Raw genomic sequence first — 144,179 nt, forward strand, 5'->3', positions numbered from 1 at the left:
CGACTGAGAAGCAACACGATCTGAGACTCAAACCAGAGCAGTCACAGGAAGGTGTTTGAACGGGGTATCTATAGCATGAAATATACGCTGTGAGATCAAATTAACTGTGGGCAACACCCCAGGGAGGCTCAAACCATCAAACTAAACACTCAGCACTTCATCATCAGGTGCCCTTAGACCCTAAATTACACACATGTAATTTAATTTGAATTACCTCTCCCACTAGTAAGTGTAGAACTTGTGTTGATTTTTGTACTGTAATATTATAAATGCTTGACAGATTAGAGCTCTACTCAGTATCTGTTGAATTGTCGACAGCTTTGAGCTCAACATACATCTGCTTTAGTACTGCATGTATTCAGCAAAAACATGTAATGTCAAAGCAATAGTTGCAGTCATTTTAGTCAAGATTTTGTTTTTGATGAATTAAGAGTCCGATCTTTACTCAAAGAATCTTTAAAGAAGTCGTTAAGGGACTTCCACTATTCACAAAACTCTTCCGGCATGTAATGTTGCTGTGAATAAAGCTTTGAAGCTGAAACAGCCAAATATAGTAAAATATAATATAACTTAATATAATATATTATACAAGACATGTTGCAAGGTAGAACAGTAGACCTGATTCTTAAATTAGTTACCTGCATGTTCTGTGAATTTAAACAAAAGACCTTAAATTCGGAAGAATCTAATATTTGATCTAAATCGGACATTTGATACGTTTCTATATGATGATTTCAGGCGCCTAAAGTCTGAGTGAGCGACTGATTTAATCTCTCCCAAAAGATGGCCTCAAATTGTTCTTTCTTTCTTATTTGTTCAGTAACACATTTTGCTCATAAACATCTTCCATGTTTGACTGAGCAGCTCCAAGTGTGATAAAACCTCCACCATGTTTTCCTTAGAGCATTAATCTTATTCTTTATTATGGAAAATCTCTTATTGTGATAAGTATTTTGACATACCATGATGATGATAAATTCCAATTAATGATGTCTGAAAGGCACAAAAACTGACCGTATTGTTTTAATATTTACTCTTAATGTTTTGTTAACAGTTGGTTCCATGAGAGTATTAATAAATATATGATAGACTGTTATTGTGTGCTGCTTAGTGATATAAATCCCACTTTTTTATGTAACCAGTGTCCTGAAGAAGCTTATTATAAACCACGCGTTTTTAGAGAGCGATATTTATGTTTGTTGGGTCGTACAGTTGGATAAAAAAGACTGCAATGTTAACACTTTTTAAATAATCACTTTTGTCATAATATTTACCACAAAATATTGTCATAAAATCTTAAGTACATATTGTCCATCCCTAATATACACAGACGTTTCTCTTTGAGGTTTTGTTTTAATAGTACTGCTGTCTGTGAGCATTAGCATTAAACTTCGTCTAAAATAAAGTACATTTTTAAAAAATAGTTTAAAAATTATGAGCATTGCCATTCAGAGTTCCTACAAGCTGGTGATTTCATGAAAGTGTTTTGACCAGGTGAAGACAAAGAGTTGTCATTTGTATGTCAAATTTATTTATGTTTTACACTAGTATTAAAGCATTTGAATAATTCTTACCGCTGTTTAAAACACTTGGCAACAAAAAGCCTGTTTTAAATGCTGAGTACATGTTCAGTAGATGAGGACACAGCCTGTGCTGTAATAGAGGATAAACAGACTGTCGTTTTCAGCTCATTACAAATATGGATATGGGTAGTTTAGCATACACAGATCTTGCAGTCTGTCATAATTCACTATCTGTAAAGACATAGTGCTTAAGATGGAGCATCAATATACTGGGTTTTGATTTGGCCCGGGAGGGATGTAAAACATGTTCATGTTGGTTTTCTCCTTCTCTAAGAGGAAAGGCTCATTTGTCATCCAGAGAAAAACTGGTCCTGAATAGGTGAAATGGCAGGAAACAATCTGCGGGACCTTTCTTTCCAGATCTGCACGATTTTTTGTACACACAAACCAGAGTGACTGCAGATAAGCTCTCAGGAAACTTGAATGAAGGCACCACGCTTTTTCATTTTTCTATCGTTCAGAGTAATTGCTAACATTAAAGGTAAGTGTAAACCCTACTTTATGCTCTCTAGTTCCCTACAACACATTTAGTTTCAACATACGAGTGTGCAGGTTATCTATGTGCTCATAATCCAGTAAAGCAACTCATAGATATTGTACATAGAGGGTGCCTCTATTTTTGGAGTCAGTCTTCTCATGGGTTTCCAGGAGAGAGGCCCGCTGAGGGCTCCCCCTCCTCTGATGGCAGAGCAGCACAGAAACCTACAAGCTGCAGAAGATGTCAGTCATGCAGACGAGTAAACAGGAGGCTTTGCTTTTTTTTGGTTGGGGGGGGGGGGGTTGTCAAAGTAGAACACTCATTATTAATTCAAGAAGTCAAATAGCAGAGCTGTACTGTGAGCAAATCAAATGTGTGAATATGCTAGGTTTCATTTTCATACGAACCATGCTCTAAACAAATATATACCATGTTAAGGGGCGAGGTTAAGAAGTGGGCCCAATTTTCCAAAATCCAGCTTTTTTCTGTTGCTGTGACAACAGCTAGGACAACCTTGGACACCAGACAGCTTTGTGTCAATACAACACTGGCTTCCTCACAAAATGCTCTGAGCTTCTCAGTGCCCCAATACTGACTCACGCTTCTCTGAAACTGTCTGTCTTTAAAAGACAGTTGGAGGCACATGGTTTAAACCCAGATCCCTAATTTCATTACTCTAATGCAGGCCAGGGGTGTAGCCTGCAATATCACCGTAGATAATAAAATGGAAAGAGATTAGAGTTTAGGTTTCTGAATGAGGACATGTCTGGAGACTGTAAATCAGTCTAAGAGGTCCCAGAACCTGATGGACTTATTTATAGAGAGTTTAACCCATCTCTAAGACAAATCAGGGTACAGTAAGGAAATCACAGTCAGGGCTGTAATTAGTTATATGAAGAGTTACAACAATAACTCCTGTCCTCCTGTCTCTCCCATTCACATCATAAAAGTGTCGCTAAGATGTCTATTTTCATAAGGCTCTGTAGGCGTGATAATTTTTTGATTGTTGGATTTAAATAAGTGATCAAATATTTCTAATTTTCATGTTTGTCTTGTTTTTCAGTGTTTTTTTAACCTTGATATGTGTAAATAGTTTTAATTAAAGCAAATATTCAAAATGACACTAAATAAACTGATAAAAAAATGCTAAAGTTGTAAAAAATAATAATTATATATAGTCATGAACAATTAAACAGTATCTGAAAAGAAGGGGGGAAAAAACGTACCATGTAAAGACTGCATATGACATTCACTGAGTTGCAATAAAACTATAAAAGGTTGATGGTCCGTGGATTTTTCAGCATCCACCTCCACATGAGAGACCCTGAAAAGCTTTCTTCCAAAAATAGACTGCCAGGTGGATCCCAGGGTACTTGATCATTTACTGTCCACACTGCTCAGTTCATGATCAGTCTGTTAACAAAGACCAGGGGCAGAGATTCTGTGTTTAGTGCGACATCTTGTGGATGAGGGATGTATTTAGGCAACAAAAATACCAGTTACAGATAATAAAGGCAGCTCATCTGAATACTACTACTACTACTACTACTACTACTACTACTAATAATAATAATATATAAGCCTTGTACAGAGTTTTTGTTTAAATACTGTTTTAACATGTATATCATTACACTATTGATACAACAATCTTCCTGTTTTTTTCCCATATAGGGCAATCAAATGACAACACTTTTCCGCCTCAGTGTCTGAAGTAAAACGAAACTAAATTGTTCCTTTTTGGTCAATTCTTTTTTGCTACATGTCATAATAAGATTGGGAATTTTCTAGATTGGCCTACTTTTTCTATTCTTTCTTTCTCGTTCAAAAGTTTAAATACACTAAGACCAGTAGACAATTAAAAAAAAAAAAAATTAATTGGAGATGCCAAGATGATGATCTCATGGCTTTGTGATCTTCTAAAATAGCACACACGTGGATGTATTTTAAGACAACACATCAAACACAATTCCCTTCCTGAAGGTGCACAGCACCCCAAATCTACTAAGCCTGAAAAATAGCACCTAACTGTGACGCAGAGGTGTAGCATCATCATGTCGTTGGGGTGTTTTGCTGTAGGAAGGACTGGTGCACTTCACTAAATAAATGGGACCATAAGGAAAGAAAGTTGTTTTGAAATATTGAAGCAAATTCTCAGGACTTCTGCTTGGGTGCAAACAGGTCAACCCAGTGAGCCCAAGCATACTGCCAAATTAATTTTAAATTGGCTTAAAAAACAGAAAAAAGCCAATGTTTTGGAGCGGCAGTCATAAAGCCTTGATTTCTGTTCTTTAGAAAGCGTTAACAAAGTAGGTTACAAACCTGACTCAATTATACCAGTTCTGTCAGGAGGAATGGATTAAAATTCCAGAAAACTGCGATGAGAAGCTGGAAGGAGACCCAAAATGTTTGATCCAAGTTGTTTGAAGGTCATTTCACCAAGTAAAAAGTTAATATGTGTAAACCTTTTACTAGAATAACACAATAGAAAAATGTCTAAAATCAATTTTTATGGTATTTAACAAATAGATTTTTATTTTATTTTAAATGACCAAAAACAGATTTTTGTCTGATTTATTGACAAAGAGAAAAAAAGCTACTTTGATTACTTTGAAGCAGATAATTTTACCACAAACAACGATCATGGTAAAAGAAATATAGGCAAATGGCTCACGTCAACCGAGGAAGCCAGAAAAGGAAAGAGCTAGAGTCAGATGAAGAAAGGAAAGAGAAAAGTAAAGGAAATGGATTTAAAGTGATACTTCAAAACCTATCTCCATGCACTTTGAATCATTTGAAAACTCGCCAGGTAAGACATAAGATAGTAGGTGAGGTATATACAGTGAGAACTGTATATACCTCAATTTGGCAATTTGTTAGTTGTATGCAGAGATAGAGATCAGGTGTAAGGGTTAATGAGATGCAAGACATTATTGGGAAAAGGAATCACGCTGCAAATATGGCAGGAAAGAGGAAATATCTGGAGTATCAACTGAAGTAACTGAAGAAGAAATCCGTGTTAATGTGAAGGAGGTTCGAGTGGTAAAAGTTAAGCATTTGACCTTAGGGGCCGAGTACAAGAGAACAAGAGAAGAAAAAGAGGTAAATATCCTGCCTAAGCAGCATTCAAAACAAAAAATGTGTTAGTCAACAAGATATTTTAGACAAAGCTCATTGCCTTATATATATAGTATAAGTCAACAAAAAAATATATATACAATTCACATGGGTTCTGGCACACAAGGGGGTTGAGGGTAATGACAAGGTGGAATGGTTGGCCAAAGAAGCAATCAAGGAAAGTGAAATTGAATTGAGGGTCCCATTCGGTAAAACAGAAGTTAAACTAATTATTAAAAATAACACTTATTTAAACTACAAAACGAGGTAATTGCAAGACGACGCAGTATGATGAAAAGACAAGTGTGGATGACCAGACTGAGGACTGGCTGACCAAATCTAAATAGTGGATTTGAAATTATAGGGAAACATCCATCCAGGGGCCTGGGCATATTGTGGGGAAATAGAAAGTGTTGAGCATGTTATTGTAAAAAGTAGAAAATACGCAAGAGAAAGAGAGGAAAAGAGAAGGGCAATAAGAACACCAATAACTATGATTAATATATTAAGCCTGAATCACATAATGTTGTTAAAGTAATAGTAAAATATATAAAAGATACACAGTTAGCTGAAATAATTAAAATGTATAACAACAACGATAATAATAATAATAATAATAATAATAATAATAATAATAATAATAATAATAATAATAATTAAATATATATATATATATATATATATATATATATATATATATATATATATATATATATATATATATACAAAAAATAGAACCAATAATCTGTATTTAGTGGAGCGCATCTCTGTCCGGCAGATGACGGTATTACACACCGGTTGTAAACCGCCAATTAAAACCTACAAAATAAGAAGAAGAGCTCCTGAAATATATACAAATATATACAGATGCACCAAAAAATACAGCTAATAGGGTAGGGATAGCATTTATTGCACCACAGTTTCAAATTAAGGTAGGGAAAAGAATTAGTAATGGAGTTTCGGTGTACTATATACAGGAGAAATTCTAGCTTTGCTTTTAGCAGTTCAGTGGGTGGAAGCGGTACGACCATAAAATCTATCATTTGCTCAGATTCTAGTTCATCATTAGTCAGTTTGCAAAAAAAATCAGTCAGACAGTATACCAGATATATTAATTGAAATACAACAAACACTTTACAGAATAAATATGATGGGGCTAGTAGTAAATTTTGTATGGGTTCCGGTACATAACGAGATTGAGGGGAATGAAATGGCAGATAGAATGGCTAAGGAGAGTACCAATAAGGTAAGAATAGATATTAATGTTAGTTTTAGTATAACAGAAATAAAGGGTATAATTAAACAAAAAAAAAGAGAGAGAGGTGGCAAAAGTTATGGAAAGAAGAACAAAAGGAAGGTGTTTTTTATAAAATTCAAAGGAGAATTGGACAAATGAGAAAAACAGAAAGGAACAGAAGAGAAGAGATAATTATTTCACGACTTAGAATAGGACACACAGGATTGAATAGATCGTTATTTTTGATAGGGAAACATCAGACAGGGAGATGTGACTGTGGGGAAGACGAGACATGTTATTTTGAGTTGTAGGAATTATTTGATTCAGAGAAACAAGTTAATTAGGAAACTTAGTAATATGAAAATGAAATTGGATATTGTTGATTTACTGCAAAAGGAATCGGGAAGCAGAGGATATCAGGCTATATTTGAGTTTTTGAAACAGAGTAAGTTGTATAATAGGATATAGTTTTTTTATTGTCATGTGGTCCACACTCCTTACAAGTTGGTGGCGGTAATGCTCACCTAACGTATTTTACCAACTGCCAATAAATTCCAAGAAGAAGACGAAGAAGCAGAAGAAGAGCTTCTGGCGTCGCCTCTTGGTAGTTGTAGTTCCATTAAACGAGATCGCTTCCGTGTAGCCTACGTTTAGGTGGAGGAATCCGCTCAGCAAAGACAAATCACATGTGAACTAATTGAACAGGTAGGACAAGCACCTTCTTCTGTGGGCTCCTCTCTGCCCCACGGCCCCGTGGGCCCGCTGGAGGCTGTCACCGCGTTTGTTTCGCCTGCCTCTCGCTGTCCTGTTGTTGTAGTCGCTGCCGCAGTGGTGCAAAATCAGCGCGTACATGGCGATGCGCTTCCTTTTGTTCGGCTAGCTTATGTGCAGAAATGTGGAGACCGCTTTCTCTGAAATGTTTCTTGATTTCACAGGAAGGAGCGACGGCGGTGCTCGCTGGGCTGTATTCGCCTGGCTCCTTAAATGCTGTGCACGCTGCGGCTTTATATTGTGAACTCAGCCCGGCTGTGTGTCTTTAGCAGCGCTGAGCTAAGTTATTTATTAGCCATATGGTTAGCAGCATAAATATGTAACCAGTGGTTCGCTTCTAGTTTGCCACGGCAGGCTTGTTTACATCCGGTTATGCGGGTTCCCCTTTCATATTCTGCATATCTGTGATTTATCCGGGAACTGCCGACCTAAATAAAGTTTGATCACTTTTTACTACTTTGAATGCGTTTTTTTCCCTCTCCTGTGGGACTTTGGGAGCTCCTCCTTTTCCCTGTTTGAACTAACGGAGGTGTTTTGTGTTTTTCAGGGTTGGGTGAATTTATGGAAACATGTCAAAGAAACGGGGCAGGTAAGCTCAACACCCATCATCCACCCTTTGTCTGCACCCCAGGGTACAACCTGGATGGGTCACCAGTCCATCATGGGGCAACTAAAGAGCCACACAGTACAAGCAAGCATGCACAAAAAAAAACAAATGGCAATTTGGAGACATGTGTTGTTACAGTCTTACAGTCATGATTTTGGGCTGTGAGAGGAAGCCGGAGTACCCAGAGAGAACCCACGCATGCACAGGGAGAACAGGCAAACCCCAGGCTAGGTTTTGAACCCAGGAGCTTTTTGCTTCAATGCAACAATGCTGCCAACTGCACCAATGTGCAGCCCTGAAATGCATCATATAATGTAAAAAAAAAAACATTTTTCAAATGACTATTTTTGACACTTTGATTGGAATGTTATCCAGATTTTTTTTTTAGATATGCATGTCAAAACAAACAATTTCATCTGTAAGGGCAATGTCCGATCATTTGAATGATACAAGATGACGTGTGTAGGGTTAACCAGGGAAAACAGTTCCTGCCCTTTGAAAGATTACAATCTGGGGTTGTTGATGAAACGAACCATTAAACGGGGACAAAAGCTGAAATGGCAAACATTTGTTGTAATTTCAGCATTCTTCTATCATAAAAACGGGCTTTGATTCATATTTTCCTCACTAACATCTCAGTTATTAGATGAAATGTGAATTAATCTAATCTTTGTATTTAAACAGCTACAGAGAATATATCTTACCATTTTAAAAAAATAAAATGCTGCCTGCTTTTTTTTTTTTAAAAATGCGAACATATGATGGATCTGGTGAATGGAGCTAAAATGGCAGCTACAGACTCAAACTTATGTCAGAAATTACAATGTGGGGTGCGCCGGTGGCTCAGGGGTAGAGCTCACAACCCGAGTTTGAAGGCGGCCGTCCCGGGTTGGAGTTCCTGTCAGTTTTCTGGCCACTGGTGCCTAAAAAGAAAATACATTGGATTTTTCTTTTTGTTTCTTGATTAAACGATTGCCCTCTTCGGAGATTTCTACTCACAGAATTCCCTATCTACAGTAAATCTGGGCATCAATAATGAAAACTGACATTTCCTCCATAATGGTGGTACAGATGTGAAGTCAGGCATAATAATGGGCCCAGGTAAATTTGGAGACAAGGTCACAGCAGTTAAAGACTGAAATTTGGAAAAAAATAAATATTCAGTGTCCTGTGTAGAGATTCAGGTCAAATAAAAACCTTGACGTGTCTGCGGTGGTGAAGAAGGTTCGGCATATTGACCAAAAATTGGCTGGTAATTCAAAGACATGGCCAGAAACTGAAGTGTAATGGGATGTAGAATTAATTCGTAACACCATCATTTCATGCAAAAAACAAAACAACTTATGCAGATATCTTTTTTTTTTTCTATCAAAGATGTTTTAGAAATCGTTGTGAGGATAAATTTGCATGTTTTCCTAATGTCAGGCAGCCCCACCCTGCACTTTATTAAAATTAGGGATCAGACAAAGGAGGAACCCATCAGCAGAGCTGCTTTCCTGCCCCTTCTCTGCTCGCGTCTCTTTGCCATTGTAGGAGAAATCCAGACACACTTGATATTAACTTGAGCTAAACAAGTAGCCTGATTTTCTGTTTGTCTGCTGTGAAGAAAGTCGTCGTTTCTGCACAATAGCCTGCCTCCTGTATGATGGAGGAATGAGCTGGTTTGCATCCCCTTCGCTCAGCTGTGAGAGTGAAACCCAGCTGCGACGTGCCTTCAGACAATCCAACCAGATTGTCTCGATGTTTTCATGAACATTCGTCGCATTCATCTGTGAAGCTGACTTTGGATGGTTTTTAGGCCTGCGTGTTATTATTTCTCTCTTAAATGGGAAAAAAATCAGATTTATTTCATGAAATTTCTAACATTTTCAGGGCAAAAATAAAGTAAAAGAACAAATTGATATTTTTATTGTGAAGAAAAAAAATACAAACTCACCATAATCAAGAAAAAAAATACATTAAATAAAAAGGACATACCTTGAGACCACTGGTTTAATGGTCTAAATCTGTCTTTTACTGTGATTTCATGTATTATTTTTTTTGTAAACAGTATCTGTAGATTGTCTCTTAATAAATGTCAATTAAAGCTCCCTTTTACCTGCGTTGACTTCCTAACATGTAACCTTTTTTATTCTGCTGCTGTTGTTAAAGGAAGCGCAGCAGTGGAGAGCTGAGTGAAAGCTCAGCATCGACCCTGAGCCCGGACCCGGATAACCTCCTGGGCCGCAGGATTCAGCACACTTGGAGGGAAAAGGGCAATGTGACCAAGTGGAAAGGCACCGTCCTGGAGCGCCTCACTGTCAACAGCTCCCTCTACATGGTGAAATACGACGGCTTTGACTGCGTTTACGGCATCGAGCTCTTCAAAGACAACCGGGTGTCCAACCTGCAGGTTTTGGCAGAGAAAGTTGGTAAGCATGTTATGGACGTTGACCGTTCTGGCTTACTTTACTTCTGCTTGTAAAAAAGCAAAGGTAAAATGTGATACTTAACTTAGAGGAAGTTAATAATGTTGCCATCTTTTCTAAAGTGTGAAAACATTTCAACTCAATTTTCTTTTCCAATTGTAAAACGTCATTTTTGACTCTGATATAAGGCTGACATTCTCTAAAATGTAGCAATTTTCTATATATTGAACAGATGTTGGTATGTTTATGCAGCCATTGTTTCTTTCTGAGCTTTCTGAGCTTTCAGGCTCATTAAAGTGACTTTTCTCTCTGTCACAGTAAACAATAAGATCAAGGTGCCTCCGGGGGCCGAGGAGCTCGTGGGTCGAGCTGTGGAGCATCTGTTCGAGAAGGAGGATGGGGAGAAAAACGAGTGGCGGGGCATGGTGCTGTCCCGAGCCCCCATCATGACCCACTGGTATTACATCACCTACGAGAAGGACCCGGTGTTGTACATGTACCAGCTGTGGGACGACTACAAGGACGGAGACCTCCGGGTGCTGCCGGAGTCAGGTACAGTGATGAGAGCTTTAGAGTTGCTCTGTATTAAACAGCCAAGATTTTATAGTTCAGACGTTCCCAGAGAAGTTTGATGAAGAAAAAAGGACAAACTAGTATAGATTTAAAAAAAAAAAAAACATTACTATACTGTTTTTTTTGTTTTTTTTTTATCTGGATCATGTGCAGATTTGTGTTATTTTATTAGTTGTAGATTGCAGTCCATTAAATAATTAGTCACCATTACCTCTTTTTTTTTTTCCAGATTTTGTAATTTTACAACCACAAACCTCAATGAATTTTGATGGACCAACATAAAGTAACTTTGCCGTTAAGGAAATTTACACATTGCTTTCAATTGCTTTTACAAATCCAAGCAAAGGATGTAATAATCACCGGTTTCTCTTTAAGGAGCTGTAAATATCAACGGCTCAGGGGAGTGAACAGGATGTTAGTTGTCCACTAACAAAGTGACAAAAATAAACTATAGGAATAAAAACATTTGTAAGGATGCCATTTTTTTCATGTTTAAGAAGGTGCTCTGCGCAGATGAGGCCAAAACTTCAACCTTTAGGTCTAAATGCTAAATATTATGTGTAGACTAAAACCAACGCTACACATCACCCTGAACACGACATCCTCGCGGTGATGGCAACATCCTGCTGCTGAGAGTTGATGGGAAGATTGACAAAATAAAATACTAGGCAATTCTGGAAAAAAAATAAATACTTGCAGGCAGCAAAAGATGAAAAATGAACCTAAACATCCAGGCTCACAATTAAATGAATTACATTGCAGTGTGTTTGTTAGGCTTTACCCAAATTTCCCCAGTCAAAGTCCAGGACCTAAATCTGAAAGGGAGCCAGGGATAAGAAATTTGTTTACACAGATGCTCTCCAACCGGTTTAAGCTGTTTGGCAAAGAACTTAGTAGAAATCTCAGCCTCTGATGTGGAAAACTGGTAGAGACATACACCAACAGACTAGGAGGTGTATTTGCAGCAACAGCTGGTTTTTCATCTGGATTCAGGGGGCAGATTACTAATAGATGGTAGACATTTTTTGTGCCACTAGGGGGCGTCTATTTGACAGGCATGCAGCAAGGGTCCACTAGCCAGGTCTAGGGCTGAGGCCTCCGAACCACAGGTCTGGTCGCATACTCTAACCCTGCATAAAAAAAAAAAAAAATTTTTTTTAATAAAAAAAAAAAAAAAAAAAAAAGAAAGAAACTTTTAAAACCAAGGATAATTTTCTTTCTTTTGTTGGTGAATAAAATCCCATTTAAATACACGGATGTTTGTGGTTGTAAGATAACAAAACATGGAAAAAGTCCTTTTTGCCAGGCATTTTATTATGTAATGTGATATTAATGTCCTATCATCAAGACTGTTCAGTCCAAGGAAGTGTCTGTGTGCAACAAATAAATGCAGAATGTGGATTAATGCCACTTCTAGACTGAAAATGACATGGAGAAACTGTATTTGAGTTGTACCGATCTCATTTTGTCCTCTGCTTCTGTTTGGTCTTCGCAGAGAACAAACACCTGCTGCCGGCAGACAGGAAGCCGGGCGAGGAGCCAGAGAGCCTTGTGGGTAAACAGGTGGAGTACGTCACAGATAATGGGCTGAAGAGGACGGGCCTGGTCATCTACCAGGTGCCGGCGAAGCCCACCGTCTATTACATCAAATATGACGACGACGTCCACATTCACGTCTACGACCTGGTGAAGACCACCTAGGATCAGACTGTCTCCGTTTCATCTTCTGCTCATCTGCTTCTGTTCGCTGCGGCCGGTCGTTACCTGTTCAAGTGTTAAAAGACGGAAGTTTTTCAGTAGCAAGAGGAGAAATGTCCAACATCAAGAGACCCAAGATTATTTCTTCTTCTTCTTCTTCTGTCTACCTGCTTTACTCTGGCATTACAACACTTCTCACTTTTTTAAAATGTTCATTATCAAGTTTAAAGTAATATATAACAACTACAACATTTTCAGTGTATAAAAAATAAAAAGTCACGTCTGAGACCAACAAAAGAAACGGAGTTTAAATCATACAACTAAACTCTGGTCTCAACCTTAATAGTAAAATCAAACAAAGAGAAGCTCATTTTCCTGCTTTTCTCCATCTGTGATTTACGCTGATTTCGTTTCACATATTTATTTTCCTGTGGTGCATCTTGCCGTGCTGTTGGTACCAAAACAAGAACTTGGCTGTGCTTTATGTCACTGAGTCAGCCTCAGTTTGTTCAATATTGGAGTAATTATTCTTTCAACTATTGTGCCCATTTTCTACATCCCAGTGAGCTCCGCTTTCCGTTGAAGTTTGGCGGCATTTATGAGACCGTGTCTCACATTGTGAATAGAAAACGGTGATCTTAAAAAAAACAAAAAAAAACTGTATCATATCTCTGTTTAGTTTCATCATGTAAACTGAATGTTTTCTACACTATGATCTTGTATCGGAAATACTGGTGTTCATGTGGGGCTGTTTCAAACTGTCTGTGCTGCACACTATCTAGTTGGATTTGGCTACTTACATTGCTTAGTATTTTTAACTCCCGTCTTTATCATTTGCCAAACACAAGAAAGAAATACTACTCAATGTGACCCTGACTCCGTCTTTGTTCTGTAAATATAATTAAACATTTTGTATGAACATAAACATTTGATTGAAAATCTGTTGCCGTCAGTGTTTGAATGCTCCTGCCGCGTGAGTTTCATCGTACGCGTAAGGTAACCCCCATGGTGAGCGGATCGCTGTAAAGATTCACTTGAAAGGTGTGGTTAAAGCTTGCAGGTTCTAGAAAAAAGATGGTAAATCAGACGACATGTTTTAGGTCAGGATTAGTTGAATTGCTTTTATTTGCAGCTCACCATGCTTCAAAGGTGAGATTCTGTTCTCAGGCTTGCTATCTCCTCCCATTTCCCCCCAAATATAATAATTTTCATAATGGCCAAACACTTCAGTTTTAATTTGATCTCCAAAAAGTAGGGTCTTAACGGTCCCTGAAGGCAATTGCACACTAATCTTTTCATGTTGCTTTTTGAGGAATGGCTTCTTCCTTGCTGAGTGGCCTTTCAGTCATGGGTTTAATTCACTGTGGAAAAGGACTCCTACTAGCCTCTACCAGAGTTTCAGGTCTTTTGCTTTTGTGCTGGAGGCACTTTACCCACAAAAACACCTTCATCCCTGAGCCACAGAACTGTGCCTAACATGATTCCTTAACATGATTTCTCAATATATTCAATATTCTGTTTATATTTGAACATAATTGTTTGAACAGATATATTTTAGTACCTTAGGACGTTTGGATATTTTACCTAATGACCAGGAGGTCTACGTTTCCCTGAGGTCACACGAGGAAGCACTGTGTTTGAGGTCTTGCCTTAAAGCACATCCAGAGGTGCGCCTTCACTTAACTCAAATGCCTTGAATCAGAAGCTTGCAAACTTACTTTGTAAATAGTTTAGGGATACAGCAATCTTGGAAAGAAAGAGGAGAACATGCTCTTTCTCTCATTCTGAAATGTAAATAGAAATAACGTCGGTAATCGTAGCAAGTAGGAAAGCAAAGGTTCAGCCCGATTTAATAAAGTGAGAAAAACAAGGTCCAGGAGAAAGGGAAAGATTGATGATCAACTCCATGTTCAACTTACAAGTCAGGAGAAACCAGGACATCTTGACCCACTTCACCTTCTCTGCCATGAGCAGCGATCACTGGTGGGATGATCCAGCACACCATGCATTACCACATCATGTAGCATATTATCATACTGAGCACGTGCCCCTCTGGTTGCAGCTGTACATTACTGTGTGTAAAGCATCTATATGAGATGAGGTTTGCTTTTTGATTAGCATTAGAGAAACAAATTAACTTTTTGAGCACCTCCCTAAGTTGCTGAGACGTGCCGGTGAAGTTTAAAACTCTGATCTGAGAAGCTTTGTCCTGTTTGAAATCCCCAGGTCCTCAGGTGAGTTAGTACTGTAAACAGTGTATTTAATTGATTGGCCTCTTCGGTATTTGAGACATCCGCTGTGGAAACAATGAGAAAAGAGCTGCTAAAGATTAAAAAAAGCGTAGTAGAGTTACTTTCCATATATGAAAAACGACGTTAATATGTAGTCTACTTTAAAGTGTTTCCTTGCTGTTCCGCTTTTCTCTACGTCACATTATTTTTCGTGTCATGTCGTATTGAACCTAAATCATGTGCTAAGTTATGTTGCGGAGTTTGGGGAGGTTAGAATAAAGATGTGCAAGGATCCCCTTAAAATAAATCCTGCTTTTATCACAGCAGCATAATCTCACACTGAAAGCAGCATAACTGGGAATAATATCAATTAATCAACTAGGATTCAAAAAGACATCATTGGGATATTCTTTTTTTTTTTTTTTTTTTTTTTTTTTACATAAAGAGTACCTGTAGTTAAATGTCCATCGTTTGTCTTGCTGTTAAAAAATAAAACAAATGATAATAGATAAAGAACCCATAGTTTCCACATGAACCTTAAAGCTGTACACCTTTCTTTCCTTAAAAAAATCAAAATCAAAAAATTATCCACTTCACTAAGGGCACTTTCATTAGTTTTGAAGGTATTTCTCCTAAATCACAGTGTGTGACTAAGTGACATTTAATCATGGCACTTGATGAAAAATTACAGGTCATTTTGATATCCTGGGGTAATATGTTAAATTAAAACCAACTCCTTGATTGTCTGTAGCAGCGATTTCAGCTTATGGCCCACAAAATAAGAGCGGAGGAGACCTGAGACCCCAACTATCGCTGATAAAGGTACACAAGTGTCCTTTTCAACACCGTAAACTTATGCTTCCTGACATACATGAATGTTAGTTTTGTGCACTTAACACCAAGCTTTTCATCTTCTGCAATGATTTTACTTAATAGAATCTTATTGATCCCATTTTTTAACCCTTTTCCAAGAGGAAAGAAGCTGTTTTAGTGGCCGAAGGGCACCAAAATGACAACTAAACGGATGCTCCCAGCAGTTTGTGATCCGCTTGCTTTATGGAAGAACAAATCCAAACCAGCGTCTCTTCATGCCCACCTGAACAAAAGAGGGAAGACAAATAACTCAGTTTGAGCTGAGACGAAATTAATGTTCACAATTGATCTTATAAGTGTTGTGCTTTTACTATATTTTATGCGCAGAGATAATGAGCAGCTTAACCGGAGCTGCCAAACAATAAATGAAAAGCTACTCAGAAGAAGAGCGAATCCAGTTTGCGTTGCGTTTAAAAGTCAAGTACATACGAGTCAGAGTTCTCTTGACGTCTGCAACAAAACGTTTTTGATGCACAATTTAATCAGATTCCTGATTAGCTTTTGCTTTTAAAGGCCAATGAAATTAACAGAGAGAAACAACCCTAAATCACACCACCGCAAAACTGAACCAGCTCTTTTAGCGGGGCTTAATTACTCTATTTCGACGTCTGACACAGGGAACTCTGCTTTTTTGTAACGCTTTCAGACCATTTGGTGCTGTGGATCATTACATCCTGGTGCATAATTGGTAAACCAGGTTGAGGAAGCGTGTTCCAGTTGTTGGACGCTGGAATACCTGGTTGGTGTCAGAGGTACGGCACGGTCTGGTACATCACAGTACGGAGTCTATCTGCTACCTCAGGAGACTCTGCCTATTCAGTTTTGGGGTTTTTTCAGGGATCCCTTTGGGTCTTTTTTTCTTTTTTTGTTATTCTGTATTACTGATTCGCATTTTGCGAATTGATTTTGCTGATGCGGTGAAACATTGAAACCCTTACTTAACTCTCTACATGATACTAAGATCTGCATGAAGCTAATCTTTCCAGACCTTAAGGAAGATTGATTTGGATTGAAAAATTTCATTTCGTGATTCTCTTAGTCTTTTTGTCACCAGTCGGTGTTCTGGTAGGAATCTGGGTGTCATGCATGGCAGCTTGTAACTTGGATAAACAGATAAGAGAAAGCTTGTAGCAGCTTTCATAGGCCTTTGAAAACAGTCATTCCTGCTTTTATCTGCTAAGGTTTTACTGCTATTACACTTCATTTACCACTATATTTCTGTCCTGTTAGCAGCATTTTTTTTTTTAAAACTCATCAAAATGTAGCAGGTCATCTATACATTTTCCAATTCTTTTTATGGTTTTAAATGATTCTGTCACCTTTTTTCCTTTACGCGATCTTCCCAACATCCAAACACCTGTAGGAGCTCTTTCTTTGGTTGATCTTTGGTTTCTGTTCTTCTAAGACCCAGATTAAGATGCAGGACTGATCGAGCTTTTTCAGCGACTGCTTCAACTCTATGAATTAATTTTCCTCCCCCATATGCACTGCTTTGAGTGTAGACACATTTACATCTCTGTGAAAGGCTCATCTCTTTATTTAGCCTTCAGCATGAATACAATATGGGACCTTGACTAGATATTATGTACTGTACGTACTTGTGCTAAATTCTCATCATTGTAATTTCACTCCTGTGTTTTTACTTTTGGGCAGTGTTTTGGTTGTCTTGTCTGGCTAGATTCTAAACCAGTTTGTTCGTTTTTTTCTTTTTTTACCTGCGCTGTGAGCAGCAATGTTAAGGTAATTCAGAAACCAGCATGATGATCTACTCAAAATCAATGTGAAAAATTAATGTACTACCTTTCCATTAAGTGTCTCCATCACTCATACATCATAAAGAAAAATACAGGCATTTGCTGTATATATTACAGGTTTTACATTTAATTTTGAATCCTAAAAAGACAACTTTTTAATAAAACTGAAGCAATTAATGAAAGCTGATCAATAAATTCAAGAAGCAAAGTGTAATATTACCCAGCTAAACAAAAGAATCATACAAAAAACAAACATGAAATAAATAACAATGGTTAATTTATTAATCTACAGACTACCTGTTAAGGAAAGGTTAAATGATCATGAAAAAAGCTGTCAGACCACGACAACTAAAACTGAATAAATAATAAACATCTATGAAGAGTTTTATTGAATTATTAAATTTTAAGGCTTTGCTTTGAGTTCTAACACCTAATTTAATGCAAAAGGGGTAAAAAAACTGATGTGAATTACAAAAAGATTCAGAACAAGCCATGCTCTGTCCTCTTTCAGCACCAGAACTGCCACAATAGAGCGGAAAACGTGCCACATTGGGTCAAATGTGAGCTGTCTTACTCTCAGAGACCAGCTTGCATATTTACTGTTTCCACCTGAATCTCTGCTGGACTGAGACATAGTGAATTTTATAGTCCAACAGCAGTTCGGTTTACCAAAGGCTGTTGGGTCAACTATGTTGGGAAAGGATGTCTGAAGGTTCTCTACTTTTGATCACATCCAAACGAGGTCACTGGTAGCAGGGACAATGTGCTTAAAGAAAATACTATGCGATGCTAAGCACATGTTCAAGCTGTGGAGAGGAAAAACTGCAATCTTACACATTGTTATACAAAAATAGACAAATGTAGCACTGTTGTACAATGCTAACAGAGAAAAAAAGTTAATGCGACTGGATCTGGAAAATGTTACCTGTCCTGTTACCCTATTAGGAAAATCTTCACTACAAAAAATAACAAAAATAAGTAACATTGTCTTGACATTAGTGTATTTGTCCTTGATTTGAGCAGGTAGATAAGATTATCTGCTAATGGAATGAGTATTTTGACCCCTAAAATAAGATAATTAGATATACTGCAGTTGAAATATGATGATGGAGATGAGCGGTTTTTATTTTAATTGCAAAAATCTTATTCCATTGGCAGATCATTTAAACTGGCCTGCACAGCTCAAGGACAAATACATTTATTTTAAGAACACTTTACTCACTTTTAGTTCCCTTTTTGCAGTGTTCTCCATAGAAAGTTTGATGCTATGACATGTTATACAGCTAATAATGAACAGATTCTACATTTTCCCTCTAAAACACCTCCTTTAGACATTGGATAGACCAATTTTCAATAATTACATGAAGGTCCTCTGGACTTTGAGTTACATTTTATCTGAGTTTTGTGTTTTAAACGATTCTTTCATTCAGCTTGTTTTTCTTAGGGTTAATTTGTGTTTAGTGGTCATTTTCCTTCAGCTCAGCCGTTATATATAAAATTTTGCTATTCCATTTTCTTGGCACGCTTCAGGTGCCTTAGTACAAACTGAGCAATGTTTAAACACCAAGGCCTGCCTGAGTATGGTTGATGAACATGCTCATCTCTTTATGTCCACACTGTACGGGATAATGTAGCATGTCACAAAGTTCAGTGGGACATTTTCAATATAAATGTGCAGCCAAGACAATGTGGACCAAAATCTCGGACAAAAGTTGACCACATATTGGTGATTTTATACCGCTCAAGATTAACGCAGTTCAAACAGTAAAAGGAGTCCCACCCTATACTAGCATGGTGTACCTTATGGTTTGATCTCTGGATCAGAGCATCTGTTTTACCGCTGCAGACACTACACAAGTTTAAGTTTTGATTATTTTTATTTGTGCAATACAAAGGAGAGAGGCTTATCAGCAACATTTATCTATTTTCTTGTTTGTTCCCAGTGGATCCCATGAACTGAGACAATACTGCATGACAGCTCCACAGTTATTACTAAAACTCTGCGATTTACAGAGTGCTGTTAGAAATGACCTGCTTCAGATATTTGTTCACATTTAACACGAGACCCAATCTGCCATTTCTGTGTACTTCCCCCGATTTTATAACAGTGTCATTCTGCTGATCAAATCTCCGCTCGCCTCTAATGTCGGCATGTTCTCGCCTGATTCCTGATCTCCCTGATCACACATGTAGCCACATGCTGACTGCCTCTTCCCTCCCCCGGAGCCTCTCCAAGGTGCCAGGGGCTGTGGCGACGGGTGCCATTGCAGACATTGGGGAACAGTTGGCATACCATCACACCAGGCTGCATGCCCAGATAGTATTAACAACAAGCAAGGAGCGCACGCATTGCCTAAGGTCTGCGCTCTGGAAAATGTGTATGATGTAATTTTGTCACCTGTTGTGCACTTCCCTTTACACATCCATCACTAGTTACTACTATTGTCTTTTCTCATGAAACCATCTGCCACAGCTCTTAGCAACAGCTTTTATTGTTTAGACATAATTACACACAGATCCTTAACTGTGGCTCTGTCTTTTGTCTTTGAGTCTGACAACACTGAGCTGTGTTTGAGACAAAACAAGACAAAAAAAAAATAGACTCATTTTTTTCCAGTTCTGTGAAAATGTTTTAGATTTCTTCTCTCCTTCTTTTTGGTTGCTGATAAACTGTGGAAACACAGAATACAGCTTTCAGCTGATTTCATTTATTACAGGAAAAATGGTGTCCAACCCAAACTGCCCCAGTTTCCGCATATAATTTTCTCCCTTGTTAAATATTGAAATAACTGTGTTTAACCAATAAAAAAAAGGGGGGGGGGGGGAATGGTTCAGTTTCACCAGACCCAGAGAATCCAGAAGTCAATTAGGTACAACGTGTATGACAATATATAATCAGAAAACGCATGATCTAAAGAAAGCATGTGAGAAACAAATACAATGACATCTATCAGTTAGGGAAGGGAACTCAAGACTTTGGGACTGAAGTGAACATCGCTGAACTCATAATCTAAAAAAAATAACAAAGAAAAAAAGAGGAAAACAGACAGCAAACAGACAGCATTGGTGAAACTCTCAGTTGGTAGCCGGCACACCAAAACTACCATTTCAAGATTACATTGACAATCAAACCAAGAAGTCACAAAAGAACCCAGAAGAACAGCTAAAGCCCTGCATTCCTCATAAAAGAAATAGGGAAAATGGCATTCATGTGAGAGTTTCAAGGTGCTGATCAAAGAAAACACAATTGACGGTCTTTTTGTAGTCTTAAGAGACTAAAGCAGAACCTTTTACAAGGTATTAGGTTACGTTATGTGAAATGAACATAGCGTTTCAGATAAAGGCCATAATACCGACAGTGCAGCATGGGGGTGTTAGAGTGATGGTTTGGGGCTGCTTGGTCCCTTCAGCTCCTGGATGACTTGCTGTAACTGACGTAATCAAGAGCTCTGCTTTATACAAGAAAACCCTTAAGGGAAACAACTCAGATGCCCAAAATTAAGGTTTTGGGGTAGCCAAGTCAAATGTGGACTTGTCCTCCTGAGACGTAGTGGCATGGATTTAAACCGTCTGATCATGCTGCATAACATTTCTGCATAAAAGAGTAAACCATTTTGAACCTCAACAGCAAAAGAGTGTGTCATCCGTTCATTCTTTTTTAATCATTTGATAATGTAACAAATCTTGTCCTTTGTCAGAGAGATACATATATATCAGAGCTAAACCTGAGAATAGAATTGCTGCAGATTTGGTACATTGGAAAGGGCCATATCTACAATAAAAAGGCTATTCCTTTTAAAGGGCAGAATGATAATGCATTATTCATAGCAATATATATTTATATATACATATGTACATCCACAGACAGCGTATGAAAGCTGTCTTTGAAAGAGTCCTCCGCCTCTTTTTATGTTGTTATTACAGGGCCTTCCTTAAAAAACCTTGAAACTTTGCCTTCGTTCTTATTGGCCAATAAACAAATGCACTTGACTCTTTTGTGTTGCTTAGCAACGGGAGCCAGTCCCTGTTTTTTTTTTTCTCTTCTATATATGAAAAACCAGGATGCTGCCAATCTGAAGACTTGCAGGAGACGCTGCTGTGATGCATTTTTAATTCCATCCTTGCAAGCTTTTATTAGTGAAAAGAGCTGAAGGCACTGACAGGGGTCGACCTCAGAGAGACACTGGTTTTAGCCTTCAGTGTCACTGGAGATGATGACCTTTTATTGTTTAAATGTTACTATTATTTGGTTCCTGTTAGCTTTAGAATAAAAAAACTCCCCCATTTTTATTGATTTATTAGGCTCTAATGAAAGTACATGACTAAAAAGCGTTTTTTCTTAGGAATAACAAATAACAAAGACTGGGATACTGTCAGCTCAGTCGTGCAGGTTTCCTGGTAACGAGCAAAGTAAGTATATGTGGTATGTTTTCAAATTAATCTGTGCAGCCCCAAGCCATAGCTCGTACAGGAATGATGATTTGTTATGTTGTTAGGCTGTCCTCCTGTTAATTTTCCGTCCCCAATAGCTTTGTGATAGACCAGCACATGATGTATTTTTGCAAAGTGGAAGGAGTAGACATCATTGAACTCCATCGGCCGCCTACTATATATATTTTTTTTTTATTGTGTACATTTCTTTATATTTTTTAACACTAAACAAGGTTATAAGCTGATGGTATCTATTTGAGCAGAGCATGCTTGTGTGCTCTGCTTCGTCCTGCTTAATCTTCAGCAGGTATGTTGTGTTTGCTCAAGGCTGTTTACTGATATCAATGCAAGCTCACTATAGGCCTCATATGCTGATTGGACACTGGCTTTGTGGAAAAATAATGGTCAGAAAATAAAGTGGAAGCCTCATTCTATATTTTGCATGTCTTTCTACTTTCTCTGTGTGTAAATCTGTGTATTCTGATGTTACTTTTTTTTTTTTTTTGATCGTTTCTAACTTTGAAAAGGCACAGGTCAGGGGCTGAAGCTGTTTCCTGAATTCACAATGAACCCCCCCCCCCCCATTGATTGTGATATGTGGAAATAATATCAGTGATGCGTAAAGTGAATACATGTCTACTGGTTCAGTTGCCATAAGATAATATGGCTGAATGCACTTTTAGGTGCTCCTCCCTGCTGGGTCTCCTCTGATCATCCTGTTATGATAGTGTTGGTGCTGAAATGAAATACATCTGAAACACACATGAGACTTTAAAGGCTTTATTTTGCATTATAATGAACAGCAAATGTAGGTTTCAAGGCAGTTAAATTGATGATCAATGAACATTTTCAGGAACAATGTATTATAAAGGTATGCACTCTGGAAATAGGGGGAATACAATTACACAAAGCTGTTTCCCTGCTTTTTTTTTTTTTTTACAAGGCACTTTATGACATAATTACAGTTTTTCCCTGAGCAGCTTTCACCGCACGATTCAGTACCATGCCTAAATTATGCTTTTTGATTGCAATTTTGCCGGTAATTAACATCACTGAATGCTGGTTCGCGCAGGGACTGAATCAGAACGTTTTAGGGGGATTTTAAAGGGCAGGTTGCTGGTGAACAAACTGGAAATCTTGTCATTAACGTCAGCAGCATCTGTGCATGCAGGGGTGCAAAGGTGGTGCATACTGAAGGGCACTTGCTTGTGCTGAGAGGTAGACTGGGACTTGTTGTTCTTTGATGAGCGTCACAACAAAATCACTAGTCTTCCACTCAGCATCACCAATGCTTCATCCAAGCCTCGACTGCATCCACATCCTTGTGTTTTGAGTCTGTGCTGAAAGAAGAAGGAAAGAAGATTGGAAACTTAGGTCTGTGTTTTCTTATGAGGAAGCCGGTGCTTTATGTGTGCCACAGAGTGAATTTAAGAATTAGAGGCCTTTGTTGCACACAGCATGTGTCACTGGTGCTGCGGAGCATGAGCTCCCAGCGTGTCAGGTTGTGAACTTTAGTCGCAGATGGAAACAGTACGTGCAATCTCCATCTCTGCGCTTGCCTCAACCTATTTCTCTCTGAAGCCTGTTGACATTCCATCCTTCCTTTGTTGTTTTAATGCCAACCTTTCAGCTCCTCTCAGAAGAGCGAGACAGGAGGGGTGCTGGGGTTGCGAGGAGGGGTGGGGAGGTGACACAGAAAGATAGAAAGAGGATCACAGCACAGAAATCTTACACTGTGCACAACTGAAAGCTTATGGAGGGTGGAGGGGGGGGGGGGGGGGGGGTTGTGTGCTCCTCTGTCTTACAGGACACATTTGGACTGAAAGAGAGAGAACAGACGTGGAGAATGTCCTGCATCCCCAGTATGTGTTTGAGCTGGTAGCTATGCAACAAGACTGGGAGTGAGTGGGAGTGGGGGGATGGGAAGACAGGGGCCAGTTTAGTGAGAGGAAGGAAGTGAGGCAAGAGGGTAAAAGGGGAGGGAGGGGGGGGGGGGGGGTCCTTGAGTGCAAACTAGAAAAACGAGACTATCTGTAAAAGGAAAACCTGTTAGAGCTAATCCATAAGACTAAGTAACTTATTTATTTTGTGTCGATTTAAAGCAAATCAGGAAGCATCCTTTGACGAAGGGAAACATCTGCTCAGAGCCGTCAATTTTAAGGCAAGTCATAAAATCAATCGATGTGCTACTGTGACCAGCCGTAAGCCTAAACACTGAGAAAAATAACTCCCAGATGAAGCCGTAATTCCCCGTGGATCGGCAGCTTGCAGGGAGGGGAAGGATTGGCCACAGACGTGGGAGCTGTCCAGCAGTGTCTCGGTGCTGAATGACGCCCTACTATTCCTCCATCTCCTCCTCGGCTCCTCGCCTCGGCCCGGGAAGAAAAGAGAAAACATGCCACCTGTTGCTGCACCCAACTTTTCTCTCAAGAGGCTTTAAAAAAAAGCCAAAACACCTCCCATGTCGGGGATACAAAATGTGCCGCGGTTTGGAAGTGTTTAAATGTTAGTTTTCCTTTTTTTTTCCCCCTCCTGTTTTCTTCTCCTCCGTCTCAAATCACAGCTACAAATGACGACACGATAAACACTTTTTCTCCAGGCGAGGCAGGAAGGAGAGGGAACAGGCTGTCATTTCACATCCCTGTAAGAAGCTCTCTGCATTTTATTTTAGATTTTTTTTTTTCTTTGATCACAAACAGATTTAAGTCACGTTTGGTCGAAAATATGAAGAAGGGGGAAAAAACATTAAAAAAATGCGTCTGTTGTAGCGTCATAATCCTGCAAAAGAAGCGAACCAGACTTTGTCCATTTAATAAATCGTTATAAAGAGTAGCATATACTCACCTTTCAGATATTCCGACGAGCATCCGAGGCCTGAGCTGTTTTACTGTTTGCGCTTTTTTTCCCTCCCCTACAGCCTCGCTTTCTCGCAGAAATCGGCCACGATCTGAGCCCTCCCATCTGAGCTCCACGTAATGGTTATCGTGATGTTACTGGGTAAGCTGGAGGAAGATGGATCAGCCGTGTTTATATACGTCTGCTGCCCGAAGGAGACAAGGGGGAGGCGGGACGATGCGGAGTGACGACTGCGCGAAGAGACCAATTGATACGATTTATTATTATTTATTTATTTCTTTTTTCAGACCGCGTTAAGGGTGTGGTCCGAACCGGTAGCCAAATTACATTTTATGAAGGTTAAAACTATGAATAAAACATATGGAGACTGAGGCTGGATCTCTGTAGGATGTTGATATTGCCAATATACTGTTTCTATTTCAAGAGAAGTTTATTTTCATCTTTCTGTCGGGCTGAGGTAATGTATTATTATGATTATTATTATTATTACTACTACTACTAGAATCTTAGCTGGTGATTGAATCTGGCGAATAAATAAACGAACTAATTAGCTAATTAAAAACAACATAAAGTGAACCATGGCCGACTCTGAGTGCAGTATAAATATAGGTGTTGTGAGAAGGTCTTAGAGGTTTGTCGGAGATCGTTATTGAGTAAAACAACATCACGAAGACCAATTAATAGAGCAGGCGGGTCAGGGAGGACGTTCTGGAGAAGGTTTAAGCAGGTTTGGGTTCTAAATCAAAAGAGGTATCAAAGGTTTTCACATTTCTTACTTAAGTAGAAGTACAGATAATACGGCTTAAAACACTTCTGTAAACGTTGAAGCATCAACTTGTAACATAGCCTCTGGGTTTGTTTCTTTTAAATAAATGTAATATGTAAATGTGTCGGGCTGTTTAGAGACAGGTGCCGTTGCTTGATTTATGGGTTATTTCATGTTTTCCTGTCGTTTTAAAGCTGATTTCGGTCAGGGAGGGGTCAGGTGTGGCTGCCGTGAGCAAGTGAAAGTGGTGTGTGTGTGTGTGTGTGTGTGTGGGGGGGGGGGGGGGGGGGGGGGCAAGAGGAGAGTCTCACTTGAGCTGATCCGTGCAGCGGGAGGATTCCCTTAATGAAGAGTTAAAGAAACATAAACCAAGACGAAAGGGACGACAAAGCCTGCTAAAATTCGCGGATTGTGAAGCAGAAACTGGGAGTCGTGCGAAAACGACGCCCCGTGCGAGCGATCGCCACCGAGGGAGCCGAACAGAGCTTTATGAGTTTCTGAATTATATTTTGTTTCTCTTTCTTTTGTGTTACCACTATATGCTTCTTTTTGGAGCTTTCATTTCGGATTGGATTGTAACGGCGGCCGCTGGGAGTTATTTTCGAGGATTTTTAAAATTATTTTTTATTTGAGGATATGGGTCTCTATCATGGACATTGTTTTGGAGAAATTAAACAGACTTTGGTAAGATAAAGCTGAGGTAAGTATAACCTGGTATTATTCTGTGACAGTTTTGCTTCTGCTCACCTGGGCAGCATAATAGTTTAAATCTTTTGATGGAACTTTGGATAAGTTAATTATTAACAGTATTTGAATGCTTATTTTTTTCAATAAATGAAGATGAATCATCAGCTTCTGTCTGATATTTGGGATAGAACCTCTTATTCATGTTTTAAGTAAAAGTGTAATAGTACTGGTTTCAAAAATGAAAGTAGAATTCATGTACGAAAATAAATGCCAACTCGGGCCGCACAGAACCCTACAGTTTTAATTTAGATTTGGTGACTGGCTGCCTATAATTGGTGCAAAAAGTCAAACTTCAGAGGCATGGAAATGTACATCCGAGATCAGCTGCAAGAATCTGTAAGGGCAACAGATGTAAGATAACAGAACCGAACATAAACATTTGTGCATCCACAGCAGGCTTAGTTACAGTTGCCCTCATATGGTTGTCAATCTACAATAGACAGTGCTGTCAAAATGAAAGATTATTACAAGTGAGTGATCAAAAAGCAAAAAAATAAATAAAATAATTGATGCTTAATGATGCCTTCCTGATATGTGCTTTGCTCAATTTTATAGCTAATGGTAAAAATGCCAAAACGTAACTTTTTAACCTCGAAAAATTCTTCCAGATCCAACCAGGGATGTACAAAAGTCTGCTCCTCTTGGCAAACAGCCCCCTCACTGGAGCTTGGTTGGCACATTTTGCTCAAGTTTTGTATGATCTCTGGTACAACAATCATACAAACGATCAATGATGTACAACGATCAATGATGTACAATGTACAATGATCTCTGGTACAACAATACATCTGCTATGTTCTTCTTCTTCATGTTTTGTCCTCCTTCTTTTTTGGCAGTTGGCGAACCTCCATCCATCCACCCATTTTCTGACCCGCTTAATCCCTCATGGGGTCGCAGGGGTTGCTGGTGCCTATCTCCAGCATTCACTGGGCGAGAGGCGGGGTACACCCTGGACAGGTCGCCAGTCTGTCGCGGGGCAACACAGAGACAGACACGACAAACAACCATTGACACACACACCTAAGGACAATTTAGAGAAGCCAATTAACCTACCAGTCATGTTTTTTTTTTTTGACTGTGGGAGGAAGCCGGAATACCCGGAGAGAACCCACGCATGCACAGGGAGAACATGCAAACTCCAAGCAGAAAGACCCAGGGTTGGATTTGAACCCAGAACCTTCTTGCGTCAAGGCACCAGTGCTACCCACTGCTCCATTGTGTAGTTGGCAAACAATTCAATAAAATTTTATTTATATAGCGCCAATTCATAAAACATGTCATTTCAAGGCACTTTCCAAAGCCAAATTCAATCATATTATACAGATTGGTCAAAAAATGTCTTATCTAAGGAAACCCAGTAGATTGCATCAAGTCTTGACAAGCAGCATGCACTCCTCCTGAAAGAGCGTAGAGCCAAAGTGAGAGTCGTCTGCTTTGTCCATGGCTTTGCAGCAATCTCTCATACGAGCAAGCATGAAACGACAGTGGAGAGGAAAACTCCCCATTAACAGAAAGGAAAAACCACCAGCAGAACCGGGCTCAGTATGAACGCTCATCTGCCTCGACCCACTGGGGGTTACAGAAGACAGAGCAGAGATACAATGAGAGAGACAAACAAGCACAGAAGCACACATTGATCCAGTCAACTATTGGTTGTAAGCGGCACCATTTGGCCTCTCAGGAAGGTTAATTCATGCAGTTTTAGAAAAAGCATTTGAGGACCTATTTAGACCCAGATTGCCACTGGGTATTCAGAGGACACAGCAAACATGAGCAGGTGCTCAGGCCACGTGAGACCTAAACACTTTTACTCAGATCCTAAATGCTTTGTGTTGTTGGAAAACTTCCACTGCAAATAAACAAGAGGACATCACCCACACGGTAAAATATGGTGGTGGTAACGTAATGCTGAGAGCATGGTTCTCTCTTGCATAGACAAGGAGAATGGTAGGTTTTGAGGGGGAAAAGGACATAAATAAAGGCCAATGCTGGAAAAAAGCCTGTCTGTGTCGCAAAGGATGTGAGCATGAAGTGTATGTATAGGAAAACAACATAAAACATATAGCCAGAGCTCCTATTGAAAGATCAAAACATATTAATGTGTTAAAATTGTCCAGTGCAGGCAAAACTTGAAAGGCCTAGTGAGATTGAGAAATTTTGCAAAGAAAAATGAGAAAAAAAACGTAACTCTTTAAATCTGAAAATGGATAAAGACATTTCAAAAAGACTTGCAGCTGTAATTGTTGAAAGATGGTCAAGCAAGGTTTTGACACCAATACTTAGATTATATTTAGCAATATTTTCCTTTCCCTGCATAATAATGCACTACTTTGGGTCGAGCTTTTACATAAAGCTAGAGGTGGAAATGTGACAAAATGGGAAAAAGTTCAAGATATTTGAATACCTTTACAGGGTATAGCGGGCCTAAATAAATGAAAGTTCCACTGTGAGATCAAGATAACAGAAAAAATGTGTAATCTTCTTAGGAGAACAACAAGGCTTGGCATAATTTCAATTTATAACACAGCAGATAAAGACGTTGCCCTTGGCTCACTCTGTGCTAAAAAAAAAAGGCAAAAGCAAGTTTATTTATGTTGCACTTTTCAGTAACAAGACAATTGAAAGTGCTGTACATGAACAGAAAAACATTACAGAAGGAAATATTACATATTAAAAGAAAATACTAACAAAGGAATAAGCTAAGTAAGACATTGACTAGACTAGTTTCACTGGACCAAGCTTTATCACTAACATTCAAAGCTTAACTGTTTCTATTCATAATAAGAAATAAACTTTGTAAATCCTTGGGGGTTTCATCAACTTTTCTGTGAGCTACAACTAGAATAACTTCTTTTGTTTCATTTTTATAAGAATAAACTAAGCAAACCCCTGACTTCTTTAGTTTCTCTGGAACAAGCTTCAACACTAATAGTTTCTATTCATAAAAATAAATAAACTGGTAAATCCTTGAGGGTTTCGGATCTAAAGTAGTTTTGTTCAACTTTTCTAAGAGCTACAACTAGAACAACTTATTTTTGTTTCATTGTAATAAAAATAAGCAAATAAATCCTTAAAGCTACAACTTAAGGTCTCTGATCTGACCTTTCTGAGACTACAGCTGAAATAGAAGGAAGCAGAGTAAAGGAAAAGCCCAGCGAAGGCGGTGTGTGCGTGTGTGTGTGTGTGTGTGTGTGTGTCTGTGTGTGTGTGTGTGTGTGTGTGTGTGTGTGTGTGTGTGTGTGTGTGTGTGTCTGTGTGTGTGTGTGTGTGTGTGTGTGTGTGTGCGTGCGTGCGTGCACATGTGTGTGTTAGTGTAATCTTGTGTATGTGTTAGTGTAGGTCGGTGAACTTTCCCAGATAGCACCCGCAGCTATAGTCATTGATAGTGATGGAACATTAAAAAGATACAACAAACGGAGTGAGCAGTAGAACCAACATGCAATAAGCAGCATTGCTCAATCAAAGGATTAATACAAAGATTTTTTAATAATGTCAATCATTTATGATGCAACAAATAGGTTGCTTGAAAGAATGTATTAAGCTATTTATAACAACATCTTTTGATTTGAAGTTGTCTTTCGTCTGTTGTACCGTGCTGTGAAAAACTACAATCACTTCCTTGGACTGCACAAGCAATACTACTAAAGGTACAGTTTTTGACTTCTGAGAGAAATCCAGGATGATAACCACATTGACTGAGCGGTTGTCTAAACTACCAAATGTGTAATTGTCTTAAATCACCGACTCATCTGACTCCCCTTAACTGGGACCAATAAAAAAAACTACAAAGATTCAATCTAAAATAAAACAGTAAAATATCTCCAGAACAATATCTCAAAGATCTTTCATGCTTCTTAAAGCTGCTGTATGTTATTTTTTAGAAAATACAACATTCCTTGTAAAACGGCAAAATAAACAAACTTTTCTAAAAATGAATGAATCTTAAGAACTATTGATGAAAACCACTCTGTAAGTAAGGGCTTCATGAAATTGTATGTCTTTGCAAGCAATGTATAAAGAAATGTAACATACAAACAAGCTTCCGCAGTAGAACATATCTCACACAACCACATGTGATGGGCAAATAATAAAAATGTTTCGCAATGATCCTGAATCAGTTTAGTTTTTATGTTGCTGTTGAAATAAAAACTTTTATCACGAAATGCTGAATTTAAAACACACACCATGAAACAGAGGGATAATAGAAAGCCACAAAAAAATGAAAACACAATACAGTTGAAACATTTAGGATGAACAAGGACAAATGCATTTAATTAACACCAGTTTATTATTTGAACAGCTTTTGCTGGAAAGCCATGTAGCAGTTTGATTGGTTGAAATTATATTTTTAAAGTTGGTGGTGAAGGTGGGATCAGTCTCTGACAATGATCCGTTTGACAGAGGACATGGACAATCCAATGAGTCTTGTAGCTCCTTTTTATCCTCCACAGGGTCCTCCTGTCTGCCAAAATATAGCTGAGATACAAACAATGGATAGCAATGGGCCGAGGCCCCAACCCTGAGGGGACCTCCTGCTCAGGGTGATGGAGTGGTAGAGGTTTGTTCTCCAATTTTCTCCAAACTCTATCCTGTACTAGTAATCCTGTACTATCAAAGTACAGGATTCTGGCAAAGGTGTCTGTAATGTCCAGACGAGTGAAAGGTTGTGTGGGAGGGTGGATATTGCATCTTTCATAGAGGCAAGCTTGTATGGATCCAGCAATACACAGAGACTGTGATGATGATGATGATGATGATGATGATGATGATGATGATGATGATGATGATGATGATGATGATGATGATGATGATGATGATGGTGATGATGATTAAAACTGTAATCCAGTAAAATGGAAAAATCCTGTATTAGCATTTTTTTCATATCACGCCAAATCAGACTGATAGCATTAAAAACAGGAAGGTTTTGATTTCTGCTGCTACAATGCCAGGAAATACTAATCTCATTATTTTTACACCTCTACCAGGGCTGTTCGTTTTTTATCACTCAAGATGCATTCTTCCAGGCCTCGTCACACCTCTATTGGCATAAGCATGGGATTTTAGAACTAGTTTTCCATCTAATGGCCAGACAGAGCAGGGCTAAGACAAACACTTGGCTTCTGAGGTCTTTAAATCCTCGGAGGGGTTCATTTGGACACTACAACAAATCTTTTTGACCAAACTGTTGACCGGACCACACTCCAGTCACACTGACAGTCATAATATTGAAATATTTTCAATGTCTTGCTAAACCACACATCATAGCCACCATTTTGTCCTCCATTGGTACCCCAATTTCTCCCCAGATGATGCTATATGCCCATCACAGCGCACCACTCGTCTGGACATAAAAGGTACACCTATGGTAGAATTTGACACGATGATTTTAGCTCAGCATTTAAAGCCGTCATTCCCCAGAAGACTGGGGGGAACTTTTGCTGCTTGGCCTGGACACTGCCTCTTATCTCTGCAAAAATATCTTCTACTCCATCTTATTGAGCACTGGGTCCACTCAAGGTTGTGTTTCCTGTCCATTGCTGCTAATAACATGACTGCGCATCTAAGCATCAATGAGATCAGATCAAGATGTTTAGATGCTTTTATACAATTTTGGGAAGCCCAGGTGATGTTGTCATGGCTTTGTAAATGGTGAAAGTAAAGTGTGTGGCCATAATGATCGTAATATTTGAAGGAAAAAGAGGAGCGTGCAAGCCTGGGCACACCATCCTATCTGTGAAGTGCAAGAGTGGCAGCATCACGTTGTATCTTGGATGATTTTTCTGCCATTAAATGACATGATGAGAAAATATTATGTGGAAATATTGAAGCGACATCTCCAGACATCAGCCAAAGAGTTAAAACCAGCAAGCAAATGGGTTTTCCAGATGGACACTGACAGTAAGGATGGCATTAAATTACTTACAATGTGCCTTAAGAACAACAAAGTTTTGGAGTGGCTTTCACGGATCCCTTATTTCGGTCCCACAGATGATTTGTAGGCCAAAGCGGTCTGCGCAGAGACAGTGATGATGATGTACAAGCTTTCTGCACAAGTGGATCCAGTCAGAGATTTAAACCCCTAGCCGTTTTTCTCCAATTCAGCAGTGCTAACGACTGCACCACAATGCAAACGCTCACTTTTCAAACACAAACTTAAAAAAGAAAAAGAAAAAAGGAAATGACAACACAGAGAGCGTACAATTAATTAGTGTGAAAAACATCGCACAAACATTGTGAACTCTAAAAAATAATACAGTAAAGAAGAAAAGTAATCACACCATGCGCTGAGTTTAGGTTTAAAATTATTTTTATTGAACAAAGAAAGTAAAAATGCATTTTGTTAAAAAAAATGCAATGTGAAGTATAATTGATACTCTTTAAAGGAAATTTAAACAGCTTGTCACCGCATGTGACAAGTCTCACCTCATTCCCCCCTGCAACAGGTCGAGCAGAGCGGTAATCGCTTGTTTGAAGTACTTCTTTCACTTTGTCTGAGGTGTCTGTTCAAATGAGCACACATTCTCCCGTGTTTCTGAGGCACATCCTACATGAACACGGCTCTGCTCATTTTTCTCCCACCTAATGAACATGTTGAGGCATCATTAGAATATTGAGCTATTTAAATCAGAACAGCTATTTGACAGCTCATCGCTGTGGAAAAAGACCAAGTCCCCATTTTATTTGAGTAAAAAATAAATAAATAAATAAACACATTTTAAAAAAGCAGAGCTGAGGCCAGTGACTTTTCTCTTCTTTGGACAAAATGGCCTGAAAAGGAGCCTGGTAGCTGCTGCTAATAGTGATCACAAAAGCTTTGTTCCTTTGATATCATCCTCACCTATAGTAATCAGGAAAACACAAGAGTCAGGCTTAGGGAGGAACCTGGGGAAAGATCCTGTTCTCTGTGTTGAGGGGCTTTGGTGGAATAATGCACGTGGCACTCTGTGTCTCTTGATGGGAACATCAGGAGGTAGGATTATGCATATTAGAGTTCTCTCTTTTTTCCCCCACTGCTTTCAGGGCTTAATGTTCACATCTGCCCACCGTGATGAGCCGTAGATGAGCAGGAAGACTGTGCTGAAAGTCCTCCATTCAGATGATTTATCTGATCACTATAATGGAGCAAGCATGTTATTCCGATGATATTATAATGGAGTCCGAAAGGAAGAAAGGCTCGGGCTCTTTGGTGTGGATAGAAGCTGAGTCACCTGGGACCACAGATCCTGATAAAAAAATAAATAAATAAAATAAACACCTTTATTTCTTATTTGAAAGTAACTCAATTAGCTGTGACTGCCCCCCCCCCCTTCTTGTTATATTTGGCTTTTTCAGCTGCAATAATGAGATCTGTTTGCGATTTGTAAATTAAAACAAAAACAAAACAAAACGAGTGTAATTATTCGCCCATCATTTTGCATGTATTTGGGCCCTTCAGCTGTTGTTGATAACATCCATTTGCTGTTTTAATGGGTGACAGTGGATTTGGATAAGCTCCAGGGCACCTGCAGAGGTGTGGGAGCATTTTAAGGCTGTGAACATTTATTTTGTTTCATCCTCAGGGTCAAAACTAAGCTCCTGCATGTGGGCTGGTTCAGGAATATGATGGAAAACAAGGTGATACCACAGAAAAGCTTCATGGCTGCTATAGGCTCCCATCCAGACAAAGAAGGTGGTTTTAATCTGAACTTTGGTTAACATGGCCGTAGATGTTCTGTGGGATCTGTGGCTCCATGGGCAGATGTTCACTCTTCCTTATGCATTTCTTAATAAGGAGAGTCTGAATGACATGGAGCAGATTTCTCCCAGGAGAGCAAAATCTGAACTTCACCTTCAAGGTAATCTGTTTAAGGTTGAATGTAAGGGTGTGGAAGCAGATGTGGACCTGAGTGGCTCCCTCTGGTGTTTGACTTTCGACTTGGCACACTAAGGGAGAAACTCCCTAGAGCGTGTTCAGATTATTTATTATTGTTGAAGGAAAGACGTACCATTTTCTAAATTTCTGGTCCAATTTTTTTTTCCAGAATTGTAACTTTTTGATTCATTGGTGTGGACTTCATTTTTAGAACCAGCACATTATGAGGCAAACGGTGCCGTCATGTTTCCTAGAGGCAACAGTTTAGGGTAAAAAAAAAAAAAAAAAAACACAATTTCAAAGTGCAAACATAGAGACAATCAAATTCTGGACTTACTGTATATAAATTGCAAAGAGGCATACAATTCACCACCCCTTCCTCTCCTTGGCTGCTCTGATTACAATTTAGTGTACCTCCAGCCTGTGTATAAACTCCTTGTGCACAGAGAACCAGTTTTAACACGCACATTGAAGAAATGGTCTGAGGAGATAGAGGAAACCCTCGGAGACTATTTTAGCTCCACTGTCTGGGATAAACTGTGTGATCCTCATGGGGAAGAATTGGATAAAATAACACAATGCATCACAGATCAACTTCTGTTCTCTACTGTGTCCATTGTGAAGGTTAGGTCCAACAGCAAGCCCTGGATAAACCCAGAGATAAACTCTTTGCTGAGGGAGAGGAAGAGGGCTTTCAGGTCAGGAAATAAATGAGAACTGAGAAATATACAGAAAACCTGAGAAGAAAAATAAAATAAAACAGAGGTGAAGCTGCAGGACAATAACAGCAGTGATGTTTAGAAAAGCCTAAAAATCATCTCAGGTTGCAAAAAGAACACCCAGACTGTAGGTGACTTGAGATGGATGAATGAGCTGAATCAGCGCTATCTGAGGTTTGACCAGCCAACTCAGCCTAACAGGCTGCAGACACCCTCATCTTGGACAACAGCCTGTTCTTCCACCAATAGCTGCACATCTCTCAGCTATCATCCACCCCCTCTGCTTCAGATGACTCCACTAATGAGCCCCCCTCCACCACCGTGTCCTTCTCAATGCTCTAAGTAAGGAACATTCAGCAGAAGACCAAAGTGAGAAAGAGGCTACAGCTCCAGATGGCATCAGCTCCAGGCTCCTGAGGTGCTGTGTGGATGAGCTGTGTGCCATCATGGGGCACATCTTCAACATCAGTCACCTGAATATCAATTCTGTGCACTTGAGGGGCACTACGTTTGTCCTGGAGGAGTCATTAAAACAGCGCCCCCTAGAGTCACAAAGTCTGATAGGTCATGGCAAAAGGCGTAACACCAGACTTAATTGACAACACCTCTACTATGGAGGACTGGTCCTCCATACTCTACTCTAATCCTCTCAAGATGCAATAGTCTATTAAAGACAGAAAGGTCTTCAATAGACTATTGTATTCAAAAACACAATCGTACAGTAACAAAACTCACATGGATAATTATAAAGCCTGCCATCATTATGTTAAAATATGAATAGTACTTAATAGTGAATGCGTTTATGTATGAGTGGTATTTTAATGCAGAGCTGATAATACATACCAAAATAATCAGAATGACTAAATTTATTGGTTTCTGATCAGTGTGGCCACTAGATGTGTTACTGCTTTTGTGAAACCGAGTCAAAGCTTAATTCAGCCAGGATATCTGGAAAATCCCGGTTTAATCCGCTGTCATGGTTTTGTGAAACAGGCCTCTGATCAGATTTACACTGTCTCACAGTTGCTAAGGTACACTTGCACGGGCCTTAGCTACTTTAAATGCTGCTGTTCTATGCATATTATCTCATATCGTTTTGTAAATAGGAAAGTGTTTTTTTTTTTTTCCACTGGTCTTCCACTGTTTAATCTGTATATTGTCTTTTTTACATGGATATGTCATGTTATCAATAATTGTGCAATATTTACTGCAATTTATTTATTTTATTTCTGATGATGAAACTCATTCTCTGCTGCTTTAGAACTTTAGCTTGATTTGTTTCCCATTACCGTAACTCTGTCTTTGCCACTGTCACGCTCAAAATAATTTATCGTATGCAATAAACAATGTGAGCAGAAAAAGCAGAATACATGAAAATCAAAAGCCATGATTAGTTGTGTAGCCCAGTCAGACCGGACCTGTCCCATGCCATGCAGCACAGTTTGTTCACTGTACAAGTTTTCGTACCTTACAACCAAACATCTCCACTTTGGTTTCATCAGGTTTCCTGCTGATTGTTCTGTTACAAGCTAACACGACATATGTTAGTTTCTTCTAACATTTTTTGCTCTTGTGTCTGGGGGAATTTTCTGGGACATCTCTTGTTGAGGGGATTGGCCAATGTCTCAAGTATTACCAGCCTTTTTTCAGAGTAGAACAGCTGTTACGTCTCAGCCCCAATTGTCTGCATATGGCCTTACAACCCTCCTGCTACTGAGCACAACTGATTTGCAACTTCCTTTCGACCCATTTTCTACGCGCTAAATGCTTGCTGGTGCCCGGCGAGCACTGGATGAGACGCAGGGTACAGCTTAAGTATTTAGCCAATCCACACAAGACAAGGCAACCATGAAGGGGCACATGCACTCTTTACTTTCTCAACGTAACCTAACAGGCCCGTTCTAGGCAGAGAGGAACTCAACTGGAGAATATCCACGGATCCACGGAGAGAACGAAGTGGAGCGACTGGAGGTCAGTGGGTAAAAGTTATCTAGTGATCAAAAAGTTGTAGGTTCCATTACATTATCCTATCACATGCCACTGGGCAAGGTACTTCACAAGTCACCTACCAATCTGTGGATCAGTGCATGTTTGAATGAAGCTGGGTGAATATAACTCTAGGGCTTTGTTCAGTCCATTTATCAGAGTGGGATTTGAACCCCAGACCAAGACCTGTTAATTTGTGCAGCCCTGATTTGAAGCATATTCAACCATTTAGTTATTTTTATTCAGTAAATGTCCAACTGGAAATGCTTTTTTTTTTAGTACGTGTCGAATTAGTCATCCTGAGGATTAGACATAAAGTTAAGAAAGCATTGACAATGAAGGCAGCGTTAAAGTTTTGGGAATTCTCAGCGCGTCGTGGTATTCCTCGCTGCAGCTGCTTGGGGTTTGAACTCAGACCTCGGGAGCTTTGCTACATCTTCACTTCCAGACCATTTCCTCTTTAGGACAATGAATAAAGAACCCCATAGTGTCAGAAAATAAATAAATAAAAATAATTTTTTATATATATATATATATATATATATATATATATATATATATAAAGAAGAAGTCAGAGGTTTATAGAAGAGTAAAGACGACCAAAATATCTCCAACAGACTTGACAAGATATGGGCATTTATTTGCTGATCAGATTGAGTTACAGAAAATCTTCCCTCTCAAACAATCTTTCTATAATTTACATCGGCAGGATAAGTTTTAAGTGGCCTGAAATGAAATTGAGATGTTTGCAGCAAATCTGCTCATCTTTTCTCAACAACCACGCTTCTCTGTATAGAAAAATAAAAGTCTTTCATGTGAGCCTGACAGCCCACTTTAAGAACCGCTCCGGGAGAAAACCAATGGAGTAGGTGATATGATGCGGTAAAATATGTCCAGAAAAAAAAAAAAAGCACGACTGAAGCGCTCTATAGGTCTAAGATCTCAGCAGACATAGCAGAAGTTCTGCAAACATAATTTCTCTGGTTTGATAATTATTGTTTTTACTCACAGGTTCAGTTGTGGTTACAAGGTACACCGATGAAAAAAACTACTTAATGCTGCTTGTCCAATAATCCACGGAAAAAAATCCCAAGGATAATAAGGAAAATGATCCCATACATGTCACACTAAAAACGATATAGCTTCATAGCAATGATTCCTGTAATATTGTTCTTATGTACAGTGTTCCAAGTCCTTTCTTTTTTTAATTTAGGATATTAAGTAACAATGTCTGAATGTTTTTTTTTTCTTCCTAGAACGAACTGAGGTTAAAAAATAAGGCTTTTTCAATTTTTTTTATGAAATCCTTGACTGTCTAGAGCTTTCAAAGCACAACTGGTTTATGTTATTTGCAATCGATGTCCGTGTCCGAGTCAGCACCTCTCCAAAAAACTGAACAAATAACAAAAAAAACAAAAATCTTTTTAGCAAAGCTGAACAAATCCAGACTTAGTCCGGAGGTAAGACTGAAAACTTCGGCTACAGACATGAAAGTAAATCCACCAGCCTTTCAAACAGACACAATTATCTGAATATATCTTTAAAAAAAGAAGAAAAAAAAAAAAAGAGAAATTAAAAAATAAAATAAATAGACAATCAAAAGGACACAATATATTTTGGCAGGTGTGCACAGAGTCAGTTTGTAAACAAAACGATCACACAGACGGCTCCGACATCCTCCCCGCGGCCGGGGATCACAGGTCTGTTTGAAGAGGCAGTGGTTTTACTCTGTGTGCGCTGAACTCGTCTCCTCAGCCCGCCACAATCTGACTGTGCATCTCTGCAGCGCCTCCCGGCCTCCGCTACAAACATGGCTAAATTATTTAAGGGAAGTCGAGGGGAGGGAGCCCCCTGTGACGGTGGCCGATTTACAACTTGATGCATGCAGAGATGACTTCCCTTCCCGCTGCTGTCGCCTTGCAGAGCAGACTACCGGATCCTGGTGAAGAGGTTCAACACCGAGACGGATTCCTGTAGGGGGGGGGGGGGGGACAAATATTGTTGTCCAAACAGGTGAGAAACACACACTGCATTGTGAATTTAAGAGGATGTAACCTTTTAAAGGGGAGTTGGGTCGTTACCTTAGTGGATCTCATTTTACTGAAGACGTTCCAGAACCGAAGCGTTTCGTCTCCCGCCCCGGTCACAATGGCCTCTCCGTCAGGTGACATGGCCTGCAGACACAGCTCCTTGTTACACATCACGTATGCAGCATCGCGCCACTCATCCGAATGATCAGCGTTATGCTCACAATCATCCCGGCCACCTCCCAGCTCGGCTGCCCGTCTAATCATTATTTTCCACCAAACCAGGGCCGCAGCCAGAACCAGATGTGAACAGGTTCCACGAAGGAAGCGGCGCGGTTTCCCACAGCAAGACAACCAGTACCATCACTGCAAATGTCTCTACCGATAAATGCTGGATCCCCTCTCTGGACGTTTGCGGAGGATCACAGCGGAGGCAGACGTTTATTTTAGTAAGCCCCACTACCACCAGCTTAATTTACTTTAGCTGTGTTGGCTGGGAACCAAACACAATCTGCTGATCTTTGATTGGAACCAGCAGCACAGCAAATGGCCTACAATCATGAGGAAAAACTAGGACACCCTACAGCACCTTGTAGGTTTTACATAGTTGGACTTATAGATATTCACCATACATGTTAACAACACCCAAGGATTGGAAGAGACAATAAAAACCTTTCGTAAGAGTCAACACCATGAAAAGAATGAGCAGCTTATGAGAACGTTACAGTCTAATAAGGATTTAAAATGTAGCTATTGGACAGTAAAGAAAATTATCTACAAGCAGAGCAGGAAAGCAATTGCTTAAGTGTCAAAGTAAGTTCACCCTAAAATGTCATTACAGGACCAACAGCGGCCTGTTGCTGTGACGTGGCTCTCCACTCAGACAGGGACGGCAGCAGGTTCGCGTTAATGGGAAACTTTTGATCTCTGAGCAAAACAGAGACCAGAGGGAAGTTTGCCAGAAAGGATTTAGACAAAGACCGGGAATTTTGGAATATGTTCTCTGGGCAGCTGAATTATGTGGACACCAGAACCAGGGACGTGTTTGCCGTACTCGTATAACACGCTCCTGGAACAGAACCGCATCCCAGCTGTGAAGCAAAGCTGGACGGGTCATAATTCAAGCAAACGTTTGCTACAGCAGGACCTGGCCAGAATCAGTGCATAGGAGTTGTTTGGAGGAAAAAAGGTTACACCACCTGGAAAGACAGTAAAGCTGAAGCAGAACTGGACCCTGGTTCAAAACAATGGCCTAAAACGCACCAGTAGGGCCACAGAGGACCAAAAGAATCACACAGGGAGTCCTGGGCAGGGTCACCACCCAGATCTTGATCTCAATGGCTGCGTTCACACTGAAGGTCTTGATGCTCAATTCCTATTTTTTTGAGGAGGCCGTTCAGACTACTATTAAATACGGCCACCATTATACTGCTGTCTGAACAGAAGGAGACGTCAGAGCAGTGCAACGTTTCAGTGATGGCGAGTATAATTGTTTCTAGACGTGTTCAATAAAATTTGTTTAAAGAAAACGTTCAAAAGGGGAAAAAAAATGTAACACTGGCCAGAATTTCTCCTTGTTATTAGAAAGCTGCTGTTCAACAGGAGCCGATAATATTAAAACCACATCACAGCGAGATGAAGGAAGCTAAGAAGGAAGCAGCACAGCTACTAATGACGGTCTTTATGGAGCGCTAACTGCTGCTAATGTGTGTGGATGTGTAGCGAGAGACAGGAGGGTGAAGTGAAAGACGGATAAAATGCGAAGTGATCGTTCAGACTGCAGACGCGTTGAAAAAAATCTGATACGTCTCTGAATCAGTACCGCATATTAAAGTGGCACAAATCGGATTTTTGTAGGAGGCAAAAACATGGGAACTGGGCCGTTCTCACTGCTGTGAAAAAGACAGCTATAAGTCGCATATGGGCAAAAAGATGAGATTTGTGCCGCATTTCCCTGCAGTGTGAACGCAGCCAATGAGATGCTGGCTCTCACACATCCCACAGCTGAAAAGGGAGAGGGGAGCAAACTTTCCTCAGGCCGACGTCCTGTTTTAATGTCTGTTCAAAGATAAAATAAATGGTATTTGAGGGCATTGTATTGACTGTTTTAACATATTGTCTTCTATATTTGTTTAAAAACAGGTCTGCCTCGAAAATGAAACTCAGCAAGATTACACTGAATGAAAGTTAAGAAATAAACGAATAAAATAGCACCAGCTCATTAGTTCCAGAGTTGGTGTCTGTGGAAATAAACAAAACTGCTCTAAAACTCCAAAAATAAAATCTTTGTACAGCTTTGGTTAAAATAACGCTTGCAGACAATAAAAGGAGCAACAAATGTGACACCAGTGGGTTTGTCTGGAGAAAACAGAGCTTTGTGTAAATGAGGAGCAGAAATCAACCAGGAACAGAAGATATTTCTAGGACAAAACTTTGAAAACCAGAGCAGTATTTAGTGGGAGATCAGTGCAAAGTCTTTGAGGAGAAAATAAGGAGTCATGCAGTCAAATACCCAAAAAAAAAAAAAAAAGTACACTCTTTTTCAGGTGAAAATTTCCCAAACCTATGATCATTCACTAAAAACATTCAGAGTAGAACAGCTGTTACGTCTCAGCCCCAATAATGTATTTTATTACATTATTAGTAAATTACATTATTAGTCAATTCCTGCTATGGTTCTGCTCAAACATCGTTTTCTTTTAGTTAAATTTCGATGCAAAGTGCCTGCTTACCAGGTAGAGTACTCTGTAGGAATGTCCTGTGAGTTTGGCCACTTGGGTTAAAGAGGGATACTTCCACACCAGGATCTGGTTTTGGGAATAACCGTGTGTGCTAACCTGGGGGGAAAAAACAAACAAAAAAAGAACAGATGAGTTTGTAATAGCTGCTTAACAAATCTTGAACCAGTGCTTTTTGTTAAGATCGGGTTAATTATTTTCCCTAAGGGCCACAGGAGCAGCCATTAATGCTGCTGCGGCTTGGATCACTGGCTGAACTCCTTTAGCCTGAAAACACTTTAGGAAAAAGAGTCAGAGAGCATTTTTAAAATCAGCCGCTAGTACGCGGACCATAAAATGCAACGTGCCCTTCTGACAACAGTATCTTTAGATGAGCTTATTTCTAATAACCATCTTTAAAAGAATAACTAAAGATGTGTTAGTTTTCTGTATTTCAATCCATATTTAGTCTGATTTTTGTCATTATAAGCCACAGTCCTGGGTTTGATTCCCGGACCATGTACTGGTGCAATCTACTGTGATTTTTCAAGCTGTATGCAAACGAAATTTCGTTCTGTACGCACTTTGTGCATACAAAATGACAAATAAAGCCATCTATCTATCTGATGTTCTTCCTGTTCAGCTATTAATGAATAAAGGCCATGGGTGCCACTAAGTAGGGCTGGGCGATATGGATTAAAAATTAAATCTCCGATTTTATCATACCAAATCCGATTAATTTTTCCTCCTTTTTGTTTCATAAAAAGAAATTAAAGAAATCATTTTAAAACCTTGCTTTTATGTAAAGCATTTCTTTAGGGAGTTGACATGAATTCAAAGTGCAACTAAAAACAAGCTGTGAAACATGCTTGTAAAACAAGATGGTAGCCGTGCCATTATAAACAATGAAAATATAACAAAACATTTGCTACTAGTGGTATTACACATTGAGCTAAGAACAGGCTTCACTGCACTTGTGAACTTCAAACTAAGTAAAAAAAAAAAAAGTAAATAAGTAAATGAAGTACCTCGTATTATGGGGGAAAAAAAGTTTCCATTTAACAATATTTTGACAATACATTTGCCTAAACATATATTCAGCATCACATGCTGTTCTCTTCATGGAAACCCAAAATAAAATCCAGATTTTCCAAAAATGAAATCTTAAAGAATTGTAAATTCGAATTAATCGATTAAATCGATTTATCACCCAGCCCTACCACTAAGCCTAAAAAACATTGGTCTTTTAAGCATGAGCACACATTGGTGCCTTCAACATAAAAGCAGCACTGATTTGTGATTCTCACCCGAGACCTACTGGAGTATGAACCATTTTAAGGCGCACCGGCAGCATAAAGGTGGGCGTTTGCGCCAACTCACCAGTTCGTTTGTGTGCTTGGACCAGGCCAGGTTGCAGACCTGGGAGCCCGTGTCGGTGCACTGCAGCGGCTGGCCGGTCAGCGTGTTCCAGAAGCGGATGCAGCGGTCGGCCGTGCCGCCCCCCGAGGCCAGCAGGCCGTGCTGGTGAGGCGACCAGGCGATGGCCTTCACCGCAGCCAGGTGCTCCGTGTACTGCTGCACCGGCAGCACGCTCGAGTGATTCCACACAAGTAACTGTGGACACAGCGGGGACGCGGCAAATCAGTTCGTTGTCCAAGGTGCGGGGCTGCCGGAAGGACATCTCCTTCCTGCGTACCTTGTTATCGTTTCCGCCCGAGGCGAGCAGCTGGTGGTCCGTGCTCCACTTGAGCCCGCAGACTTCCTGCCTGTGCCCTTGGAGACGGCGCTCTGACTGCAGAGGTGGCGCTCTGATGTCCCGCTGCAGGATCACACGATCGCGGCTCCCAGACGACAGCTGGTCCGCGTTCCACGCCAAAGCACCTGGCAGCCAAAAAAAGAAAAAAAAAAAAAAAAAAAGGAAAGGCAGGTCGAAGGGGAAATGATTCGCTGGGCGACAACGGAAAGACACTGATAACAACTGCTAGAAAATCTTCTCGGCTTCTAATAAATTCATCTTCGCGCCGTCTCCTTCTCCATCTGTCCGACTGTCGACTCACCCACTCTGGCTGTGTGTCCCTCCAACACAGAGAGCTTCTTCCCTGCTGCCGCGTCCCAGATCTGGACGTAGCCCTTATGAGTGCCCACCGCCACCAAGTTCCCCTGATGAGAGCAAGGCCTCCAATTAAAACAGCTCAACCAAAATTATTAAACATTTTACTTTTGAGCCAGTGCACGCGTTCAAACCATGAACAAGTTTTGTTTCACGCTGCGATCAAAGAGAGAAGAGCGATTTAAATTCGACGTAAAATGAACACTGAGCTCAGGGATGGATCTCCCGTAGTTAAATAGATCTACACTGCAAAAAGAGAACTAAAAATAAGTAACATTTTCTCGATATGAATGTATTTGCCTTTGATTTGAGCAGGTAAATAAGATTATTTGCCAACGGAATGAGTATTCTTACCCCTGAAATAAGATAATTAGATATACTGCACTTGAAATAAGATGGAGATGAATTGTTCTTATTTTAGGTGCAAAAATCTTATTCCATTGGCAAATAGTCTTATTTACCTACTCAAATCAAAGGCAAATATATTCATTTTAAGAAAATGTTACTTATTTTTAGTTCTATTTTTGCAGTGTAAGGGCTTGTTTTTCCACTGCAGAAACCCTTTTTCCAGTAAATCCAGGGGAGTTTCTCCAGGATACAAACAGATGACCTCGGTAGAAATTTACTCAGAACGCTCCAATTTTGACTTTACTCTGAACCTTTACCCTGATACCAGCATCTCGGGTAGAATGACTATTCCCACAATTACGTTTCAGTCGTCCTGCTTTAAACTCCATTACAGTTCATATTTTCTGCTAACTTTTACTGCCCAAGACTCTATCAGATTTAGGCCTACTGACTCCCATACAGCTACAGAGCTTTTAGTGACACGTTTCAAAACTAACAACTAAGGCAAACTGAGCTTTATCGGTCTGGATTCTCACTTTCTTGTCCTATTCTGGAGCTGGCCTTTCTATTTATTCTTTATAATGCACTTTTCATGAAGGGGCAACATCCCTGCACACAGCAGGAGGGAGCCTCTTGGCATCAGGACAAACTTACAGATGTTCTGGCGGTAGGAAAACGCACATAAAGAACGACCTGAGACATTTCACCTGTTAGGGTCTGCCACCGTTTCCACTGCACATGGTTTTAAATAGAAATATTTGGAGCCACAATAGACACATTATCTCTCTTTGTGCATCTGGCCAAATCAATTTCAATTTGTCCTAGTTAAATCATATTTAGCTGTGTATTAATGACCATATCCTGAGTGACACTCATAAATGTTACACTTCATTTGTATGCAACATGGAGATGTTACGGTCTCTATTATTATATTTTAAGGAAAGGGTCCAATTTTAAAACATTTGTTTGGAGATGCATTTATGATTAGAGTCTAATTTTGTTAATTTTCAATTCAGTCTGATATTATTTCACATATAGGCAAGATACATGTAGCTGCATCAATAAAACGCTGGTGGTGGCATTTTAAACATTTCATATAGATAGCTAATCTTCATTTACATATTAATTTTCTGGTATGCAGTAATTACCAATATCTGCCGTTAAAACTGAAATAAAGTTAATTTATTTCTGATTAGGGCTGGGCGATAAATCGACGAATTTGTAATTTGCAATTTATGAAGATTTAATTTCTGGAAAGTAGGGATTTATTTTTTTGCTTATTTAGTTGCATTGAGGTCAATTTGTTTATATAAAATGAAGGGAAAAAAAGAAAAGAAAAATTAAGTACGTAATCCGATTTGGTATAATAAAATTGCCGATTTTATTTTTAAGCCCCATCACCCAAAATTACCCCATTTCGGATAGAAAATTTGTCGTTCAGGGGTTCCCAAAGTGGGGGTTGTGAGATGATTTGATGCCAATGTGCATCAAATCAATTCTTTATTTGTGAAACCGATACCAAAGTATATTTTTACAAGATGCTAGACATTCCTCATTTAAAACACAGAAGGTGGGCTGCACTTTTTTTAGCAGAGTTTTTATAATAATTCCACTTTATTCATAATTTTACAAGTATGTTTTTAAAATATTATGACTTAATTCTTAGAATTTGCCCCTAAAAAAGATTTTTTTTTTTTAAATATCCCACCCTCCCAAAGGGGGTCACCAGTCTGTTATTTTGGGAGTTGCAAGCTGAAAAGCTTGGGAACCACTGATATAGATGAACAAAAAAGCATTGTTTAATAAAAATGTTAAAAAGTAACGAGTGCCAAGATTTAGTGTTTTGGAGGGTTTATCTCATCGTTTTATGAAAAGGATGGAAACCTACCCTCTCTGACCAGCCCACCGACGTAACTGAATCTCCTTCCACAGAGAGGTCACAAAGACGTGTCACCTGTAGGGGGAGGGGAGATAAGTTCTTAAAAATGTGCTACACCAAAATCAGAATCCAAATATACTGAGGTAAAGAGAGGCTGAACACACCTGGCTGGTACAGGCGCTCCACAGGTAAACACAGGTACCCAGCCCCACACTGAGCACGTTCAGAGAGGACCAGTCCACCAGGTTGAGGTAGAAGTCGTCCTGAAGCTCTGGAGCGTCCAGAACTTTAAAGGGAATTTTGGAAATCTTGCGTGTAGGCTTTCTTGGTGACCGTAGCAATTTTTGGCTGCAAAGCAAGTTTACAACAATAGATGAAAAGACCGCAACGGTTTTAAAATAAATAGCTGGGTTTTGGAGCAGAATGGAGAAGAAATTATTACCTGTTGCTACTGACGGGTGATAAAGAATAGGGGGAAACTGTGTTTCCATCTTCTTCTGGTAGAGCCCTCTTCGTACTTACAGAATACTATCAAACACAAAACAAATGATAACCGTCAACCCGGAGGAAAAAAAAAAACCACAGTTTGAAACGAATGAGCACACATTGTGTCCTGTCTTACACTAAAAAGGCTCCTCTTGGCAGGAGTGGATGGCTGCAATCGGCGGTCCTCAGACTGAGGGTCTTGGACTTTCTCAATACCCGCTCCTAGCAGCTCGTTCTTCAGCAGAGCAGAGTAAGCTAGACCATCCGCTGAGCACAGAGAAACAGGACAGAGGTGAAAAACCAAAGCGGGCTGTCGGGACTAAAGTCTGCTCCCTCTCACACTACAAAGATCAGCGAGGACATTTCACTGAGCCGGGTTCAGCACTGCTGCCCTTTTTTCTTTGGGCCTTCTCACACTTCACAAACCAAAGAGGGTGCAGGTTATCAAAACTGGCTCAAAAACAAAGCAACGCTTGAGAAAATCAGCGCTAAATGCACAATGTGTAAATCATCTCTGATAAGTTATAAAATTAATAATTGATCTTTGACCAAATCTGAGTAGGTAATGATATTTTAATTTTAAATACCTGGTGGTTACAAAATATAATAATAACTTATAAAGGGAATACATTCTAATATGTTCCTGTGGAGAAAGAATCACAAAAACACAGTAAGAAAAAAAAAAAAAAGCTTTTTGTAATAAAATTATTTGAGGGCCACTAAGTGACTAAGCGCTTTGTAGCGAAAGCTTTGTGGCCGAGCACAGCTTAGAGGCTTCGTTTAATTGGTCGTGATGTTTGCAAACATCTCAGCAAGGATTTGGGCTCAGTCCTCTGCACAGAAATTCTCTAAATCCTTGAAGTTTATTGGCTGCAGCTTGGCAACACAAAGCTTCAGCTCTGAGGCCTGGAGACCAGCGAGGCCTCTCCATGACATTAATGTGCTGCTTCCTCAGCCCTCTCCCCCTGTTGCCTTGGCTGAGTCAGCATCATTATGGATGACCCATCCGTGCTCTCGCTCTGGGATGAGTTCGTGATACAAGGGCCTGTCTACCAGTCCCTGAATCTGGTGAGTTCATCTTGTAGTCTAATGAGGAAAAACTTCCCCATTTTCAATCATTTTTTCTCCTACATTTCCAAAGTAATAAAAAAAAAAAAAAACTGTCACCTTCTCATGAACCTTCTTGCTGGTGGACTTGTAGCCCATTTAAGCTTCGTGCAGATCTACTATCTTACACCTCTGACATCTCTTGTCTGTGGCGATTGCTGTTGTGCCATAAAATGGCCGACTAGACTATGGCTCCCAGCATGCAACACGGTTTAGGACCCAAAAACTCCGATACCTGTGAGACCTCGCCCCCGAGACGATAAAAGCACGATGCAAACAGGATTTGTCTCCTTCAGACGGCGTCAGCTGTATCGAAGAGACCTCATCCCAGCTGAAGATTCGTGACGCTGGAACCCGGTTTGGAAACGGAGATCGTTGCCTTGCTGGACAAAGCCGGACATCACCTCTACTCCTTTGGTCGTTGGACTGACAGAGGAGGTCCTAGGACTTTAATCAGGTTGAGGACGAAACCCAAAGAAGAACAAGGAGTTTCTTCCCCCTTTTCCGTCGACAGATGAGGCCGTCTTTTCCGTTTTTGGCCGAGGAGTTCACAAAGAGAGCCGTTTCCCGCACTGGTCAGAGCAACCTATCCCTCTGTCCACTGGACCAGGAAATAACCCCTTATTTCTAATATAGAAACCGATCTTTGCCTGGGCAGAATTTATTTACAAAAAAGGTATAATGCCGATGTTTTACTCCAGAAGGAGTTGTTGAACTGTCTTGAATGTTTAAATGTTGTTACTGAATTCAGGTGATAAGCTGCTAACTGCATTTTCTTTTATTCGATTATTGTGAAGCCACTGAGCCCACGGTTGATAACTATCGTGGATTTTATTATTATTCTGAACGGGAAAGCCATCGGCGCCAGGATTATTCTGAACGTGATTGTTAGAATCCCAATTGACTCTTGCTTCCCTTCTTCTCTCTCTCCTGCTGCTTTGGATTTTCGTGCGGACTCTGAAGCATTCATTGGGTCAGCTCGTGGCTTTTGTGTGGGGTTAGCCGCCCCTTGGTGATGCTACGTGTTTGTGATGTCTAAACTTTAGCTGTGGTTAGCTCAGGCAAAAGCCCTAGCAATTTGGAACTTAGCAGCTAAAGCTAGCTCATGGTAGCCACTCAGTTAGTGGTAGGCCTTGCTTTAAGGCACCATCATGTCACTCCAGATCCAATGTTACATCATTTGCTGCTGTTTTTAATGTTGATTATTCACTGCTTAATTAAGTGAGGCTTAATTCCAGTTAGAAAATTACTTAAAGGTTTCGCCATCCCAGTTTCATCATTTTGCTGTCTTACTTGTTTATTTTTCCCTTTTATAGTCCGTGGGCCAGAATCTGTAGGATATCTCCTTAAGAAGTTTTGTATGAACTGTCAGGGGGTTGGTGATATCACAGTAAATTGGGCAAAAGTCTGGTCTATTTCTGCCCTGCGATGGACTGGCGACATGTCCAGGGTTGCACCCCGCCTCTCGCCCAATGACAGCTGGAGATCGACACCGGCACCCCTCACGAACCCAGCAGGGATAAACGTGTTAGAAAATATATGATGGATTGACTGGGCTATTTATTTTTCCTTGCCATAAAAATATTTGCCAACTGGCGCCAGAAAATGCTATTATTGGGCTTTCTTCTTCTGGAATCAAATGCTTACAACCCTTTACGGGCGCAGCCATGATGAAGTGGTTGAACTCGCTCAGCTGACAATACAGCGATCTGATTGGCTGAGCAGCAAAAATCGAATCACGTGACCTCTTGGACCGGAGCGCCACAGTTTAGATTTTTTTTTTTGTATTTATCGGCTTTAACTTATTAATGTGCAAGTGAAAACGTGGGAACATTGGTGTTTTGAGATCACTGCTATGTGTAGCAACTTTTCCCGGTGGAAGAAAGTTGCCCCCTAAGAGTTCATACGAAAAGTCATCCTACAGATTCTGGCCCACGGACTATTATGTCGTTCTGATCTAGAAGGTAGTTTGTTCAAGTAGTATTAAACAGAATAATTGCTGTCTCTGGAAATTATTGTTTTGATAAATTTTAAATAGTTTAACATGATTGTCTGTGGGGGTTTTTATATCAGTGATCGAATTGTCTCCAAGACTACGAATCATCTCCTTTTCAATTAACAATACGAATATATAAGAATATTTTTCCTTGGCTTGTGGTTAATGGTTAATGATTCCAACTTAAAGGTTATTAACATTTACTGGTGACAAGTCTACTTTAGTCTTACAACTGACTAGACATTAATTTTTCATGGTAAATAAGTTTAATAATTGTTAAGTAATAAATGCAATTGCTAGTTATAATCATTAAAGGCTGGTAGCCCTTAACTACAACCATTTAAAACATGTTTCGTTGTTGCTTTCCATTTGATTAGAATAACATATCAATTATAATATCCACTTATAATTGCACAACATTGCTGATATGAATAGATCGATTATGTGGACAGATAAGTTACATCTGAGAACTACATGGACACATGGTTTTAAATAAATATATATATATTAAAAAAAATGTGTCTTCTGTGAAGTTTTTTTTTTTTTTACTGAACAGGGTCAGGTGCAAAAACTCTTACAGCGATGAACTGTGTCTGCTGCGTTTGCCTCTAAGAGCTGTCTCAAAGGTAGGGTAGGACCAAGGTTTGTGATCTTAAGCAAAATTTGATTTAAGGTGCCCACATCCGCTTAGGCTTATCAAGCCAGACTAAACCTCTTTTCAAATGTTTTAATGCCTGATGTCTTAATATTTAACAGACTTGGTAGGGTCATGGTGCAGAAACCGGGGTTGATGTTGTGTAAACAAGAGGCCATAGAAAAAAGGGCAATATTCACCTATCTCTTTACAAATATTTTCCATGTTTACATGCAAGCAGCAGTAAATAACAGTTTTAAAGAGATTCTAACACTGTCTAAATAACTTTTGATTCATGAAGGGTCTTTCTTCAGTATGCGTAAAGCTGGTGCATTTCTCAAATAGTTTTCTGTGAACTCTAGAGCCCCCAGTACAGTATGATTTATTTTCAGGTCAGCCCTATCCATAGGTGTCCAAACCCAGAAGAACGAGGCTTCCTGGTTAAGGAGCAAACTGTACCTGAGGTTCACCAACAGAGAATCCCTCTTTTGAATTCAAATTCAAGCATATTATCAGTTTGGCAAACTAATGATTTTTACTTTGAGGGGGAAAAAAAGCCAGAAAGGGGAAATTATCCACACTGTGGCATAAGAGAATTCTGATTAATAAAAAGGTGACATAAGCCTGATATTATGAAACTGAAAAGAGAAAGAGTTTTAGGGGTTCTTAATTGACCATCACGGCTAATGTGGGTTTCTAACATTGGAGGAACAGATCTATTATTTTACAAAAAACAAACATGAGTAGTAAAGTGTCATGTTATCATTTACCTTGACTGAATCAGCATGATTAAAAAAAAAAAAAAAAAACACCACCTTGTGCGAGATCCATCAGATATCCTTTGCTTTGAGGAACCAGGAGAACTGGATGCTATCATAGTCTTGTTTGGCACATTATGGCCAAAATGAGTCCAGACTGATAAAAACAACAACAATTAAACCATAAAGTACCTTTGTTGCTGTCGGTTGTGCCATCTTTGGTTTTTCTATTTTGATTGTGTGACTTTTCAATTTCCTGGATCAGAAAGTGAAACAAACAAGATAAAGCAAATTCGTACACAGACTGTGAAGGCGTTAACAGAAGATAAAACAAAATAAATAAATAAAAAACAAATAAATAATAAAAGACTAATATGAAATATGTTGCCTAACTGCAAAAAATAAAACACTTTGATTCTGGGAGCGTTATGCTTCTGCGAGGACAGATAGTGAAGTCCCGGGCGCAGCGCGGCAGACTCACATTAATGCGGTGGAAGTTGACACTCCAGTTGGCTCCCGCCCGGGAGGGAATGAAGCGATCGCCGTGCTTGCTGGGAGAGGACAGGGGGGAGCTGGTGGGTGTCAGAGATCGCACCGCTCCCACAGCTTTCTACACGAGGCAAAGAGAGAAGACGGCATTTTCTGACTGGAGGCCAAACAGAAACGGCTCTTGGACACAGACTTGCAATCTTAATGACAAAACAGGAGGATAATTTATGTGGCAGATGGTGCATTCATTTGAGGTGTTAACAACAGGAGGCAACATCTACAAAAGCCAAATCATTTGGCCAATGAGGTCCTGTTTTATCTCAACCCTGGTGACACTGTCAAATAACTTGTCTGTTAACTATTTTATGCTCACACAGATGGACAGTAAGAAGTCCCTCATTATTAGTCCTCTGCCAGATGTTTAAAATCTTTTTTTTGTTTTTTTGGGGGGGTAATATTGTTCAACGATGATGAATTAAACATACTAGTTAAGACAGATGGCACAACTTTCTGCGCCTGGTGCTGCCGTCTTCTCGACTCTCGCCTGCTGCCCTTTACATTCACAGGACCCACGGAATTCATATTTACAGGATTCCAGAAAAACTCATCCAATCAGTGGGCTGCAATCAGCAGGTATAAAAAACATAATAAAAATAGACGGATATTTACATTAAACTGTTCTGTTCCTTTAAATCCACTAAACAGGGAAAACCAATTAAGTTGAAGCTTTGGCTGATGTCGGAGGAGAATGCTCAAATACTCGCTCTTTACAACCAGCGTAAGTAGAGTACAGGGTCTGACCACAGACCAGTCTCTGGGTGCCACTCCTGTCTGCTAACAAGCTCACCAAAATGGAACAGACTGGAAAAACGTCGCCTGCTCCGAGGAGTCTCGATTTCATCTCCATCATTCAGATGGTAGGGACAGACTAGTGAAAACAGCATGAAAGCAGATTCATCCAGCTTTGTGCCACTACTTCAGGCTGGTGGTAACGTAATCCTGAAGAGGATTAGTTTTTGGCACACTTTAGGCCCCTTAGTACCAGCTGATCACTTAAACACCATAATTTACGGTCACTCCCATAATCATTCAGACCCCTGGCATAATTAAAATTATTTAATTTTACCAACACGTTTCTTCTGTCTGGAGTAATAGTAATGTTTTGAAGTGCCTTAGATAGATATTCTGTCTTCAACCCTGGTCCTTAGGACTCAACCGTCCAGCGGGCTTTTTTTTGCTCCCACAAACATGAATCAAATTATTGCCTGACCTCCTCAGCAGCCATCAAGGCTGCAGAGGCCTGTTAATCACCAGTTTATTTAGGTCAGGTGTGCAGAGGCAGGGAAAACTCTAAAACCTGCAGGACTGTGGCTGCTGAATAGCAGGTTGAAGGCCCCTGCAGTAAGGGTGATGGCAAAAGGGCAAAGATGAATCATCCAAATAATATTGGAAACACACAAAAAGCTGGTTAGTCGTTATAGGAAGGGTTTAATTACTGTAAAGCCAACATAGATTTCCTGTTGGTTAAAAAGTTATTTATTTTTCAAATGTAAACAAAAACAGAAATTACTTTCCTAAAATAAATAATCCTATAATCAGCCTATATTCTTTTGCAAGAGCCTTTCAAAAACAAACATTTTGCTTGAATGTAAATATAAATAACGTCATTCAGTATCCGTCAGAGTATTGCAGTGGTACAATCCCCTTCATCGCTTTATTTGCCGTTTACCTGTCTTCAGATGACCACGTCCAGGGGAATCATGCACCACGTCACACAGCTCAGTTCATCTCAAACTGGTTTCTTTAACCCGTGAGTTTCATTTACTCTAATGGCCTCCAAAGTCACCAGATCTTAATCCAAAAGTGCAAATTCGGGACGCGGTGAAACGAGAGATTCACAAAATGGATGTGCAGCCGACAAATCTGCCGCTTTGTGATGCTATTATGTCATTATGGCTCAAAATCTCTGAGCAATGTTTGACACCTTGTTGAAACTACGCTACCAAGAAACAAAGCAGCTCTGAAGTTAAACAGGGGTCAAATCTGGTACCAGCGTGGTGAAGCAAATAAAGTGCCAGCGAGTATGTATTTAACAGACCATACCAATTTTCCTGTTTAGGGTTGCTCTGTGGCTGATTCTGATCAATTCTTTTGACTTTACGTCAACTTTGAAATCATCCAACTTTTGTCTTTCTGGTGAAGCTTAATTGACCTCAGCAGCATATCTGCAAATACATGTTGGTCTCTGTTTCTCCTGTAGTTTTACCTAATAGAAACGCGAATAACTTGACACTACAGTGCTGCCTGCGCTGCGACAAGAATGTAACTCAATTTGCACTTTCTGCAGTTTAAAATGTCTGGTTACTGTCAAAATATTGGGGATATTTAGACATTATGGCTCATGAAACCTCTATTTGGCAAATACCGGATAAAAAAATATATCGTTTTAAAAGTGACAACACTATGAGCACATAAAGAAAACAAACTAAATCTACTCCAAATAAAGTGTGAAAAGTCTGTGGAGCAGCGTAAGCTGCTCAATACTTTCTTAAAATGACTTCAGTCACAATAGAATTGATATTTGCGGAGCTCAACAACATCAGTGCATCAAAATAAGCTGTAATGGTTTTTGCCACAAGACCAAAAAGGTAAAACAATAAATAAATGTTTCGTTCGGTTAAACAATATGATGAAAAATGTCTTATAGCAAAGTCACTGTGTGCCATACTAAACTCACAAAAGCCTGTTTTTGGAGGCAATAATTGTTGGCCATTATAGTGCCAGGAATTCATGCATTGCAAGTGTAATATATTCAGTCTGTGGAATAGAGTCTCGCTCCACTAGATTCCCAAAACCTGATACAGACGACAGTGCATAAGATGCCAAATGTCAGAATGAGCTGGAAGCCTCGTAACGACGTAAAGTACAGATGAGGCAGAGAGCAATTCAGAAATCCAGGAATATCACAACTGGTAGTTTTGTCACCACTTTTAACAATAATACAACAATGACAAACAAAAGTAATCCTCAATATGCATGTTTTTCTGTTTCGTATGTTTGTTTGTTTGATGTGCAATTTTAAATAATTTTGCTGTGATTTCTACCAGTTCATATTAATATATTTTGTAAGAACAGGAAAGGAACAAAAAAAGGAAAGGTACATGTGTACTTACTACAGGGCTTGCATTCTCATTTTGGATATTAATCTGTCTGAGCAGCCTGCACTCATAGTCCTGATCCATCATACCTTAAAAAACAAATGCAACAGAAAGGTTACAACACAGTTTAAGAATATTAATAAATATAAGTTATAGAAAGAGAAAGTCTTTTAACTTAATTTTACTACAGACCCTTTTTTTCCCCACAGATCTGCGGTCAATAAATATTGGTCTGATTAAATCACACTGATGAAGAAACTAAAAAGGCAGGTTTTATATATGAGCCCCATGTCCTTTTTTTAATCACCATCAAAGATCAATTACTATTCATAAACAGAGAAGACAATAAGATAAGATAAGATAAGATAGTCTTTATTGATCTCACAATGGAGAAATTCACTCGTTACATCGGCTCATACAATCCGTTGCGGAAATAAGGATAAAACAATCCTTTTAATACGAGTTAGTAAATGACACTTCAAATCAAAACAAGTTTGTTTCATCTCAGATGAAAGAACTGGTAAATTGGAATAGAAAGAAAGTGCATTACAGTTTATGCAATCTGACATTTAGTTCATTCTAAATAGATGCTAACAGAGAACTACCATCTACTTACCACCAACTAAACTGGTAAATTAGACTTAAAACGATACCCTGGCCGCAGGGATTAGCCTGGACTTGCCATTAAAATGATCAAGTAAGTCCCTTCATCAGTAATAGATGACCACAGTAGTAAAATAAAGGGAGAAACCCAAAACAATCCAAACACCTAGCGTACAGGGCTAAGCTAAGCTAACGCTAGCTGTCGGGCTAATGCTTTGTCAACATTATCTAGGAACAATCCCCAATAAGAATAACTCGTACCTTTCTCCAATCCGCTCTCCCCTTTCAGTGCTGCTGAACACTTTTTGTCCAGGAGTGTCAAACAGTGATGCGTCGTCTTCTTTAATGTCTTTAAAATACGGAATTAACAGAATACAAATGTATTCTTGACCGAGCATTCAATTTGGGTTCGCAAAGCACCACGGGAAGGACGTGACGTCACTGATTTTGAATCGCACATTTCCCGTTGCTAAGGAAACGAATTTCCCTTGTCGGCTCTGGCAATATATCAAATTAATGTTTGCCTATGTCCCCTAGACTAGACATTAACATTGATAAGGAATATTGCTAAACGATTTAAATAAACCAAGGAAGTGAGGCTCCTGTCACAAAGGGAATAGAAAAAAAGAGGAAAAGCGGTATCATAAAATAGCTCCCATTCGCTTTGTGTGAGAATTAGAGAAAAGAATGTGTGCACCTTGTTAAAATTCAGGTAAATTGCCTTTCTAATTGAAAACGAATAATTTAGGATAGGCCTACAGGGTATGACTCTTTATCTTCCCAATATGTCACACTAATTTGTGACATACTGATGTTACCTACTAAGAAATTAATTGAAAACAAGCTGTCATAGCGTTCTTCCGAAATATTTTATATATTTACTTCTGCTGAATACAAAACATGGGTCAAAATATTAAATAAATCCAGCTGCATAGATCACATTTAGTTATAAATGCAGAAATATGCACAGGTTACACACACACACACACATATATGTATATATATATATATATATATATATATATATATATATATATATATATATATATATATATATATATATCCATCCATTTTCCAAACCGCTTAATCCCTCATGGGGTCGCTGGGGTTGCTGGTGCCTATCTCCAGCGTTCACTGGGCGAGAGGCGGGGTACACCCTGGACTGGTCGCCAGTCTGTCGCAGTATATATATATATATATATATATATATATATATATATATATATATATATATATATATATATAAAAATTAAACATTTGCCCATTCCTTGTTAGGATTAAATATATAACTGCCTCTGCTCTTTTTTCAGCTGCAACAGGCTAACAGGCTTTCTTCCAGGATGGATCTGTATTTGATTTAATCTTCCAATATCTGATTCTCTTCCCTGTGTCCACTGATGAAAACCATTCCCCTAAGCACGCTGCTTACGCTACCATATTTCACTGTATAGTTTGTTCAGACTTTTAGTTATACAACAAAGACTTTTGTTTTGTCGTAAAATAAATCAAATTTTCTGAATTGTCCTTGCAGCAAGCAACTGAAAATAGACACTCAGTAGTTTGTGCGGTCTCCACCTGCTTGTATGCATGCCTGACAACGTCTGGGCATGCTCCTTATGAGATGAACGATGGTATCCGGGGGATATCCTGACCAGGGCAACACTGAGTCCTGGTCAGAATTACACTGAGTGTCCTGTACAGGGTTGTGCGCCCCTCCATGGATATGCCTCCCCAGACCAACACTGACCCACCACCGACCAAACCAAATTATGCTGAACAATGTTGCTGGTAGCCCAACGTTCACCACAGCTTCTGGCAAACGGCAGTTGAGGTCTACAGTGCCAGGGAGTGAGCACAGGACCAGGTGAGGATGTTGGGCCCTCAGGCCACCCTCATGAAGTCTGATTCTAATGGTTTGGTCAGAGAAATTCACGCTAATGGCCCGCTGGAAGTCACTTTGTAGTACTCTGACAGTACTCATACCATTCCTCCTTGCACAAAGGGGTAGTATCTGGACCATCCTGCTGATGGCACTCTAATGGCATTGTACAACTCTGTTAGAGTAACTGCCTATCTCCTGGGATCTCCTCCATGCTCTTGAGACTAACCTATGTAAGGCCCAGGTATTGCCTAAATCTACCAGTGGTGACACCGAACTTGGTCAATTGCAAAACAACTAAAAAGCAGTAAAAATAAGGAGGGGAAAAAAGTGTCTGGTGTCCAAAAAACATTTCCCATTTCTGGGGTTGGCTCACAGTTGTCCCTTTAGTGAAGTTAATGTCATTAACGCCAAAACAGCCGACACTGATGTACAACCCCCTCTATTACTGAACTGACCTGAAGTTTAACTGACCTAATATAGTACTCTGATTTAAAGAATCAAGAGTCTTTATTGCCATTATGTAACCATAATGAAATTTTGGTAAGACACTGACCCAGAATTACCACATAACACACAGACACAAATCAAGACAATGGTCAAGTTCAATGCGCCAACAACATCTCCTGAGAAGCTTAAAGTCCTTTGCCTCTGATAAGATTTAAATGTTAAAATAAAAAAAGACAAACAGTGGTCACTTTACAGACCATTGTAAATTACTGTGCAATTACATGAATGTTTTAAATATTAAAAGTTAAAAAGTCTGCAAATAGTCATTAGCATAATTGAAATGTTCAGGTTAATTGATGTTCGGGTCAAAAAAGGCAGGTAACAGTCAGTTTACAGGATGGCGTAAAACACTGTGATTGCCTGGATGTACCAGACAAACTCTCCAGGAGAAGCTACGGTGTGCAAATAGTCATTAGCAAAAAAGTTAAAGGAAATGTTAAAGGAACAATGCAAATTGCATGGATGTCCAAACAATCAGTCCCCGAGAACCTACAAGTGTGCAAATAGACATTAGCATGTGAGAGACTGTAAATAATTATCAGTTTGATCAAGAACCTGTGGAACCAGTGGCATATTTGTACACGTGTAACAGACTATGAACTGGTTAATGTGACTCTCAGCAGGGGACGATGGCCCTAACAGTGTTGGGAAAGAAGCTGTTTTTAGTCTATTAGTTTTTGATTTAATGTTACTGTATCATTTACCTGATGAAAGTGGGTCAAACAGTGCACCGCGCGAGTGGGTGGGATCTAAGGCAATACGTCTGGCCCTTTTCTTGACTCATGCCGCATAAACCATCGTTCCTCTCCTGTACAGCTTCCATACCACACTCACATGTCACGCTGAGACTAAGGGTGCCTTTATTCATGGCTCTATAAATTTTTATGACCAGCTAAGTAGAAAGTCCAGTCCGTTTCTGTTTCCTGAAAAAGAAGAGCCGTTGTTGGGCCTTCTTCATCAGGTGGAAGTTGTTCACAGTCCAGGAGAGGTCAGAGGAGATATGAATGCCCAGGAACTTAATGCTGTCCACACTCTCCACCACTTCCCCCTATATGCAGAGTGGAACGTGTTCAGTCTTCCGTGACCTATACTCCACTAGGACCCCCTTGGTCTTGCTGGTGTTTAGGATGAGGATGTTCTTGGAGCACCACTCTGTAGGATTGTGGACTTCCTCTCTGTAGCGAGTCTCATCATTGTTGTATGTGAGACCTACCTACCACAGTTGGGTGACCAACAAACTTCCCAACCATTATTGTGGGGTGGATAGCAGAGCAGTTGCGTGTTAAGTGGGTGAAGAGAGCAAGGCTGATGACACAACCCTGTGGCATGCCAGTGTTGAGGATAAGTGGGGCAGATGTGAGTTCCCCTATCCACACTGTCTGGGGCCTGTTGAGGGCCTGACCTCAGGCTGTGGACCTTCAGGGCCAACCTGTCTGGGAGCACGGTGTTAATCGCTGAGCTGAAGTCCACAAATGGCATTCTAACATAGGTATTAGGATGCCGCAGATGAGTCAGGGCCGTGTGAAGTGCTGACGAGACAGCATCCTCAGTAAAATGACGCCTCCTGTAGGTGAACTGCAGGCTGTCCAGGCCATAAAAAGGTATCCTTGGTGTACTTCAGGAGGATCCTCGCAAAGCATTTCATGATGACAGGGGTCTGTACAACAGGATAGTAATCATTGATGCAGGTGATGGTTGTTTTTGTTGGGCACAGGCACAATGACGGAGGACTTCAGTAAGGCAGGGATCATGAAGAACTACCTAGGGTGGGTGGTTCAAAGCTTAGGATGTTGCCTTATAAACCTGCTTTAATTTTCACAAACAACTTTATGCCTGACCTGTCTGGTGTGTTTCTTGGTCTTCTTGATGTTTGTGGACTAACATGTTCTTAGCTGGACCCCCACAGAACAGCTGAATGTATACTGAGATTAAATTACACACAGATGGACTCCATCTCCATACCTTTTTCCTATTTTTATTTGTGTTTTGAAAACCTTGCAACATTTTCTTTCCATTTCATAACCAAGCACTACTTTGTGCTATTTATCCATCTCCACACCTAAAGACATTGAGGTTTGTGGTTGTAACACAGACAGAATGTTGAAAAAGAGGCAATCATTCTACAATGGTTTGCAGTTTGTTGTATGTCCATCATTATCTTAATTCTCAATTAGATTGGGCATTTGTGAATGGATTTCATTGGTGGGCTGAAGGCTGTGTTGCCCCCAAAAATGAATAAATGACAGACTGAAATAAAACTGTGTATAGGCTATATATGAGAGCTTATTTGTCATGCAGGGCAAGTTTCCCATTTTTCACGAATATAACTTTCTGGCCAACATCTATTCCAATCATTTTCTTGCTATTTCCAAGTCAATAACTACAACCACCCCTTAACATTTACACTCTGCACCATGATGAGCATTTGCATCTCACTTTGAGGCTCTTTAGGTATAGACAATTTGGAGCTGTTAACACACAACAGAACAAAAATGATTATATTGACACAAAACAACCCAATTTTAGAATATTTTCTTTTCAAAAATGAACCTCTTTCAAATGGCTTTATTGGTATAAAAAGGAAATGCCAGCGCAACATGAGTACTGAAAATAAGTACTAAAAGAAATATGTGCAAAAGTTCAAAAAGAACATTCATTCAGTGACAAGTGCTGTGACCCCTGAGAAACAGCATAGATATTTTACTCATTTGTACGATACTGCAAAATGGAAAATCCTAACGAATCACACACATTCATGCCAAGAATCTTGTTTTCTAAATGGTCTAATAGCTTAGCTAAAAGAATCTGATTCACAGTGAATGAAAAACTTAATTAGGTTCAAGTAAATCACTGTCATTCTAGTAAAAAAAGAAACTAAATTTCCAGTGCCATGTGCAAAAGGATAGTTTTTAAACCAAGAATTTTAAATGTGATATACATTGAACATACACTCAAGAACAGCTAAAAAACAACTATTGCAAAAATATAAAATAAGATGAAGGAAGTTTACCATAATTGGTTAAAGCCTATTGCATGTACAATCAGTACAGTTACAGAGTAAGGTTTTAATAATCAAGATGAGAGTTGATGGTGGGCTTCTGCCAAATGTGGTTGGGTTGACATTACATGTTCAACTTTCCTGAACTGAGCTGCATTAAAAACACAGAAATACTTACAAAAATGAATACAGGATCCCAATGTTGAAAACAATCTCTTAATATTACATTCCCTCCATCTACAGTATTCATTAAGAAATTAACATACAGACAGCTGATGAAAGAAAAGAAGGGGTCTGAAAATCCAACAGTAATTGATGCGTAAACTACCGTGAACTAACAGTAACACAGACCTACTTTACCTGGAATAAATGTCAACAACTCACCAAAATCATATAAGATGTAACTTTGGTTGTTCTAAGAAACCTTTGTAATGACACGGGTGTAATTGCTAAACAAAGCTATCTAATATAGACCAGTGCAAGTGGAAAAAATTGGAGGACAGAAATGCTTTAGGTTTTGAAGAGAAGGCTGAGTTGGCCGACTGAAAGAAAATAATCTGAGCTCAGCGTCCTGGTTTACAGGGAGGAGGTATCTCTGGCCATGAGCTGTGAGCCACTGTTGACCTGGAAGCGAGTTTCATCAGATATACCATACTGCTCCAATGGGTCCTGTGGAGAAAACAGACAGTTAGGCTAGAACAGAAAGGACAATTCCCCTTTATTACAGTAGAAATGAATAATTTAAAACAAACTATTCATCAAAACAGCAAAGACGAGAACACTTAAAATACAACGTGCTTTCACAACATACCACAGTGTAGTGTCTTTATTCTAACAGTTTGTATGTCAGTAAACTAATGGAGCACATAGTGCTGTAAAATGTCTTTTTATGAACATTTTCCTTAAGGATCAGCATCCATACTATGGAGAGAAATAAATTATGCCGCTTAGGATTTAGCACCAAAAACAAGTGGCAGAACTCACCATTTTTCAACTTGCAACTAGAATGCTCTAGGGCCAAGTCAATCCCTGCCCCAACTTCAGAGACAAATCCTCAGATAAGTGAGAAGCGTTACCCCCACATACTATTCCTAAGAGTTATAGCATAACTGCTTTGAAAGTATTAAGGAAATTTCCTGAAAAGGACTGTGATGACCCATCTAACTAGGAAACTGGTGTCTTAAAGATGCAGTTCTAAAAGAACATATCTGCAGAGCATACTTCATCATAGGCATAAATGAGATATATATATATATATATATATATATATATATATATATATATATATATATATATATATATATATATATATATATATATATATATATATATATATATATATATATATATATATATATATATATATATAAAATTCTTCTCCTGACCAAAACCAATCTTCCTTTTTTTCCCCTGTACTGACACCAATGGGTTTCATGTTTCAGTGACAAAACTGCTGCCAGTGTTGGTCCCACTATACGTGTGTTTAATATAGACAAGAGCCTCAGTCTGTGCTGCTGTGTATCTCACCTTTCCAGTCAATCTGTGGATTTCAGTTCGATAGAATATAAGATTCCTCCTCATGAACTCGTAGCTGCAAGAAATGACATCAAAATGATTACTATAACCATAATGATCTTCTGATAACATATTCATTAACATAATAGGGCTGCAGCACATTTTATCACGGAAAAGGAGGCATGGGGCGGTCACCGGTTACTAAGGTTTTAAAAAGTTGTAGCTTCAAAATTAAAAACTCATATGAAGGTAATGATGTTTTAAAGGCAAAGGAAGTTTCTCTATAAAGCACTTTTCAGAAACAAGACGATTCAAAGTGCTGTACATGAACAGAAAAACATTACAGAGGGAAATATTACATAGAAAACTGTAACAAGCCTCATCATAACATTCAAAGTTAAATGTTTCTATTCATATATTAGACATACAGAAAGCATAAAAATCACAGTACTTAATTGTTTCTAATCACAATAAGAAATAAACTAGGTAAATCCTTGGGGGCTTTTGATCAAAATTTGTTTTGTCCAACTTTTGTAAGCGCTACAATTACTTAGAGAAACTATACTTCAGATCAGCAGTTGCCAAGCTACAAGCACCACGTTAGCATGCAGTCTACCAAGCAGAGAGCTCTACTAATATACTGGCTAATATCACCTTGGTATAATTTTGTTACTCTGTAAAAAGCAGAAAAATTATAATATTCAAAGCGCTATACAAGTACAAGCCATTTACCATTTTATTCTGCACATTATGTACCTCAACACTGCTACTACACATGTAGTACTATAAATCATTATTTTTTATCACAATATTATTTCTTCAGTCTCTGTAAATGAAAATCAGCTACTATAAGTGTAATAATAATTGTCATAATATTCTTGCAGCTGTAGCAGAAATAACTGTTGCTTTTCTCTTTTTGATAAAACTACATTGTGTTTTATACATGTTTGTCGTTATTGTGTCAATAAAAAGACGGCGTGAAACAGCAGCGTAAGTCATAGTATGATACTGAAAGTTATACTTTCACAACCCTGAGCTGCCCAGTGGGTATGACAGCCTCTTTCATATGAAACGTTTGTTTCATATGAAGGCAGAGTCAGGCACCATTTCTATATAGATTCCAATGAATATTGTCCCCAGTCCAGCAGTTAATAGAAAACGAGTCATAAAACTGAACATACGGCAAAAAAACAGACCTAATCCAAAAATCACAAACATAATAAAACAAATAGAAAACCAGATTATGCTATACAATATATTGAAAGGATTACAGATATGCTTGATGGAACTTGATTCTAACAATGCTAGCGGGTAATTCTACACATTCTCAGTGTTTCCAAGTTTTATGTAGCATGAGACGTAATGACTTCAATTGTCTTTACATGAAACAGCAGCGGGTAGAAATGAACAACAACTGATGGTAAAATGAAGCAGAAACACTTTATTTTATAACTAAACAAGGCCGGTTTGACTTTGGTTACATTTTGGTCTTGTTGAACCTAGAGGCCACAAAATGCAGAAGATAAGGTGTCTGGTGTTAAGTGTAAAGACATATTTATGAGCTGTTAAAAAAAAAAAAAAAAAATCTCCTTTCATCATCAACTAAAATATGTCACTCAAACAGGATGGACACAAGCTAGGCTGATTTTTTTTTTTTTTTTTTTTTAATGGAGTTAATGGAGTATTGTGGCTTATAACTCAATAAAAGCCCAAACTATTTTTTTTACTTTAATATTATACAGATGGTCACTGAAGGTCCTTGCTTAAAAAAAAAAAAAAAAAAAAAAAAGCTGGCTATTTGCAGAATGCTCTATCCAAGTACATTATCAGAAGGTTGAGTGAAAGAAAAAAAGTATTAAAACAAAGTGCTCAAGCAACAAGGATAACAAGCATTTTGAAAGGATTTACAGGGCATGGGCTTTGGCTGCAGTCAGAGTTTAAGAGCCCCCCAGCCCCAAATCACCAAGATTCAGTTTTGTCAAAGATATTTTAAAAATCCCTGCAGATGTGACCCTTTTTAGTCATCAAAACCGCCACTGAACACAGAAAAATGCCCATTTAATGGACACACAGTACTAACCTGCTGTTAACATGTTTACATTATTTATAGAAGAAAACAGATATCTATCTTTACGTATACTTTTAGTAAAACATGCAACTATATTGAAATATGCCTCCCAACTTGTTTAGATTATGTGCGATTTTGCAGCTGGGACTCGTCTTTCCCTCTGCCTCCCTAAAACAACATCATCGTATGCAGCACAACACCAAGGAATCTTCAGAAGTGGCCTTTGCTAAATAGTATCATATGTAACTCATTTCAGTTGTGCTCGGGGCTAAATATCTAGCAAAGTTGCTGCATGGTGCTAAACAAAGCCTTCTTTGCAGATCGGGTCAATGACGCGCAGTTAGGGCCAGACAAGCTGCTCCTTTAGCAGAATCCAAATCTATGTCAACACATTTTTGTTTTCGCTTGACCAGGTTTCTGTTTTGTCATTACGGTTTCCTGTACAAAGGAAACAAATGTAACAACATAAAAGGAAGGGGAGGATAAATGAACCAGTCATGTATTCTTGCGAAAACGAAAGCGTTTAGGAAAAGTCAGACATAAACAAAAAAAATGGAACATGGGGAAAACAAGAGCTAAAGCCACATGGTATGAGATAAGAACTAAAACAAAAAGACTACAGTTCTATTATTTTCTCTCTGAGGAAATGTGGATTGTTGATGTAACTGAGCTTATGAATCATGCTAACCGTTTATCAGCATCATGTGGTCAGGGAACATGGCAATCCTACCGACAAGCTTCTGATTAGCAGACAACTACTCTGCCTACTGACCCTCCAGGTAGTTGTTGCTGTTGAAACGGGAGACACACCTCAAAAGAGATCCCATAAAATCTGCACTAATGTTGCCGTTTTAACCAGTGATTCAATTGAGGAAATTAAAAATCTGTAATTAGCGAAGCACGATTCAACTGGCCAGTGATTGAAAATAGCCAATTCTCCTTTGATCGCCTCCCATAACCTGTTTTGTTTTATGTTCATCACGTGCTCTAAAACTGAAACCTACCACTTTTTTTGGGTCTGTAACCTCAACAAACTCTCCGTTACTTCATGTGCTTTGTCTGAGTTTTGTAAAACTTCGATAAATGTCAGGGACATGGTCTCGGATGCATGAATGTGGACGATCTTGTAATTCCTTTATTCTCTGCTGTATTCAAACCCATTATCTCTACGAAAGAATATGCAGCACAGCGTTTACTTTCATTGCACTTTTATGTTGCCTTTACTTGTTAAAATAATAAAAACACACATAAAAATCACAAATGACTGTGTAAACTAAAATTAAAAACAGGAAAAAGTAGGTCGGTGTTTGTGAGTAAAAGACTGACTGAATCTCTAGTAGGACTAGAAAAAACAAACGAAGAAAGGTTTTATGATTATTGCAAAGGTTAGCAAAAAGAATAAAAGGTTTTAATAAAAGGTCATTAATGATAAATAACAAAGCAATACTCCCCATTACTAAGGAGTGGACCAGTTTTGGTTTAATTTGCATGTTATCTAAGCCATAACAAGGCCTTCTTGGGCAATAATATAAAGCTTGAAACTCCACACTACTCTGATTGAATTGAGAAAGCTTTCTGGATGGGAAGCGAAACGTCTTCAAACTTTGGAAAAAGTCAAAAAAAATTTTTTTGGAATAATCATGACCTACATGACGAAGAATCTTCACCAGCAACAAGGCGAGTGTTAATTTAGTCCTTTCTACTTGAGACAGGATCATCCAGAATCACAAAAGCTGAGTGTTAAAAGGAAGGAAAAGTGTTGGCCCTACCTTGCTTTAATAATGGAGTCGATCCACTCCTTACATTGCTCTTCAGAGTCACACTCAAACAGATATTTCCTCTCCGCGTCATCTAGAAATGCTGGGAGAGAAACATACATCCGGCTTATTAGTGGACATTGCTCCAGTATGGATGCATCTTTTAGCAGGAGTGAGTCATCAGTTTCACCAAAGTTTTAGGGTAGCTTAAACCGTGACCAACACGTGTTCTTCGTGCCTCACGTTAAACCTAAATGTCCAAACATGGAATGTTATGTAGAGACAAATTTACTCCAGAGCAAAAGCCAACCCCATGACAAAACAATAACATAATACCTACAGTGGATTATACCATGGGCAGGTCTGGCTCTGCTTGTCTTTTTCTGACACACTGGTATTTTAGACTCAATGGTACAAGGTCTGATTACAGTAAAGATACCCAACTCTATTTTAACAGTGAGATCTATCTATCTATCTATCTATCTATCTATCTATCTATACATTTTTTTCTTTGCTTTTCTGTTAGAAATAAAAGTAACCATCTCATGCTTAAACATGTTCTCCTCTTTTGCATGACTATGCAAAAGAGGAGAACTTTCTTCTCATTGGTTTGATTTAACATCCGACAAAGTTTCCTTGTTTTATCTCCAAATTACCGAAATTGTTTCGATTTTCAAACACTAAAGGAGTTGCACGTCATCTAGTTACAATCAAGAAAAAGGTAGTTTTATCGTTACATGTCGGCAGAGACGGTCTGTAAATAGGTTAGTAATACTTATATAAACATATAAGCTTTCTCTTATCTCCGGTATGATAAGCGGAGCTGGGAGAAATCTGCTTCTAAGTGCTAACATCATTAGCATGCCATCCGTAAGCTAGCATGGAGCTAATTGTGTTTTGAATGGATCATTTGACTGAGGGATAGCCCTTTATGCTATAGTAAATTATGTGTAATAAATAATCTTGGTCGAAAGGGATATAAGGAAACAATGTTTATGAATCACGTGAACTGCGTCCCTCGGTCAACTCTATCTATCTATCTATCTATCTATCTATCTATCTATCTATCAATTTTTTTCTTTGCTTTTCTGTTAGAAATAAAAGTAATCATCTCATGCTTAAACATGTTCTCCTCTTTTGCAGGACTATGCTAAAGACGAGAACTTTCTTTGATTTAATGTCGGACAAAGGTTTCCTGCTTTATCTCCAAATTAACTAAATTGTTTCTATTTTCAAACACTAAATGAGTTGCACATCATCTAGTTACAATCAAGAAAGTAAAACAATTAAATAAAATAATGTCCAATAAATAATGCCACTCATATTAGCTTGGCATTAAGCAAAAATAAATCATTTTGTTGATCCAAATCGACCTAAAAACAGAAAAAGGTTCAGTCTAATGTATTGTCAGGCGGTGACAATGAGATCTTTTGGTGCTTTGTACGTAATTATGTGTTGTGTGTGAGGGTCAGTGGCTCACCGATGGAGAAGGTCTGAGTGTCCTCCCTCTCTACGCGACACTGCTCCAACAGCAGAGCTCCGACTGGCTGCGAAATAAACATTGACGTTAGCGCTTACGTAAATATGAGCCCAGTCGCCTTCAAAGAAAAGAACGTTAACCATTAACACGTCAAGGAAAAGAGGAAGCAGAGTCTCCAACTAACCTCCTCTTCATCGGTCCGGAAGTAAAACAGAAAGTTAACCACGAGTTTCACCAGCCTCCTCTTGACAACTGTACACCAGAAACACACAGAGAGGTAACGCTCTGCTACTCTTCCCCCCTCACGGTGCAGCACAGCTAAGGGGTGACGTAAACCTTAGTTACTGTAAAGAGTGCCGTTGTCAGAGAGGAACGGGTCGTGTCTTACCGTCTCCTTTCTTGGGACCTCGCATTCCCAGTTCCGCTGCCATCTCTGAGGGTTGGCGGCTCAAACATACCAGCTCCTTCTCGTTGAAACGCATATCTCGGTCGACGAGGCGGTCGGAGGGGCTTTCTTTGGCTACGAGCGGACCGTTCCACTGATTAAAAACATTTCAGAGAAGTTCTGTTGCGATAATTTTTTTTTATTTCCTGCTGCCGAGCTCGCTGCTTCCTTATCAGATGCTCTCTCTTACTGTGACGGCGCCCGTCCAGTCATCTCTGCGGTGAGTTGGTACTGTAGAGACACACTTCTCCTTTCAAGCTACACACCGGAGGAAAAAAAAAAAAAAAAACTCCCTGTGCAGTGCCCCCTGCTGGTGAGACTTGCGCAGGTTGTCAAACAATCCAAAGGCTACGTTACCGCCATCTACTGGTCTGGAATATGTACAACATAGTGAAAATAAAATAAAAGATGATTTTTTTAATAACCAAGTACACTTTTTTTTATTCCTAGTGGGAGTGAAGGTGGAAATAAAAAAAATATATTTATCTAAAATAATGTTAATATGACAGTAATTAATTTACGGATTCATGATATGAACATGCAATCTAAAATTAAATGTATTAAATATGTCTATAACTGATTAAGTTCAAACTAAAGATAAATGCGAAACAAAATATGTATGTGTATACGAAACTGTGTGAGACGGTATTAGATTTAGACGTGTCAAAAGCGCCTAACAATGATGGAGTGAAAATCACTATGTTTACCTGTATAATCAGAATGATAAGCACACTTCCCAGTGTAATTGGGAGTAATTTGTGTAATTTGTTTCTACGAGTTTCTACAAACCTAAACGTATTTTAATGATGAGAAATTATTACAGGAAGTTTGTGATTTATTCAATGAATGTCGAGCAGTTTCAACATATTTATGTTCTGTTTTATGAAAAACTGAAACCTATGGGTGTTTTGATGTTATGCTAGACATAGTTTGTATTATTAATTTAGGTGACGTTTTTTAAATAAAATAAACTGAAATAAAAAAAAAGAAAGTGAAGAAATGACGCTAAACTAAGGTGTGTACTCCAAGTCAGTAGATGGCGCTATTTCAGTATTCAACTATTGAGGAAACAGTAGAAAGCAAGCTAACTGCATCTGCGTGTTGGTCTCGTTTGAGTCGGTAAGTGCTTTAGAAAAGGTAGTTTTATTCTTACATGTCGGCAGAGTTTGTTCTGTAAATAGGTTAGTAATACGTATATAAACATAAAAGCTTTCTCTTATCTCCGGTATGATAAGCGGAGCTGAGAGAAATCTGCTTCTATGTGCTAACATCATTAGCATGCCATCCGTAAGCTAGCATGGAGCTAATTGTGTTTTGAATGGATCATTTGACTGAGGGATAGCCCTTTATGCTATAGTAAATTATGTGTTATAAATAATCTTGGTCGAAAGGGATATAAGGAAATAATGTTTATAAATCACGTGAACTGCGCCCCTCGGTCAACTCAACACGTTAGAAAGTAGCAGACTATTAGTTAAGATGTCCCAAACTCATCTTTGTGTGTTACTTCAACAGAGTAATATTGTTAGTAATGGGATTAACAACTTTGCGCATGCTGCTCTAAGCACAGTAGCTTTTAATTATTTAGAGATGCACCGATCAGAGACTTTGGGGCCGATATCTGATCCCTAAATTTGTAAAAGCTCTGAGTTCTGGTTTAAGAAGATACTATAAATACATCTATTTTTACTTTTTGTAGGCAAGTATTCTAGCGGTATTCTAACGTCCCTAGGTAGTTATATGTCAAAACAATTTCATTTAAAAATTTAAAATAATTCTCAAATTATAAATCTTTAGTGGTTAAAATAAAAGTCAGAGTTGTTGGGGTTCTAAAAGGCCATAAGGTTGGTTAAGCCAAAAAATCTCATATTGTAGTGTAGACTGTTTTGTGCTTACGCTGACATCATTTAAAGCTCTGAAACTGGTATTAAAAATAGCAACATCCAAGTGTTTTTCCTGCATTGTCAGCACGCCTTGTTAGCAACTGTGGCTTATCACCGATAAGGGAATGGCGAGAGTTAAACTGGGCAATTCTGGTTTCCGATGGGGCTGGATGATATATAAAAATGCAAAAGGAAGGAAAATTGTTCATTTATTAAACTTTTTATTTACCCCTTTTTTCTATTAAACCACATATCTATCAATCGATATTGAACAGTTGTCCAACCCTAGTTACCAGCCAGTATTTTCCTCTGCTTTTCTATGAATTATACTAGGGAGCAACAATATATCTTCATTAATATCTGTAACATACGCGTTTAGTCAATTTTTTATTATATATCGGTCCGATAAGAATAACCAATACATTTTTTACATCTTGTCGATTGTGTATGTGTGTTGGGACCAAGAGGGATGTGGACTTAGGTTAAGAATGTGATGGGGATGTAGTGCAAGATTTTGTGACGTTTAACCCAAGCAGAGGAACAATGTCAGTGGGGGGATTATTTTTTCACAGAGTTGAAAGGTTGTGGTGAATTTGAGTTATTTTAGTTAGGAATTTTAGCAGCGATATTAATATCGGATTTTGATGTTGGCCACAATTGTCATATCGGTGCATCTCTAAATTATACTGTTAATTATCCAGTCTGTGCTGTTATCTTTTCCATAGGTAAAAAAAACCGGCTTGTGTCCAAAGTCCAGTTTTGACTGGACTGGTTCTGTCCAAGTGGTTGAGTCCCTCCACTCGCAAAGATGGATTTCCAGCACAGAGCCGGAGGGAAAACGGGGAGCGGCGGGGTGGCCTCTGCCTCCGAGAGTAACCGGGACAGGCGTGAGCGCTTACGCCAGCTGGCCCTGGAGACCATCGACATTAACAAAGACCCCTACTTTATGAAGAATCATTTAGGCTCATATGAGTGCAAGCTTTGTCTGACACTTCACAACAACGAGGTGAGGAGTCACATGATCGACTGGCTGGTGGAGCCTTTTAGATTTGAGCTTACATTTCCAGATCTTTCGTGTCTTTTTGTTTAAAAATAAAAGCAACTTAAAAGTTTATCTCGTCTGCGTTGCAGGGCAGCTACTTGGCTCACACACAAGGGAAGAAGCATCAGACTAACTTGTGAGTGCATCTCACTCGTATTTCTGCAGGTTCTTCATAATCTTGTGGCACTCAAAATATTGTTTTAAAGATTCTTTTTTTTTTTTTGCATTAAATTATATAAAATACAATTTTACGCATTAACTTTTTGAAATAGAATGTCTCTGGTCCTGTAGAGCCTGTTGTATTAATATTTGTGACTCAGACACTGGTATTTTGCTGTTTAACTGAGGTTTCTCAATTTGACCGCCCTCACCAAAAATGTCTGGTGCGTCTATTGACAGTTTAATATTTTGCATTTTAGAGCACGGAGAGCAGCCAAAGAGGCGAAAGAAGCTCCTGCTCAGCCGGCTCCAGCCAAAGTAAAAGTCGAGGTCAAGAAGTTTGTCAAAATTGGTCGACCAGGATACAAAGGTAGGCTGAGTGTGCCACAGTCAAATTGGTTTTGGTTGGATTTATATTGATTCTTTCATGTTCCATTAATGTTATGATTTCTGTGTAAATTCTCGTTCTTCTTCTTCTTCTTAGTGACCAAACAGAGGGACCCAGAGATCGGTCAGCAGTCTTTACTCTTCCAGGTTAGACATGATGAAAGTTTCTTGAAACTTGAACCAAATAATTTTTTTGGAGAGAGAAAAAGCCTTGAGATGGAGGACGGTTTTAAATGTTTGCGGTTTTTAAAACTACAGGGGGAAGAAATGTATCGTACAGTTCCCACAGTTAAAGGTTCCCTTAATGAGGTGTCGGTGGAAGTGCCAGAGTTTTCCTACTATACACTATATGGTGTATAGAGTCACAAGGAAACATTTCCAGCCCTGAAAACATCAAATAGTCATGCAAAGTTAAGAAAGAAAATTAAGCGGGTTAAGTGCTTCTTTATTTTTGCCTCTTGTATTGTGTGTGTGAAAGACCAGCCTGACCTCCTCCCCATTTTTCTTTCCAATAATTGTGACCAATCTGCTGCTAATTAAATGAAGAAAGCTGCTTTCTGCTCCATATACGTCAGAGACAAATAACTTTCATTTGCAGCCGCATGTATCTGACAGTAAACCTGCTCAAGTAACTTACAGCTAATATTTCGTATCTGTCTTGATTAGATCGACTATCCGGAGATTGCGGAAGGGATCGGACCCCGGCATCGTTTCATGTCTGCTTACGAACAGCGCATCGAGCCTCCTGATCGTCGCTGGCAGTACCTGCTGTTTGCTGCTGAACCTTATGAAACTATTGCCTTTAAGGTGAGCTGATCTTTCACTTTGTGTTTGGACGTAACTGTCTAAACATACTTTCCTTCCTGTTGTGTTCAGCCGACAAGGCCTCCTTTCCCTCATCCATTCTGAGAGGCCTTTTAAAGCCGCACTGCTGTAGAAAGGCTTCCAGTAAATTTATAGTGAATTTTTGTATTTAGGCTTTGAAAAATGGGCAAAAAGCTCAATTAAAACTGTGTAAAATGGGAGTTCTAAAGTTTGGAATGTTGTTACGAAAACGTTAGTAGGAACCGTGTCAATATGCTGATAGGACCAACATAAATGAGACGTTTGCTCCTCCAGGTCCCCAGCAGGGAAATAGATAAAGCAGAAAACCGCTTCTGGACCCACTGGAACAAAGAAACTAAACAGGTACTGATACACAGGCAGCTATTGGGATATTTTCAGAATTAAAGCAGTTTGTTTTAACACCATGTTTTTTTCTCTGTACAGTTTTTCCTGCAGTTCCACTTCAAAATGGAGAAAGCTATTTCTGGCGGTCCAGTTCCTCCTGTTGGCGTGAAGCACCCGCCTCCACTCATGAGCGGACCAGGATCTCGACCACCGAGTGATTCTCTACCTCCCCCTCCACCTGGAGGGATGTCGGTCCATCCTCTCCCACCTGGGGCCCCGGGTGCCCCACAGATGCCCCATCAGATGCCCATGCCTCCCATGCCGATGAGGCCGCCACCTCCAGATGGCCTAATGTCTAACAATTAATTTCCTGTCATTGGTTTTATAATTGCTTTCTATTATCGTTCCTGGATTTGAGTCTATTCAGTAGATTTTTTATACATTTTCAGGATAAATATGTGGGATAACATCTCCACGTTTTTTTTTTTTGATCAAAATCAGTTCATAATGAGCTGAAAACCTTGAAACTGTCTTTCTAAATAAATACCAAAAAAATAATAAAATTGTGGTTCTTTGTCTGCATCTGTAGTGACATTACACAGAAACCGTTTAGGATCAGGTTTATTTATCAGAATAAAGGCTCAGATTTACTGTGTTCAGCAGCTCTTTCACGTGCCGATTATTTACAAGCGTTCCTAAGTTATACAGCGTATACTAAGTTTTATATTTCAATGATTCAATTCAAAAACTAATTTATTACAGTGATTCTGAATATTTGTTCATGTTAATTATAGCTTACAAATTTTAGATATTACAAAAGCCCAACAAAAGAAACGTATGCCCAATAAAAAGCATGCACATGCTCATTTTGCCTTTTATTCCTGCAACAACGCAGTTTGACATAAAGGTGATCAACATGCGGCTCTGCTCAAGTGTTTAATAAGCCCAAGTGGCTTTAAAAGCATCCTTCAGCTCATCTTCATTTTAGCCTCCTGGATCTTTCACTTTCCCCTTGAACATGCTGTCATATTGCCTTGGCCATTAAAGCAGGTATTTGGTACTCTTGTGTGTCCAGAGGGACAGTATCCTGCTGGCAAATGAAATCAGCTAAAGCTTGTGGGCAAATCGAAGCATGAGGTGCTGTAAAATCCCCTGGTGGGATGCTGCACTGATGTTCAACTTGATAATAAAATATGGGGTGACATCAGCGGGCGACTTCCCCAAATCCACACTGACTGGAAACTTGACATTGAAGCTCAGGCGGCCTCTGCTTCCACTCTGCACTTTTCTGCGTCTGGTCCAGGAGTCGCTTAGCTGAAGGGATGCCACAGGTGGAGCCAGTGTGGGGGAGCTACAAACAGTCTGTCCACCTATTGAATGGGCATTTATTCACAGTCTTCTTAAGGCTGTGGTTACACATGTTGGTTGTGCACCTAATCAGCCACACTTTCCTTCCTATCAATGTCCCATTATTAGGCTTATATGCTATCAAAAAAACAAAAAAAAAACAACAACCCTGCATCTTCAGCCTTTACCTTCTTTTGGCATCTCAGTCTACCACATAGATAAATAACTAAAATATTCTTGACTCTTGAGGTATGCGGTCCATAATGCAGGCTTAACGGTTTTCGTTAGCTGTGAGTCAACAATATTAATCACTGAAAGCTGTCAATATGGAAAGAATCTATATGAGTTTCGGCTTCTGAATTAAAATACTGAGGTAAATTAATTTTTTCTTAATGAGTCTTGAGTTTGCAAATATCAGTTAAGCAACTTTCAGTGTATTTTTAACTGTGATGGCCCAAGCAGGATTTATTACATGTCTCCTCAAACAAAAAGGCAAGTAAGAGATTTAATTTTTGCCTTAACATGCTTCCAAGGCTTAACACCTTTCCAAGGAAGCTACATTGGGCTGTAAAACTTTACATTGATCATCTTCTGCTACTTGAATAAACATACATTTGAGACTATTTGATGTGCTTTGAAAGCAGGCTAAAAATCCCCTCTGCTTTTTATTTTATTTCTCATCTAACTTATTCTTCTTTGGCTCTGTCTCCTCGTCTCTTTCATCCTCTTCGTTCGCTGCCCCTTCAGGGTCCTCTTTCTTCGCTCGTCCTCTCTTGCCTTTGATTTTGTTGGCTCTGGCCTTCCTGGCTCTTCTGTCTCTTAATTTCCCGTCTCTTTGCTTTAAGAGTTTTTTCTCTGGCAGCGGCCTGTTCCTGAGACCTCTCGATGGTCGTGTTGTTACGTCCCTCTTTGATTTTCTGCCTTTGATCTCTTCGTCGTCATCCTCTTCCTCTTCGTCTTCATCGTCGAGGTCTGGCAGCCACCAAAACATGACTTCCCACAGAGACGTCTCCGGCTTTGAGGAAATGAAAGGTATCTGGCTTAGATTAGTTTATCAAAGGTATGGTGAGTCAAAATGTAATTGTAAAACCTGTAACGAAGACTAGATCACCTCGGGCAGATGCCCTCTGTGACGTAACATTCTTGATCGTCTCATTGTTAGTCCAGCTTCCTCCTCTTCTTCCATTGCTCCTTGGCTGCGTAAAGTCTCTGTAATTTTTTGAAATACACGTTTTTCTTAATGTTATCCCAGAGGAACTCAGTCACATACGCCTCGTCACTTCTATCCACTTCTGATCAACCTCTTCAGACCAGGGAAACCAGTATTCATATTATGTGATGGTTGAATATAAGCAGGTTGCAAAAAGAAGAAACAGGAACAAGAGGCAAACAGAACAGGCGAAGGACTGAATGCATTTAAGCTCAAACAGGCCGTCCATCAGCTAATCAAACATTGAAGATCAAAACATTAAAAAGTCAAAATATGAACATCAAATCTGTCTTTGTAGTTTTCTGTCCTTCTTTAACACTCCCATAACCCCCTAGAGAGCCATTTTAGACAATATCCAGTAGTAGACCCCAACAAGTGTCCGCTGCTCTGAGCCAGATGGGCTAACGGGCTGTCCGTGATGACACAGGCAGATCCTTGACCCTAATTTGGGCCCTTAATGACGCTGACTGCAGCTCCATGATTCTAAATCTGCACAGGCGTGAGAAAAGCTTAAAGATCATCAAAGCCATGTCTACTCCCGTGATAAAATCTCGCCTTTTTGGACATTGCAAGGGAGCACCAAATGTGGGATGTTAAAGTGTGGAAGAAGGTTTTATTGTCTGACCAGAAAAAATAAAAAAAAATCTAGACTGTCCTGATGCTTTCCAGTGTTACTGGCGACACCAGATGATCCCACTGGAAATGTTTCCTATGTGGAGAAGGAGCTTCTCTGTTGACTGAAGACCTTCGCCTGTGTGGTGATGACTGTGGCTTTCAACACGACAACGTTGCAGTTCTCAAAGTCCTTCTGACAAAGGACTTCCTCCAGGAGAATTACTTCTCTCCTTTGGATTGTTCTAGATGTTTACCTGATCTAAATCTCGTTGAAAATAATTGGATAGAGATTTCAAGTGAGGGTCTACAGAACTGGATGCCAGTATGAGACTCTACATGTCCTCTGTGAGGCCCCCCCTCACCACATGGAACAACCAGCTCTATGTGTTGGGCTCTAGTCAGCTAGGAGGAGTACTCGTATCAAGCATATCTAAACTAATTTAACAAGAACAGCAAGGCTACTCCATTCTGAGTCTTTTGTTTTTACACTTTGCATTCAGCCAGTTTGAGTTTAAATGTCTTTTTCAGTGAATTCTTGGTTCTGTTTCTTCTTTCTCTTGCCCCTGTGTCTGCTGTGTTAAACTTAGAAGCTCAACTTAAAACCTGGTTACCTGCCAGCAGCACAAAATGCAAATCCCTCCAATTGTATTCCCCCTGGATTCCAGATTTTGATCAGATGCATGTCTAAGATCTCACGTTTAAGTTTCAGTCTACTTGCCATGGAGTCTCTGAAAGCCTGAGGTGAGCACCAGAATGGCGATGGCAACAAAAAGACAGCGGTTGAGAGTGACGTTCTCCCAAGGGGTCTCTACCTGAGTCAGGTTCTGGATGGACAAGGTTTTGTGCAAGGTTGCTGAAGAAAAGATGTGAGGTAAAGGGGAAAGCTTGTGAACACTGAACTTAAACATTTAAAGAGCTGAAGAGAAAGGTTAGAAATTACTCACTAGGTTTGGTGAAGCTGGGTTCTCTTGTTAGGGTCTTAGGTTCTGATATTGGTTGCAGAGGAACAGGAGGCACTTCCTGTCAGAGAACAAGATGTAGCTTAACCTTAAATTATCTCAGAATGAACCAGTTTTGGGCACGTTGGTTGTTTCTACGCTCACCTCTCTGATTTTCCTTGCAGTGTACATCTCTGAAATAGACATAATACACTTATGGAGTATTATGGAGTAAAACTTAATGGAAAAAAGGAAAGATAAAATAAAGAACCCCCTGTCCAAATTAGGCATTAATTACACATTTACAGATTTTTCTCATGCAGCATGCGACTGGCAAATATATACACAATTTTGCTTTTATCTGGAGGGATCATTCTGGCACCTGTCGGTGTATTGGAAAGCTTCATCCTCTTTAGAATAGAAAAACCTTTATTGTCCCACAATTGGGAAATTAGGGCATGACGGGGGCAAAAACACAGACCGGATACACCAGAGTTACACACTAGATTAAGTAATGTGCAAAAGAGAATGAACATGTCAGAAAGGAGAAAAAAACAATGATGCAGGTATTAATTGATAATGTGGCATATTCAAATGAAAAAGCATACATTATGCAAAAAAAAACAACCAAAAAACAATATTCAAGTGAAATGGATGGAAGACAGCAGCAGATTTACACGACAGTATGAGAAAACTATGCAAAGTGCATGTTAGTACGAGCAAAGAACATTTAAAAACAAAGACGTGTGAATTTAAACTCGGTGTCGTGCTAAATGAACATTTTTTACCTCTCATTTCTTTGTCATAAACAAGTCACAGTCTATTATTCTCAACACTGCCTCTTGAAATAATTACACAAGCTCAGCAGCATGCAACCCATGATTATTAGGTCTCTTGGTTTTCTTTCACCAACTATTTGTAAAATGTTTACCATGTAGAGATATAGGCTCAAACTAAAACAGTGACTGATCTAAGCGACGTCGGACTGCCACTATTGTGAGCACAGCGGACCACATAGGCATCAGAAATTCGGTGTGTGTGTGTGTGTTTTTGTTCGTGCCTCCACTTGCTCTGCGGATCTGTCGAACAGGTCTCTGTGGAGGAGCGTCTGCCCTCGGTGGCCATAACTCCTCCTCAAATGTCTCATAGCTTTCTTCCATTCCTCCTCTGAGTAAGACAGAGAGAGAGAGAGAGAGAGAGAGAGAGAGAGAGAGAGAGAGAGAGAGAAGCAGCATATAGTAGTTCTTTGTTTTCATCAAATAATCTGAAATTTTGGGCATACACGTCACATAAGGTAGTAATCAGATATCAGTTTAGCCCATGAGGCTTTTCTGATTAGCGAGCTACTAAAAACACGATTTAAATGTTACATGATACCGTGGTTACCTTTAATCTCTTTACTTTCACCCACACAATAAAATTTCAATAAATCAACATTCAGTTTGGTGGCACAGAATGTCAAGCACAGAAAAAGTTGAACGTTTCCTCTTTACGGACAGAACCAATTGTTTTTCTCAACCTTCACATTTAGAGATGAATGCTGTAAGGCCTTCCCGTCTACATGACATTTCTACACGGACACTGAGCTAACGTCCTTGTAGCCCTATAAATAGATGGAGCAATGCCACCCGCAAAGACAGAAGGATTGACAGCATAAATATACACGAAAAGAACATGTCGGATGTATCAGTCGAACGCTGTTAAATACATGCTGTGATGACCCCCCCCACCCCCCCTCCTTGACAGAAATAAGGACCTACCTGCCTTGACATTCAGTGTCCCTTGTCTGGTGTCGCGGTGAACCTTTGTCACGGGGGTGTTGTTCCTCTGCTGAGTCTTTGGGCTGTCTGACAGCCAAGCACAGGTGCAGGAGAATGAATACAAAAAAACAAAAAGTGTTGACTGAGACCAGCTTTAGATGACCACGCCTCATACAGCTGCTAGATTTTTATGCTGCGAATTAAGAATAAAGACAAATTTAACTTGCCTTCTTCTTCTTCAACTTTGCTCACCAGAGCTGTTGCACTGATTTTTCATCTTTTATGTCAGGTATTTTGTGTAATATTCTCACAGTGTATTTAGGACAGGACTTGATAACTCTTATAATCAGAGCCTTTTTAGCCTCAATTACAATGTGTCTAGAGCTCTAGAAATTACTTGACCCCTTGGAAAAAGACAACCTTTTTAACTGTAAGAATCTGTGGTAATTTTGTTATTTCATGAACCTATTTCATGTTGAAATGTTATACTTTTCTGTGTAAAAATGTCTGCGTTTGGTACTCTTTTATCCTATAAATCTGAAAAATGAAAGCTGATTCTGATTTATTGCAGATATTTATAGTGGTTAGCTTTTACATGTGGAACCTGCAAACAACATAACTGTAAGGGAGAGGAGGGGAAAAGGGAGGAAGGTAACGTGCACAGAATGAAGAATAGAAGAAATGTTAGAAAGCAGATTGTGTTTTTCATACATTTGTTTTCTTTTTCCACACTCAACCAGAACTGCAACAACTCTTTAATCATCCTCCACACTTTTCCAGGCTTTTTGGGACTGCTTATGAACAATACTTTTACATTTTGTGGAAAATAAAAACTGTAGCACAGCTAAAGACGTAAATTGCAGAGTTTTCAGCTGAATGGCATAAAACAGCTAAACAAAATAAGGTATCCTTTGTATCATCTGTGCCTTTCTGCTGTGGAAATGTCAGATTTTTTGTAAGAACAGAAAGAGGAGAGGAACTTATTGTTTTTTTTATCTTTCTTCTCGCCTTCACGTTTAAAATATAAGAGACACAATGGGCAGGAAAATTATTCACATGAAGCTCTGGAGCTGCAGGTTATGGACCCCTGATCTGGGAAAATGTCTAGCTGTCATGTGGAGGATTTACCAGCAGAGAGCGCCACTGCTCTTGGTAGAAAGCATCAGGTAACTTTGCTGTTACATGCAAAGTTACAGATGATGTCAGCCAAAATATAAGTCAAACAACTTAACTCAAAGGCTGAGGTACAAATCTTTCAAAAAATCTTATGATAGATGATATAGTTTATCTTGAGACTGCTGCGATTCATCAAATTACATTAATTCTTCAACCTTTTTGAAACTGAGAGATACTGTATGTTGGTGAAGATTCTCAGTCATTCAGGTCATCAACTCAAAAAAAGGTTAAACAATAAAACAACTAGACTTCTATTCTGAAGCTGAAGACGTTTTGCTTCCCATCCAGGAAGGTTTTCAATTCAAAATGTCTGGAGTAGTGTGGCTTTCCAAGCTTTATAGACCTGCTGGTGAGGCCTCATTAGAGCTTAGATTTGCATGTAGATTCACCTGAAACTGATCGCCCCTCTCAGCGGAGAGTCGTTAAGCTCATCGTTTGCCTGGCTCATAGGAGAAATGTTGTGCTTGCATGCATGGAGGTGTGAATTAGGATGAAACTTGGCAGGAATCAAACCTTTCGTTGTGTTGAATGTTTTTGAAAGCTGAAAATGAGCCCTTCCCCTCTGTTTAAAGTTGTTTTTTCTTGCTTCACATAAATGGCTTCCTTCTATGCCCCTTTCAAACCATCTGTCTCCTTTGACAGATGGTTTCTCAAAAGAGTGTCCTTTATCCTTGAGGTGCAGATGGACGGCTGCGTCTTTACCTGAAGAGGTAGCTCTTCAGTGTTGAGCCAGACGTCTGTGGAGAGGTTGTTTGGATTCCCCAGTATAAAGATCAGGATATTCCTCACTGCACTGAACTGCATACACCACTCCGCTCAACTTAGGTTTGGGGGTTTTGTGCTTGGGATGGACCAGCCTCTATCTGAGGGTCCTGTTGGGTTTGAAATGTACTGGGATCTTGTGTTTAGAGATGCTCCTACTGAGTTCTTCAGAGACTCCAGCAACATAAGGGATGACAGTGTTTCTGCGCTTGTTCTTCTCCACTTTCTGCTCTGCTACGTGTCTTTTGGATTTCGTTGCTGACTTGACAAAAGCCCAGTTAGGGTATCCACAGGTTTGGAGAGCGTTTTTTATGTGTTTCTGTTCCTTGTTCATCCCTTCTGCCCTAGTTGGGAAATGTTCGGCTCGATGGTGTAAGGTTCTGATGACAGAAAGTTTGGGTTCCAGTGGGTGGTGAGAGTCAAAAAGAAGATATCGATCTGTGTGAGTAGGTTTCCTGTAGATTTCAATGTTGAGGCTTCCATCTCTTTCTATGCTCAAGAAGCAGTCCAGAAAATGTAGCTTGTTGTCTTTGGCATCCTCTCTGGTAAACTTGATGTTGTTGTCCACCGAGTTGATGTGTCTGGTGAAAGCTTCTACTTCTTCTGCCTGGATTTTGACCGACATCTCGTCCACATATCTGAACCAGTGGCTTGGTGGCGTTTCTCCCTAAGAGTCCAAGGCTCTCTTTTCCATTCCTTCCATGTAAAGATTGGCGACAATTGGTGACACTACAGATCCCAAAGCCCAATCATACTTCTGTCTGTAAATTAATCATTGAACTTGAAGTAGGTTGTGGAAGGTCCAGTAGGGTACAGATCTGGTCCGAAGTGAAATTAGTCCTGTTGTTCAAGTTATCATCTTGCTGAAGACGTTTCCTGACTGTTTCTACCATCTATGGTGTAGGTATGCAAGTGAAAAGTAAAGTGACATCAAAAGATACAAGAGTTTCTCCTGGCGCCATCTTTAGATGTTTGACTTTGTTTGCAAAATCTGTGGAGTTCTCTACGTGATGTGTTTCTCACCAGAGGGGCTACGATACCAGCGAGATGTTTAGCCATGTTGTAAGTCACCAAATTAATGCTGCCGACAATGGGTCTGAGCGGTGGATTTTGGGAAGTCCATATAAGCATGGAATGTCTTCTCCTGGATATAATCTTTAATAAGATGAAAGGTTGATTACCTTGTCTTTTTTCTGTCATGGTTGAGTTTTGGTTTGGCTTTGTTTTTCTGTTATTTTCATTTTTTTTCATCTCTTTTGGGTTAGGTTTGACTTTATTTATTGTTAGTTTTCAGTCATCAGTTATTTTCTGTCAATTTTCACCTCACCTCCTCAGCAGTCAGTCACACCTGAGATCATTTGCTGGTTAATTAGTCAGACCCTGGTGTCACCTGTCAGTTCTCTATTTAAACCTCCCTCTGTCTTTAGTTCAGCACTGGGCCGTCATCATCATTCCACACCTCTCCATGCCAGTCCCCGTTTTGCCTTGGAAGCTTTGTTTTTTCTCCTGTTTAGGTTAGTCCAGTCAGTCACTCTAAGGACTGTTTGTTCACTGTTTGTTCCTGGAGAAGTTCTGCTCTGTGCTCTGTTGTCTCTCAAGTTCTGCTAACCTGACTAGCCGCCCTGGAGAAGTTCTGCTCTGTGCCCTGTTGTCTCTCAAGTTCTGCTAACCTGACTAGCCGCCCTGGAGAAGCTCAGCTCTGAGCCCTGGTGTCTCTCAAGTTCTGCTAACCTGACTAGCCGCACTGTAGAAGCTCAGCTCTGTGCCCTGGTGTCTACAAGGAACTGCTAACCTGAGTGCTACGAGGCCTACTAGCCGAGCAACACCAAGCAAGTGTGGACTCTCTGTCTCCGGTCCGCCAGCTCCTGCCATCACCTTCTCTCCGTTCCTGTGCAACCAGCTCCTCTGGCCTCATCAAACCTCCACCCATCAACCTTGTAATAAAGACTCTCAAACTTTTAGTCCCGTGTGTGCATCCTGAGTTTATCGGTAAACAAAATCGTGACATTTTCAAGTTGTTGGAGGTAGTCTGTGATCTGTTTGTAAGTGCTGGTTGGATCTCTTTATAAGGTCTCACATGTGGTGGTGTCACCGTTGTCCTCAACACTTCTGATTACCGGGACAAATTCCTTACACTACTCAGCGCCAGCCCGTGGGCACCATGTTGGTGGACCCTGCTTTGCTGCATCTTCCTTATTCTATTATCTCTTTTTCTTCAAAGGTTTGCAGGTTGTTAGCACAAAGCTACACAACCACATGTAGCAATGACTGGGTTTTATCAGGGTTAGATGGTTTCGGGCCACCTGTATGTGGGAGGGCAGTGGAAGTGTTGGTAAACAGGCTTGTGGCGATGTATGTTGGTGACTCATGCATCTGCTGGTGCCCGGTTCCAGATGAATCACACATTGCTTTATCCATCTGTAATCCCAAGTGGACAGTAGCTTTGCAACCTTTGATGTGTGCAAACTGATCAAAACACAGCAGGGATATGCCCAAATCTGGGACATATGCCTGAACAGCTGGCCTATGGCACTTTGACTTTTCCTGAGCGGTGCGGTCTGGACTTGTGTTCAGTAGTAGGTCAGTTTGGTGGGTATGCATGACCGAATCTTTTGCAAAATGTGTCATTTGTTTCCATACTTGGCAAAACGTTTGCCCAGAAGTAGACAAAATTGATCTTCATAGAATTAATATCTTCAAGGGATGAATGTCTTATCAACAGAGGAGGGGAGTAACTAGTTACATTTACTTGAGTCATTTTTTGAAAAAAATGTATTTCTAGGAGTAGTTTTACTGTGCTGTACTTCTAACTTTTACTTGAGTAAATATTATGAAGAAGGATCGCTACTTTTACTTGAGTAGAATGTCTGCCTACTCTATCCACTGTGAGTAACTTCACTGAATAAAGAACAAAGTTGATTCAAACAAAAATGCACCAGAGACACACATCTACAGTTTATATTTAGGTGAGACCTCTTGTTTTGTTCTCTTAATGGTATTTTATATCGGCTGAGCTCAACAAGCCCGGGTAATTTATAGGCAAAGTAACCATACAGTAAACAGTAGATATTGTTGTTATAAGTACTTTGCACTGTACGAACTTGCTGTATATGCAATAAATGCTTGGTTTCATGAGTTTTATGTTGAAAAACATTTTTTAGAAAAGTGTAGCTTCTGTCTGAATTTGTTTGTAATTGTTATTGTTTGTACATTTATCATGTTAGTCAATTAAAATACCAGAATTTGTACATAATTTAATGTTTTTGGCTGACCCATTACATCATTTTTAAATATTAAATCAGTGGTTATAATTATTTACTCAGTACTTGATTAGCCTTCTTACCAAATACTTTTTCACTCTTACTTGAGTAATTTCTTGGTTATGTACTTTTTTACTTTGACTTGAGAAAAAATATGTTGAAGTAATGCTACTCTTACTTGAGTAAATGTTCTGGCTACTCCACCCACCTCTGCTTATCAATCACCCAGTTTGGCTGTGAGCATGCAGATGGTAGCCTTTAGCCCATGGATGCTCTAATATATACCCTTATTCTTTACCATAATTTTCAAATTAAATCAGTTACTCCTTAATAACAAGTACAGTTAAGTAAAGCAAAACAGCTAAAATTCAATTCTGAAAATAATTAATGCTTTCTTTCAACTTGTAAGACAGATTATAGTACTATCTGCAGAAAGTCGGGGACCTCTGTGCACCATGCACCTCAACATCCATTTTTCCTGACCTACAACTTTGTGGCTGAGTTGCTGTCATGTCCAATAGCTTCCACTTAGTTGTAATATCGCCAACAGCTGACGGTGCAATATTTAGCAGCGGGGAAATTTGCTGACTGGACTTATTGCATATGGGGTATGTTATCACCGTGCCACACTGGAATTCGTTGAGCCCCCGAGAGCGACCCCCTCATTCACAAATATTTGTAGAAGCAGCTTGCATGCTGCATCTAATTTTATACATCTGAGGCTGTGGGAGTTATTGGACAACCCAAATGCAATGATTTAGTTTGCAGAGCTCCACAGTAATTTCTGCTTTTCATGTTATTCTTTTTTTTATATAATGAGCTCTTCTGCATGCTTAGTGACCAGTGCATATTCTTGTCCCAATTAACCCTCTGTTCTTATTAGACCTAAAAGAGTAGCTCCTCTGTGAGAACAGTCGTTTCATTTATCTCTTTGGTAAGGATCAGCTGAAGAAGCCTTTTGGATGAAAGGTGAAATCTTTTGAAGAACCAAAGGAAGTCTATATGCTTTAAATTTAAAACTGGTAGAAGGAACCATGAGAAACTGGCTTAGTAAGTTAGTGACTTTCCTACTTCTCATTAAGTTATTTTAACTATGTGTTGGTATTCCTTTTTGAGATAAAAACAACAAGAAGAAGACTAAAGTGACTCTTTGGGGTCATCCTTTTAGAAAATAGTTTGAGGTGAAAAACAGCCCCCTGTGCATACATCAAGGCACATAAAGTGAGCAACTATCGCTCAAGGCAAAAATCTAAGTTCCAAATTCAGGCACCAGAGAGAACCGGTGAAGCTTTATGTCCCATTTTGTGTCCTTTTTTTTGTCCTTCCACAAATCAGGACAGGCCGACTGTCCAGCAAGCAGCCATGTGCCCTGCCTCACCGTATAGATTCAGACTATAAGAACAATACTGATCAAAATCAATTGTTTGATTCACTGTTTGCGGTTTTAAGCCCAAAATTAGGTCAGTGGAAGCTGCTTCTTTTATTTTCAGGCCTCATGGTGTGCAAACAGGTCCATTAGAGAGCCTGTTTGGGAGACAAAGCTTTGCTGCATGTTTGGAAAGTTGGATTAAATTTCTCAACCAGTCCATCTGTCTGAGGATATGAGGTGGACGTGCCCTCAGTCTGTCGACCGAAAAAGGTAGGTTGCCCCCTCTGGGTCTGGGGTCAGTCTCTGCCTGAAGTGGAGGAGCTAAAGTATCTTGATGTATGATGGAACGAAAGATGGAAAGCAATATTGGGGCTTCATCTAAAGTAATGCAGTCGCTGCTCCGGTCTGTTGTGGTGAAAGAAGAGCTGAGCCAAAAATCAACGCTCTCAATTATCAAGTCTGTCTACATTCCAACTCTCACCTATGATCATGACATCTGGCTCATGACAAAGAGAACGAGATCCTAGATACAAGCAGCCTAGTTAAGCATCCTCCGTATGGGTGGCTGGACTCAACCTCGGAGATATGGAGCTCTGTCATCCAGAGCAGAACTTGTAACTATTTTTTTTCAGATGAATCTGCTCATACCTTTCCATGCTACAGATAATGACCCCTCTGAGGGGTTCAGCTTGTACCCACATTTGGAAAAAAAAATATGTTCAAGAAGAGGGGGATTTGAATGTTAATGTTAAAGTTTGTTAAACTTTGAAAACCTACAGAACTACTGGCTCTGTTTAAAAGATTAGCGAAAGGCTGTCTCCTTAGAAGCTCACAGTACAGAAATTAATCATGACTCAAGACTGTGCGCAGTCCTGTTACACAAAACCAGCAGCTGTCATCCCGAGAGCAAGTCAACAGGACCCAGCCGGCAGCTCTCATCTGCCAGGCAGCCTCACAGGACAACCTTTCCACCCTCCAACAGCGGTACCTGCCTTAGCGTTTAACATCCTCCGTCACAGCTGTGCTGACAGTGTAAAAACCGACATCTGAGGGGAAGTGACACCAGATCCACGTGGGCTCATAGCCATTGTCGCCTCTCTCTCTTTGCATCTTCAGACCAAAGACTTCACGTTCTCTTGGAGCAGCTGTGGGACTCGTGAGTTTCCCAGACACTCTGTATGTCTTCAGGCGGTGAGCTGAAACTTTGATCTCCAAACGGCCACGACAGGTAAGCACACGAGTCCTGTGGTGAAGGAGGATGGACCCTTCTGCCACTCAAGCCGCGCCCTCAGGCAGATAAATGTTCAACTATCTAATCGATGGGATACTCTGCCTGTCATATTTCTATCACAGGAGAGGGAAGGTAAAACACCCCAAGAGGTATTAACGAAAGACACAGAGGATCGCTGGGACGTTCGGTGGATGGATGGTTTCAGAGAACAAGATGAAAGGTTTTCCCTTGTGCAAGCTACGTGCCTCATACTCATTGATCTCTTGGCTCCAAATATCTGCAAGTCTTTTTCATGATTACCATAGAAAAAGAACACAGGGCATCAATGTGTGAACTGAGAAACGAGAAAAGAACAGAAACTTTTATTTGGCATTAAGGTTCCTTGATGAAAGCAATCCAGCTGTTATTGATTGACCATGTATGTTCAGGTCTGAGATATAATTTCTTTGTCCGAGAGCTGACTGTAAATTTATATTTGACTTTCCTTCTGGAACGATAAAGTGAAAGTCTTTGTTTTAGCCATTTTTAACAATCTGCTTCATAAATATTCTCCCATAATGGACTTTTTCAAAGCTGCTTTAACACACTTCCTCCATTAACAGTGTTTGTCCATGGAAGCATGACTGAGTTATGAGCCCTTTGGCAGCCCAGTGCCCATCTCTTTCTCTCTCTCGTCGTGTCTTTGGGCCGTTTTATTGACAAGGTAATTTGCTCTGTTCTTGTACTCCAGTCTCGTGGGTGCTATGTGTATTAATTACCATCTATTCATCTGAGGCCATTCGTCCTTTCGGCAGCACTTACAGGGTAGCTGCTCACAGCTTCTATCACGCCCTAATGCTCTGACAGCATCCCGTGTGCCTGTCAGAGACGAGCAATGAGAATCCTCATGCACTAACGAATGAGAGATATATTGCTACAACATAACGAGTGGTCTGGAGCGGTAAGGTTTTTGATGCTTGATGAAATAGGCTGAAGTCAAAGTCAAATTTAACACACTTCCCCCATTTCTGGTCAGAAGAGTACATACACGCATCAACGGCATCAGTGTCACATTCATCATGGGTTTCTAACCATAAAAGTTTAGTGATTTCTAAAAAGAATATTGAGTAGGCCAACCTGTGAAAATACAGGTGAAATAACTAAACACATAAATTCTCAATGGTAGTTGTTCCAGCAAATGCCACAATCTGTTATTAAAGCTGTTAAATTTACATCTTCCAAATTATTCATTGATCTGAAATATTTAAATGTGAAAAATAGCAATCAAAAACAGAAGGGGGAAATCATTTTTATGCCACTGTACCCTTTTATAAAAACATTGCCTCATATTCGTCCAGTTTAGTTTTACCCTTAAGTACCAGACCGCATCCTTGATCCTCGTCTAACTAATCCATCAGCCATCTTTTCTTACTAATCAAAACTCAAACACTTCTTCCAGCCTCCCTTTGCCATCCATTGCTGTACTCCTCTTGTGCTATTAGTAATATAATTATCCGATTCTTTGTGGGTAAAACTTGGTGAGTTTTAAGGAAAGTATGGAAAAATATCTTGTACATGCACGAGAGCAGTTCTGAAAGTGATCAGGTTCAGGTAAAGACAGTTTGTAATTAGATTTTCGCATGACTACATCCAGCCAGCCAGGCGAGGTAAATATGAGATTTAATTTCTTTCTCTACAATGAAAACACTGTCAGAATACTCATTACTGTGCAAAAGACTTGAGTCATACCTCATGATCTTGATCAATACATCTGCTGGTTTTGTGAACGTTGATTATCCTTTACACTCTCCTTTGAATTGATTGCTTTGGCTTCCATTGTCAGTCCAGTGTCTAACCATTTTCATACCAGAGGCATGTTTTTACCCTGCTCTGAGTCTTTCAGGATAAGAGAGACGGCCGAAGACTTAGAGCACATTCACAATTTACATTTGAAATAAAAATGTACATTGTGAAAAGAAAAGTTGTTGCAAGGCTTCAGATAAAAACAAAAGACTAAAGAGAAAAAATATAAATGCAAGTAATATGTGGAATATAAAAGCATTGAACTTATCAAATAAAAAGAAAATATAAAAGTATTGTGTTATTTGCCAGGAATGATGCTGGTTTCAGGCATCTTGTCGTGATCTCCAGGTTTTGGTTCTTATTTTATATTTGCTTTCATCCTTGCCCTGTTGTTTATTGTGTTCTAGATTCTTGCTTTATTCGGCATTCTTTGTGCTCACTTTCTTAGTTTATGCACTCCATTCCCTGTATGACATAGGTTCTTTTCCTTTGATTAGTATTTTTTATTCCCCCCCCCAGATTTTGTGATTTGCAAACCACTGTTCAGCTCTTCCATGTGACCCCTCATTCACACAGACCACATCGTCTGTTTTCTCTCTCCGTCACAAATAGAAGCCATTCTAGTAATTCCCACCGGCTCTGTGGCGCTGTGCCAGTGATGGACAGCCCTCCTCGGTTCACCATCAGAAACACGGATCAAGTCTATTTTTGACAGATGACGGAGCAAAAGGCTTAAATTTCTAAAAAAAAAAAAAAAACAGATGAGCCAGACAGGAAATCAGACACAGGAAGAGTAAAGTGGATCAGGAACATTTCAAAATAAGGCGGGAGCCTGTCTGGATGCATGAACGGATCCTACACACATCCAGTGTGTCTTGAGGATGGAGCGGACGTGGAAGGTGGTCACTGTAAGCCGGCTCTAATTGTTCTCCCTTCCTGAGAAGAAAGGGAGCTTTCTTTTTTATCTCACCTGCTCCACATCCTTGATTGACACACCTGGAGTTCACCTCCCCACAGTATAGGCTCACTAGTTGGATTACTTCTTTGCTGGTTTCTGCCCTTGACTTCATGTTCCCTGTTGCTCTGCCTGGTCTTCATCGTAAGTTCTGTTTATGTTCATTAAAACCTGATCGCTTCTGTGCTCTGCATTTGGGTCTTTCTTACACCCAGCTGCAAGATGACCCTGCAGGATTATAAAGTCCGTCTCACACTGTCTTACTGAAAAATTAGGTTATCAGCAATGGTTGTCGTAAATATGTTTGATTTCTCTTGTTCTGGGTATAAAAGCATTGTGCTAGCTCCTGTGAGGCAGAGCAAACACCCTCATACTCTAGTGGAAACATTGCTCTTATTTTGCAAGACTATCTTCTCTGAACTTGACTGAGTCATCTAAATCATAAAAGTGTTTGAAGAATCAAATTTTTCCATGTCAGTCATCAAGTGTTTTAATTCTTTAGCAGTTTGGAAGATGTTATCTTATGATAAGACCCTTTTTATATGTGTGTGATAAAATGTATTCACCACTAAAAATGTTAAATCTCTGCAAAAAAGAGAGCGGGGGTCATACAGCTACTTTAAGATGTGATTCCTTTAGGATTCTGGCAGAAAACTGCTTCTTTTTTATTTAAAACATGAGGCTGTGTAGGAGGCGGAAAGCTTCAAAGATGCCAATCTCCACTCCTGTCATTTCTTCTTCTGGTTTGTATTCAGATTCTATTCTGATTCTTTTGTCTACTGCAGGAGCTTTTATTTTCTGAGTCCAGCCTCGCTGCCATTTTCCTTTTTCTTTCCCTGAGATGTTTCTCCCTTCGTGCCCCTCGACGCCTCTCGCCCTCCCCCGTGTTTGTGTGCGAGCAGCCTTTCAGCCGGCCCCTGCTTGTCGGCTGATTGCAGATAATTACAGCTATTTGACTGCAGTATTCACAGCCAGGCCTCTCTGCAGGCTCTTACAGACGGAGAACATGCCAAGCAGATGCCCTTAACCACCTCTGTGGATAACTGCAGACATAATGGTGCTGCAAATGTGACAGAATAAAAATCAGATATCAAGCTCATGCTGGTGATCTCAGGTTGTTGCACTTGATGGTGAGAACAATTTTGAAACACTAAATGTTTGCAAGGGAAGGGAAATAAACCCTTTTTGAGTTCAGTAACAACATTAGATTAACATTTACCAATGAAGGATCTAAAAATCTATATATCATTTCCTTTTAAATATCTATAAAAAGTATCAACATAAATTGTCTTACTGCATTATTGCTGCAGCCTGATCTCGCACTGAAAATATGAAAAAAGTCCCCCTAATCAGAGAACACTTATTTAGTGGGGGGGAATAGGCAAATTAGGAAATAACTATTTTAAAAAGTCACTAACGAATACTCATAAATAAATAAATAAATGTTACTGATTATTATTATTTTTTTTAGACATAATTGCTTCTTTTTTTTAAATTGATGAGGGTTTATACAAGGACGAGTGTTTATCTTGTTGGGCTGTTTAAGGTAAAAATCTCCAGACCTCACTATTGGAAAACTGCAGCAAAGAGTGTCGTTATGGGGTCACCAAGTTAACATAAAAATCATTATCTGCTGTGTGGAGAATATTGTATGTATCCCCATAAAGATTTATTCTGTTTTTGCTTTTTTCAGATTATTGAAAAAAAAATCTAAAATCAGACTAAAGTAATCTGTAAAGAATGCTAGTTTGTAAAAAGTATTTCTATTGTTAAGGGAAACTGACAGGGTCTTTGCCATTGCTGTAGGGTAATTAGGCCCACTGGTCTTTGCATTCACCCTCATTGGAGGGTTTTAGAGCATGAGCTGTTTAAGGTCATGCCGTGGCACTCAACTGGATTAAAGTCTAAACCTCGACTAGGCCTCTCCCAAACCTTTGTTTTTTTTGTTTGCATTTCTAGCAATTCAAAAGTGTACTTTGTGGTGTGCTTTGTGTCATTGTCCTGCTGTGTGACACAAGCACACTTATGCTTATAGTCATAACCTGATTACCTGAGGTTTTCCATCGGGATTTTTACTAAGTCATCTTGAAACTGTCCTGTGGATGCCAGAATCGTTCTTATTTGTGAGTCATGACCAATGATGTTATTAAGTGACATAAGCTGCGCTTTATATGTTGTCGTAGGCTTTGTTGTGAACCTCTGGATGAGCCATTGATGTGTTCTCGCGTTAATTTTGATTGGCCAGCAACTCCTGGGAAATCACTGTTCCATGTTTTCTCAGTTTGTGGAGAGTGGCCCTTACTGGTGTTCACTAAAGTCCCAAAGCCTTAGAAAGGGCTTTGTAACCCTCTCCAGACTGATAGAGGTCAAAGACTTTTTCTGGTTCCTCTGTTCTTAAATTTCTTTAGATCAGGACAAAGTGTGGCTGTTTTTCAAATCCTTTAGTCTTCTTAATGGTGTCAGACACATTGTTTCTTAAATCCACAACTCTGGCAGTAATAAGCTCTAGCCGTCTAGTGAAATTGAACTCAGCTTTTTTTTTTTTTAATTGGTTACTCAAAGTTAATTATGGATTTATCAAGGGGGACAGTTTTTTTCCCCACAGAGTGAGGTTTATTTGAATAGGTTAGTTTTCCTTAACGAGATTATAATTGTAAAACCAGCATTTTGTATTTACTCATGTTATCTACTGAGATATGTAAATGTGACAAAAAGCAAAATAGACAAAATCTGTGAGGGAGCAAATACTTTTTCACAGCCCCTTATATGCCCAGCGGACTTTTAAAAGTCTTTTTGACTCCACGTGGGTTTAGTGTGAAACAAGGTGGTTGTCCACATATTCATCCTTTGTTTCCAGTGTGCATGATGCTGTGGACCTGTTTTATTTTCAAAGGTACCGCTCATTAGATGGAATGGTTTTGCAACCTCTTTAAAATACTTACAAACCTTTATCGCCTCTTCCAATAAAATGAAAATGTTTCGTCATTAAATCTTTGAGCAGAAACAGTGGTCTGAAACAAAAGGCAAAAGCAAGGCAAAAATGGTTCACCCAATGTAAAAATCAACCTTCTTCAAAGGCCATCCACGCTCTAAGACCTAAATCTTACAGAAAACCTGTGGGATGAGCTAAAAATCTAGTTTCAGACTAGTTTTGTAAAGACCAGCTTCATCTCTCCTATACGAGACTGATCATAGCTTGAAGCAATGTAATTGTTCCTGAGCAATCGTACATTAGCGACATGCCTCACAGCTTAGAGCTATATCTAGCACCGAATGACTCAGACTCTCTATGATGACAGCTTTCCCCGTCTTTCACCCTCTATTTCTCTCATTCCTCCCTGTCTGCTTTTTCCCATCTCCTCCTTCTTTGTCTCTGTTTGTTGTCTTTCGCATCCATCCCTTCTTCCCACCTCCCCACCCTGTCTTCTGCTTACATAAATAGTAAAACTTGAGATCTGAGAGTGCATCGGCGTACTCGCTGAGCGGGAACTCCACTTCTGTCTGTCAGCTTTTTTTCACGGGGACTATCGACAGCCGCACACTTGACCACCGGCAAAAGTAGATAAGATCAGGAAAGATCAAAGAAGGACAAAAATAACCAGGACACAAATTATCTTTTGATGGGTTTCTATAGATGTCTCTTAAACAGTCCCCTCTCCTAACTATTAATTTATCTGCGTTTATGTGAAACTTTTTGTTTAAGATGAGACAGTAGAGTTCTAAGCAGATATTTTCCAGAGATGAAGAAAGATGATGAAAAAAGAAAAGAGAGATAAAGGAGAAGAATGAACCATTATGAATAATTCTCCACAATGTTTAATACAGACAGACAATAATTGATCTTATGTTTTGCAGAATGTCTCCCTATGCTTATATCTTAGGCACCTATCTTAAGGAAAAATTCTGGACAGCTTCTCCTATCAGAACAATCATTAAGCAGATGTTTTCAGAAATACCACCAGCAACATTTTAAAAGTTTCAAACCATCCAAAACTGGAATATGCATCCCTCCCACACAAACACTGAAAGGCATTTTTGTTGCCAGTTTTAGTTCTAAAGGACCAAATCTCACACCATGGAGCCCCATGTAAAATCTTGATAATCTTTTTATTTTAAACATTAATCGAGACAAACATGAGCAGTTTATGTGTTTACTGGAATCATTAAGCAGGTTTTTTGAGAAGCCATAAACAGCATATGCTGTTCATAAGACAATCCACACCTGGAAATAGATCCCTCCCACACAAAAATGATGATGCTCATTACCAGTTTTAGCTCGAAAATCTTTTTATTTTGAAATCCAAATCCTACCACACATTTTGTGTATTTTTGAGCTCTAGTTGCTGTGTCTGTCTCAGACAGACAACCATTGAAGGGAGCTTTTGTAATTTTCTGGCGTGATCAACTCAAAGTGAAGGTAGTCTGTAAGAATAGTGTGGAAGACCTAATTTCTTTAGCCTTTAAAGAGGACAACAGTGTCAGAGAACAAAATATGAAAGAATTAAAAGGTCAAATTAGCTGAAAAGATGCTCATCAGCGAACCCAGGTTTTTCCCCTCCCCTGGAGGATCTTCATTTTCCTCCTCAGAGTTCAGAGCACACAGAAAGAAGCCAAGGCAGTTTGGACAAGCTGGACACTGCATCGCTACCTGAAGGAGCCAATAAGATCGAATCTGCCAATAAATATGGGGAGGCCTATTGGGCTTTGGTTCCAAGTAAAATCTTGGTGGCCCCTACCTTGTAATGCAATGCGTCATTCCTATCAAACCACTACGACCACCAGTGGAGCTTGTTGTTTCTGGCAACCGTCATCATTCTTTTCAATTTTGTTATTTTCCAACCACATCATTCCTGTGATTCTTGGCCTTTCAAGGATGGGTTGGTAAAACATAGTCCCCATATAATCTGGTCCAAGCAAAAAAAATAACATAAAAAAATACTGTAGGATACGTTTAGTTATGTCATCTACTTAGCTTGTAACCCTGTTACTTTGTCAGAGCTCAGTGTTGTAGTCACAGTGCAGACTGTATTCTTTCTGCTAAAATGCGCTCAGTTTTTATTTGTCTTTATATCATCTTTCCTCTGTATTAGTTAGAAATGCATGACTGGGTAGTTTACAACACTGTTAACACAGAGACAGGGACCACTAACCTATTCTATACTGCAGGCATTAGGCTACTGTTGAAATGGATGGATCGATTAATATATTAATGAATTAATATCAATGAGATTTTTTTTTTTTTTTTTTTTTACCAGTGAGCTGCATTGTAATAGATTTTTGTGCAGTAAGGTTGAATAACACTACTAAGACTACTTTGTTTAGGTCATATTTCAGTCTAAAATACAACCCAACCTCCATAAAACTCACAAACTACCTGCTCGAGGTGAAAAGAGATTGAGATATTATGAAGGCATTCATCTACGGTCTTCATAAACAGAAGCTTTTGGTTCTATTTATTTATCTTTTACCAATGCGCGGCTCCAAGGTTGACAAGACGAGCTTGAGCACTGAGAGTTTTTTTTTTACACTAATAGGGCTTTTAGACAGGCTTGTAAATAAGCTAATATGTGATGTGACAATTAAAGTTTTCTTTTCACTAATATGCAGCTTTTGCATCAGATCGATACAATGAAATGAAAACGTTTGCTGTGTACTGTCAGTGTGTCAATACTGGCTGCATTAACTCCACGTTTTATGAGACAAGAACAAAAGAAAGATTTTTTATCTTCTCTGCCCCTGCTCTCAGTTTGGACTTAAAGACTGTGAAATGAGACCATGAGACAAAAAGCCGGAGTGCTGCAAAGAGAAAGATGGCATGAAATAGATGATTATTGAACTGAAATGTGCCCAAGTTCTCCTTCAGGTTTGTATTGTTCCGGAAGCCAAATATATTGAGACGAGCACAGAGGAAAGCGTGCACTTGCAAATGGGGTGAGCCTTTTGGTTTTGTTTATCTCCACACTGCAGGCACAGAGACAAACCCAAGGATTTCTCATGCATGCTTACATGCGTGATTGTTATTCCCATAAAGTCCCACTTGGCACCTGACTATAGATTTCAAATAGCCTGTTTGATAAGTAGCCTATATCTGCATATAATTTTTATAATGTAATGATGTAAGCACAGGGTTCTCACCAGGATTTTTTGACTGCGTAATGGTAAATACTGGGGATGTTTTTTTTTTTTTTTTTACTGGTTTATTGTTTTGATACTTCGGTATTTATTTATCTAACAACGTAGCGGAGCGTGGCGTGGTGCAAGTCGAAGGGGGAGCTAAGACCGACAGAACTCGTCATTGGGCTGTCCGTCAAGCCAGTAACAGCTAGTGTTAGCTTAGCTTCCCTGATGCAGATACAGGAGCTTTGCTGACCTCTTTATGTAGCGCTCAAACATCTGCGTCATACTGTTAGACAAATAAAACGAAAGGCTGAATGGTTCTTTGTGCGAAGCTGTCTTCAAACATTGCTCTTGTGTTTATCTTGTCTATCAAGAGGGTCGTATGTTTTCTTCTGACTGTTCTTCACATGTTGGTAGACTTTAAGACTTCCAGCAGCAGTTTGGGCAGATGTGAACAGGTCAGTTTATAGATAATACAATGGGATAAACTCTGGAAAGCCAACCAAAGAGCTTGCAATTTAATGATGCAGCTGAGAAGCGCAAAGAGTTTTTTCCGCCATGCAACCAGCACCATGTTTTATATTGTTGCATAAAAGTCAGCTTAACTTAATAATTACTGCGTAATTTTGTCAATTGATGCCCAAACGGCCAGTTATACTGAAATGTGCTGGTGAGAACCCTGAAGCATAATGCATGGCGTGGATGCAAGAACACACAGGCCATTGTGATGCTGCACAGCACACATTTTTTATCTGATACCCCTTTTCATGTACTGATGACCGCAAAAGTTCAGGGTGGTTTTCAGACATCTTTGATTTCATTATGCGGCTTGCATCACTGTGAGCTCTGATCATCCAGAAGGTTATTTGTTTCCTTTTTATTCAGCTTGTCTGCTTGTGGCATATACGAAGGTGATAAATGCATGCAACGTGATAACGGCCCAACACTGTTTCTAATTCAGCTGTAGGTAGGAGTTCAGCACCAACTGCCAAGTGGATTACCATTCATTTTCTCAGTACAGTTGGGGTTTAGCAATTAGTGCAAACATGAGACTCATCTGTCTGTGTTTCCGTCTCCAAAATCATGACATGTCATTAAGCATGGCCAAGTGATTTATACATGTGATACATCATGACATAATTGGTACTTATAGTGAAATTGGGGCTAAAATTATCACAGATTATGCATCAACTATCAGTCTTTTTGAAGATATTACACATTACAAACGGTCTTTTCCATCATTACCTTGCATAACACTTTTCCTGAGGCAATCTTTCACTGTTGATAAAAGGGATACTTGCATGAGCTGTGATTGGCTCTGGTCTCAGGTGTTCGGTGGCCATGCCAGGCAGAAAGCGGCCCCGTCTGCATCAGCACACATCATATATCCCTCTCAGTATCACTCTCCACAGAGATACAGCTCTCATCGCTCATCCCACCCCATCAGGCCCGGTTATAGGCTTATAATCACATGTCCTGCTCAGAGGACGAAGGACCAATGCATCATTGCACATGTCGCTTCCCCATACAGAAAACCAATGAATACAAAAACAAATTTGGAAACTCCAGAGAATAAAACCCCTTCGTATGCTTGTTGGCAATGATATTCTAGTTGGGCTACAAACACACAACACAAAAACCCCCACATAAATCTCACAAACAGTGAATGAAACAGTGATTGCATCAAATACTGGTCTACTGTCATAGCTACAGCAGCTACCCTGACAGCATATTATGTCAAAAGGATAAAACTTTGTGGATTCTGTCACTTATTCATTACGTTTTGGTTGCAGTTGGAGAGTAGCTTGATTTATTTATTGAATGACCTATCTGAATGCATTTGTCTCAGTTGGACTGCACTACATCAGATATATACCCTTTTGATTTGTGTGCTGTCTTCAAAATCTTAGAAATGGCACTCTTTAGCCAGCGGGTGGTCCCAAAATTTAAAGAAAACACAGTCACTATATTCTGCTGTCTGTTTTTCAAGTGTTCATCTTACCTTCCTATACATAGGGGACAATTCACAGCTAAGATATTGTTTTTAACTGTCGTGAAATATGGAAATGTTTGCTTGTTTACACTGTGTTACCAGATGTTGAAAACAATGCTTGCAATGTTGACTGATTAGTCTAACCTAAAATTAGTAATGATAGTGCCTAATTGTTTCCGAGTTGCATTCATTACAAATATGTTTCTAAAATGAATTAGACTTTTGAGTCTCACTATCTACTGGATCATCTACTCTTTCACCTTTTCATTTTCGTGTCCATTGAATTTGAAATAATCCCAAAGTAATGTCCAATAAAGTTTTTTTGCACCATATGAAGCAGGACACGTAAAAAAACAATACACAAATATGTTTGTAAAATAAATTTACTTTTTGAGTCTCACTGTAACAAACAGCCGTTTGTTACATCTAAGAATGAACATTTAACTTTGTATTTAAGCACTTTATTTAGCACTTTAGATGGCATACAGCACTTTATGGATGCATATTTGCACATTTAAGAAATAATTGCACACAGTTATTTGTATAAATGTTTATTGAAGGCATTTCCTTTTTCCTGGTTTTAGATCCAGTGGCACTGCAGCACTTTAAAGTAGAGTGGTTGGGCCCTGGAGAAGAGGGTGACAAATTAGAATGTCAACATGTGTGCAATATCTATTTTATCCTTAGTGTTGTATGTGGAAGTGAAATGTTTGGTTTTTGTACTCACCTTGTCCTTGTGTCCAGGTCCGTCCCCTAAAAGAGGCCGGGGCTGAAACGACTGCCTTAAGAAGGTTCCGGGCTGGACCAAAGCAGGGAAATGTGTAGGGGAGCCAAGTTTAGCTTTTTATATGGTTATGAGATTTCTATTTATCTTTGGTGTTTGGTTTAGGATTTTATGTAGATAGCTTGGGGTTTTACATGGTTTATGGTTGTTGTTATGGTTTATTGAGGGTTTTAGATAGTTTTAGGATGTCATCTTTAAATGTACACCCCTGGGAGAGTTTTATGGTTTTAACCAGTTAGTCAGACAGTATTTAAAGGCGCCTGTTTCATCATTTACTGTGCTGCTGCTGGAGAAGACACATTGCTCCCTCAACCTCCTTTGCACCCTGTAAATAGGTATTAGAAAAACAAGTAATTAAAAATTGTGGACCACGACATCTCTGCCTCTGCATCCATCCTTCCACACCCCACGTACTCCAACCTCTTAAGGCCAGCTACGTGACACTCACCATCTAATGGAGCATAGAATGTCAGCCACCAGACGTTTGCAGCATCGAGACAAACAGGCCTCCAAGAGGACAAAAAAACCCAAACTCATCAGGAAAGCACTTCAAACTTGTGGATACCCTAACCAGGTCTTTGTTAAGGGATTCAGTTGTTAAAGGTCCCATGACATCACTATAAAAAAAAACATTTAATGTAGTTGATATTGTTGCATATGTAAATTCTCCAAAAAGCTTCATAAAAAAAAACTTGTTATTTTGTCAGGCCAAATGTCCCTCCTCAGAAAAAGGGTTGGTTGTGGTATAAGATATGCAGCTCTACCAAGTTGACTTCACTCTGATTGGCTACAAACATATTTGGAAAACAAAACGCGTGGCCTCTGATTGGAGAATAGGAATTACATAGAAAGACAACCCATTTTCTGATCTGACCGTTTTTTGAGCATAGCAATAAAGCTGATTTCCCCTGAGCTAGTCGTTTGGTATTCAGTTTTGACATTAACACCTCAACAGTGCACAACAGACCATATTATACTCCCAAAACCAACAAAAAATTGAATTTGTTGTTAAGGCCCCTTTAAAAACCGTCCGGTAGATGGAAAAAAGAAGGAAAAATGGGAAGAACACCATTACTTCAGCTATGGCTGAAGTATCTGAGAAACCAAGAAGGATCTGATTTATCCCTGACTGACACCTGTCAACGATCCAAGGTCCACGCATTCCTCATCAAACTGTGCTTAAATTTTTATTGGCCAGCCTCCGGTGTCGGGATGGGGAGGAGGTCTTGCTGCTGTGTTTTCAAGTTAGTTATTATGTTATCGTGGAAGGAATGCTCATTCTTTATTTTTGCATTTTTGTTTTTGATTTGTGTGTGTTATGTCTGCATTCAGAGCCAACGTTTCACTAAAATTTCATTACGGCTGCACCATGACAAGAAAGCGCTGACAGTTCACTACTTCTGCTAAACAGAAGGCTCACTAGGCTCCGGCAAGGTACCTACTTGTTTAAAAAAACGCTGTCAACCACCCGCTTTTAAAAAAAGACAACTTAGATCCCTCTCTTATTGGCTGTTGCTCAGCCACTGCCCAGCTTCTATTTACTGAAACAGCTCTTACGAGATATATCAAACAAGATTTTGACATAGACTGACAAGGGTTACTGTTCTGTGCTGTTTATGTTGGACCTTACTCCAACTTTTCATAACACCATCACATCCTGCTCGATAAGCTTAGGTGTTGGGTTTGTTGAGTTGGTGTATCAGGATTTGACTTGGAGTGGTGCTCTTTATCTGAGGGAATGTTGTGCTGAACCAGAGAACCTGATACTCGAGCCAGACATGATGCTGTGCTTTAAAATGTTTATTAAAATAAATAAAACCAAACCCTGATGCAGGCAGGTATCCAGAGGGGAGCAGATGACAGGCAGTGTAGAAAGTGGGATGCTCCCAACAGATGACAACGGGCTGAATGGGCTGGAGGCAGAGAACTGGTTCATGAAGCAGAGAAGGCAGAATGCTGGAGACAATATGAGATGGGCAAAGGTCATACATGGAGAAGGCAGGCAGAATACAGCAGACAGGTCCGATGAGGCTGGGAGAGAAATGTGGTCAGAAACAGTCCAGGCTGTGTCTAGAAAACAGATAGCCGATGAGTTGTCCAAGCGAGGGCAAGGCGAAAAAGGGAAATCCAAAAACGAGAGGCGAGATCAGGGGAAGCAGGTGATGCAAAGAATCACCGCTGGATAACTTCTCAATCGAAGGCTTTTGATAATCTGGAAAAAACTGGCTGTGTGAGGCAGGATAGCAGGTGGGATGAATGCAGGTAATGAGGAGAGAGACAGGTGTAGCTGCTCACTCTAATTAGCTGAGTAGAATGGAGAAGAGTAGAGAGTGGCAAACAGCCAACCGGCCCAAAGAATGACAGATGACGGGGAAAATCAGAAAGGACACAACAGAATACATAACATTTTTTGTAGCTACTTCTAAGTAGAGATCTCCCCCTTCTTCAGTCCACTTTGGTATACCCCCAAACATCTCTTATGCTGTTTTTATCATATTTGCTCGCCTTTGGATCCATTCTGTCAACCTTTAAAGACATCTCCTATTACTGCTGTGCTGATGATATTCAGTTGTACAGCTGGTTTCACCCAAATGTAATGTTTAAACTACGGTTTTCTAATGTGCTTTAACTCTGTTAAAGGGTGGATAGTCGACAGTTTTCTTGAAATCAAAAACTCAAAGTTTAAGACAAATGCATTGCTAAGATAAAGAAGAAACTTGGACTTCTCGGTTCTTTGGCAAAATCTGCTGTTATGACCCTTGGCATAACCTTTGATTCTGTTTTTTTTTTTTTTTTACTGTGGATGCACACATCATCTAACAAATATTGCCAAACAAAGCTCAAATCAGATGATTTTTGCAGGGTCCTGTGATCAGGGCCTGCTGATGGTGATCCATATCAAGTTGAAAGGAAAACGAGGTGAAACCTTCTATCCACTGGCCCCCAGCTTCTTGAACTCTTTTCCTTTGGACTTGAGATTGATGAACTCTGTAGTCTCTTAAAAAAGCCCGTAAAAAAAACATGTTTTCAAATATGCTTTTTATTAATTTATCTTGTTTTGTGTGCATTATTGGCTCTTAGGCATTAGTATTATGGTATTGTGATGCACTTTATTTTCATATATTGATCATATCTTGATGTTGATCACGCTTGATAATTTTTGCATCCTGCATTGATATATAATTTATTTTGAAGGTAACTAGTGAGCCCACAATGCCATGATATATTGACTTTGACTATTCTGTTCTGTATTTATGTTTCTTCTTCTCTTAATTTTTCACATGTAGTTTCCTTTTTTATTTTGGTTTGTCTGATCTCCCGTGTTTTGTATTTTCCTTACTTCCTGTTTTCATTCTCTATTTTCTGTTATTCTGTCTGGTTTTGCCTCTGCAGTTTCCTCATATTGAGTTGTGTTTTGCTCTGAGTGATTTGTTTCTAGTTTCTATTCTGTCATTGACTCCTTTAGACTTCCTTTATTTCAGATTTTCTCTCCCAACTGCTCCCACTAATTAGCCCAGCACCTGTGTCTTGTTTCACTGATCATTTCTACTCAGCATATACTCCCCTTTGGTTCATTCTCTTGTCTTCCCTTCATGCTTCTGGTTCTGGAAAAGTTCGCTCTGTTTCCTGCCATTTGTTTCATTTTTGTATTTTTTCTCTTTAGCTTCTTTGTTTAATATCCTTATTTTCACATCAAGTCTACATCCTGTCTGCTTGCTTGTGGATCCTTCTCACAAACATCTAACAGAAAAACATAGTAAATGGAATATTGTGTTCCTCGTTGTTCATTAAATAAAGACATTTGGGATATTGCACTAATGTCCTTTTTTAAAATACCTAATTCATTTATTTTATAATTCAGTAGGGCTTGTTATAAACTTCAGAAGATAACACACGATACATTTTACAGAGAGAAGGTGATAAAAATATAGTTCTTCATCCTCCCCTTGTTTATAGGAAAATTTAAGCAACTATTATTTTCTATTGACATAGTAAATCAAGGTAAGATTTAACATTTCATAGTTAACAATTTCCATAATGAGAAGCTCAAAAGCAACTGGTCTTTGGGAAAAAATGCAGTGTTGCATTATTTATTAAAACAAGTTTTTAAGATTAAACATGACAACTACAAATGGTTACATTATTTAAATTCCCACAGCAAGACTCTGTAAATTTAAATGTTAAAGGATTCCCAGTTTTAGGGGAGATGCTCAGTAACACAGGAAGATGTCATTCTGACTTGCGGCCCAATTAGGGCTGTTTTAGATGCAGACAGCACCATATGATGTCAATTAAAATGCTTTTGTTCTTTATTCTTTATCTGTACTGTAAAGAAGGTAATAATAAAAGCATATTTAACATGCAAATAAAGTAATCCCATGAAAAACAAACTAAGAGTGGACACAGTCAACTTTTGTTTTAGGCTAATTTCTTCAAGGACTTTCAGAGATCTCAAGCTCTTAAGACCGAGGCTCCATCCAAAAACGTATTTTGGGGAAGGACTCTTTAGCTAAGGCGGAAGTGTATCAGTGGTCGCCATGATAAGTGCTGTGCAAACATTGCAGTTAGTGAGAAAGGAGGTTGGAAAATGAGCCTGTATGCTTCCTCTCATAGCTCCTTTAGCATAGGGACGTCATGATGTCCCTTACCAGCTCTAAGGAGCTATAAGGAATCCTGCAATCGTTTGACATGACATATAAGCACAGCCCACCTCACGGAAATGTCCAAAAAGAAGAGAGCATGGACTTGTAAGAAGCAACCATTTAGTCTTCCACATATTACATGACTTGCTGGTCATACATGTGGATAAGGGGCCTTTGGCCATATTAACCTTTGTAGTGTAACTTTGTAGTGAAGATCCGATAGTGTAATAGTGTAACAGCAAAATATTAAATCAAAGGAAGCAATAAAATCTTCAGCTGTGATGTATATGTAGATATACATTACATATACATATAAATATGTTAACCATGACAATTAAACTCTGATTATTTGCTAATGTTGCACACATTGTTTATTTTGCTCATAATGTGTGTATGCTGTTAAAATATAACCTATTCATACAATTAAAACAATTAAAATAAATATAATAAAAACATCTCCAGTATGTAAACTCTGTTTAAGAAGACAACAAACAATTGGGCGGGTTAATGTTAGAACTAGAAAACCTGTATGAATGTACATCCCTTCAGATGTTTGGGTTTGTGTAATGGAGAGCTTTGGCCGTTTGCTACATTAGTCTAACTTTCGTGTTTTGTAGTTCTTGTTCGGAAGGCTGTAGGCCCGGATTTGATTTGCATCATGTTTCCGTTGTGTAAGGATGCATATGAGTTAAAAGCTGTCTTTATTTTTTACTGTTGACCTAATGAGAGGGCAAGGAAGAGGAGCTAGGAGCTATAATTAGAACGTTTTTGAATGCAGCCTGGGACAGACAACTGTAATGCCTGCAGCCATGGCTGCTCTCCTCACTGAGGCTTAATTTAATTACAAGCATTTCTTCAGAAGAACCTTGATGTGAGGTCAGCAACTACAGTGCTGATCTGAGTTTGCATGCAATCATGATCAACTTCAATGAGTTTAAACAGAAACAGATACTGGACAAGTTTAAATTTAAAGCAAATTTTCTAAAATCCACACAGGTACATACCTAACATCCTCAAATATACACCTATATACTAAGATACACCTCCACTAATATTGCATTTTGAGGTGGTTGGTGAAAATGCACATCCGTGCCAAGTATGGAAAACAACATTGTTGCTGATAGGAGTTTAGGAGCATGCTGTAAAGGCCACTGCTGATTTGGGACAGGCACCCTTTTATTTTTTTTTATACATAAGCTTTCATCAGGAAACATGCAAAAATAATAATTAAATAGAATGATACATTTAATGAAGTCCCAAAACATAAAGTCACAACTGAAATTCAATTAATCTGCACAACATCAACAACTGATATATAATGCCACCTAGGCAGTAGGATGCTCAGTCAGCTCAGTCTTCCTATCCTTGTGGCTCAGACACCCCTCATGTGTCCTAATTAAATTATCAATGCTCTCCTCATCATCCTTGGTCTTTTCCAAAGAAATCCTTTCAATGATCTGTTGTTGATTCTTCTCCTGACTGTCTCTAGCCTATGATGCTAACACACTGCATCCATTATTGTTGGGATATCTTATACTGTTTAACTAGTGACAAAGTCTTATTTGAAAGCCAAAGATACACAAAACATTTTAAAGAGGTGCATAGTGATTGGTTAGAACCTTTAAACCCAGGTAATCATTTTATGTAAGGGTTGAGATCAGGGCAATTAATGTGATATTTAAAAGCCCGAAACTAATATGGCATTCATGCCAGTGATGGGTGTATGTAAACCTCTGCCTGGCCCTGTTAATGTATAAAAATGTCTGTTTGCTTAGGGACATTTTATATGTTATTAAGAATTTATGACAATCTTTTGAATTATGAGGACATTACAACATCAAACTAGTTAGGTAGCTCCCAGTAGTTATTATGGTATCAGTCTAGTTTTATGAGCTATTTGGAGCTTGTGTATGTTGTACAATGATACTGTACTGCAGGAGTTGAAACGCAAAAAAACAAGAATAATAAGATCTGATTAAAGTACAATCATTTATAGAAAGGCCTGCAGGCATCCGGCTTCCTCGCTCTTCACTTGGCCGTGTGCCCCAGCAGTGTACAGCAGGATTAGTTTTCTTCTCTAAAATCTTTAAATAAAATCATTACCAAACAGGAGGACAAGTGTTGAGGGCCTGTGAAGAGCACTGAATGAACCATTAATCATAAGTATCTGCAGCAGAGCGTGGCTCTGCTATAATAAACTGCACTGTGCTGGAATAATCTCCCTACTTTTCAGGCCTGATTTCACTTCAGCTGAAGAGGGAGGACAGGGGTTAGTCTAAGACACAGAGATAAAGGGTGGTCCCACAGCCTGTATGCTGGGGTCAAGAGCTAAAGCAAGAGTACCCTAGCTTAGAGAAATGTAAAGAAAAAGCACAAAACAAAGAGAATACCCACAGGTTGAAAACAGGGATATTCTCTTAAAATAATCTTTAAAAAATCCTTTGTTTCCTATTGTTTTTTTTTAGGCTTTTTGAACACTTCTTTAATTTTCTAGCTTTACAAACATCGTTTCTACTTTCACTCTACTCCACAACCAATTTCATACTGCTTCTCTCACAAAGCCTCCATTTTCTCATCACTCCTACCCACTCACATGTCAATCCTTTTCTGTTTCTCACTTTATATGTTCCTACTTAGCCCTCGTTCTTTCAGACCAGTTAAGCACTTCCTCTTCTGTACATTATACGTTTTTTTTCCAATTTCCTGCACTTCCAGATCACCTCCTTTTTTCCCCTCATCATTCCTCCATGCCCTTCTTCCTAACCCTTTTGAACTTGCCTCTAAGCCTTCCTCCAGTAAACCCTGAGACTTGCCACAAGTACTTGAATAGTAAAGAACTGTGGTGCTTATCAAAGCACTGGCAGAGCTCCAGGGTGTGTGAGGTTTAGTACTCCCATTTTGTTAGCATTTCAGAGACTGTCTGGCTGGGTTCTGAGCAGTATTAATTGTGGGGCTGTGGAAAGTGGGACAGCAGAGAGGACAAAGTAAGATATAGCAGAATTATTTCTGAAAATTTTAGATAAGGATGGTGAAGAGATATCACTGATAATTCTTTCCTACACATCACTTATGTATCTTTATCACAACAAAGCAAAACCAGATTTATAAAGGTCAGAAAGTCCTGTAGATCACAAGCATCACATACAACCACATTCACAAAGAACTAACCAAGATTTTTATCTTGTGAAAGCCAAATAAATATATTGCAAGTCTTCTCAAATCATAGTGACTTTGAGTTTTACACTTTAATCACTATATGCAAATGGAAATTTATAGATTTGTTTGTGGAGCATAGCACTGTGGTGGCGGCATTGTTGGTTCTTCTGCAGCGACTCTCCTACCGTTTCCACGGGAACCTCTGGGCTCCTCTGCATCATCTCCACCTTGTGACTGCATCTCTGCATAAGTGTTATCTTACTTATGAGAAAAAATAGGAGACAGGAAACATTGATTCCAAGCTAACTGGTAGCCACACTGCCCCGCTCTCGCCGAACGCAGAGAACACAGGAGGCTCCGCCTTTATTGCTTTTTATAAACACGTACGTAACCTTCCGCTCTACAAAGTAGTGCCATAACATATACAACAGTGGCAAGCATCATACTCAACACCCCCACTTGATGGTGCCACAGACTTCAGCCATAACACTTTTCTCCAAACATATAAGAACAAAATTTTCCAATCTTGGCTCTTGTGGCAGATTTTGTGAACACATCTGCAACCATGTTTTCTGTTGGACAATAAGCCAAAACAATTTTGCCCTGCAAAACGTTCGATCTTATGAAGTGGTATTTAATGTCCACATGCTTGCTCCTCTGGCGATTCACAGGGTTCTTCGCAAGGCGTATTGTCCCTTGGTTGTCTTCAAACACCTTTGCTGTTTGTTCAAAACTGTGGTCCATGTCCTTTAGTAGTTGGGATAGATAGAGCGCTTCCTGGATGGTAGCTGCTAATGCTACATACTCAGCCTCACATGTTGACAATGAAACTGTTTGCTGTTTCTTTGTTTTCCATGAAACAACAGCTCCACTTGAACTCAGACTAAAACAGTAGCCTGTAGTGCTCTTTCTGTCAAGAACATCGTTGGCCCAGTCGGCATCAGAGTACCCCATCAGCTTGAGTTCAGTGTCACTCTTATTATAACACAACTCATAGTTCTTAGTCCCTTGTAAGTATCTGTACACATGTTTTAAAGCTGTCATATGTTTCTCTCTAGGATCAGACATATGTTGCGACAGTCTGCTTACAATCCAGCTTATATCAGGCCTGGTGCAGGTCATGACGTAGATGAGGCTGCCCAGCATTTCTCTGTATTTTCTTTCGTCAGTTTGTTCACCTTCTGGAACCAGATCACATTTGATTTCACTAGGAGTGGCTCTGGGTTTACACTCAGCCATACCAAACCTTTCCAGTATCTTCTCGATATATTTGGACTGGCTCATTTTGATAGAGCCTTCTTTTTGTGTGAAATTGATCCCGATAAAATGTGTGAGATGGCCAAGATCTTTCATTTTAAACTTTCTTTTCAGTTTCTCTTTGACCTCTCTTAAACACGTCTCATTGCTTGCAGCCACAACTATGTCATCAACCCACACTAATAAAATCACTTTTCCTTTGTCAGAAAAGTTTGTGTAGATACAATGATCAGCTTGGCTCTGCACAAACTCATTCAATATCAGGAAATCATGGAGCATCATATTCCAGTTCCTCCCAGATTGTTTGAGCCCATAGATAGATTTGTTCAACTTACACACAAGTCGCACGCCATTCTGTGATTTAACCTGAAAACCTTCGGGTTGATCCATGTATATTTCATGGTCAATGGGTGCATGTAAGTATGCGGCTTTAACGTCCATCTGGTTAAGTGTAAGGTCATGTTGTGCAGCTAATTGCATCAACACACGTAGTGATGTCAAGTTTGCAGTCGGAGAGAATGTCTCTGAATAGTCAAGTCCTTCTACCTGGCTGTATCCCTTCGCTACATACCTTGCTTTATATGTCTCATTCCCTTTATCATCCTCCTTGAGAGCATATACCCACCTTCCCCCCACTGTCTGCCTACCCTCTGGTAATGGTAGAAGTGTGAAGGTGTTGTTCTCTTTAAATGAAGTCATTTCATCTTTCATTGCCTTTTTCCACATATCAGATTTAGGCGATTCTAAAGCTTCTTTATAGCTCTGTGGCAGCCCAACTGTAGCTCTGTAACAGTAGTCAATGGTTAAGTTACTGTTCTGCACTGTACATTCATAGTCCTCCAAATACTTAGGTTTCTTTCTGACTCTACCTGTAGTACGTGTAGTTTGTGTGTCAGTAGTTGAGTCTGTGTCCATTTCTGAGTCTTTCTCAATGTCTGTGTCCGTCTGTCCTGTTACTTCAATCAGTGGTTGACTGTTTTCACTAGGTGTATTTACCCACTCTATGTAGTGGTCCTCCGATTGGTCCCAGTCAGTCTGTGTCTGCCCCTCAGTCACATTCTTTTCCATAAAGTGGACCAGTCTGTGTTTCTGAACCTTGTTCGTCTCTGGAAAATAAACCAAATAAGCAGGTGAATGACGATCAAAACCAACAAAAATTCCCATTTTGCCTTTAGGATCAAGCTTCTTTCTGTTTTGTTCATACACCATACATTCGGAACCAAACTTTTTCATCTTTGACAGATCTGGCCTCTTTCCGGTGAAAAGAAAGTAAGGCGTTTCCCCGGTTCTCTTACAGTAGCACCTGTTCCTTATGACTGTAGCTGTTCTGGCTGCATAAGGCCACAGCTCTTTGGGTAAACCTGATTCAATCAGCATGCATCGGACCATTTCAAATAATGTGCGCCAATTCCTCTCTGCAGTCCCATTTTGGTGGGGAGAGTAGGGGGCTGACCTCTCATGTTTGATAGCATTGTCCCTCAACAATGACTGGTACTCCTCTGACACAAATTCTGTCCCGTTATCAGATCGGAGGCGTTTTACTTTACCGTAAGGCGCCGTGTCTGCAAAGAACTGCTTAGTTGCCTCAACTGCCTTGTTTTTGTTCCTAAGAAAGTATACATAAGTAGCCCCAGAAAAGTCATCAGTGAAAGTGATGGCATACTTGTACCCTTCAAATGACTCTGGTGAAATAGGTCCACCCAGGTCTGTATGGACTAGCTCTAATGGCTCTTTGGCCCTCACATCACTTTGCCTGTTTCTGCTTTGTGAAAATTTACCCTCTAGACAAATTTCACATTGATTGGGTCTGGAGGTTTTGTCTTTGATTTTCATACCATTTACAACTGTTTCAAGTTTTACAATATCATCATAGTTGCAATGACCCATTATTTCATGCCATGTTTTTAGACCCAAAGATACATTGCAGGAGTCCTCACCATTTACATTATCCTCTGTGATAACGTCTAAGTAGTACAATCTGTCTTTTACCTTCATTTTACACATTGTGCCATCAGGAAGGATCATTTTGTTGTTATTCTTCTCAAAGTTGAATCTGGCTCCTTTTGAAGTTGCTGCATCCACCGATAGGATGTTTTGTGGGTATCCGGGAATCAGGAGTGCATCCGTGAGTTTGACACTCACAACTTTCCCGTCGCAGTCGGTCAGCTTGATCTGTGCATCTCCTTTCCTCAGGACACTGCCGGTGATCCGGGTCCCATCCGCTAGCTGCATGATGTGGTTCTTGGGCTGGAAAGTCTCATCAAATTTGATGAAAGCACTCTCATCAGTCATGATGTGGGCAGATGCACCACTGTCCACCAGTAGACCTTGCTGCTGTGTGTTGTGGGGTTGCCATTCACTCACCCGAAGCACAAACGTCTCTTCTTCATTTGTGGTTTTATGCTTGTCCTTGACACGAACAGTCCGTTGTCCAGTGTCTGTGACGGCGGCCACCTTGTTACTGTATTGTGCGTTGGTCCCCCTGCGCTGAGTTTTCTTCTCTTTGTTTCTGCAGTCTTTTGCTTTATGCCCCATTTTCTCACAAATAAAGCATTCTCCGTTGAAATATTTCTTCTCTTTAAGCTTAGGCTTGGACGCTTTATAGTTTGCAGTCATTACTTCATCTGTTCGGGGCCTGCTACGGTAGCGCAGTGTGCATTCAAAGCTCCTCAGCCTCGCCTTGAACTCGTTGAAAGTTAGCGTTTCTTTTGTCTGAGTGACATGCACAGAAAATGGGTTGTAATCATCCGTGAGACCTTTTAACACCATCGCCGTCAGAAGTGCATCACTAAGGGTCTCTTTAACTCTGTTTAATGCGGCCACTATCTTTTCAACACGGGCTAGATAGTCCGCTAATGCTTCCCCTTCAGCCATTAGCACATTGGTGAGCTCTGTGTATAGCCCGACAATTCGCGGCTTTTCTTCTGACTCAAAATGGCGCCTCAATATTTCTAGGCTTTTCTTGCCGTCATCTGGTGCTTCATACAGGATGAGCGTTAACGTCTTATCGTCCAAACAACCACACAGTTCTGCATACGCCAGTTCATTTCTCCTACCGATCTCTGTAGCTTCTTGTGCATCGGCTCCCGCTGTTGGCTCACTTCCCAGGATAGCATCTTTGAGACCGATGGTTTTTAAGTATGCTAAAAACCTTGCTTCCCAAATGTGGTAGCGGGCTTCGTCTCCGTCAAACCGAGGCGGCAATCCCCTTCCGTGCATTGGCATATTCGGAACTTGCCTGGGCCCATAACCTGTTGGTTCTTCTGCAGCGACTCTCCTACCGTTTCCACGGGAACCTCTGGGCTCCTCTGCATCATCTCCACCTTGTGACTGCATCTCTGCATAAGTGTTATCTTACTTATGAGAAAAAATAGGAGACAGGAAACATTGATTCCAAGCTAACTGGTAGCCACACTGCCCCGCTCTCGCCGAACGCAGAGAACACAGGAGGCTCCGCCTTTATTGCTTTTTATAAACACGTACGTAACCTTCCGCTCTACAAAGTAGTGCCATAACATATACAACAGTGGCAAGCATCATACTCAACAGGCATGTCAATTGGGTTTTGTTTTACTGGCTGTGAGCTATTTCTCCACCTTCTACAGAACAACATATTTGTTAAGGCGGAGAAGTGTGAGTTTCATCAATCCATAACTTCCCTTCTGGGTTTCAGCCAAATCGCCACCCCTCTTCATTCTCTCACTGCATCCAAGGTGAAATTTGTCTGGTCTGACCAAGCCACCTCTAAGCTTGGGATGATGTTTACCACAGTTCCCGTTCTTCGTTCACCTGATCCTGAGAGACAATTCCTTGCAGAGGTAGATGCCTCCAGCACTGGGGTAGGAGCTATTTTAAGCCAAAGATCTGAACACCATAAGGTTCACCCATGTGCTCTATTCTCCAGGTCTTCAACTTCCGCCAAATACAACTATGATGTTGGAGATCTGGGACTGTTGGCCATCAAGCTGGCATTGGAAGAGTGAAGACACTTGCTGGAGGGGGCTAAGGAACCATTCATGGTATGGACAGATCACAAGAACTTCTGTATCTCCAGTCGGCGAAGCATCTGAACCCACGTAAAGCCAGGTGAACTCTATTCTACCGTTGGTTCAACTTCTCCTTGTCCAACAGACCCCGGACCAAGAACATTAAATCTTATGCATGGTCCAGAATGAATTAACCTGTTAACAATCTAGTGGTGCCAATTAATTCACTCTTCCGGAGAATGCTTGCTTGTGCGCCACCATGTTGGAGTTGGAAAAGGAGGTTAGAGATGCCCAAAAGGGTCATTTGATCCTGAAGGCCTGTCCCAAGGATCACTTGTTTGTTCCTGAGTTCCTGGTTCCCAAGGTTCTGGAGGTTTGAAACAAGTCACACTTTTTCTGCTATCCTGGTCAGAAGAGGACTTTGGAGATCATCTTGGCTCTGTTCTGGTGGAGTATGCTGTCCTACGATGTCAAAGACTATGTGGCTTCTTGTTCACTTTGCAACTTTTCAAAGCTGTCCAGATGTTCACCTGCTAGTTTACTATGGTCGTTGCCTGTTCCGTCCCTACCCTGTCTCATCTGTCAATGTACTTGTCACCAGTCTACCCTCTTCCAATGGCCACACAGTAATCCTGACCATCATCGACAGGTTCTCCAAGATGGTTCATCTGGTGCTGCTATAGAAACTTTCCACCTCCAAAGAGCTGGGGAACATCCTGGTTTGCAAAGTGTTCCATCTCAATGGATTACCTGCTGTCATCGTCTCAGACCAGGGACCCCAGTTTGTGTCCAAGTTCTGGAAGTGGTTCTGCTTGCTCCTGGGGGTTTCTGTAAGCACGTCCTCAGGGTTTTACCCTCAGCCCGAAGGCCAGTTGGAGAGGGCCAACCAGGAGGTTGAGACAAAGCTTCATCTGCTGTGCAGTTAAGAACCCACCAGGTGGTCTCTGAACTTACCTTAGGTGGAGCATGCCATCAATTTCATCCCATCCAGCACCACCTGTCTGTCTCTGTTCTATATGGTTTATGGTTTCCAGCCACCTGTGTTCACCATCCAGGAAAGGAAACCCAATGTGCCTTCCTCTCATGCTGCGGCGATGAGGTGTCAATGAGCAAGGAGAACAGCCAGGAAGACCTTCATCAAGATGGCTCAAAGCTATTCCAAGTCTGCCAATCGCTGTTGCAGTGCGCCTCTGATCTACAAGGTTGATGGGAAGGTCTGGCTCTCCAACAGGGATCTGCCTCTTCATGTGGAGAAACACCTATTAGCTCCTCAATTTGTCAGACCTTTACTTATCTCCAAGGAGGTGAAACCGGTGGCTGTCCACCTGCAACTCTCTCGGTCCAGGATTCATCATTCCATGTGACACTTCATTCAGTCTTGATCCGAGCCCACCTCCCGCAGCCCTCCTCCCTCCCAACTAATTGATGGTGGTCCTGTGTACACTGTTCGATGCATCTTGCGTTCCAGCGGGGACATGGTTTACAATATCTGGTTGACTCGGAGGAACGTTCCTGGGTTCTAGGACGATTCATCATTGACAAAGTCATGGACAAAGAGTTTCATCGCCTGCACCCTGATCAACCTAAGGGTCTGTCCAGAGCCAGACTTTGAGGAAGGGGTAATGTAATGCTTCTGTTCTGCAACCATGTGCTTTTATGTTTGGTTTCACTTGCTGTGAGCTGCTCTCCTGTGCTCTGTTCCACTGATTAGTTTAGCATGATGAGTTTCACCTGCCGTGCTGCCTATTTAAGCTTGCTTCTCACAGCCAGTTTCTGCCAGATTCTTGAAAGCCATCAGTAGACCATCCAGCATTCCTTGATTGCCCTGCCAAGTTTTGACCTGGTCTGTTCTTTGGATTTCCCTTCCTTGCCTTGCCCTTGTTGGACTCTCCTATTGGCCTCTGAAATCTGGACACTGACTCTTGATCCTGCCAAGCCCTTTTCCCAGCCCTCTGGATACCTGCATCTGTGTCATGGTTCTGACCCCTGCTTGGATTCTGGATCCCCACTTACCAAGCTCTGTTCCTGCGCTTGCTGAGCTCAATGTTTGTGCTTTCAGCTGCACCCTTTCCAGCACCATATTGGAGCCCTCATACCCGCAAATTATTCCCTCTGCAACCACCAGGACTCTGAGAAGGTCAGTGGCTTTTGACAAATAAGTGTGTATCTTTATAACCTTTTGGCTTCCATGTGACTTCATGCTGGTCTTTAATTATTTACTTAAAGATTCTTCTCCGGGAGAAGCTCTCTGTACTCATGGCTCATGGGTGCTATAAGTGTCTTTCTTCATCCAAACACATTCATTCTTCACACCTGTCAATCAAGTTCACGCCTCTGGCAGTACAGTCACAAATGTCACATAAACATACAAATGCAAATGCATGAGTCAGATACTGGAGGCAATGGCACAGCAAAATAATTCAATAATTTATTTACAAACTGTCATAATTTAGGTTGTTGTTTGTTTATTTTTGGACTTTTCTGGACTTGAATCAGAAACCATCCTATCACCTCTCAGCCACCAGCCACCATCCAATCAGCTCAGCCACCAGTCAATTAGCCCACATCAACTCCACCTGCTGCCAATAATTACTGCTAACTCTGGTTACCTGTTCACCTGCTTACATATACTTGCTTCAAACAACTCATCCCTGCCTGAACATCTCTTCTCGCTCTGTCTATTCTCATCTCATCTCATTTTGTTTAGTGTGATGTGCTTTGAGTCTACCAGTTCCTGTGTGCTCAGCCAGCTGGACTCTTCTGTTCACTTCTCTAAAAAAAACTGCCTGTGTCTGCATGCTGCAGTTCTGCCTGTTTCCCTGTGAGTCCCAGCCACTTGTTGTGCCCATTCTGGTGGTACCCAGGTCCACATCGCCTGTTCTGGTCTATCTCTACCTGCATCTTCTGGTCTCCTGCTCATCCCTGTCTGCCTGCACCATCTGCTATTAAATCCTCTCTTCTTGTCTGTTTTCACCTGCATCTGGTCAAGTCTGGTCCTGCTTACCTGCCTCACCTGCCATTACTCAGTCCCTCGCAATAAACCTTTTAGAAAAACATAACTCTGAGTCCGGCTGAATATCAGGTTCACCAGCAGTAATCATTATACTAATTTCATATGGCTTTTGCTGGAGGAAAAAAAAAGCTGATAATGGAACTCCGATGAGACTACCAATACTTAGAAATCTTGCAGCAGGCAAGTGACCTTGGATGGATTAATGTTCAAGTAGAGTCTGTTGTTCTGTAGTAATCTCTAGTACTCCCCCCCCAAAAATGTCTTATCATCCGCCGCCCCTGGTGCCCAGACATGTATTTTAAGAAAAGACGATAAAAGATGCAGACTTATTGGATGGGTGTGGTTTTACAATGTGATCAGGCCACCGAGGAAGTAATTGCATCTGTCCTGTAATAAAAGCTTGTTTTTGACTCCAGGCAACACTCTGTCTCCTTGTATCGGGAAGCAGGTGGACACACAAAGATATGGATATGGAAATTGATTAAAATTCTCTGTCCTCTTCTTTTGTCTTTTGATTTAGGTCAGTGACTATAGGGTTTTAAAACAGCCAACCAAGAGAAGAAAAGAGCATAAGAGGTTCTAAGGACAGATGCTGAGAGAATCACTGGCAGTTAAATGGTCCTAAAAATATAGATTTTATGTTGTTAGGATTGTATATACATATAAAGCTTGTGCAAATACACAGCCAGAGCATACGCAAGCTGTTGCTACATGTTAAAGAGAAAATCGGAGATCACTTTGCTTAAATATTAGACTTAGTTATTACAACAGTAACATGTCTTTGTTCTCCAGCACTTGATCTTGATTTGCAATCAGAATAAATGAATTATGAACTCATACAGCCTCTGAATCCTTTGTGGCAAATGAAATTATCCCTGCTATGCAGACAAAGTAATGTGATCAGTCAACTGCAGCAAAGCATCTCTGTCTCTGGCTGCGAGTGCACGCAGGCAGGTTAATAACCGTGGAACCTCCATCTGATCCGAACCAGCATCCAGAACACAAGGAGGGCAGAAGTCCAACACTGGGTAACGCTTGGGGGGAACATAAAAAACAAGCAGCTTTTGGTCAGGTTTAACATAGAAATGTTGTTTTTGATGAGTTATAGTCAAAAAGTGTTGCATTTTGATTTTGAAGAAGTTTGAAATACTAAAACCCACCTGATACCAGAGACCATCCTAAAACACGTAGGCCATATTCATAATTAGACAAAAAGGAAAAAGAAAGAGAAAAAAACCTGCTTTTACAGCTCACAAAACTTTGAAAGAAGCTAATTTATTGGACCTAAGTTATATTATATGCAGTCAACCAGCAACCAGCTCTTCATCAGAACATGTTACTCCAAATAGTACCAATTCAATTTAGAAATATTTACTAAGGCAAATGAAATACCAATAGACTAATATAGGTATTTAGCACATGGTCACAGATTTTGTTTTTGTATGTAAATTTGCTTTTTAAATAATATAAATATTTTATAGTGACCTGAGTGAATTTTGTGTTTTATTTGGTGTGTGCCATTTGCTAAGACACTGCCAATCTTGCATTTCATTGCTGCAGCACCGGTTGCAGTGGAAAAACCGTGGCCTGCCTACTTTGATGGTGGATCAAGTCTGAATTTAATAAGTCTTCAAGCATCCTTTTTGTAGATTCAAACTGTCCTGGCACATGTCTACAGCTACACAAACAAAGATACATGCATACTGTGATGGAGGTATATCGTTAAATATGCATCTCTTATTAGTTTAGCATTCTTTTTGGCTAAACGTACAGTAGCAAACACTTTTTGTACATGATAGGTTGAGACACAGCAATTAAGTAAAACTTGAGGAGATATTTATTTTTTCCAGAGCACATGAATATACCATGTGTGTGTGCGTGTGTGTGCGTGTGTGTGTGTGTGTGTGTGTGTGTGTGTGTGCGTGTGTGTGAGCTTTCATTGGGTTCTTAATCAGGGCGTCACGCTCTCAGTTTCGATTAGGTACAGCAGGCAAAGCTCTCCAGCCGGCTGCTTCTGAACAACACCCTCTAAAAAGCAGATAATGCTTCCACACTCACAGGCTCAAAGAAAATGAACAATTCTGCCGCTTTCATTCTCTCATTTTTTTCCCCCTCGCACATCAGTTGTCCAAATCAGATCAATGCTGAGAGAAAATGAAACTACATAGCAGAAGCAAGGTGAGAATAGCCCCAGGTATGTCTCTTGTCATGTGGTTAAAAAAGGAAAAACAAGAACATCTAATATGAGGACCAACCAATATGATGCAGTATTCTGTCCTCTGGGCCTTCACGTGTCACAAATCATTTTCAAAGACCATCCGACTCAAGGCAAAAACACACACACACACACACACACACACAGATGTACTCAAGCCACCAAATATATAACAAACTGCAAGAGATGCAGCGCCGTAATGACTGTTTTTATGTTTGCATCTGCAGTGACAATATGTGATCCTCACACGTCATTCCACATGTCAGAAGACATTGTTCTTGTTTCTTCCTATTAATTGACTCATCTTTTCCTTCAGTTCATCTTTGATGCAGTGAGCACAGATTGGTCTGCAGGCCCTGCTCCCATCTACTGGGGACACAACAAGCAACAGAGAAAGGAAAAGTAATGAGGATGAATATGTGCATATTTCACTGTTCCTCGCGCGCGTCTTTCACAAATACAAAAATAACGCTGAAAGCCGAGCTCTGTGTCTGCGAGCAGCTTTTTACCCAGGGAAGTCGGTCAAATGATATGCATGACGGGCCCTTTTTAGGAGCAGAGAGCAGGTGACTGGTTTACAGGTGCTCCGTTGTCTTTGCAGTATGATAATTATAAATAAAATTCAGCAGCAGACACAATAGGTGCTCGCTGCACCTGGCCACCCACACAGACCCTCACCGCACAATCAGACCTGCTTTGAAAAGAATAATGTAAAAGTGGGATTTATGTAAATTCACAGATGAACCACTGGTCTGCGCTTTTTTTTTTTTTTTTTGTCATCTTATTAAGACAGGTACTTCTACTTAAAGTAAGGATAATTTATGCAAGCTGCAAATAAAATAATTATAATAGATGCCTCTATGAGCTATTTTGACTCATCATTTATAGTACCCTCCACAATTACTGGTGCCAGTTAAGTAAAATGTCGTAAATAGGATTGATTTTATATTGCTGTAATTTAATCTCACATTAAACATTTAAAAAATTCCTTTTCCGTTATAAACCTTGAAATGTAATTGTTCAGTGGAAATCAAACTATTACCAGCCTGTGTTCTCTCTACGTGGATTCTGATTGTTTTCCATGTGCATGTGTGGGTTTTCTGCTGGTACTCCGGCGTTCCTCCCACAGTCCAAAAACGTGACTGTAAGATTAATGTATGTGTGCACGGTCGTTTGTCCTGTGTGTCTCTGTGTTGACTCGCAACCCAATCAGGGTTGACCCTGCCTCACGGCAAACGATCGCTGGAGGTAGACACCACCATGGACTCGCCATCTAAAATGGGTCCATTTTGTAAAAATGCAATTATGCTTTATGAAAAAAACACTAGGACACTTGTGACCCAGGATTAATTATTTTCTCATAATTTTTAGCAGTTCAGCAGCATTTTGGTATTGTAAAATGAGTGAATAAAGGGACAAATCCTGAACTTTATTGCTTCAGAAGAATTTTATATTTTAACTTTGACTTTGTGATTGGTGGCTCTGTTTACCTGATATTATATTAAAAACAGATGGAGCATATCCACTAATTAGGTGACTTCTGAAGGCAATGGGTTGTGTTGTAAGACTTAGAAATTGAGGACTCAAATGCAAGACTCAACACAGTGGCATAATAACGGTAATCTTTTAATACAGTCCAGGTCTGTACACAAAATCCAATCCAAGACGAAGTATCCAAAACAGAGGCAAGTCCAAAGTACAAGCTGGATAAAAAACAAAACAAAAAAAACAGTCACCAAAAGACAAAGTTAGAATAAAGGCTAGGACGTTTGACACAAGGGACGACGACAAATTGGCAAAAGAAAGCTGCACGGGGTAAAGAATCAATGGACAAACAAACAAGGAAGGCAATGAGACACAGGTGGAAAACATTAGGGTGTGGCAGAACCTGATTATAGGAGAGAATCTCAGGAAGTGAGTATGGCTCCATAATAGCTTCTGGCTACACTTAACCAACAGGGCTGCACTGAAACGTATTTAGAGCTTTTCCGTCAAAGGACACTGGATATTATTTCTCTTTCACTTTACAACTATGTATTATTTCATAATTTTGCCAGGTATTTTAATGTCCTATTGTAGAATTGTCAGGCAGCCGTTTCCATTTTTGGCTGGTGTGCAGATCAGAATCTAATTTTACACTGAGATTAAATTTTTAAAGAATGTTCTTCTTACACTGATGAATTATTTCCTACAGCTTTTTACAGAGTTACGAAATCCTCCCCTTCTTTATTTATGAGGGAGCTGGCCTCTCTGAGCTGCCCCCTTATGCTGCTGTTTAACCTAATTGATGGTGAGATGTAATAGGGTGCTTTGGAAATGACTGCAAAAGCACAAAGAAAGGAATAAAACATTTTACACACCCCATGTCTTTATTTTTGATTAAATATGAAGGTTAATGTATTTTGCCTTCCAATAATTTGTAATGTGAGTGTGGTTTTCTCAGGGGACTGCGTGCTGATAGTTATACTTTCATTAAAACACTAAGGTACAACACTATGGTATCAGCTCCATTACGTGCATTCAGTAAAATGTTTTGTCAGAACCCCAGATTCTCCTGTCTCCCATATGCGTTACTGCAATTATGTCATGGAATATTGCACAAGAAAATGTGACAGATGTCCCGCTGTTCACGCTGAATAGAAACTTTTGGATACTGGGATGATGGTTTATCCAAGCATCATTTATTCAGCTAATGAATAAGAATGGGATTCTACGCAGTAAGTCACAGCTTTACAACTTAGGATTTTATACCCCCCCCCCCCCCCTTTTTAAATGGCACTGAGGTTATTTCGTTCTCAGGACTTGGGAGGTGAAACATCATGCCAACACTAACTGGCTCCACCAGTTCCACTCACCAATATAACTGCACACATATCAGATAACACCCCTCTCTGCTGTGGCCTCAAGAGAGTTATCGGTTTGATAGCCAAGTTTTAATTATCCCATAAAAAACCTTCAGTGGGCGTAGAAGCTGTCTCAATTTTCAAGCTGCTGTTTCCTTATCTCAGTCAGACGGCTCTTGGTTCTCTGCAGGAGTCCTGACCGTTATGGCCAACATTAAAGCTGGGACGCTGCCAGGTCTTTCTCTTCGAGTCTGGAACTAACAGAGGCTTTAAGTCTTTGACTGTGTTAGAGGCGAATTGAAATTAAACAGTTTAAACTGATACCCACATTGCAGATCACAGTATTATGAGCCAGTCTAACATTTCAAATTCACCTTGCCGCATATTCTCAGCATCAGTAGGCAAAGCCAGACTGACTTAAGGCTCCGTATGCTCCAGCCTAAAACAGACCGGACCAATAACAGCGCGGGAGGCGAGACTTTACAATGCGTCACTCCCAGCGGCAGAATTACCCATAATGCAGCAGCCCTTTTCTGTAACCATACATAGTCAAGTTACATATGGATATTTTTGTTGCTTGCTGACTTGAAAAATTAAGAAAGTACAAGTGAGCATAACATTTATCTTACATTTATGTTTTTTTTTTCAGATAAAAGTGGCAAAAATTGTTCAATGTAGAGTTTGCTTGATGGCATGACATATTTCATGGACTACAAATAAAAAAAAACAAAGCACGTCGCTTGGAGTTTTTTGTGTTACATCCGTAGTTATTTGATTGGTGCTAACCTGATGACACTAACCATGTTAGTCCTGCCATTGAAATCAAGCTCTACCAGCTCCTTACCAGACTAACAAGCAGAGTATACAGCGCAAGTACAGCATCAGAGGAAGACAAAACTATATAATTTGTTCATGAGAATAATAATTCCTTGTATCATACTCATTAAAGCTAAATTTAAAGACTGGCAAATAAATGTTGAATACATTGTTTTATTATGTTTAAATATTAAAGAAATAGTCTTTTTTCAAGTTGTTCTGAGTTTTTATGGAAATATCTCTGATATGCATTTGCCAAAAGACCACAGGAGTCTTGTTCCACGTACTTTCTTGTCTTTACTACTCTGTGATGAAGGCAGGAGGTGAAATGAGTGGATTAAACAGCTTTGAACTCTAATAAAAATGCAAATTTAGACACAAATTACAATTATTGGGCCTCAATTATCAAAAATCATTTAAATGACAGAGGTGAGGATGAACTGACAATAGGACATATTACACATATGATTCCTGAAACCATGCATTTGTTGGCCAATCCCAGTGTATGAATGATGTAAAAGTTTAAGCAGTTTCTCACCCACAAGGGGAAATAATGGCACACATTTCTTTAAAGCTATAGTCGGCAATCCTGCTCAGAAACACTTTTTGTTATACTGGGTAAAATCATCCTTCTATCCTGAACGTAGTAAATACATTATGTATTCAGAAAAAGGAGGTTAAAAATTGTCCTCTGTTGGCGCTACAAGCCTGTAAAAACTACAACTATTCTCTGCCGTTCGGTCCAAAGGGCATGGATTGGTCAGAGTTTTGGTTCTGCTCTTACCCATAGACGTTATATACTATCTCCCCTCTGTCCCTCAAGTTCCGGACGTATCGTCATATATATTGATTGTCCCACATGGCAAGTATTTTGACGCGCTCACATAACGTCAGTGTGCATGCTCGTTCCTTTCCAGTTTCCGCTTGCTGGCTGTGCACTTCTAGTGTTTATGTATCTGTTTTGCTTGGTGTGTGAGTGATTTTGTGTGGATGTGTGAGTTTTCTCTCTGCCTCTGAGGATCTCTGCTGGAACTTTTACAGTGGCTTTCCTTACTGTAAAAGTGTGGAAAACCTGAGTTCCTTTAAATCAAGATTAAAAACACATTTGTTTAGGATTGCCTTTGATTGTTCCAGTTAAACTGTTTTACTGAAACATCATTAGTTCCGCTTTATAGTCCAACTGTTTTTAATGTTTGCTTTTAGTGTCTATTTTTCCATGTTCTATTTTGTTTCTACATTTTATTCCTACTTGCTTTTATTCTGTTTTTTTCACCCCTATATTTTAATCATGTAAAGCACTTTGTATTGTCTCTGTACTGAACTGTGCTATACAAATAAATTTGCCTTGCCTTGCCTTGGAAGGCATGGTCAACCTGCTGCAGGTGGCACACCTGTGTATCATCCTTATCACCTCCTGCAGCGTTTATAAGGATCAGTTTTACAACCATTCTTTGTTAGCATAGCATTTCCCTGGGCTCCAGAGTTCATGTTTTTTTTGTTCTGCTGTGACTAACCTTCAAACCAGCTAAACCCTTCGCTTTTTGCCCCCAGATTGGTTACTTCAAGACATTTTTTTGGTTAAGTTACCACTGGACGCTTCCACTCCTTGGCTGTCAATACGAACTCCTTCTCATGCCTGCCCGCTCTCTACTATCTCTCTGACTCACCACCAGCGAGGATTCACTTACCACCCTGACACCAGTCCCCACATCCAGGACGCCCCCTCCCACTAAGCTCTCTCTTTGCCTGCACCAACAAGATCTCATCTTTCATAAAGCCACGTCAGTCTCTGCCTATTCCAGACACCGCTGAACCTCCCGAGCCCAAACCCTGCCCTGCCTAACCTTCTGAAACACAATGTCTTTGTCAATAAACTGATTTCTCTGTGTCCGGCTGATGATTTTCTTGTGGGTTAGGAAAATTCCTCAGATCATGTCACCAACGGCCTCCACGGTGAGCAGATCTCACTTTGTTATGTGTTGGAATGGCGGATTAGTTTCATGGATGTGTCATCAGCAAAATCTCAGCAGAACCTTTCTGACGCCTTTCTGAATCTGTATCAGTTAAGGCACTTCTGAAGGCAAAGGGGCATCAAACCTAGCATTAAAATTGTATATCTGTCACACTGTAAAACACAACATTCAGTTTAATTAAAAACTTCAAGTGAGCAGAACTCAATTCTCATAAACTTGTTGTTTATACTCATTTTAAATAAGTGCTGTAAACTGTTAGATAAAAATGCTCAATAACTATTCAGGTTGAGTCCATGCATAAAAATTAAGTAATTGAAAGAGATGGAGATTTAACCTAATTGGCTGATTTCTTTTGACCACGGGTGTGGCCAGACAGAACCATGAGAGAAGTTGCCGTTACAACTAATGGGATGTATTTAATATTACAGAATGCAGCACTTCCTGAAGAATTGAAATCTGACCTGCTGGTTGTTTGATGAACTAAGCATAAATGATTCACCCAGATAAAGAGTCCCAGTGCCTGAGTAATAAGTCTTGTCAAATCTCAAATGCACAATTGTAGGATTCACATGGAAACATAATAAGGAAATATGAAAAGTAGCTGATGTGATGCTCCCTGCAAGCAGATGAGCTCTAAAGGCTGACTCCCCAAAAAAGAGTTTACTATAACTATCAAGTTAAGTCTACTCAAAATCATCAAGTTCATAGAGTTGTGCAAACTTAATGTGTACAACTTGCATATACTAAAAAAATGTTAGGTATTCAATTTTGGTGAGGCCACGAGTTATCTTACTTTTTAAAGTGAAGTCAGCTTAATTTATCTTACAGTGCAGGTGACCACTGAAATTGGCCTTAAAAAGAGGTTTTACCTTCCTGTTTCCCGTTTAGACATTTAACAAGCTCCAATTCCTTCTGCATATCAGCCTTGCATCCTCTACTATACAATAAGTGCCATCCTTCCTTCCTCTCTGCCTTCCCCGTCTGGTCCGTGGTCCGTTGGTAACTCCTTTCTGAGTCTGCTTTTAGTGCTTTAGCTGTTACAAGAAAAAACTGCGTGCTCCCACCTACCCATCGCCAGGCCGTACCGTGGTTAGGTCCATCTAGCTTCTTACACACACACACATCCATCTCACTATTAATGGGTTCAGTCTCGCTACAGACAGTACCTATGTAGTTGGCAAGTGTACGTCAAGTTCAGTGAAGTGATGATAATAAGGAGGCTGAATAATTTCTCTTTTAGCCTGTAGTTGGATAGTGAAACTAAACGAGCACCAATGTTACAGTGAACAGTGAATGGACAAAAAAAAAAAGAAGCTAGCACAGTAAATCCATCTGTGGAAGATGTATGTATGGAAAATGAAAGCCATTATACGACAAAAGACTGAACACAATGTGAATGCAAATTGAGCTCCGGCGAAACGAACCCCCTCGCCTGTCTCATTCAAATGGCTTGTCAGTCAAATCAGAGCAGGCAGTCAAGCAAGTAACACCTCCAGACATGCCTCTGCAAGGACTGAGATTCACCCACTGATCATATTACCATCCAAACCACAACCAGTAAACTGATCAGAGCCAGGGCATTGACTACATGACGTTATAGTGAGCTGTGGGGAAAGTTAGTTCTGAGTAGAAGCAGAGGTTTCTCTAATTTGAGTCCATTGTAATCAGAATTGTGTTGCAGCTGTTTTAAACTCTGGGTAACATCTTGCAGTGATTTGAGTTTCAAGCATCAGTGCACTCCACAGTTATTGGTACCCTTAATGGTAATTAAATAACTATAAAATAATATTTTTTTAATGCTACAGCAACCAGTGCTTGAAAATATTTACCATACTGTGCGTCTCTGACTAATCTCTCCAAACTTTTTTTTTATACCTCTTTTACCATAGCCCTTGCTTTGTGTGGCAACAAGACATATTAAGGTCCTCATCCAGTATTGTTTATTATACTTTCTGTTGTCTAGATCCTTTTTAATTACACATTTTTAACTATATAAGAAGTCTAGGGAAGTAGCTTAAAAAAGTAAGAAACAAATGACGCATGTTGACTGTTGTCTACATAAAAACTACTACTAATGATAAAATATTTCAAGACAGAGAAAGAAAAGAAATTAGAGCCAAATAGAAATTAAAGTGAAATGGAGGAATTTATAAAAGGCATGATCATGTTGGTAATGGCTTAAAACATTCAGTAAAGTAATTAAAATTGTGGGCAAACTCAACAGAGCAGCCTTTTACCTGTAATAGAGACTATTTTATATTACTAGGAACAACATGACATCCCTTAAAGAGGTTATTTGAAGAATAGATAACTTCCAGAGGAGTACAATGCGAAATCATCTCAATCCCGAGCAGCGGCAGATTTATTGTTCAGTATGGCGGACTTGCAACTAAAACCTTGCTAACATTGCATGTATAAACTATTTGTGGACTGATGAGACAAAAGTTAAACTTATTTGCTGCTACAAAGGGTGGCACATGCAGCTATTTAGGGGCAGTTATTTTTTTCACATCGGGCCATGCTGATTTGGGAAAAAAAGTTTCCCCTCAATAAGGGAGATAATGAATTTAGAACACATTTTAGTATTTACTCTGGTTTTCTTGTATGGTTTTAAAGTGTGTTTGATAGTCTGAAACATTTAAATGTATCAAAACAGCAAAAAGCTAAATCTGCTGAGGAGGGGAATACCTTTTCCTGCCACTGTAATCTCTCTGCATATGTGCCACTCTTGGAACTCATGTGTTATGGTCTATATTTAGGAGATACCAGCATTTAAAGCTGTGATCTCAAACACAAATCTCGAAGGGCCGCTACCCTGCGCTGTTTAGATGTGCCTCTTGCCCTACACACCAGAAACAAATGGCTAAACTACCTCACTAGAATGCAGTCAAGCTCTGCAGAGCTCTGCTAATGAGCTCATATTGGAGGTGTGTTGAAGCAGAGACGCATCTAAACGATGCAGGACACTGGCCCTCGAGGACTGGAGTTTGAGACCACTGGTTGAAAAGGCTTTGTGTTGCACTAATGTCCATCCATCAATTTTCTATGCTCAGTTATCCGTGCAGGGTCACCTGGTGGCTGTTATAGCTTTCTTCAGCAGTCATTATGGTACACAATAGTAAAGTTGCCAGTCTATCACAGGTCAATACAGAGACCCACAGGACAAACAACCATTCATGCACACGCTCACATCTAAGTAACCTAACACTCATGTTTTTGGACTTTGGGAGGAATGCCTGGAGAGAACCTATGCATGCACAGGGGAGAACATGCAGAAAAACGTCAGGTCCCAGGACCTTCTGGCTGCAAGACAACAGGGCTACCAACTGCACCGCCCAAAAATATTTTCACTTAAATATTCCCTTCCATGGAGTTTATTTTGTGTAAATGGAGTTTTAGTCTATGAAGGTGAATGCAGCAGTTGTCAGGTCTGCCTTAGTTTTCAGAGCCCTTTTTAACTGTATCTGTCTTATTAAACTTTCATTACAACCTCTTGTGAGTAGCTTTAGGACTCTACATGCTAATTATGAAAAAATCTGTTAGACAAAGAGCACATTTCTTGTCATTTGGCTGATGATCACAGAAAAGTTTGAGATGAATGCAGATATTTACACTATGCATAATCCTGTAGTTTCAGCAGAAATAATAATCTGAAAATAAAAGCAGGTGAGTAACTGGTATTTGAGCCATTTAAAGCTTGGTTTAGCCCTTTGTGGGGGTGAAACAGAACTCCAGCCAGCGAGGCTGAATTCTCTGTATCTCCCTCTTATTCCGATCCAAGCTGAAAATCCAGTCATCGGCAACGACTCGTGCCTGTTGTTTGGAAGCGAGGGAGTCATTTGGAACAGTGACCCATATGCTGTGATCTTCTGTCCATTTTGGGCCTGAAATACGCTCATCTCCTGGAAGCTATGCCCTGGCTGTCTGCTCTCCCGTCAGGAATTTTCTGACTAAGAGCCTCGCGGGCTGCTGTGGCACGATAACAAAACCATCTCTGCTCGTGGGGCAGCAAGCTCTTTCTGTCTGTTAATGGTAAAAAAAAAAATAACATGGGCGTGTATTACTGAGTGCAGACTCTTTCTTTAAGTTATCATTTGAGAAACACATCTGTATTCTCACCAGCACACCTGATGTCCTCTGTTCCTCCCAAGTATGAGCGGTGACTGACTGCTACTTGTGAGTCGCAGTTGCCATGGTTTCATGTGTTTTGATCCTTCTTATATAATGTTAATGGTGACTGGTTGCTGGGAGGAGCGCGCGCGCGCACACACACACACACACACACACACACACACACACACACACACACACACACACACACACACACACACACACACACACACACACACACACACACGTTCGCTCACAGTTTGTGTCAGTAAATGTTGCTAACCACCCCCACGTTCTTGTCCTTCCTTGAAGAGAGCAGCCTAAGGACAAACAACAGCTCCTCTCACATCATCTCTCACTGTATATTCATCACACCCTGTCTTATCACTCTCTCCTCCTCTGTGTCGACCCTTTCCCTCCTTTACCCTTCTCCTAGGTTTATTGTCACCGCTCTCCTTTCCTGCCCCAGTTCTCCTCGCTCCAATTTGTCTCCCACCAGTCGGAGTCTTATTGACTCTCACAAAACCTCCCTCGTCATATCTCCATATCTCTTAATTCACTTGCACTCCATCGCTCTCGCACCTTGCAAAGTTGTCTTTTCCATACTCCCTGCTCCTCTATTCTTCTTTTATCTCCAGCAATCTCAGGCAGGCTCATAAACTCTGTCTGTATATCCGTATGATTACACGATTACTGTGAATCTTTCTTTCAACACTTTTGTCCTCTAAAACAAATAGCATTTCTACCGTACTAAGCTGTGTGCCACTCACATCTGACACCCTTTTTCATCTCCTGTTTTTTTTTTTTTTTTTATTCCAGAGCGGCTTTTTGCTGTGACTTTCCTTTTGAAGTCACACTCTCTTTCTCTGACTGCCTGCTGTGTCTCCTGAGCGAGGCAATGTGTGTTTGCACTGCCTTCTGGGGGCTGCATAACTGCTGAATGATTGTGGACCATATTGCTGGAAATGTCCCTTTTCTTTACAATAGCATCAGTAAGAAACACAGAAAGTGTATTGGAGCCATGCACGGCAGATTTATATTCAGCCTTCAAGCGCTCGCTGCTGCCTGGTATGACGGAGCTGTTGCTGTGGAGCAAAATACAGAGGGACGACACAAAGGTCACATGTGCACTCATAGTTATACAGTTCTGGTTTCACTTGTTGTGAGCTGTATCAGTGTAGAACTGTCAGTAGTTTGCTTGTGTGGAGAAACATATGTGGGGCATTTTACCTTAGATCAGCTACAAACCGAGGGGTTAATTAAATGTCCAACTGCACCTACCGGAAACCGGTTTGGGCTAACGGGGAGCAGCACTGGGGGCGCTGCGGTGCATGCTGACCCACCATGGCTGGAGGCTTAGGCATGCGGGGCTCCAGATTCTACACCTGACTCACCCTTGGGTGCCCGGGGCCAGGCGGGGTTAGTAAGCTCTTGCCCCTGGTTCCTGGAGGGCTTCTGCATCATGGCTGCAGGGGCTTTGACCCAGGCTCTCTTCTGCTGCTCTCTGGCTGGATGCATGGTGTCCCCTCAGTGGGCTGCCTGGCCTCCGTGTTCTGTGGGGCTGCTGGTTTCCTTGGCCTTGGGGTCATCTCTGCTTGTTTCTGATCCCTGGAGGGAGGATGTTGTTGACACGCATCACTGAGCCCAATTCATGTAAGGCTTACACCACATAGTTTGCACGTTCACACACATGCTTATGCACTCAGAATATAGTCGCTGTGTTACACTGTAGGTCATCAGTATGAAGTTGTGTTGCTGTTGTTCCTGCCTGTTTTTATCTTATTTGTTTGTTTGTTTTGGTTGTTTTATTCTTGCTGGACGTCAATGGATGATCTATGGGTGTGGAGACTACCTCGGTAAAGCAATGTGTTTGGCATAACTACAGCAGTCAGAGCACTGTGCTTGCCATGAAGCTGGACATGATAATGGGAAAAAAGCTAATAAAGTTAAAACAGTTCCTTTAGTTAAAGGAGCAATAAGCAAAATTTCGACAACTAGGTATACTGTTGAGCACTGTCCGTGGACCAAAACAAGATGTATGACAAGCCACGCCTCTCTTTACCTCCGCTCCAGCTGCAACCCATCAACCCCTCCCCCCCACCCCGTCCCCTCCCCTTCGCTCTGGTCATATCGTATGCACATACTTGCAAAGGATGAATACATAGAAAAACAGCTTCACCATTTAGAGGAACTTGTCTAGAGAATAAGTAAGTAACTCTTTATGAAGCTGTTAGCAAGAGAACATTTCGAGGTGTGCCCTATGCCATTTTGTGCCCATGCTACACTGCTCTGGCAGAGGCCTTTATTGGGCAGCTTTGGACTAAACCCTGAGTGGCAGCTGTTCACGTGCACGTACGTGCACATACGCGCGGCCGGCCCGGCTATTTAAACAAGAGACTGGAGAACAACCCAGAGAGATGGTGTGTGACGTCACACCATAGTCCATTTAAAAAGATATATTTAATTATTCACAAAACTGTTTTTTAGATCTTTCCATCTAAAATAATGGCATTTTTCTTATTGCTGCATTAAAATTTAAAAAGTCATCAGTTACAACTGTAGTCTGTTTGGTTTGAGCCTCCACACATAAAAGCTAGCATGTGTGGAGGGAGTATTAGGCTTCAGCTTTAGGGATAGTTCACAAACTTATATCAGGGATGAAGTCTTGGCCCTTATAAAAGCTTTAAATTAGCCTACTTCGTCCATTTATTAAAAAGTTATAATCCGTGTTTGAGATATTTGGCCTGTTGGAACACCCAACGATGATGTTCCAAGGTTCAGACATCTGATTGAAGATGAAGTATTCTTTCCACCCACTTTGTCTAGTGCAGCAGTACTACTATCAGTGTAGATGATACAACGTGTGATGCTACCGTCGCTATGCTTGACAGCTGCCACAAGTATTGTTATTTTATCTTTATCTAATAGTGCCTCTCCCTCACTCCTTCAAACATCCGAATTGTCTCCAGAAGGCCTTTGGCTTGTCCATGTGGTTAGCTACAAATTTAAGTTTAGCTCTAAAGGTGTCAATTTTCAATTCAGAGTTTCTTGGTCGGCAACCTCTCATTCCATGGTGATGTTAAAATCAACTCACGGTGAAAAAATGACATGTGTGTTCAAGGTAGAACTTCAGTTCTAGACACTTTAGTATTGATTCCCATGGGTCAGGTGGTTCTTGAATGGTCTCCCCTAATTTAACCCCATTAAAATTAGTGAATTATACATTAAAGCCCCTTCTGTGTCATGCAGTTTAAATGAACTCTACTAATTCTCCCAGGAAGAGTGGTCAAATATCCTGCCAGAAATATCCCAGAACCTTTGATTGAAGTGCAGTGTGGTAGGGTACATATCTGAGGTTATATGAATAATTTTGATCAAGCAATTGGTTTAAGACAATCCACATTGCATTTGATATTTTTTTATTTATTAGTTCACTGAGAGTTTTGTGTAATTATACCAGAAACTCTTAGCACAATAGTAACTACACTGAGGCTCAGCTGAAGCCAGAGCCTGTTTAATGAAACTTACATTAATATTTTTGAGCATCAACGCGAGAAACACGAGTTGGGAAAGCTATGGATCAAAAATAATCCTTGAAAACAATTTCCAGAAGAGCTGGTGGCTTTCAGTTACAGCTTGTTGCACTGGTTTGCGGTATAACTCTCACTGGTTGAAAGGCTGACAGGCAGTGCTGAGAACTGACCACCCCTGACACATAGACAGGGGCTATTTTTTATGGCTGCATTTCATAATTTCCTGTGCTGACATTTATGGGCCTGTGTAATGACAGTGGACACTGCCGCATTGCAGCGTGGTTAGACAGACTGATCATTTACAGGCTGAGAATTTTATGTAAAACACGCCTCATTTTCTCACTTCGCGCCGACACGTTGCGTTTCTGCTCCCCCTCTTTACGGGCTTTCTTACACTGAACAGAAGTCAAGTGCCGGCAGTGGTGACAGAGCCCCCCGCTGTGTCTTCTCACTTTGCCAGGGTCTAGGGAAGAAAATAGCACTGCAACGGCAACCTCCAGCACCCAAGTCTGACGTACAGTCTTTGTCTGAGCAAGAGAACACACTGTAACTTTGTGGAGCACAAGTCTATATGCCCGATAAATGCAAATAAAACTAGGTTCCTTGCATGTTTTATACATGAGCAGCACAGTTCGCACTTGACCTTTACAATATAGAAACAATAGATGTAAATTTCTTATAGGGTGACTGATGCATGAGCAGAAAAAACAACATGTCTTTTATATATATATATATATATATATATATATATATATATATTCTCTTTTAGAAAGAGCTGAACGAAAGTCTGGTTCCCCCCGATTTAAGCCTGTTTGCTTTTGCGATGACCCGGATAATTGAGAATTTGCACAGGCATCTTCTCTTTTATTTTTCTCTTTAGAGTTTGGGTTTGAGACTGAGATGTGGATTGTTGGGAAGGCAGATAGATGGAAATGACAATGGAAGTGAAAGTGCCCTCTCCTCACACAGACTGAACCGGTGAGCCTTGCCAGGAAGAGGTGGTGTTGTCACCAGCACCTTATGCAGAGTCCATCACCCTGGTAACCAAGCAGACTGGGCAGACAGACGGCGCGTGAGCAAGACTTTGTCATATTGTACCAATGGTCAAGCGTGGGCAAAAGTTTACACATTAAGAGTGTAGACTTAAGTGCATTAATCTAGAATCTGTTTGATTTGTGAGATGTAAACGTGCTTCATAGCGATGCTGCAAATGAAGATATTTAAAAAGGCTTTTAATCTAAAAGGTTAAAAGTTAACTTTAATCTTGTGTCGCTTATTGGTTTAGCATTACAACAGCTTTGGATAACACAATCAATTATATAATAGGTCACATGCCCCTACTTTCTTCTTCTGGAATTACTGGGAACAAAAATAAGATGCAGTTATTAAGAATAATCTTTAATCTGTTCCCCTATGTGAAAAAATAGCCCTGTAGCACCAGGAAATGCACAGAAAACAGAAATGTCGATTAAAAATATAAAGTAGCAAACAAGCAATAGTTATTGTGTTATATAATATAGTTTTAAATAAAGCAGTACATAAAGAAAATTGCATAGACATAACAGGACACACAAAAATGTTTTAGTAATGTAAAAAGCTGCCAAAATATAAATAATATCATCTTACTGGATGCAGCACAGCATCATTTAGAATGATCAGAACCAGTGATTACAGTTTTCTATCCGTTCTGCAAGTGCCCAAAAGCTTTTCCATGTAGAGAACCACCAGCAGTGGTGAAAACAGGGCCACTGTTTAATCTGGTTGGAAGTAAAAACTGATTAGGCCTTTTTCTTTTACTGCTTCACAGCCGCTTTATTCCCTTGCTCTCTATATATAAGCCTCTACCATGTCTAGTATAAAAATTAATAAAATTAATGTTACCCAGGCAGCAGTAAACAAAACGTAACATTCATGGATACCAAAAATAAGAATTTGAAGAACAAGCTAAATTTGGTGTTAAGCAACACTTAAAGGTAACACATTGGTGGCATTTGATGTGTCAAAAAATACAACCCTATTAGTTTCTATTAAACAACCCACACCAATCCAAGGTGTGGTGCCAAGCAGTCCTTTTGGAACCTTTTCTATTGAGAACCGTCAACACTCCTGATGAAATTATCCATGGCTTGAGTCCAGCAGACTTCACCAGCACTTCACCACGACATGTCCAAGTTAGATGTCACCTGACGCACGTAAATCAGTGTGATGCACTGCTTCTGATGTTTGTTTTCCTTATGATGAACTGTTAATTCCTCCACAAATCTGCTCCTTAATTAACTCTTCCTGTTGTAGACTGAAGTCATGCAGCTGTGAACACAATTAGCTGGTGAAAAGCAATTGATTTAACTGTGCAGCTGTGATTATTGAATACCAATCTTGCTTTTTGTCAGTTGGCCACATAACTTTTTTAATGTGTATTAGAGGAAAATATGTCGCTGTACATGTCCATCAGTTGTAATTAAATCTTGTGGCACAGTATCTTATGCTAACAAGATGCCAATATGTCTCATGAACCTGGTGCAACATGTGACATTGTCTGATGAAGTGGGTGTTTGCCGTTCTTATGCGGTCAGGATACAAAGGTGCTGTTCGCTTAAAATCCTGCTGCATCTGTTGTTCAGAATCTCAATTTGCACTAAGAAACAAAGTGATCTAATTAAGACTTCTTGGCAGACTGACCAAAAGCATTTTGTTGCAAAATTATCGAAAAAGCCACCTGTTATGAGGTGTTTCTTCTACTATGTACTTTAAGCATCTGTACAGTTTAGATTTGGAGCTTTTGACAAGTTCTCTCTTTTTTTTTTGACATTTTTGAAGCATTTATCCTATTGTTGAAAACACAAAGATTAGCTTCTTTAGAATTTCTCTGGGCATTAGCAACTCCTCATAATTAGAAAAGTATAAAAACCCCAATGCATTTCCAAGACACATCTGTACAAGACCCGTTTACCACTGATTACCAGGTCTTTAAAATACAGTTTATGATTTTTGAAACCTTCCCACTTTTCTGAGAAGTAAAACATGGGTAGTATTAGTTTCCCCCAAATCATTGGTAATATCTTGACTAGGTATGGCAAACACATTGTTATGTATTGTCTCATTAGTTGAAAGTCTAGTCACACCCCTAGTCATTATAGAAAAGTAGCCATGAAGGCCATAAATCTACAGATATATCATTTTAATAACTGCCGCGTGTAAACTAAAACTCACTTGCTTCTAAAATTATAGAAGAACCCTCAAGCAAGCATTTAGAGACATAGATAAATGATTCTTGATAATGTGATTTAAACTTAGGGGCATGTCGAAATGTGATTTGCATGCATGACTTCTTCTTTAATGGGCAACTGTCCAATCTGAAATCACACTGCACAGCAGTGCCAGCAGGGAGAGCCGGAGGCAGCTGGTCCTTCTTACGGCTCTTGCAGCATATATCAGTCTGTTAAAATTTCCATTTCTGTCTCACCTGTTGTTAGCATATTTCAAGCCTCTCAGCAAATCTTTTCTTCCCAAGCAGTCACCCCTTTCTTGTCGAACACATCTGAACTGTTTCCTTGATCACCTGAACTGCCTTGCCCTTTTCACATTTTACTCCACATAGCCCTGTGAAGTCTTCTAAACATCTTTTTCATCTGTCTGTCACTCAGCTCGCTTAGTTAACCTGCTAAAAGCTTCCTATTTATTTTCTTCTCCTCCATTTTTATCCTCCTCCCCGTACTGTTCGCCATCTTGCATGTGTCCAGGTCTGTTTTCGCTGATAAGAACCACACTTACACACACAAAGACACACACACACACACACACACACACACACACACACACACACACACACACACACACACACACACACACATAGCTGCACTTCCATCCTACTGCGGTTATCATCACGGCTAACTGCTTTGCCTCTCTTCTCTCTTATTGTTGCTAATGAATGTGTCATCAGCAATCTGTCTCTCCCAGCGAAACAGGAGCAGAAAAAGCCACAAGAAAGAGAAAGGATGAAACAGAAAGGACAAAAAGTTCCCATTGTTCAGTCGGTCTATCTCATTTGGTCGGCACAGACAACAGAGTTGTTACCTGACTTGTTTTGACCCGTTCAATTTGGAGAGTCCAGAGCAAGATGCCCTCCCTGAAACAGAGCTTGATCGGGTCAGACGGGATTATCGTTGTCAGGCACAGATAAAGTGTTTGGCTCAGACACATGAAAAGAGGTTCAGTCAGCCACCAATAAGACCGGGTCTTCCCATGATCTTCTTGAAAATGGTGGGGTCCAAGAATAATCTATAATTTGTTTGTGTGTTTACAATAAATGACAATAAACCAAATGTTATACAACTACAAAGTAAAGACTAAATTGTATCAGAGAGTATCACATGGGTCAAATTATCTGCAAATGTTATGAAAACACTTATCTGATAAAATGTTAATAATAATGCAAGAAAGCGTGGCAGTACTATTTATTCTAACTCCACCTTACATTTACAAACCATTGTTGAAATCGTGTGTCAAACTCTTAAGCTTTATGTTTTGTGTTGTCTAAGAAAAAAACAAGTTTATTGTGTTGTTGGTGCAGCGACTGAAATACTGCTGTGACTAATGAAATGCTCAGGATTCCTACAGACAGATAATGTTTTACCAAATGACAATATAAGAAGGGCTGCCACCAACAACAAGATCCATTGACGTCTATATTTTTATTTAACATTTCGTTTTTAAGTATCTAATCTTTTTATTCTTAACAAAGATTAGGACCATTTTGTTCCAAAGTGTGGTGTGTGCATTGTACATAAAATGATGATATAAATTATATATTTTATGTTATAAAAAATGAAACTGTTTTCACAAAAAATGTACTATGCGTACACTACCAGTCAAACGTTTGGACTCACCTTTATCGTTCAATGTCTTTTCCATATTTTTAAGACTTTCTACATTGCCCATTCAAAGTGAAGATTTTACTGAAAAGTATATAAAATCATGTATCAAACACAAAATTATGAAATAACTCAAAATATTTTGTATATTTTAACTTTTTCTAGATAACATGAAGCGTGAGGAAACAAAAGAAAACCATACAATGTATTCACGATACATGGATTTAAATATGCCTCTTATTATTGTTTGATTTCTTTAGAGAGGTAATAGCGTATAAAAATTATTCCGACAACATACAAAAATAGGGTTAAATCCTGTAAAAACAGACTAAATGAGTCAATTTCATCAAACATATTTACTGGTATTTTCAGCTGATTATCTAAATCTTCCCCTCTTTAAAACGTGGGGACAGTTTCTCCTGGAGCAGCCTTCCTTTTAGCAGGTTTGTAGCTCATCCACGTCATTTTGATTCACTAATGTCTGACACATACCTCACATACACTCAGGAGCTAAATGCCATCCCATTCTGTCCTAAATGTCACTTCAATTGAAAGTCCTGCAGCCTCAGTGAAAAAAGAAGAGGCTGAAAAAAGGCGACTCACATTTTCTGGGACCTGCGGTTCGTACATCTGAATGCATAATCTTGACACTCTCCACCTGCTGTGAAGACACATGCTTAGTCATTCTACACCTACATGAATGCGTATGCAAATTTCCAGGAGGCGGTACAGAAACTTTTCATGACATTAAAGTGAAAGATTTCAAAAGGGTGATATTCCTGCCACCTGCTGAATGGATTACTATTGGAAAAGCAAAGGCAAAAATAAATTTAACCAACTGATTAAACAATATGGAGGTTAAATGTTTTAACTAATTAATGGAGTATGCTTATAAAACACTGTTTATTTACTTTTGTTCTTTTTTATTATTGTTGAAAGGTGGTTCATAATGTAAAAAGTGCTTCTGGTGTTTCTACCAAACTGTAAATCCCAATTTGTGACAAAAACACTTGATAATACAATAATAGTACATACAGCATTGTGGTATCTTCAAATTGTATTGCTCTCATTCATTTAAAAAAAATTAGGAACAATCCAGCCTTTTATTGGAATACATTTATTCACTGGGGAAATATTTCCAATGTATAAACAATAACTAAACGGTTAAACAGGATTATTGAGATGCATCAGGACAATATCAGCAATTTTGTTCATATTCACTGGTAAAATAATCATTTCTGAATTCATTTTAAAACCACTTCAACTCCATAGTACTCAATTTGGTGAGACTTTCAGAAGCACTTAGCAAACATGCATACACATCAAACGAAAGCTGAGGCTCCACAGATTCCTACAATATTTATGAAAACACTATGACACTAAAGTATTAGGAAAATGGGAGCCAGTTTTAAATGTTGTCTTACCTCTGCTGTTTTTTGTTTGTTTGTTTGTTTTGTTTTTCTTTGGAAATATAATATATTTATAAATATATTTTTGTCAGTAAACAGGACTATTTTCTGTTGGGTTGGTGTCTGTGTGGCACTTAAATCATTCAGGGCATGTCAGAAAGGCATTAGGACCCAGATCTAAGCATTTGAACCTCTGTTGACAGCAGTCAGTTATGCGTACTATGATTGCCTGAAAGTGCATCTTGTTCTATTGGCTCTGATCATCAAATGAGGGTCATTCACTCAAACTGACCAATCGGTTGTGGAGATAGAGGGATGTGCATGCACACCTAGCCAAGTAGCAGTTGTTGAAGCATTCTGCAGGACGCAGGGCACAGATTTTTTGTTCTTTGCACTGTCAGAATTCTTTTTTTTATAAACTATAGTATTTTTGACGTACTGAACACCATTAGTGAATTACAGATTAAATATATACGCTGTTGTACATAAAATTCAAATGGCAAATTTATAGGCAAATTTGGGCAAACAGGGTATTTTGGACACCTTGTTATCACTGTCCATATAATATCTACATCTTTACAGAGATAATGTTAACATGTTATACTAAAATTAGAATAATTTTCAAAGAAATACTCATCTTGATAGTGTTTTAAGGCAAATCTGAAACTTTTTCATTTGTGTTATGTGCCATCTTTACTAACTTTTTCCCAGTAACAAATATACTGATATTTATCAAATCTCACAAGTGTTCCCTACAAGACACCAAGGATATTCCAATAATTTTTGTGATTGCAAAAATATGCACATTATTTTGTTAGTATGCAGACTAAAATTGGCTGAGGGTTGACAAAATCACTGGTGGCACAATTATTCCTATCCCTGTGCTTAATGCTTTGTATCACCTTGGAACATACAGGCAGTGGGATCTTCTTATCACAATCTCTCTAGATCACCCAGGGTCCTTTCTTATTCATTCCTCTCCTCAGCTCACCACACTCGTTTTCTGCAGGTTTTAAGTGTGGGGACTGAGATGGTCAGAGAAGAAGATTTTTTTTTTGTCTGGTGAATTTCTAAATCCACTTTATTGTAGTTGTTGGATCATTGTCCTGGTGAAGGTACCAGCCGTAGAAAGCGCTCTGGTTGGGGAAATCTCTCGTTTTGGGATCCAGGGGCTGTGGGTAAGCTCTGCCCAGATCTTTGGTGGGCTGCACTCACCGCTGTCCTGGTCTATGAAGGCTGCAATGTAACGGCTCGGCAGTGCTTGCTTAGACACTTGGACACTTGTTTGCATGGCTTGCCAGGATGCAGTTCTCGGGTCAGCTTTCTCCTGTAAAAAGTTGAATGAGAGATCACAAAACTGGTTTCTGTGGAGACTGATTGCTTGCTTCAACGTCTGATTCTGCAGAAAATAGACTGTACTTAGCTCTGGTCCCAGTGTGAAGAGGTTTCATGTCTCGATGCTGGTCCACGGGGGAAATAAGTGGTCAATTTGATCCTGGGGGATGGTTTTATAGAAGCCAGGAAGCCTCCTGCTATGAGGAAAGTCCTAAAGAGGCTCCTACCATCTCATATTTACGATTACAGTCTGATACTTATATTCTTCATGGCAGAGAATATGCCAAGGACTCCTCAAGGACTTTTAGATGTTTCCAAGGTCTTACACACCTCATTAAAACGTCTGAATTACTTCTTCGCTTGGTGGTGAAGTTCCAGAGAGTCCTGCAAATAACTGATTATTTGGTTGTAGTGTGTTGACCCAGATGCAAATCTAAATGTTGGAGGATCCTAGTCCACCAGGACTATATTTTAAAGTCCCTCTTTTAAAGACATTGATCAAGGTAGCAAAAATTGTGCAATTAGTGACTTTTTACTAGTATATTTTATCCACTTAATTTAAGATTGAATTAAAAAAAATGATTATGCTACTGCAATAAAGAGTAAATGGATTTAACACAGGAGTCACTGTGTTACCTGGTGCTCAAGGTCAATGAAACCAACCAATAGTTCAGCCGATGTTTAATACTGTACAAACAAGGTTTATAATTTACCACATCTGCCACTAAGTATATATTTTTAACTCAACATAATGATTAGACACCGAATAAATTCCAAGCACCATGTTAAATGAGAGGAGCACCCAGCATAATTAAGGCGCCCAATTTTTTACCGTCATCAGATAAGACCGACTTTAATCCGTCACTTGCTGCTGCAGCGGTATCATCCTTTGATGAACAGCCTCTAATTGACAGCTCAGTTGCTCGTGTGCACATTCGCTTATTTGTGAATATGATCCAGTGAGTCAAAGCAGAGTTTCAAGATAAAACAGTAATGCCACTTTATGTCTGGTAGTGCTTTATCAGCACCAGCGACAGTCACGGTCAGGATAAAAGCAACATCTTCTCGTTAAGTGTCTCTACCATAAGCAGTGTAAAAATAAATGTAATGCTCTTATGAAGGACTGAGATGGCGCTTTTTAATAAAGTGCATAATACAAATGTTTCAACATGACTGAAGGAAAAGAAAAGATTTCACTGACTGAAACAAATAGACATCTTTAAATCAACTGACATGACCGAGCTTGGCTAAGATATTGGAATGGCAGGTGTTCATCAGACAAGCCGACATGACGGGTTTGGCTTGTGGCCCTAGGATCACAGGACAGACTTCTCCTCTCCTGCAATGATCAGTGACTGACCTTAAGGGCAGTCAGTCAGGCCAGAGGAGTGTTTTTCAGTGTGTGTGTGTGTGTGTTTAAACTTCAGCAGCCTGTGATTTGATTTACCCTGACAAGGCAACAGGACAGAACAATAAAAAATGTCTATTTTCCATCACGCTCATTCGTTCCTTCTCTACATGCTTCGAGCAAAACCGTGGAGATGGCTAAACAGAAAAACCCATAGAAGGATTAACGTGATCAAAGATACATTTTTGGACCTTTAATGTCTTTTACCATATTATCTTTATACTACAGCTGGGATCAGTTAAGCGTTTGTTATCACTTGGCTCAAAAGACTGCAACTGGTGGAGCTTTGACCTTAAAGTGTAATGTCCTTGGTCTGGTTACCTTTTTAATGCAAGAATGGTTTTCAAGACTTAAAGGTCATATTTAAAGGTCTTACTATTTGACAAGCTGAATTATTTTATTCTTTATGAACATACAAATATCACATTGGAGATTTAGAGTTTGAATGTAGAAGTTTTAAACTCAGAAAACCTTTATTTTCATCTTTCCATTGAGTGCTAAAGTGTCACTAGTTGCATATGTGTCTTCTTTTACCTTGGTCAGAAATTTAATGTCGCCTACCAGAAATAATACACATCCAATAAAAAATACAATTATCCCACATAAATCCCTGGAATTTTTGTTAAGGCACCATTGTGTAAATAAATGTACAAGTTTTGCATATATTTAAATGGTCGGTAAAAAGGTAATAACTATGGAGTGATATCTCTAGCTGCAAATATAATTTATTGTCATGAAAACATGCACTTGGCAAAAAAAAAAAACTGGCATGTTTTTATAGTCCCATTTAAATACAGCATAATTTCTTCCATTGAATCCTTGCAAACAGGGCAGCATTAAATTGGTTATCAGAGAATTCATTCCTTCAAAGTTGTAAACAAATGTGTTGAAAATTAGCTCACTACAGGGGCTCCAAACCATTTGTTTGGGTCAGCAGCTTCTTAGTATGGGACAGTTATTTCACTCTGTTGTGCAACAGTAAGTTTGGTTTGGCTATGAATTGCTATTAATAAGTGCCAATGGTAATTGTTAACAAAGTTAATAATTTTATTCAATATTACCAAGCCACGTGATCATCAGGAGTTAATAACCAAACAGCTTTCAGTGTCTGTCAGTTATTCTTTCATGAATTCCTGAGGTGTGGTATTATAGAACAATAGATAAAGGAGTGAATTGAACAGGGAGAGGAAAACACCTGGTTACCATAGCAACTTGGTAGAAAGAGGCGTGGCTTGCCACACATCTTGTTTTGGTCTTCAGACACAGTTCACCTAGTGGTGAAAACCTGCCTATTACCCCTTTATTAAGGAAAGCCAGCAACATTTCATGTCTATTTCCATGCAATTACATTAGTAGGAAACAGTACTTATGGGAAGTTAGTGAAAGGTTTTAAAATGTGGTCAACTTCAGGTATATTTAAATAAAAGCGTTCATCTTTTATATTGAATCGCAATACCCTAGTAAACTCTAAAGTGTGCATAAATGTTTATTATGTGGTTATACTCAAATAAAAAACAACAACAACTAAACAGAATTGGACTGTCGGCCTACTCATTCACTAAGTGATCGCATAGGTTTTCAAACCTTCAAAGTTTTCCAGCAATATGTCTATGTCTCCAATTATATATGGATTACAGCAAATCCTATTCAATGGTCAATCGGGGGGATCAGCATGTCACCAGGTGACATGTTGATTTATGGGTATGAACCCATTCAAACACTCAGTAAATGCCAAGAAGAAATCAAAGCATGGATGTGCCTAAATATTCTTCAACTGAATAGAAACAAAACTGAAATAATATTTTTTTGGACCGATAGAGAAGCAATCAAAAGTTAGCACACAGCTTCATCTTCAACTAGTAATTACCGATCAGGTAAATCTGGGTGTAGTGATGGACTCAAACCTGAACCTCCAAACCTGAACCTCCTTGGTTCTGGTTCTGCATACCCAGAACCAGAACCAAACATGGAAAAGCAACATTCAGTTCCTATGTTCAACTTATCTGGAACAAACTTCCAGAAAACTGTAAAAGTGCTTAAAAAAAGTTCTTTTAAATCAATAATAAAAACACATTTGTTTAGGACTGCCTTTGACTATTCTAGTTAAACTGTTTTACTGAAACATCATTAGTTTAAGTTTGTAATCCAACTGTTTTTCATATTTGCTTTTAGTTTCCATTTTCCCATGTTTTATTTTCTTTCACTTTTTCTACATTTTATTCCAACTTGCCTTTTTTTCTGTTTTCATTTTCCCATGTTTTAATCATGTACAGCACTTTGGGTTTTCCTTGTACTGAAATGTGCTATACAAATAAATTTGCTTTACTATAATTTTCTCTGCTAAAATACAACCTCTTCTTGATGAACAGGAGAGCACATTAAGTTCAGCAAGTCCGATGAAGAGAGAAGATGTGGCGGCCACTCTCAGTCAAGCGTCTGCTTGAACTAGCACACATGTCAAGTGTACCAAGCTGCAGTTTTAAATGCCATCTTCTTCAGAGCAGTGAAAGGAAAACTGCTTCACTGACTTAATTTAGAGACATCATCTTTTCTTTAGGAATCTTTGATCAGATTCTTTCTGTAGAAGCTTAGACAGCCAGTTTGAATCGCTTGTCTTATTTTCTGTTTTGGGTATGGTGACCTTTTACACAACAAGCAGATCATACTTTACTTTGGATCCCAGGTTGTCACCCAAGATGCAATATTTTACTTGGCCAGTGAGATCATAATGCCCCATAGTGCCCCACACGATGTAAGCTGTGAAGAGCAAAGAAAAAGAACATGGGGGTTCCAGTTGTACATGTAGCCGAATTTGGATGTCAGCTGATTTTCTGTGATGTTAACCATTGGTTTGAGTTGTTTCAGGTGATCAATTAAGTTCAGAATAGAGCAAACTACAGTACATATTTATGTTTATCGATGTTTAAAAATGCTGATGTAAAGCTTGAGTTTCATTCCCCTTTCTTTCCTCTTGTCATTGTAGCTTAAAAGGAAACTTTTGAATTCTTAAGTGGCATAGTTTATTGGTAGCTGGGAGTGCTCTCTGTTTTGTATTGGTTTCATTTTTTAAACTAAGAACAGGTTTCTCGTAAATGAGAACTAGTGTCTCAGGCAATGAGATAACCTGTATAAATAAAGGTTTAATTATAAAAAAAATAATTAAACCTTTAAACCAACTACTTATAGTAGTTGTGCTACAGAACATTGCATTGCACCCTTAGTTCTGCACATAAAAAGCATGCATGTGTTCAGGTGTAAAACAAATTCTGTATTTCTTCAGTACCTGTGTACCAAACCAACAAGACTGTAACAGATATTTTCAGTACAAACACATACTGTTACAACCGTACTGAATACCCATAAACCTGTGCTATTGGCAGTCTTTTCCTGTCAGCTTAGCACCTGGCTCTAGATGTCTAAAAACATAACTTGAAAAGATTGTCCACACAGTCTCATCAACTTTGAGATATTAACGAAAATTCAACAACCAGCTAGAGATCTTAATTAATACAGCTGACAATTTTTTTTTTTTTTTGCAACCTGCTGTTTAGTTTCTGCATGTACGTATATAACAGTATCATCTGCATACAGACATATATGGATACATACATACCCTGCAGTATCCTAGTCAAATCTGAGGCCACCTGGATGATAGTAGAAACAGGGCTGACATTGTGTGAACATTTAAAAAGAACAATGATCAAAAGACAATAACAAATCTACCACAGAATGCTGCAAAAGAAAAGATCTTGGAATCTCTCAGTCACAGTTCAAGCCCGACCCGATTCAAATGCTGTGCTGGAGCCTTAAAACAGCAGCACAGAATAAAATGTTTGCAAATGTCAATAAGCGTCAGTAAACATTTCTCCACAATCCTGTGAGAGAATGCAAAGATCATACAAAATAGTTTCTGAATCGTGAGGTGTACTATACAGTTGTTTCATTTTGGCTTCCCTCTGTCTAATAAATAATGATGGTGTAGTGAGTGTAAAGATTTGGTTGTAGGTAAAAAGATCTTCCAGAGAACTGGAACTAATCACCAAATATGAGTCTAGTAAATACAAGAGAAGCTTTGTAGAAATTATAAGAAAGGATTGCTTATTTTTCTTTCAATAAAAACTTTTCAAATCCATTATTTTTATGCCATTTTAAATTATACCCCTTGTGCATAGTCTTTTTCTTTTGAGACGTCTGTGTCATTTTCAAGGAGAAGCAAACTTTTAAGCTGAATAAAAAATACTTTCAGTCTGAATCCGCCAGGTGTATGAATAATTCTGGGCTTAACTGTTCCCCAAAAGACTTGCTGCTGTATTTGCAGCAAAATGTAGTTTTCCAAAATATGAATAAGGAAGAGCAGAATAACAATTTACACAACACAGATTTTTTTAATATAACAAATTCCAAGATCATATGTTGTTATCCCTCTATTTCACAATTATCTTCCGTTTTGTGTGGACGTAACTCATTAAATCCTTATAAAATGTTTGTAACAAGACAATAAGGACATGACAAAAAAGTAAAAACGTTCAAGGGTTGTGAATGGTATTTTATGACACAGTATGTATATTATATTCAGATGTTCTTGTCAAGAATTTTTCTTCTTATTCTACTTTGTTGTTCATCTTCTATCTTCTCTACTCCTATGTCCTTCATTTTTACTCTCATCTGGCTGTTTAGAGAAAGACTCACTCCAACACACAGTCAACAGCATCCAGAGCTGGAGCAGATAGACAGTGACTGAGGAAACAAGGGAGGGGGTGGTGTGAGATAAAGAGTGAGTGAGCAGAGAGAGAGAGAGAGAGAGAGAGTGAGAGTGAGCAGAAAGAGAGAGAGAGAGATGAAAAGAATGCTAAGTGAGAGAGAGGCGCTCATACAGAAGGAGGCAGAGGCAACAGCTACAGCAACAGCTCGCTGCTTCCCCGTCCATCCTCTCCTTTCCCTTAATTTCACATCTATGTCGTTGGGAGACGGATGGATCCCTGACCTACACTGGTTGAAGGAGGGGAGGATCTCATGTTAGCCTCCCTCATTTAAAAGGCTTTCATCTTTTCCGGGGTCATGATAACCAGCGAGGAGTAGAACGAGGTGTGAAGTGTACACATAAGCCTGTCGGCAGGAGGCAGGGCAAGAAAGAGAACGGGAAACAGGAGAAGAGTCAGAGGTATGTTTGAAACGCCGAGGAGTGAGAGCGACTGAAGGAAAGATCAGAAGATCACACCGGTGAGCTCGCGGAGCGGCGACGGACACTTGTGGGCCAAGAGGAGAGAGAGGAAATAAGATCTACATACGCACACAGCTGGATAGATGAGGAGGTATCAGGGACCACGCTGCAGTCCTGGGTATGTTTACTCATACCGACACACACACACACACACACACACACACACACACACTCTCATGCATGAATATTTGACCCTTGTAGGTTGGAGTGTTTTTACAAATAGAGCTCAGAGACACTTGAAGCAAAACTGCGTGTTTGCTGATCTTCTACGCTGACGACTACCAGCACTGACAAGACTCCCCACTCGCCCTCAGATACTCTCAGCAAAAGAAGGCAGGAGAGGAGGAGAGGTCATATGCATGTCCATACGTGGTCATGCTTCCTTTTTTCTGAACAGTTATTTTTGCAAGCAGAGGGGATTTTTCAACCTGTCTTTGAGTGACTTTGTACATTTCGATAAGCCTCCACTGGAGGAATGTTGTGTTTCACCTCTCTGGGCTGAAATCTTTTTCTGCCTCGTTACATTAACTTTGTGCCTGAGTTATGTATTCAGTACACTGTGTGCAGCTGTGGTCTGTGGCAAATAGAAAAAACGAACGAAAGCTGGCCTTACATGCTGGCCTGCAGGATGCCACATGTGGTAACATGACATTAACAAGCCTGATGAATGTGACCTAGTGTTTAGTGGCCACATTCATACTGGCCTGTAACACTAAGAAGTCTGCGTGGGGCGTTTCAACATGGCACCGAGTCCGGTTTTCTCTCTTTCGCCGGTTCTTTTTCACAGTCTTCTTTCTTTCAC

The 144,179-nt window shown here is 39.7% G+C and overlaps 6 protein-coding genes and 3 long non-coding RNA genes across 10 annotated transcripts; 3 read left to right on the forward strand and 6 right to left on the reverse strand.

The window, feature by feature from the left end:
• Positions 1–6,988: 6,988 nt before the first annotated feature.
• LOC105934594 (spindlin-Z) lies at positions 6,989–13,388 on the forward strand. Its single transcript, XM_012874679.3, has 5 exons — positions 6,989–7,117; positions 7,731–7,772; positions 9,942–10,201; positions 10,517–10,750; positions 12,267–13,388. Exons 2-5 carry the CDS (start codon positions 7,753–7,755, stop codon positions 12,470–12,472), a joined length of 720 nt encoding a protein of 239 aa, XP_012730133.1. The 5' UTR covers positions 6,989–7,117; positions 7,731–7,752; the 3' UTR covers positions 12,473–13,388.
• LOC118563430 lies at positions 8,133–9,670 on the forward strand. The gene is made up of 2 exons (XR_004931215.1): positions 8,133–8,891; positions 8,967–9,670. It is a non-coding gene; the product is annotated as an uncharacterized LOC118563430 (long non-coding RNA).
• A 9,134-nt stretch (positions 13,389–22,522) lies between the features above and the next one.
• Positions 22,523–25,609, reverse strand: LOC118563333. The gene is made up of 2 exons (XR_004931149.1): positions 24,603–25,609; positions 22,523–23,098 (listed from the first exon to the last, which is right to left on the reverse strand). It is a non-coding gene; the product is annotated as an uncharacterized LOC118563333 (long non-coding RNA).
• An 11,691-nt stretch (positions 25,610–37,300) lies between these two features.
• On the reverse strand, positions 37,301–55,437 carry fzr1a (fizzy/cell division cycle 20 related 1a). The gene is made up of 14 exons (XM_012874670.3): positions 55,258–55,437; positions 54,409–54,482; positions 51,228–51,356; positions 50,939–51,002; positions 46,388–46,518; positions 46,208–46,293; positions 45,930–46,113; positions 45,775–45,840; positions 43,486–43,588; positions 43,125–43,309; positions 42,809–43,042; positions 41,444–41,548; positions 38,766–38,858; positions 37,301–38,655 (listed from the first exon to the last, which is right to left on the reverse strand). Exons 2-14 carry the CDS (start codon positions 54,478–54,480, stop codon positions 38,614–38,616), a joined length of 1,494 nt encoding a protein of 497 aa, XP_012730124.1. The 5' UTR covers positions 54,481–54,482; positions 55,258–55,437; the 3' UTR covers positions 37,301–38,613.
• Positions 55,438–59,920: 4,483 nt separating this feature from the next.
• On the reverse strand, positions 59,921–67,927 carry plekhj1 (pleckstrin homology domain containing, family J member 1). Its single transcript, XM_012874687.3, has 6 exons — positions 67,592–67,927; positions 67,388–67,455; positions 67,204–67,270; positions 65,736–65,826; positions 61,911–61,974; positions 59,921–61,052 (listed from the first exon to the last, which is right to left on the reverse strand). Exons 1-6 carry the CDS (start codon positions 67,683–67,685, stop codon positions 60,960–60,962), a joined length of 477 nt encoding a protein of 158 aa, XP_012730141.1. The 5' UTR covers positions 67,686–67,927; the 3' UTR covers positions 59,921–60,959.
• A 773-nt stretch (positions 67,928–68,700) lies between these two features.
• On the forward strand, positions 68,701–72,778 carry sf3a2 (splicing factor 3a, subunit 2). 2 transcript variants are annotated; one of them, XM_012874696.3, is made up of 8 exons: positions 68,701–68,767; positions 70,257–70,537; positions 70,663–70,709; positions 70,993–71,102; positions 71,217–71,266; positions 71,786–71,926; positions 72,239–72,307; positions 72,389–72,778. In XM_012874696.3, exons 2-8 carry the CDS (start codon positions 70,340–70,342, stop codon positions 72,653–72,655), a joined length of 882 nt encoding a protein of 293 aa, XP_012730150.2. In that variant the 5' UTR covers positions 68,701–68,767; positions 70,257–70,339; the 3' UTR covers positions 72,656–72,778. The 2 variants fall into 2 exon arrangements, with proteins under 2 accessions (XP_012730150.2, XP_035993960.1); XM_036138067.1 differs by having other exon boundaries at positions 68,723–68,771; positions 70,262–70,537.
• Positions 72,779–74,050: 1,272 nt separating this feature from the next.
• Positions 74,051–78,268, reverse strand: LOC105934559. Its single transcript, XM_012874606.3, has 7 exons — positions 78,160–78,268; positions 77,460–77,566; positions 76,565–76,593; positions 76,406–76,481; positions 76,180–76,314; positions 74,748–74,845; positions 74,051–74,651 (listed from the first exon to the last, which is right to left on the reverse strand). The coding sequence occupies exons 2-7, from the start codon at positions 77,557–77,559 to the stop codon at positions 74,307–74,309; spliced, it is 783 nt and encodes a 260-aa protein (XP_012730060.2). The 5' UTR covers positions 77,560–77,566; positions 78,160–78,268; the 3' UTR covers positions 74,051–74,306.
• Positions 78,269–97,304: 19,036 nt separating this feature from the next.
• Positions 97,305–97,896, reverse strand: LOC118563334. The gene is made up of 3 exons (XR_004931150.1): positions 97,865–97,896; positions 97,532–97,603; positions 97,305–97,430 (listed from the first exon to the last, which is right to left on the reverse strand). It is a non-coding gene; the product is annotated as an uncharacterized LOC118563334 (long non-coding RNA).
• A 7,786-nt stretch (positions 97,897–105,682) lies between these two features.
• LOC118563431 lies at positions 105,683–109,437 on the reverse strand. The gene is made up of 2 exons (XM_036138068.1): positions 108,634–109,437; positions 105,683–107,750 (listed from the first exon to the last, which is right to left on the reverse strand). Exons 1-2 carry the CDS (start codon positions 109,411–109,413, stop codon positions 107,697–107,699), a joined length of 834 nt encoding a protein of 277 aa, XP_035993961.1. The 5' UTR covers positions 109,414–109,437; the 3' UTR covers positions 105,683–107,696.
• Positions 109,438–144,179: the final 34,742 nt, after the last annotated feature.

Source organism: Fundulus heteroclitus, chromosome 6 (genome assembly GCF_011125445.2).
Source record: "Fundulus heteroclitus isolate FHET01 chromosome 6, MU-UCD_Fhet_4.1, whole genome shotgun sequence".
NCBI classification, from domain to species: domain Eukaryota; kingdom Metazoa; phylum Chordata; class Actinopteri; order Cyprinodontiformes; family Fundulidae; genus Fundulus; species Fundulus heteroclitus.

What these genes read in the sequence shown, in the direction of transcription:
- sf3a2 (XM_012874696.3), top strand. Translation starts at nt 70,340, where the DNA reads ATGGATTTCCAGCACAGAGCCGGAGGGAAAACGGGGAGCGGCGGGGTG. An exon ending in ATGAAACTATTGCCTTTAAG is followed by an intron (nt 71,927 to 72,238) that starts GTGAGCTGATCT and finishes TTGCTCCTCCAG; the next exon opens with GTCCCCAGCAGGGAAATAGA. An exon ending in GGAACAAAGAAACTAAACAG is followed by an intron (nt 72,308 to 72,388) that starts GTACTGATACAC and finishes TTCTCTGTACAG; the next exon opens with TTTTTCCTGCAGTTCCACTT.
- LOC105934559 (XM_012874606.3), bottom strand. Translation starts at nt 77,559, where the DNA reads ATGGAAGAAAGCTATGAGACATTTGAGGAGGAGTTATGGCCACCGAGG. An exon ending in CTGCAAGGAAAATCAGAGAG is followed by an intron (nt 76,482 to 76,564) that starts GTGAGCGTAGAA and finishes GTTCTCTGACAG; the next exon opens with GAAGTGCCTCCTGTTCCTCT. An exon ending in ACCCAGCTTCACCAAACCTA is followed by an intron (nt 76,315 to 76,405) that starts GTGAGTAATTTC and finishes TCTTTTCTTCAG; the next exon opens with CAACCTTGCACAAAACCTTG.
- LOC105934594 (XM_012874679.3), top strand. Translation starts at nt 7,753, where the DNA reads ATGTCAAAGAAACGGGGCAG. An exon ending in ATGTCAAAGAAACGGGGCAG is followed by an intron (nt 7,773 to 9,941) that starts GTAAGCTCAACA and finishes CTGTTGTTAAAG; the next exon opens with GAAGCGCAGCAGTGGAGAGC. An exon ending in CCGGGTGCTGCCGGAGTCAG is followed by an intron (nt 10,751 to 12,266) that starts GTACAGTGATGA and finishes TGGTCTTCGCAG; the next exon opens with AGAACAAACACCTGCTGCCG.
- fzr1a (XM_012874670.3), bottom strand. Translation starts at nt 54,480, where the DNA reads ATGATGGATCAGGACTATGAGTGCAGGCTGCTCAGACAGATTAATATC. An exon ending in GGGACACACAGCCAGAGTGG is followed by an intron (nt 43,310 to 43,485) that starts GTGAGTCGACAG and finishes TTTGGCTGCCAG; the next exon opens with GTGCTTTGGCGTGGAACGCG. An exon ending in CGGGCGGAAACGATAACAAG is followed by an intron (nt 43,043 to 43,124) that starts GTACGCAGGAAG and finishes CTGTGTCCACAG; the next exon opens with TTACTTGTGTGGAATCACTC.
- LOC118563431 (XM_036138068.1), bottom strand. Translation starts at nt 109,413, where the DNA reads ATGGTGTTAAAAGGTCTCACGGATGATTACAACCCATTTTCTGTGCAT. An exon ending in GCACAATGTGTAAAATGAAG is followed by an intron (nt 107,751 to 108,633) that starts GTAAAAGACAGA and finishes TTTATTTTCCAG; the next exon opens with AGACGAACAAGGTTCAGAAA.
- plekhj1 (XM_012874687.3), bottom strand. Translation starts at nt 67,685, where the DNA reads ATGCGTTTCAACGAGAAGGAGCTGGTATGTTTGAGCCGCCAACCCTCA. An exon ending in AGGTCCCAAGAAAGGAGACG is followed by an intron (nt 67,456 to 67,591) that starts GTAAGACACGAC and finishes TCTGGTGTACAG; the next exon opens with TTGTCAAGAGGAGGCTGGTG. An exon ending in TCCACAGATTGACTGGAAAG is followed by an intron (nt 61,053 to 61,910) that starts GTGAGATACACA and finishes TTTTCTCCACAG; the next exon opens with GACCCATTGGAGCAGTATGG.